This window comes from Delphinapterus leucas, chromosome 16 (assembly GCF_059928025.1).
Source record: "Delphinapterus leucas isolate spDelLeu-1000000601 "Yukka" chromosome 16, BTC_Dleu_Yukka2, whole genome shotgun sequence".
In the NCBI taxonomy this organism is placed as follows: domain Eukaryota; kingdom Metazoa; phylum Chordata; class Mammalia; order Artiodactyla; family Monodontidae; genus Delphinapterus; species Delphinapterus leucas.
The window spans coordinates 33,176,661-33,300,734 of NC_143144.1; the positions used below are offsets into that span (position 1 = coordinate 33,176,661).

Below are 124,074 nucleotides of genomic sequence, written 5' to 3' on the forward strand. Positions count from 1 at the left end.
TTTTTATTGCTGGTGGTACTCCATCGTATGGATGTATTCCAACGTGTGTATCTATTTCACTGTTAGTGGGCATTTGGGTTGTTTCTGGTTCGGGGCTCTTATGAACGTTCAAATACAGTATTTGTGCAGATGGACATACTCGTTTCTCTTGGATATACGCCTAGGAGTGGAATTTCTCCTAGGTCATAGGGAAGCACGTTTTTATCTTTAGTAGATAAGTACCAAACAGTTTTCTGAAGTGATGGTACCAATTATACACTCCCACTAACAATGTATGAAATTTCCAGCTATGCCACATCCTCACCAACCTTTTAATTCTAGCCATCCAAGTGGCTGTATAATGCTATCTCACTGGGGCTTTAATTTGCTTTCCCTTAATGACTAATGATACTGTGTGTCTTTTCATATGCTTATGGGTTACTTGGATACCTTTTTTTTGTGAAATGCCTATTCACGTCTTTGGACCACTGTATACCAGGCTGTTTGCCTTTTTGTGTTGATTTATAAGAGTTCTTTATATTACTGGATATGAACTTTTGTCAGTTGTATGCATTGTGAATATCTTCTCCCAGTCTGTGGCTTCACTTCTTTAGTTTATCTAGTTTTGAATTTTGTGGGTTTTTTCTTCCAGTTTTATTGAGATATAAGTGACATACACTGTATAAGTTTAAGGTGTACAGAGTAATGACTTGACTTACATACATCATGAAATGATTATCACAATAATTCTAGTGCACATCCATCATCACATATGGATATGGCTTCACTTCTTTTTTTTTTAAAGATCTTTAAATTTATTTATTTATTTATAATTGGCTGTGGTGGGTCTTCGTTTCTGTGCGAGGGCTTTCGCTAGTTGCAGCGAGTGGGGGCCACTCCTCATCGCGGTGCGGGGGCCTCTCACTGTCATGGCCTCTCTTGTTGCGGGGCACAGGCTCCAGATGCGCAGGCTCAGTAGCTGTGGCTCACGGGCCCAGTTGCTCCACGGTATGTGGGATCTTCCCAGACCAGGGCTCGAACCCGTGTCCCCTGCATTAGCAGGCGGATTCTCAACCACTGCGCCACAAGGGAAGCCCTGGCTTCATTTCTTTATTGCATTTTCTTATTGATGTCTTTTGCTGAACAGAAGTTATTAATGCTAACGAAGCCTAAGTTATCCATCTCTTATGTTTTAGTGCCTTTTGCGTCCTCTGTAAGAAATCGTTGAGAAGCCTAGGTTTTGTGCTGATAAGGGCAGCTTCTCTCTGGCCTCCTCCCAGGGCAGTATTCAGACAGTTATTACTCAGCCAGCCCTGTCTGAGAAGTTGGCTGTTTATCATTTCACCCACCCACCTATCCATCCACCCACCCACTCATCCCCCATCCATCTATCCACCCACTGGTCTATCCTGTTTTTCTTGCCATCACTGTGAGCTGAGTGATGACAGGGAGTGAGAGACTGAGATGGTGGTGGAATTACTGAGATGAACAAGACCCCCGAGGAGCTTATAATCTGGTGGGAAAAACACAACCTACATGAAATCCTTGACAGATTTCTATTTATCCTCACGCTGTCCTAAAATCTGTAGCTTTCATTCATTACTCTCTGAAACGTCCATTTATTTGTCTTTGTTCTGTGACACTTCTAATATCTGGAAATAGTTCTGTTCCCACAAGTGTGAGCTGCAAATAGCAAAGGTGATTCTCACCTCCCTCATTTTAGGTACTTGGCCCTTATTGATATGGCCTGAGATAGTCAGCAGCCCTGGCCCACCATTGGCTTAAATCCTGTTTCTGGCCAGCCTATACACAGAGAACCGTCCCCCTGTCGGTGGGTGGGGACCCCTTCCCCAGGGCTGACAGGCCAGCTATGGATATTTGAAGTCTGGCCCTGTGGGACCAGCAGGTGGCCCAACCTAGCAGCAGAGAAGTGGGCAGCGGGCCCAAGCAGGAGTTTCAATAGTCTGCTGAGCAGACGGGTGGTCTCCTTCCTGCCTGAAGGGGGTGGACTCCAGCTCTCTGCTGCTGGTCTCGGGTTGAGCTGGGGCCTGGGGCCAATAGTGGGGAGGGTAGAGAATTTGCACCCGTCCTGGGGGGCCCTCATCTAACCTGTAGCCACCGACTTGGCAAATATACCTCATCTCCCCAGCCCAAGCCTATGCCTGCCTCCCTCCCCGAACTCTTTCTGGGGCAGTGGCTCAAAACCAGCGAAAACAATGAAAAGCCTGCCAGCCCTGGCTCCGACTAGCCAGACCCTGGTCACACTCCTCTGTGATCAGGCTGCCCAGAATCCTGCAGGCCTGGCTGCCATCCTGCCTGCATAGCACCTGCCCTCCCGATGACACTGGCTCTTTGTTGGAGGAGATGGCTTGTGGGGAAAGCCCTGGGGAGGGGCACAGCTGAGCGGGCCAGGCTGGCGCCAGGCGGGACTCGGGGGCCCCAGCAAACAAGGCCTCCTAGAGAGTGGCCTGCGGGCCGGGGGCAGGATTGGGCAGTAAGCAGCCGTCCCACCGCGGTGCCTGATGGGGCTGGAACAGGGATTGCGGATGGGAGGGCGAGCAGCCCACAGCCCCAGCCACACGACCTTCCCCAGACACACACCCGCAGGCACACAGACCCCCTCCCTCTCCCTCCCTCCACCTCTCTGCCGGCGCTCAGCCCTCAAGGTGACTCTGCCAAGTCTGGCTCAGGGGACCACGTCCACTCCTGCCAGGGGTGACTGGACCCGCCTCTCTGATCCCTCAACAGGCAGACAGAGCCTGAGGGTGGCCCTTCTGTTCATTCTTCACTCAGAGCTTAGGGGTGACAGAGACCCCCTGACCTGAAGTCAGTCCTTCATGGGCTCTGTGGCCGTGCTGACTGAGAGGCAGATCTGAGCTGAAAAGATCATTTCCGCCCTCTCTCTGTGCCAGGCAGGGCGCTAAGTGCTTGACCTGCAGCATCTCATCAGACCCCACAACAACCTGCAGAGGATGTACAGATCGTCCTCAACTTACGATGGGGTTATGTCCCCATAAACACATCTTAAGTTGAAAATATCGTTAAGTAGAAAAGGCATTTAAAAACACCTAACCTACCAAGCACCGTGGCTCAGCCTAGCCAACCTTAAATGTGCTCAGAAGGCTTACATTAGCTTACAGTTGGGGAAAATCATCTAACACAAATCCAATTTCATAATAAAGTGTTGAATCTCATGTACTTTATTGAATACTGTACTGACAGTGAAAAGCAGAGTTGGTTGTATGGATACAGCATGGCTGTCAGTGTATTGATTGTTTACCCTCGTGATCGCGTGGGTGACTGGGAGCTGTGGCTGCCCAGCGTCACAAGAGACGGTCACAACACATATAAATAGCTAGATTAAAATTCAGATTAGAAGTATGCTCTCTCCCAACTGTGTATCAACTTCACACCATTGTAAAGTCGAAAACTCATAAGCGGAACCATCGTTAACCTCCTGTTCTAATAAGAACCATGTCAATTGAGTCCCCTGAGACCACCCAGATAGTCAGCAGGGAGCCCTGGTGTGAGCTCAGGCCGCCTGATTCCCGATCCCATGTCCCTAAATAGTGGGTGCAGCCTTGGACGGTGTCAAGTGGGAGGGCGGAGACCTTGACGGTCAACTCAGAAATCTGCTCCTTATCCTGGAGGTGATGGAAATTATCAGTGGATTTCACAAGGGAGAGATGTGTGTTTTAGAACGATTGCTCCAGACGCAGTTTGGGCAGAGGGACCAGAAAGCAGCCTGTCTTAATGATCCAGCAGCCGTGGAGGGTGCCCTGGGCTCTCCCTTCAGGAAAGAGTTCTCGGTTCATTGGCAAGGAGTGGGGTGAGCTGGGAGGCCACACTCCTCTAGGTAGCCGCAGCAACAACTGTGCACAGTGGGATACGCCGGCCTGACCACTTGAGCCCGATGGGGCTCCTGCTGGGTGGGCCCAGGCTTGGGCAGAACTACATGGGTTGTTGGAGAGATCAACAGGAAACCAGGAGACACGGCCCAAGGACAGCCTATGGTCAGAGAGAGCAGCCTTCCAGGAGGCTGTGTCAAAGGGTGCCCGCGGCTGCAAGGATGCCCTGGGGAGCAGCCGCCGTGGGGAGCCCGCAGCGGGCAAGAGTATGGAGCTCCGTGGTGGAGCGGTATTTGTTAGAGTATCTATGGCAGCTCTGGTAAACTAACATGAAACCCCAAAGGAGTGAGTGGGAGGTCTGCCCAGACACTTACATGGGGTTCTGGTGCATTGCTGGGGGCACTAGGCAGAGCAGAGACAGCCCTCAGCAGGAGCACACCAGCTCGGGGGTACACATGATACCTCCCAGCTGACAAGGGGCAGGGGAGCTTGAGGGGAACACGGCTGCCGAAGGTCGCGGGACTTGATCAGCAGGTAGAGCGGAATCTGAGACATCATTGCTACTGTAATCCCCTTTGGCCGTCCTGGTGAGGTGGACATTCTAACTGTAAGAACACAGCAACACTGTCGCTGTTCAGGGAGGGAAGAGGCTACATCTGCGGCAGTGGACCCACGAGGTAAGAGCCCAGTCTGTGTAGGGGGTGTTAGTCCGGGGCCTCTAAGAAGCAGATGCCAAGCCAGGATTAGCTGGGAAGGAAATGTATTAAGGGAAATACCTGTGAAAGGCAATGGGACAGGAGAAGGGGGAGGATGGGAAAGCTGTCAGACTGTCAGTCAAGTCTGACCTTGAGTGAAGGATAGAGGGAGGGAGGGAAGCAGGCAGGGGGGAGGGAGGAGGGTTGGTGGGATGGAATCCTCTAGCCAAAATCGGCCATCAGAGGGGTCCGTGTCTCACAGGAGAGGGGCTGCCGTAGCACCCCTTCCACACTCAGTCAGTCTTTCGCAGGGATTGTGGTTCAGGGGTGGACGTGAGAATGGATTCAGAGGCCAGCAGCCTGGGCCAACCCCACGCCTTGCAGACAGAGATCTGAGCAACGCCTTCTCGTGGCTGCCATATGAGGCAGTCAGGAAGGGAGGCTGGGCCACAGTGGAGAACCACAAAAAAGCGCAAGGCATTAGGGGTAAATGATGGACCGATACACAAGACTGATGGTGCTAAAATGATATCCCATAGCTCTCGTGGACATTCCTTCCACAACTTCCAGTGCGTTCGAACATCCTTTTTCTTCTGATTACTGGCCATTTCTATTTTGCAGTTTGTGACCAGCCTAATCATTTCCTCTATGTGTTTTCTGTTGAGATGCTAACATATTTCTCGTTAATTTTCATGAACAATTTTTCTCTTAAAGTTACACATACCACATTGATATTTTGCCTGGTTGTTTGAAAGCTCTTTAATCATGTAATGCCTATGAATTCTGGTCCACAAGGCCACGTATGCAAGATACACAACTAACTTTACTTTTCTATAAGTTAATTTCTTTTTTCAAGCTCCTATTTTGGCCCAAATGTCGGAAGCAATCTGAGTAATTTGGGGAAGACCCTTCCCCCATCCTTTCTCTCAACATTGCCTCTAAGTTCCTGGAGGTTACAGAGTGTCAAAATAGGGGTCAGGGCATCTGTCAGAGCTGTCTTTGCTGATCCCTTGGTGTCTACTGACATCCTTATTTCCATCTGACTCTTGTCCATGCCCTACCATGATCTCCTCATTCAACTACAAGACCTCCAGGTCTTCAGACTTACTGCGTCACTCTGTGCTCTCTTGGGTCTCCCCAGGAAATATGCTCATTGCTCCTTATGCCACACCACGGCTGGAGGAGGGCTGGGGGACTCACTTGCTTGGACACACCCAGTCCTAGACCCACCAGGGAAAGGGGAGCCTGGGTTCTCGTTCCTTTCTTGGACTCAAGAAACATGGCTCAAAATGTCCCTGCTTCCGGATTCCCCAAGCTCATCTGCAGGTTCTCATGTCCCTCCACGGGTCTAACTTACTTGCTTCCCCTCCATAGCCTTCCTCCTCCTCCAGCCCCCAGAGTCCCTTGTGGGTTGGGGGTGGATCAAAGTCTTGTGGAAAGACTGGATGAGCAATCATGCACATTTTCTAAAACAACAGCCTGTGTCCTGAGGGTTTTTGGAAACCTCAAAGCCAAGTATTGATTTCTTTGTCATTATTTCTGAAGGCTGTCTGCCCCAAAGCATGGAGGGAAAGGACAGCAAGAGGTACCTGGGAAAGAAATAGAGGTCACTTTGCCCCGCTGCGCCCATGGCGCCTTTGGCAGGGCAGGTGTTTAAAGTACGCATGCCTCAAAAGAGCTCTGTATCTTCCTTTACAGTTCCTCCCATCTGCTTCTCTACTTCAAAGCTTTTGACCATTTCGCAACCGGTAACCATACGCCAGGATTCTCTTCTGCCTGTCATGGTTTCACGTTACATGTTACTCACCAACATGCCGATCCATGAATTTGAGGTTGCGCCCTGCTCTTTCTGCTCCCCTCTAGCTGCTCCACTTTTGGGGTCTAAATCGCAGAGTCTCAGAATGGAACAGACCCTCATGGGTTACCTGGTCCACCAACCACCCTGAGTAGGACTCCTCTCTGTGGCATCTCTCCAGTCACGGGGAGTTTACTACTTCAGAGTATCATTATGTGATATCACTGATTGATAGAAAGCTTTCTTGTCCCCAGTCTGGCCCCCGCTGGTCCAGCTTCAGGCCAAGGGAGCCCACTGTGTTCTCTGTCTGTGACAGTCCTCATCACTCTGGAGATGGCATCGTGCCCACCCCATCCTCTAGTGAACAACCTTGCTAGAGCTGTCCCCTTGATTCCCCAGGTCCCCTGCTCTACTTGCTGGCTGCGTCTTCTGCTGAATTAGTGGGGCCTGTCCACGTGCAACTGAGGCCGACACTGTGATCTCCTGGTGTGCTCGGGCCAGCCCAGTACCAGGGCATGTGATACTGACACACTGTCTTAGGAACACAGACTGCCAGTTTATCAATTTTCCAAGCCCCTGCTCATCTAATACCTGAGATCTTTGTTACATAAATTGAGGCCTCTCCCAGCCTGACCTGTACCTGCTGACCTTTTGTACTAAAATTCAGTGACGACAGAGATTAGTTCTGGAATTAGGCCGAGTTGGGCCAAATACAGGCTGCTCGGCCACTTACTTAACGCCAGAGAAGACCCTGGAACCTTGGACAGCTTTCATAACCTCTGCCCGCGGCCCTCTCACTGCTGTGTCCTCTCCCGTTGCGGAGCACAGGCTCCGGACGCGCAGGCTCAGCGGCCATGGCTCACGGGCCCAGCCGCTCCACGGCATGTGGAATCTTCCCGGACCGGGGCACGAACCCGTGTCCCCTGCATCGGCAGGCGGACTCTCAACCACTGCGCCACCAGGGAAGCCCTTGGAGACCTGATTTTTAAAGAGCAGTTACACTAGTACCTGTTCTTAAGGGCCATGGGAGGATTAAGAAATAATGTAGGGAATTCCCTGGCAGTCCAGCGGTTAGGACTCTGAGCTCTCACTGCCAAGGGCCTGGGTTCAATCCCTGGTCAGGGACCTAAGATCCCACAACTGAAAAAAAAAAGAAAGAAAGAAAGAAAAAAGAAATAATGTAAAATCTTACCATGTGCAGTTTATTGAGTGTGCAGTAAATGATGGCTATTCTTACTGTTATCAAGCATCTAAGACCATAGTGCTCATCTTAATTGGAAGAAAAAACCAACACCTGGCATCAATGGTGGGCAATCTTGATTACACAGAGGGTAAGTGATGTTGATTCGAAGGGATTCATTGAAATGGAGGAGGAAGAGGTATCAATGTTAGGTAGTAGAGACTGAGGGTCAAGCCAATAGATTCAAGAAAATTACACAGGTCAACAGGAGAAACAAACAGACCAGAAAAGGGAAAAGGGACAGCAGAATTGCAGGCCTCTTTGTCTCCTTGCAGCCATAGAGCAGAGACCAGAGCTCAGACAAGGTCTGCCCAAGCAGCAGCATAGTCCTGGCAAGGACTCAAGTCCCACCTTTGGGGAACCTGGCAGTGAGGGCCCCTCCTTACGATAATGATGCCAACCTGGGCTGGTCAGCACAGGTGGGGGTGGGTTGTGCATGATGGCTAACATGGACTTCCTTGGCAAGCTCTTGAGTCCTGCCGGTGGCTCCTTTTCCTGCTGACTCTGGGCAGGGACTGCGTGAATAAACTCTGTGCCCGTGTTTATACATTGCTCACCTGTGCTAGCAGACGCCACCCCTGCAGGGCTGAAAGCCAACGGTAGATTCTCTAGGGCAAGAAGGCCCAGCCAGTGGGGGGACAGCACAAGCTTTGAAGTCAGCGAGACCTGGGGTCAGATCCTGCTCAGCCACCTGTTATCCGTGTGGCCTTGGGTAAGTCATTGGCTCCCCGCTCAGGCTTGGAGCTGTCACCACCACGTGGGGACAGAAGCCTCTCCCTTGTGGAGTTATCACAAGGACTAGATGAGATTTCAGGTCTAAATCACCAAGCACAGTGTCAGGCTAGCTGGAAGAAAGGCTGCATGGAAGGGATGGTATCTGGCATAATTCACCTAAGAGGTGCCACTTGCAGCCCACCAACTCCTGAAGGAAGACACACAGCCAAGGGGAACTGGGAAGAATTCCAGTCTCCACTTCACACTAGCGTGACCTTGGAGAAATCGTTTACCCTCTCTGGACGCCTATTCCTTCATTTGTCAGACAGGGATAATCCCCGATTTGCAGGTTCCTCCTGATGATTGGGTCGGCGTCTAGGAAGTGCTTAGTTCAGAGCCCAGCACGGAGTCATCAAGTGAGGTACCGTTCCTTCCCCGAGGCCACCGGCATGCCCTGGCCAAACCGTAGCTCAGGCCCTCTTGCCGAGGGCTTCCTCCCAACTCCCTCTCTCTCTCAGGCTTCAGGCATTCTCCTTCAGAGGAGTGAGACAGAAACAGCAGCCCTGGGAATTCCCTGGCGGTCCAGTGTTAGGACTCCATGCTCTCACTGCCAAGGGCCCAGGTTCGATCCCTGGCTGGGGAACAAAGACCCCACAAGCCGTGCAGCGCAGCCCCAAAATTTTTTTAATTAAAAAAAAACCAGGGCTTCCCTGGTGGCGCAGTGGTTGAGAGTCCACCTGCCGATGCAGGGGACATGGGTTCGTGCCCCGGTCCAGGAAGATCCCACATGCCGCGGAGCGGCTGGGCCCGTGAGCCATGGCCGCTGAGCCTGCGCGTCCGGAGCCTGTGCTCCACAACGGGAGAGGCCACAACAGTGAGAGCCCCGCGTACCACAAAATAAATAAATAAATAAATAAATAAATAAATTTTAAAAAAACCCAAAAAACAAAACAGCAGCCTGGTCCACATCCTTACCAAGACCTGTCAGGCCTGTCTCTCAGGGCCGGTTGTCCCTGACTGTGCCCGTGAGATCTTTGCCAAGAGCTGCTGGTGACACAAGCCTGCTGAGATGGGAGGTCAGTGCCGGGCTGTGTGTGGAGCAATGGGGTCGGAGCTGGGCTTTAAAGGGCCCTGGCTGGGTGCAAGGTGCTACAGGTATTATCTGTCTATTAGTTATCTGTGCTGCATAGCACATGACCCAACACCGAGGGGCTTAAAGCAACAAGCATCTATTATGTCAGGCTTTCTGTGGGTCAGGTGTCTGGGCGTGGTTTAGCTGGGTGCCCTGGCTCAAGGTCTCTCGGGAGGTTGTAGTCAAGGTGCCAGCTGGGCGGCAGTCACCCCAGGGCTGCCCAGATCACAGTGGACAGTAGGTACACTCAGAAGCGTGTTTCCTCAGCTCCACTCTGTGACCAGGTGGCTGGGGGGTGAGCCCTGTCCTGCCCTGCTGGCTGCTCCCCAGGGGCCCACAGCAGCCTGGATTGCACAGGTGACCTTTATTATTTTTTTTTTAATTAATTTAGTTTTGGCTGCGTTGGGTCTTTGTTGCTGCGCACGGGCTTCTCACTGTGGTGGCTTCTCTTGTTGCAGAGCACGGGCTCTAGGCGCGTGGGCTTCAGCAGTTGTGGCACGTGGGCTTCAGCAGTTTTGGCACGTGGGCTCACTAGTTGTGGCTTAGTTGCTCCGCGGCACATGGGAATCTTCCTGGGCCAGGGCTCGAACCTGTGTCCCCTACATCGGCAGGTGGATTCTTAACCACTGCGCCCACCAGGGAAGCCCTGCACAGGTGACCTTTAAAGCCCCAGCTGGACTCTGAAGAGGAGTTTCTCCAGACCTCCCCCTTGAGGCCTCTCTCTGCTCACTGTGCCCACCACCACCCGGGGCCTTGAGAGAAACCTCCTCTGCCCACCTCTTCCTGACTCCCACAGTGCTCTGCTTCAGATCATGCTCGGGACCAGACACACCCATGTTTCCTGGAAGCAGCAGAGGGAGGCTGATGCATTGAGAATGACTTCAAGAAGCCTGGGAATGCCTCGGGGGAATTCCCCCAGAGAATGACGTGATCACGGTGGCCTGTTAGCAGGCTCTGGTTCACTTTTTGGGTTCTCACCCAAGAACCTCTCTTCTGGGCTCCCTGTCAGCTTCCCATGACAGATGCTCTCCTGGACCCCAGTCCCCCAGATGGAACCAAGAGAAATGGAGTCCAAGGCCTCCTACCTAAGGCACATTGTCCCAGGGACAGACACCGGCATTGATCGTTCATGAAAACCCCACCCCATGACCACAGCAGGGCCTCCTTCACTCCCAGTCCCTCCTGGAAGGCTCTTCAGGACCCCTGTAACTGCATACCCTATGGCGACCACAACATTCACCCCTGCCCGGCACACGGGCAGCCTGGGAGAGGCCGGAGGTATTCTGTATCTGAGGGCAAGGCTCAGGCCTGGCATTTAGTAGGTGCTCTGAAAACATGTCTTCTGAGTGAATCTTGTAGAAAGGGCCCTGGCAAGTGTGAAGAGAGGGGTTTGACCACAGTTCCAGTACTTTGAGGCTGTGTGACCATGGGCAAGCTTCTGTCCCTCTCTGAGCTTCAGTTCTCTCATTTACACAGTGGAGATCAGAACGTATAAACTATTGGCTCAGAGGCCCTAGCTAGGTTGTAAATATGTTGTTTAGGGCTCATTCAGGGTTTAATTTTATTTTAAAATGAGTTCCCAACATTTAAAAGTTGGGAGATTTCCACTAAACATAATGTTTTTAGTTTTTATTGAAAAATGAAAAGATCTGGCTACACTGGACCCATTGTCCACATACAAAAATTGACTGGCCTGGGCAGGAGCTGCCCCTTTAATTGTGGTGTTTGGACACAGTCCCACGTCCACGTATTCCCTATAGCCTTGCCCAGCACACTTCATCCCAGTGTGTCTCTGCCTGGCCCCAACCGGTATATGAGTTTGCAACCCCTGGATGTCAGCACGTCCTGACTGTTCTTTGGCTCTGTGAGGCCTAAAGATGGCATTACAGGGTCCCTGAGTGATGAAATCCATTAACACCCTGGATAAGAAGCCGCTTGGGCTGAGTGGAGAGAAACTGCTGTTTCTGAGGATGACACAGAGTCTATAAATAGCCATAGAGGCTGAGTGGTGACACCTACCCCATCTCACCTGGGGATGGGCATGTTTCAGTTCATGGCTCAGCCCAGAGACAGTCCTTGCTCCTGATGCCACTGAGGTCAGCACAGGTAGAAATGATTTCACAGCTGAGCCTGTGGGGAAGGCGGAATTTTCTCTGGTTCAGGCAAGAGGGAGTGATGATGTTTGATTTTTCAAAGAGGGTAGAAGGTGTAACATGGTGGGGATGAAGGATTGCACCATCCCTGACTCCCCAACAATGTTAGACCTCAGCCTGGCCTTCAGGATTTTCTGTGATTGCCACGCCCCTTCCCCTGCCAAGCTTTCAGTTCATGATCAATATTGTAGCCTTTCTTTGAAGATGCCCTGACCTCTCCTAGCTCTGGGCTGGCTTTGGCTTATTCCCCCTGTGGAATCTCCTCTCTGCATCTTTTTGTCTCTGCCCCTCAAATGCAGTTGTCTCCAGGCTGACCCCCTAGGCAGAAACAATTTCCCCTGTCCCCTGAGTTCCACAGTCCCCCAGCTAACTCAGTTTCTATCTTGTTGTGTCGTCTGTCCAAGGTTTGTCTCTCTTGCCCTCCCCACCCTGTCCCAATTACCAGCTCCTCAACAATAGTGACATATGCAAACCCTGATCCTGGAGTCAGACAGATTCCTCCCAGCTCCAACATTTTGCCCTTGGGCAACTCACTCCCCAGCTCTTGGGGCCTTGCTTCCCTATCTGTGCAATGGAACTGCTTCTCAGGCTGCAGTGGAGAGCAGCCAAGCTAAGGGCTAGGCAAGGGCTTTGGGAACTAAAGTGGTTACATGAATGAAAGCAGCTCTTCCCTGGGTTAGGGCTGCTCATACTCCATTGGGTGGGAGATAAACTGAGGCCCTCCAGGAGCCGGCTTGAGAGACAATAGGGACCACTAATATATTTGGCATAGCTAAGGGCTATGTGAGCCAAGGGCCTGGAACCGATATGTGGGGTGATTCCTCTCTTTCTCTTTTGAATCTGCAGTATACACTGATACGGGGGAGTATCTGCGAGATGTGCTGAGGGCCCAGATGGGGCAGGAAGCAAGCCAGCTTCCTACTCAGGCCTGTTCTACTTCAGGGCACAATCACAAAAACGGAGAAGCCATTCCCCAGAACAGAGTGAGGCCCCGTCCTGGGCTGGGACCTGGGGAGCATCTGGGCTCCAGGATGCAGCTGGAGTATCATTGAATGCAGGCCCCTCCTGGGCCAGGAATAGCGAAGGGGACTGTGGACTTCCAGAAAAGGGTCAAGCCAGCATTCTCATGAGGTTAAGACACTTTGACCCCTTGAATTGGCTTGGGTCAGCATTTTGCTTCCTGACTCCTTCCCAGGAGTCAATTCAGAGCCTGGGGCAGGTCAGTTTAGAGCTGGTCCCAGCTGAAGTCCACCTGATTCCAAGGCCCAGAACCCACCCTCTTCTCTGGCCCCTCAGAACTCTGATCCCCTGCAGCTGAGGCCCATTACTGACTGAGCCCCAAACCCTGAGCAAAGACCATCTGGACGGGACTTCCCCAGTGGCACAGTGGTTAAGAATCCGCCTGCCAATGAAGGGGACACGGGTTCGAGCCTTGGTCCGGGAAGATCCCACATGCCATGGAGCAACTAAGCTCGTGGGCCACAACTACTGAGCCTGTGCTCTAGAGCCCGCAAGCCACAACTATTGAGCCCATGAGACACAATTACTGAGCCCACGTGCCACAACTACTGAAGCCCGCGTGCCTAGAGCCCACGCTCCACAACAAGAGAAGCCACCGCAATGAGAAGCCCACGCACCACGACAGAGTAGCCCCCGCTCGCCGCAACTAGAGAAAGCCAGCATGCATCAACAAAGACCTAACGCAGCCAAAAATAAAAATTAAAAAAAAAAATGACACATACACACACAAAAGAATCAGAGGTTTAAAAAAAAAAAAAAGACCATCTAGACTCTGTCCATCACTGATGCTCATGGCACAGTACTTAACAGCTGACAAAGTCCTCTCTCTCTTCATTTTATCCTTGGAACAGACCTGGAAAACAAGCAAGGTAGGGATTAGCATCACCCCCTATTCTGCAGAGGGGAAACTGAGGCCCAGAAGCTCTGGGAGGACTGGCAGAGGCTGGCTGCAGAGACTCCAGGGTTCCCCTACCTCTAGGCAGTGCCTTCATCTCTCTGGGCCTCATTTGCACATATGGAGAGTGCAGGTGTTGGCTCGGATGCTCTCTCAAGTCCCCTGTCTGTCATTCATTTCCTGTGGGCCTCCCATGCCCCCAGGCTTCTGGGAAGCCCACCTCAGCATGTGGGGTAAATCCCCTTCACTGTGGTTTCTCCCGCTCAGTTCCCCTTCTCTTCCTGTCTTGCCTTCTTGCTTTTCCTTGGACTGGTCCCTGTGGTATGTTATCTGCAGGTGCAGTTTTGGGGTGAGTGGGGGTGGGAGGGGAGCTAGCAGCCGTCTGTCCTGGTTGCTGGGGATCAGGGCTGTCAGTCTATGGGGTCGGGGAGGAAGAGCCAGACCCAGTCCTGGTGGAGGACTGGGGGCCTGGTAAGAGCACGACAGGCCCAGGCTGAGTCTGGAAGAGGGACTGGTTTCTAGAAGCATCTGGAGACAAGCCCAGGATAGGACAAGGAGGCCGGTGGTCACCATGGGAGGTGCCTGCCTGCCACCTCTCGCTCTAATCCCGCTTCTCATCTCCACCTTTCTTTGACTGACTCTCAGTGCCACGGTCTCTCCTGGACCGCCTGTCTGTCTACAGGGCCTATGGGGCGAGGGGCAGCCGTACAAAAGTCTCAAACGTAGACTTTTGTTATATTCAATGAAAACATATGGATGCTCGTATTTTGGAGTTAACCACGTTTTAGCATTTTCCCCTTTTTTCATCTATTGGGACCCTCGCAAAATGGAACCGGCCTCCTTTTGCGAAGTCTTGTCTGCCCCTCAGGTCTCTGGCCCTGGATGGGGTGTGTTCAGAAGACTTCACGCCCCACCGCCCCACCGGCCGGGCTGCGCTGCCCGCTGGGGCCAGCAGGGGGAGCCCGCGGTCAGGCCGGAGGGGGCGGGATGGAGGCGGGGCCACGAGGCCGGCTGGGCCAATAAAGGCGGCTGCACGCCGCTGCGGCTAACTCCGCCCTTTGGGCGCCCGTGACCCTCGCTTCTGGAGTCTCTGCTGGCCCGTGGCTCTCCTGCCCGGACCCGCACCCACGATGCTGGCGCTACGCTGCGGCCCCCGTCTGCTCGGCCCCCTCTCCGGCCCGCGCTCTGCGCACCTGCGCCTACCCGCGGCCCGCGCTTGCAGCAGCGGCTCCCGAGACCCGTCCTCTTCCTCCCGGAACCCGCTCGTGTACCTGGACGTGGGCGCCGACGGGCAGCCGCTCGGCCGCGTGGTGCTGGAGGTGAGACCACCGGACAGGACCGTGCTGGACTGGGCGTGGGGGACGGTCGCGGAAGAGCTCTGGACCCCGGGCCGGCGCTGTGCCTGGCTCGCTGAGTGACCTTGCTTCCTGCTCCTGGGCTCTGGGCCTCAGTTTCCCCATCTCTAAGGAGGGGCATCAGATTGGTCTCTCCAGGCCTCCCCTCAGAACTTTGGACTAGTGGAGGCGGGAGGGAGGCCCCTGTGGAGGAGAAAGCTCAAGGTCAGATCGTAGGCTAGGAGGGCCCGCCCCGTTGGCCGGGGTCGGGAGGGGCTCCGAGACTTAACGGGGCGGGATCCTAGGCCCGGAGCTTCGAGATGGGTTTCGGGGGCCTGCGGGGTCCGGGCGGCGGGCCCGGCTGGGCGCTCACACTGTGGCCCTTGCAGAAGGCGGAGCGGGCCCCAGCCCCGACCTCGCCATTGGGCTCTCGGAGTAGCAAAGGTGGTTTCGGGCCGCCTCCTCTCCCAGCAGGGCGGCTGGCCCGGCCTTGGGCTCCAGCCACCAGAGCAGGCATAGAGCTCCTGGAGTCGAGGCAGTGTGCTCAGAGCTCATCGCCACAACTCCATCCCCAGCCACCCTTCCGAGGTGACACTCTGCATCTGCCCTGGCTCTTCGGGCCTTTTTGAAAAACAGAGCAAGAGACATACCTAGTAGTCCGGAAGGTAACAGAGGAGAAGCTTGGGTGTAGCCTTCAAGCCCATTTTGAACAAAGGGGCCTCAGTTAAGCCTCAGTTCACTCTTCTGGAAAATGGAGAAGACCTTTATTTTAAAGGTTCGGTGCCAGTGCGGCTCTTGCAGCTGGGAGGCAAGAGGCAGGCTTAGATGGGACTCCAGCCTCCCCTTTCCCCCACCCCTCCTGCCTCTCTCTGAGCCTCGGTTTCCCATCTGCCCATTGAGGAGCTTGGACTGGCTCCTCCCCAGGGCCCTCTTTCCAGGCCTTGAGTCTCTGATGCTTTGGGCCCAGCTGAAGTGGCTCTGCCAGTTCTGCCCCTAGAAGTAGTCCAGGATGGTGTTGGCATCTCTTCTGACAAGTTAGGAAATTGAGGCTGCCTCCTCCCAGCCTGGAGTTCAGGAAGCAGCTGGCAGAAATGATAGCTGCTTAGGTGGCCTCCCACGGAGGGCTGGAAGTGACAGGGATGTGCTTTCCCCCTCTCCTGGGCCACCGTGCGGGTTGGGTCCCTCTTTCACCTGCCTCTGGACTGACCGTCTTGTCCCTCTTCTCTCCCCACAGCTGAAGGCAGATGTCGTCCCAAAGACAGCAGGTAAGTCAGGACCCAGGGCCTTCTGAGTTCAGTCTGGATGGAAGAGAGAGGGGCAGGGCAAGGTGGGGGGGGGGTGGTGAGAGCAGTTGGGGCGTGAGAACCGTGACTAGATGGGAGCTGACGTGTGGCTCAGCTGCTGAGCACCTGGGGCAGCCACTGGTCCTCTCTGAGCCTTAGGGTTGGCCCCGCCCACCTGTCCAGTAGCAGCCTCTGAATCAGGAGAAGATACACATACATTTCCTCTGGGACAACTTCCTCCCTCCTGGTGCCCGACGGGGCAGGCTGGTGGGTTCGCAGCCCTTGCTTGGACTCCCTGCCCCGCTGACCCGGTGCTGGAACGGCCAGGAGCATGTGTTCTTGCCACAGTGCTTGGACACTGAAGTCAGGGCGCCAGATGACTTGTCCCAGGTCACACAGCCAGCGCAGACCCAGGGGTGGGGGTCTTTCCATGTCCCGGCGGGGCGTAGGTAGAGAGGGCGCCGGCTGGAACAAGTTGTGGCCCCTGGGTTGAGGCCTGGCCCTGCTGACCTGCCTCTTCCTTCAACCCTCAGAGAACTTCAGAGCCCTGTGCACCGGGGAGAAGGGCTTCGGCTACAAAGGCTCCACCTTTCACAGAGTGATTCCGTCCTTCATGTGCCAGGTAGCGGGGGCGTCTCCCTGCCTTGGGCTCCTCTTCTCGAAGTGGGAATAGTGACGGGGACGCCTCGAAGGATTCTCATGAGGATTAACCAGTGTGCATGTGCCTGGAAAGTACTGAATGGAGGGCAGCTGCGGTCACTCGTTCGGCCTGTCCTCTTACTCCAAGAGGCCGGAGCTTTTCCTGGCTGCCACAGAGCCTTCCCTGCCCCAGGGGTTAAGCAACAGGGCAGGCGGCAGGACGGGCCCTGCCTGGCGGGGTCGGGAGAGTGAAGCAGTGGAGGGAGAGCAGGCATCGGGGTGTGGATGTGCTCAGCGTTAGATCTGAACGCTTTGGAGGACCAGCACATTCAGACAGTCTCTGCCCATGCCCCACAGTGTGTCCCACTGAGCACTTGGCATGGGAGATAAGGCTAGAGAGGAGGAGGAGGGAGGAGACTGGGCACAGACAAGAACACACAGGTCTGGACTTGGAGCCTCTTTCCAGAGAAGGGCATCTTTCCCGGTTAAATGAGTCTGTTCTTTAGTCATGTCTGCCTCTTTTCAAAAGCATTAGTTTTGCTGTGTCAGATGTTTTGCAGGTAGGTGTTGAAAGCGAGAACTTGCCCCAGGGCCAGGACGGGGCCAGGACCCGAGCTATGCCGGGGGTTGTCCTGTGTGAGGTCAGACCCTGCTAAGACAGGGGCTAGTGTCTGAGGCCAGCAGACCTAGAGGCAGGGGCATGGATGTCATGACCTCTTTGAAGTCCTTTCAGCCTGGAATTCTCCTCCCCGCTTCCCTCCACCCCAACCCGGTGGCTGTCATCACATGGTGGTGAGTGGCAGTGGGTTGAATGTGACAAATTCAGGGAGGGGTGAGGGCTGTGGCTGTGAGACAGGCCTGGCCCTGCCCCGTGGCTCTCAGCTGCGGCGAGGCTGCGGATGAAGCAGGAGCTGAAGTGGATGTCCCAGCCGGGCTAGGGTCTTCCTCGGAACCACAGCAGGCAAGGGCAGAGACTCCAAAGCTGGAGGGCTCTCGGAGGCATGGGATGGTAGCACCGGGACGCCCGGGCCAGAGTTTTGAATCATCCCTCTCTGGGGACACATTGGCATTTGGGGATGCTTCAGGTGGGCAGGGCAGGTCACCCGTGTCACCTGAGGATCCCACCTCAGGAAAACAGCAACATGACCATGGCCGGGGGCTGGGGCTCTGCTGCAGCTGGCAGCCCCTGGGCTCTTCTGACCGTGGCTCCATGGAAGCCTCAGGCGAGCTGTGAGGAATGACGCCAGCCCTGGCTGGGCTCAGTCCTGGGCCTGGGAAGGGGAGATGCTGGGACAGGGAGGGGGACTCAGTGTGGGGAACTGGCTCTGTGCTGGCTGCTGCCGCTTCCCACAGACCACACTTGGGAATGAGGGTTCCTGGTTTTCTCCCTATTTACCCTCCAAGAGTTGTGGGTAGAAAATTCTAGGTCACTAAGAAGCATCTCAGAATGGCCGAGATGTTTTTAAGGAGCATTTAAAAACTCGCTCAGACAAAAATGAATCATTCGGAAACCAGGGTAGTTATTGTGGCAGAAAATATCTAAGCTTTATCTTATTGTTGCTTATTTTCCTTAGCATTGTATTAGTCCTTCTATCATTGGATGGTTTTTGACCTCTTTGCCTGAGGGCTTCCGGCTGGGTGGGCCCTGGGTGGGCTGGGGGGCTGCGTCCTAGCGCTGGAGTAGCACCCCTCTGCCAGCTCTGGTGGCGACGTCTCAGCCGATGCTCTGTGCTCGCAGGCTGGGGACTTCACCAACCACAACGGCACAGGGGGGAGGTCCATCTACGGGAGCCGCTTTCCTGACGAGAACTTCAAACTGAAGCACAAGGGGCCAGGTGAGTGCAGGTCGCCAGTCCCGGGGCCATGTGCCCCGAGCTATGACCCTGCCTCTGCCATCCCAGCAGGCCTGGAGGCAGCAGCCTGATTGCCCCATATGATTGCTCCATATCTGACGTTGCTCCTTCCTTCCTTCAATGCTCTGGGTGGGCTTGTTGGGTTTTCCTAGAGCTTTTTCATTCTGAGCTCTCAGTTTCAAAACCGAACCTTCCTTTGAGAACCTGGGGGAGAGAGCCTTTAAGCAAAACCCCAGCGTTATGTCAGACCCAAGGCGCGACATGGGAAAGTCTAGAGTTCAGGGCTGGGGGTCCCGCTCCAGCTCTACCACTGAGAGCTTCCACGAGGCCCTTTTCTCCTGTGGCGGCAGAGGCGGACAGGCCCTGAGGAGCTGCGTCCTCTGGGCCCTGGTTCCCTCTTCTGAGCCCCAGGATCTTCTGGCTCAAGCATCTTTGATGTGGTTTCCCCCATCTGCTCATCTGAGTGACTCCCATGTGAGATGCCTCCTGGGGGCAGCCTGGTTATCCTGCTTGTGTTTGCAGGTGTCCTGTCCATGGCAAATGCAGGCCCCAACACTAACGGCTCCCAGTTCTTCATTTGCACCACAAAGACAGACTGGTGAGTTGCTTGCTCCTGGCTCCAGGCCCTCTGGGAAGATGGGGTGGCCTTGCAGTTGGAGGGGGAAGCTAGTTTGAGGCTGGACTCTGCTGTGGGACAGTAGCCCTCACCCAGGCTGTGTGTCTGTATGAGAGAAGGAGAAGGTTTGTGAAAGGATTGAGGGAGAATTTGGGTTATTCTTGTAACTGTCTTATTAAGCTTCCCATTGTTACTGTCAGCTGGAGTTTTCTCAGTGTGATTTGTGCACGTGTGCGCACGCACGCACACACACACACACACACACACACGGATTCTTTTACCAAATATATTTGTGAAATGCTGCGGAACATACTAGGCCTCAAGATGGCCTGTGGCAGAAACCTGTTTTCTTGGTTTAACCCGCTGTTTCCCTGGCTTACTTGACCTTGGAATGCACCTTGGAAAATGCTGCAGGAGACGTTTGGATATCACACCGGACTTCTCATCAGGTCTTAGCATGGGCCTGCAAATAGCTACCAGCCCCTTAGAGCCTCTTTTCCCAATGCCCTTGTTTTTTAGGTATGTTTCCCAGGTAAATTTTCCACTACCTAGTTTCTCTGCCCAAAGTCCCCTGTGTCCTAGCCCTGAGGCATCTCAGGGAGGTGAGGGGACAGCAGCTGGCCTGGAGCTAAGACTAAATAAAGCCCATTTTCAAGGACTTTAGGGAGACCTGGGTAGTGGGAGTTACTAGTGGTCTCTACCCTCCGAGCCAGAGGGACATGGATGTCAGGGTGGGCAGGTTGTTGCTGGCTCTGCCTGCCCTCCTTCCGTGGAACCCCTGGTGGATCCTGAGGTATAACCAGTTTTGGCCTTGCTGGCCCTGAACTAAGCTGCCCTTTAGATCCTTGGGACTGTTGCGGATTGAGAGCTGCTTGGGACTCTCATAGGTTCACCACGTGTATTATCTCGGCTCTCACCTCAGAATTTATGACTGTTAAGATGGTTCCATTTACACAGACCTCTTATTTCTTCAGAGTAGTTCAATATCCCTTTATCTCGCTGTGCAGAACGAGAATAATTCGCTTTTTGTAGGTGAGGTTCCCAGGATTCAGGTGAAGTGACCTGGGATTAGGTCACACAGCAGGTGAGGCAGAACGTAGCCTGGGAGGGAGCCGTCACCTGTGCTCAGCAAGGCTCGATACCCGAGCTGTGAGAGGTGGGGCCAGCTTTTCGGTATGGGTTCCTTTCAGAACTGCTGTTTTTGGTAAATGGTCCCATGACCAAGGGGCCGTGACCCGGGGCGACACTGCACCACCCTCGCTTCTGCTTACCTGGCTCACCTCTCCTCGCAGGCTGGATGGCAAACATGTTGTGTTTGGCCATGTCAAAGAGGGCATGGAAGTCGTGAAGAAAATAGAATCTCTCGGCTCCAAGAGTGGGAAGACATCCAAGAAGATTGTCATCACGGACTGCGGCCAGGTCAGCTAACCCGCCGTGGCCAGGGCTCTAGGCCAGCGGGAGCTGCTGGCAACAGGGAGTTGACTCACCCAAGCGGCCGCCTCGGGCTCCCAGCGCGGGGGCCCCTTGGAGTTGCCTGTGCTCCCTCCACCTCCTCTGTGCTTCTGGAAGGCCTCTCAGGAATGTCAGACCTCACAGGACCCACCGGGCTGCTTCCCCAGTGCCTGATCTTCCCCAGCGCCCTGTTTCTGGACACCCATCACGGACACTGTGTCACCGCTCCTCGTCTGGCATCTCCTGTGACCGCCCGGCCCAAGTTCACCTGTGCCTTGGACGTTGAGGGTGGTGATGGGTTAGCTCTGAAGGCAGTTTCTGCCTTTCCTTTGGCCAAGGGGGAAAGCCGGCTGCTGTAAAGGGCTGTAAGAGCTGTTTAATGTCGTCTTCCTAATCGGAATAATTCAGCAAGACTCCCTGGAGCTGGAGCTGTGGCACTACCTACTCCAGGCTGTGGTGTGACCTGAAATTGGTGGCACAGGCCACGAGCTTGGGCCTTTGGAGCACAGTCTGGGCGTTTGTGAAGGTGCCACGGCTGAGACCTTTTATCCCAGTCACTGTGAATCCCATTGGTTTGCTGGTCTTGTGTTTGGGGAGAGTCCATGGGGGTAGAATCAGCTGAACCTGGGGACAGACCCACTGCGAGCTGTGCCTAGTCAATGTGAATTCCCAAGTTGAAAACAGAAATGACTTGTAAGTGCCATGTGCTCTGGAAGGAAGTCAGTGTGTATTCCCTGGTGGGCTTTGATTTCTTCTGTGTGTCTTATAAATTATATCTACTGATTATATACACAATATACTTCTGGAACATTTCTTTGTGTTGAGCTTAAATGTGAAAATAAATCCTGTTTTCTATGAAAGACTGGGGTCCGTGCTTTAGGAAGCAGTGTCTGTAACAAGTATTTGGAGCTGACGTTTATTGTAACCACTGTCACTCAGTGCTCCACGGAGGGCCTTTCCGTGGACTCTCAATCCCCCCAGCAACCTATGAGGGTATTTCTCATCATCCTGTTTAACAGACAAGGAAATGGACTCAGAAAAATTGTCTTAGCGTTCACAGCCCATCAGAGCCCTGGTGCCGCCTCTGGGTGACAGAGCCTCAGTTTTGCTCAGCTGTATAATGGGGTGACAGTGCCCACCTCACAGGGTGATAAGGGTCAGACGTGATCTGTGTAAAGTGCACAGCACGGGCCCTGGCACATGGTCTTAGTAAGGCTCTGGAGTGATGAGGACAATATTTCCTGTGTGTCTGGGTCTTAGAGGAGGAGGAGCTGTGATTATCTCGGGCTAGACGTGGACTTCACTACCTTCGATGTGACGTTTAAATTTGGAGTTAAGTTACAGGTGTTTCTGAATTCACAGGGAGAGCAGATTGGGGGGTGGGAGGAGGGCTAAAAATTTCCTTAAACAGCCAAGGGAGGCACAGTCCGAATACCAGAAGGATCACAGTGTAATTAGCATTGCCTCACGTTGGAGTTCCCTGAGTCTGATGATGTGTGGTCACAGGTCCTTGAAGGCATTCTGAGGTCACAGTGGCTGGACTTGGGTCATCTGGAATATGGGGTTCCCTGAGCTATGTGAGGTCATGATAGATGTAGTCACTCCGGGGTCATGGCTGGAGTTGGGTCATTGGAGTCATGGAGAGTTTCCATGAAGTCAGTTCAGCTACATGGGTTGGGAACTCAGCCGGCCTAACAGTTTTCAAACAGTTCTCGAGAGCCTTGGAGGTCCTCAGGCAAGGGCCCCTGAACCCCCTTTGAATCATCAATACCCTCTGTTTTCTAAAAGGGATTTCGTTTGAAGAATGGGATCCTAAGCCAAATAATAATGGGTTGTTGCTCGACCCTTCCAACCAGCATTTTACAGACGGGTAAACTGAGGCCCCGAGAGGGGACATGGTTGCCCAAGGTGACCCCGTGAGTCAGTTGGCAGAGCAGGGGCTAGAACCCCGGACCTGCCAGTCCAGAGGGTTTTCTGTTGGAGGCCTTTCGGGATGCACAGACCCCTTTGTCCTCAGATCACACGCAGTCAGAGCTCTTCTGATTTCTGAGGTCAAAGCCGTGATTTTGGTCCCAGTGGAGTTTCCTCTTGACCTCTGGGGACTCTAGGGAGGCAGTGGTGCTGTTGACAAGTGTGAGGGTCAGCTCCTTGAGGTGTGACCCACTGGCCCCCTGGTGACTTCTGAGGGGTCTCGGGGTCACAGAACATGTGGGGCATGTGTTTAGTTCACAAAGCATTTCCTTTCCAATGAGGAGGAAGCACGTGTGCGTGCGTGTGTGTGTGTGCGTGGGTTTGTGTGTGTGTGTGTGTGTGCACACGCGTGTGTGTGTGTGTCCGTGCAGAGGAGTCTGGTGTGGGCTAGCGGAAGAGAGAATGCAGGAATTTCCTAAAAACAGTTTCCTGAAGGGGGTGCTCCCTGCAGTTCTCTTCCCAGAACTCTTGCACAAGGGCCTGAGAGTGGTCTTACTACACAAAGCGGGAGCCTGTGTAATACACAGATAGGATATTGACTTCTTGCTGGTACACGGTGCCTAATGCATGAAGGGAGCAGTGAGTCATACACGTGCTCTCACAGATGGAATCATATGTGACGCCATGTAAATTCACAATGTGTTTAAATATCTGAAATAGCATTTTTATGAGACAACACATGATAGCTTTTCAAAATGACTTCACTGAGGTATAATTTACATACAATAAAATTCACACATTTTAAGTGTGCAGATCAATCACTTGACAAATTCATACACTGAGTAACCACCACCAAATTAAGTTATAGAACATTTCCATCTCCAGAAAGATACCTCTGTGCCTGTTCTATCACTGTAGATTAATTTTGCCTGTTCTAGAACTTTGTGTAAATGGAATCCTACAAGATTTACTTTTTGTGTCTGACTTCTTTCGTGTACCATGTATGAAGACGTGGGAGAATTTAACACACTTCTGGGCTTTATAGAATGTTGCTCCATGATGAGGAATGTCAGTAAATGTTTCCAAGGTCTGCTAAGGCCTAAAGCAATGCTTCTCCTGGGAATCATGGGGTGCTGGGAAAGCATGCAGATTCCTAGGCCGCGGCTGAGCCCTGTTGAATACCAGTCTCTGAGGGTGGGATCTAGGAATCTGAATTTCCAAATAATAATAATTCAACTAAAGTTTAAGAATTTGAGTGTAGGCCAGAAGGGGCAAGATTGAAAAGGGAGACCACCAGACCGCTCGAGTCATTGTCGACTCGCTGAAACACCTGTTGCTGGACGCGCCGCCACTTGTAAAAGATGCTTCACTTGAGGAGTCTGACCGATAACTCTTGGGTGGTGGGCAGGGCACCCTGTGCAGCCCAAGCTTCGCGGGGGCTGGTGGGAAGCTGTGCTCTTCCATAACTGCTTCCCAAAGCCTCAGCCGATGGAGAGGCCTTTCAGGGGAGGAGTTCCCATGGTGTAGCCCTCGGTTCTTCATTTCTCGTCAGGAGGAGGGTCTGGCTTTGGTGGGCCCAGACTGGAGAACATTTCTCAATGAATAGCTTCTGGAGGCCGCGAGTCAGATCCATGTCCAAGGTCCACTGGAACAGGGCGGATAGAGAAAGTCTTGGTTCAATGCTGTGTTCTGCTGGTTGCATATATCTGTGAATATACTAAAAAAAAAATCGAATTATATACTTTAAGTGGGTGAGTTGTATGACACGTGAACAATATCTCAATAAATCTGCTTAAAAATATGTGTTAGTAAATTCTCAGAATTCTTTGGGTGTGTAAGCTGTTTTTCTGGAGTCCTGTCCCTCTGGAAAATGCTGAGATTTGACCCCGTTGTGGAAGTGGTTTGGTGGGTCTTGGGCATTGCCTTTCAAAGCACCTGTCCCAGGTGAAGTTACCACAGCGTTTTTAGACAAAGAAGTCTGTTCTTCTCAGACACAGAAGGGCAAGCTACTTGCACAGGCAAGGGAGGCATGGAGTGACGGGAGGATTCAAGTTGTTAGTTTCATTTGGACCCAAACAGATGTCTCCATTACGAATTTCAGGATCCCACTCTTTCCCACCGATGCCCTTTCACACGAAAAACTTGGTGAGACTGTGAATTCAAACGTTATTGTAATTCAGCAAGCTACACAATTAAATTTTTGTTTGATTTTAAGTGATTATCAGTCTAGGGTCTACAAGAAGTGAGAGATGTTTTAGAGGTGTCACGGAAGCTTTCTGGTTCTCAGACCTTAACGTAAGCTGAGAATTAAAAGACATGAGTTTGTTATCGTCTTTTGGTAAACAGTCAAGCATGCTCGAAATAATTCACCCCACACTATTGTCCTTATGGCCATCGATACTGCCATAACTGTCAAGTGTACAGCCACCTGGCCTCCCAAGGCACATGCTTCTCTCGTCACTTAACCACAGGTGACAGCATGATTAATTGTGATGTCACTGCATGCCAAAAATTACCATCACTCCACTTCCAATTAGCAGGTAGTTCAGCCCTGCCTTCAAGCCCAAGGGCACAGCCCAACAAATCTCGAAATCCCATCTTTGTGGGGTTATCTCCTAGGACCACTGCCTGTGTCAACTCTTTATTGATCAGGGTCCAGACAGGATACAGAAACAACAGAGTAATTCTAACAGGGAAAGTTTATTATCAAAAATTATTAACCGGGGCTTCCCTGGTGGCGCAGTGGTTGGGAATCCGCCTGCTAATGCAGGGGACGTGGGTTCGAGCCCTGGTCCGGGAGGATCCCACATGGCGCGGAGCAACTGGGTCCGTGTGCCACAACCACTGAGCCCGCGTGCCACAGCTGCTGAGGCCCGCGCGCCTGGAGCCGGTGCTCCGCAACAGGAGAGGCCACCGTGGTGAGAGGCCCACGCACTGCAGTGAGGAGTGGCCCCTGCTCGCCGCAAATGGAGAAAGCCCACGCACAACAAAGACCCAACGCAGCCAAAAATAAATAAATTAAAAAAAAAATTACTGACCATAACATAGGTTAACCTTCTAAAGGGAAACAAGAACTCTGAACAAAGTGTCTCTCCAGTGCCCTCTATTGATAAAGCTTAATATAATTCCGGGTGGTAAGAGAGAACTGTTACAGTATCACAAACAGGGCAACGAAGGGAGGATTTAGAGCTAAGAGACGGACTCATAAGTGGTGGCATTGCTTTCTTAAACAATCTGACAAACTCTGCCATTCAATTAAATGTTTAGGCCATGTATATTTAACTTAATTATCAATATAGTTAGATTGGAATTGACCACCTTGCTATTTATTTTCTCTTTATCCCATATGGTTTTTGTTCCCTTCTTACCTTCTTTTGGATAGAGTTTTTTCCTCCCAAATGATTTCATTCTACCTCCAGTACCGACTTATTAGATTTAATTCATTTTAATATTTTTAGTGGTTTCTCTAAGATTTACAATATATAGTTTAACTTATCACAGATTACCTGAAAATAATATTGGACCACTTTACATATAGTGTAAGAATTGCTGGGTTAAATGCCAACTTCACGTTTACCGTTTTGAGGAACATCAAACTGTTTTCCAAAGTGGCTACAAAATTTTACCTTCTCACCAGCAATGTATAATCATTACAATTTCTCCATGGCCTCACTAGCACTTGTTATTATCTAACCTTTTTTTTTTTTTCCTTTTCTTTTGGCCACACTGTGTAGCATGCGGGATCTTAGTTCACCGACCAGGGATTGAAACTGTGCCCCCTGCAATGGAAGGGTGAGGTCTTCACCACCAGACTGCCAGGAAGCCCATATCTATCTTTTCTTTTTTTTTTTTGGCGGTGCGCGGGCCTCTCCCTGTTGCGGCCTCTCCCGTCGCGGAGCACAGGCTCCGGACGCGCAGGCTCAGCACCCATGGCTCACGGGCCCGGCCGCTCCGCGGCATGTGGGATCTTCCCGGACTGGGGCACGAACCCGTGTCCCCTGCATCGGCAGGCGGACTCTCAACCACTGCGCCACCAGGGAAGCCCCCCCAAAAAATCGATTTTTAAAAACAAGAATGCCCGTATTCTTCAATAGGGAATGGATAAATACGTTACCTAACAAAAGAGTACAATCAGCTGTTAGTCCAATGAAACAGATTTCTGTGCCAACAAGGAGAGATGAGAACAAAGCAGGTTACGGAACGGCATGCCAAGTATAATCCTGTTAGGTGTGTGTGTGTGTGTGTACATTAAACACAAATATATTTGTACAAACAAAAGATTACGGAAGGATATGGCCAAACTCTGGACAGTGGTGTCTCTGGAAGAGGTTCGGCTACCGAGAATTTTCACATCCTACTTCCTATTTTTGTGTCGTTTCCATTTCGCATTGTGCATGCGTTATTTTTATAATCAAGAAAGGAAAACCCAGATATTATCACTTGACAGTTTTACTCAAGTAAAGGTGCATGAGGCCTGGATAGCACTGTGCTGGGGAGATCGGGATTCATTTCAGGTTTGGGAACAACAACAACAAAAAATTCCCCTTTTGTCCCCTATGCAGGCTTGCCGCTGGCAGGAATTCGCAGTTCTCAGATTTAGCCACCAGAGGGCAGCAGGGGACCAGCCGATTCCTGCGAGAGGAAAGCTGGGGGATTTTGAGTTGGCAAGGATGTCGGAGGAGAGACATCTGGGCCAAACTGTTTGAAGCAGTCTTCACCGTGGGGCGGGGCTGGGTCAGGTTCCCAGGGAGAGGAGGACCAGTTATACGCTAGGCAAAGGTCCCTTGCTGCAGCACAAGAGGGAAACTCAGGCAGAAACCTAGTCAGAGCTGAGCTAACACGATGTGGGTGCGTGGAGAGGGAGGGGGAAAGGCGTACAGGCCAAGGACCAGACAGATCAAAGGCCCTTCCTGGGGGCAAGGCGCAGGCTCCTCATCTCCTGCCACCTGGTTGGGATGAAGTTTCCAGAATGCATGGCTCAAGGGCCTGATAAGTAGGAGGCAGAGGCAGAGAGAGAATCATGGCGGGGGGAGGGGGAGGCCGCAGGAGCTGGGGGGCAGCGTTTCAGAGGCAGCACAGGCCCAGGGGACTGGCACCCCTCCATGAACAGTGCAGGAGCTAAAAGTTCTTAAGCATGTCCCAGGTGTTTAATCGTGACAGTGACCCTGCGGAGGTGGGCAGGCAATACCATTCCCGTTGTACAAGGGAGGAACCCGGGGCTCGGGGTGGGAGGCGACTTTCTCAGCTCAGGATGACAGCTGATAAGCAGTGAAGCTGCCGTCCAGTGTCCAGTCCACCTGACCCCAGAGCCCTTGCCAGGATGAGAGTGGGGAAGCCGAGATGGAGGTCACGGCAGGTGCCATGATCCTGGATGAACGAGGCAGGACTTGGACCCCAAATTGCCCCACAGGCTACAGAAGCTGGGTGTGGAGAGGCGGTGGAGGCTGAGCCCTGACCTCCAGGAGTGACCAGAGAGGGAGGGGGATGTTGAGCGGTGGTGGAGGAGGATGCTGTTCAGCTCCCAGGGTGGAGGGCTCGCGTGGGAGAAAGACCCCCTTCCCTTCCTGGACCAAGAGGGAGGATGTGGAAGGGGGACAGGCCTGAATACAGGGCTCCAGCGGGGGAGGGCCGAGCGCCAGGGAGAGAAGGCAAAGGTATGCGGCCTGGCTCGCCCTGGAGGCAGTGGAGGTAGGAGCTGGGCTCCCCCTGCAACTGGGAAAGGGACCCCCTGGGAAGTTTTCAAGGATAGAGGTAGAAGGGGGTTGGGGGCTGTGTTGGGGGGCTTGGCTTGAGTTCTAGCTTCTGCATAAGCCCGCGGTAACCACCATGGAGCCTGCACTAGGTGGTTATTGGCTCTGGGCTACCATAGGAAGGCTGGCGGGTTCGGCTGGGCAGGTGTGAGGGGCCCAGCGAATTGGGGGCTGAGGGCAGGACAGCCCCGCCAGCTGGCTGTCTTGGGCGGGTGGCACAGCTTCCAGAGGCAGGGACTAGGCCCTGGACCTGACACTGGGGGGTGAGGGGTGGGAAGTGGCGCTGGGAGGGGGCACAGGGAGGGGCTCTGCTTCTCTAGCTGTATGATCTTGGACAAGTCACTCAAACTCTCTGAACCTCAGCCTCCCTCTCTGTGAAATGGTACTCATCCCAGCACCCAGCTCACAGGGTCGTGGTGAAGATCAAGAATGATGATGCATGTAGATCACAGAGCACAGCAGCTGGCGCACTGGACGTTGGCCAGATCTCACTCATTTATTCCACATTTAACACTGTGGTGCACCAGGCCACACCGGCACTGCAGACGCACGGACGGTGGGGTGCTGGGAGTGTGCGGGGTCGGGTCTGGAGGCACCCTCCGCTACCTTGCCCCCGTGCACCTCCCTGGCCTGGCTCCCTTGAGCTCGTCTCCTGCCCGGGAGCGGAACACACACAAGTAGAAAGTGTCTCCTCTCCCAACACCATGTGGGAGGCGGGCCAGGGAGCCTCTGGGGTGGCGTTTGGATGCCTGACCTTGTGCGGAGCCAGGGTCCAGCTGTTTGAGGGCAGACAGGGGCCTGACTCCCCACCCAGGCCCCGAGGAGATGCCCCTAGTGCCTTGCTGAAGGCCTGAGAGCGCTGGTGGGAATCCACTTGGAGTCTCTGGTAGGGATCAGAAAAAGCACAGAGCGTGGAGTTGGGAGGGTGCAGTGGAGGACCTGTCTGCCAGCCTGGGGCATTAGGGCCTTCCCTGGACCTCAGTTTCCCCACCCGCCATATCGGTCTCTGCCCTGGCTCCTGCCGGGATTGTTAGGAGCACACACATGAGGCCAGAGGAACAGGAGAGACTTGGGCCTGTGGCCAGGGCCCAGGGCAGAAGCCCGATGGCAGCGGGAGCCGGGGAGAGGAGAAGCAGCCAGCACAGAGCCTCCGCTGCAGCCCGGCGTCCGCTGCAGCCTGCAGTGTGTCCCAATTGCTCCAGCTCACAGGTAAGGACACATTCCAAGAAGGTGGTGGTGCTAGGAGCCTTGTCTGGGCCCCACGAGGGGCCCTTGAGTCCCCAGGGGTTTTGGTGCTTAGGTGGGAGAGGGAGTGGTGGTTGAGCCCACATGCTTCCCCGCCCCCCCGCCCCCAGATCTGAGGCACTGGCCAGTCTCCTCTCCCCGTGCCTGGTTCCTTATACCAAGGCCTTCACGGGCTGGAGCTGCCTGTGCCCCCAGACCACCCCCGCCCCTGGGGCCCTCACTCCTTGCCCCACCTTTGCAACTGTGGGCATAGCATGCTGCCTGGGGCCGAGCCCCAGCTCTGCCTCTGAACCACACACGGCACTGGGAGGTAAGAACTCAAGGTTCAAATCCTGTTCCTCCCACTGGGTGACCTCAAGTGAGCCCCGGCCTCTGGAGGCCTCAAATGTGGGGTTAGGGTGGTGGAGGACACCAGCTTCGAGGAGGGCGGGCAGGGGTGGACCCAGAGCTGAGCCCTCCCCTCTGGGTCCCCCGACACCCCTTTCCGCTGTGGACTCAGCTCTCTCTGCTCTCAGCCACCGCTGGCTGCCCCTGGACATGGACATTAGGTCCAACCGGAAATCCTTCCTGTCCAGGGGAATTACTGGTCTCCACGGCTGCAGATGTCGAAATGCAGGCTGTGTTTGCCTTGGGTTTGTTTTCTTTCCACGGAAAACAAAACAAAACAAATACGGGTGCATGCACACGACACACAAGGGCAGAAAATCGAACATTAACCTTGACACCTCAGCCCTAGCACAGGGGGTACTCAGCCAGTGAGCGAGTGAACCATGTTCCTGGGTTGGCGGCCTGGCACCCCCTCGGACTCCCTGGGTGACCTCTGGCTGGAGCCACAGACAGTGGGAGCAAGAGATCCACAGCCCCTGGCCTGCCACCCGCCAGCCAGGTGCCAAGCTGTGTGCTGGGCCTCGTGTTCACTGGGCCGGCTTATCCGCACAGTATCCCTGCGGAAGCCGGCGCTCAGAGAGGCCGGGGACTCTGCCCAGGGTCGCCCAGCCAGGGGAGGCAGGGCTGATCTGGAAGCCGGCACCGTGGGGCACAGGCCACTGAGACAGACGGGCTCTGTGTCCTCAGACCTGTACCAGGAGCGCAGCCCTCCCTGGGCTGTGGGTGGAGAGGCTCTCGTGGGAGTGATTATTCCCTCCCCCACCCACTCTGCTGGGCTGGGTCCCCTCTCTGCTCACTGCTTGGCTGCATTGACACCCACCTGCGCTCAGGCCAACTCTGGCCCCGCCCGCCATTTCATGCAGCCTGAGGCCGGGCACCCGGAGGTGAATTCTTCCTTTGTGCCAATAAGCAGGAAAGGGTTTGATGGCTTCCAGGATTCGCTGTGCACCCCAAATAGGACAAGGGGTCCTGCTCCTGGAGTTGGGAGCCTCTGTTCCTGCCTGTTCGCCACCCTTCCCCCATCCATGATCCCTGATGCCAAGGACTTACCTTGTTTTCTCTGCTCCATCTCAGGGGCTGCATGGAGACATGGGCTGGTCCACAGACATGTAGTTTGGCTATTTAATAAACTAGCTGCTGAAGTTTAAAAATTGGAGAATTTCACATAACAGCCTAGTCCCCCCACCACTCCCCACCCCACCCCAGGCGGTGTACTCTTAGATGGTAGCTATTGGCTGAAGCCGAGGATGGGATGTCCTCCAGTGAGCTGGACGCCCCCTGCCCACGGCCTCCTCCCGGCCATCACCATCCACCCCACAGGACCCTGAGGACCATTCAAAGCCCGGTGTTTCTCAGCCGTGCACACTGGGCTGATGAGGGACTTTAAGAACCTGAGGACACCCAGGCCGGTTTCTCAAGCGTCTCTGGGATGGACCAAGGCTCCCGTAGGCGATTCTGGTGAGCAGCCAGGTTGAGAACCACAAGTGCGCTGATCCTGGGCCGCAGGGCTCCGTAGGCAGGTGGCTCCTTCAGGCCTGCTTCGCCGTGGCTCCAGGCCCTGCGAGCCGTGACTTCCCGTCTGTGGCCCCGGTCAAGAGCCCCACCTTGAGACAGCCCAGACAGGTCCTTGCTCAGAAGAAGGGCCCTCTGTTCCTTCTCCTGGGGACTTTCCAGGAGGCTCTGGACACTTGAGCTTGCTCACTGTGGGATGCCCAGCGTCTGAGGCCCAAATCCCTGTCTTGGCGAGAGGGCCAAGTGGGAGCTGCAGCTGCGAGGCCTAGGGCTGCTGTCTCCGAGGAAGATTCACTCCTATATATGGTCACCAGCAGTCTCATCGCAGAGCTAACTGTGACCTAATGTGCCGACAATCTTGCCTAGTCTGGGGCCCCGCTTGGGGAGGGCCCTCGCCCCGGAGAGAGTGTCCGTTTGGGGACAGGGGGGCTGGGTGGAGGCAGGGCCAGGACAAGACATTCCAGCCGCGGGAGAGCGGAAGGGCAGCCCCAAGCCGCCCCTACCCAGCTCAGCACCCCCGAATCTGTGAAAACGTTCAGCTCCCTACCGATGCCCCGTGTAAACAAGGACACCCAGGAGCTTCTCTTGCTTTTAAAAGTTCTTTTAATACAGCATGAAAAGGCTATATTTCTATAGGTAGGCCGTATACAGATTCTCCAGGAATAAGGCACACAACGGAATGCCATCCCAAGGGCGGCCCTCGGGAGAGGTCGGGAGGCTTCTCCACGCACCCTCCGAGCTGACCCACGGGTTCTGTTTGTCTTTTTAGCTGGACACACACGTATTAACAGATACAGACACGGACAGGGTCACCACACAGGAGTGGAGGAGGTCGAACGGTGAGGTTGGCAACAGAGAGCGATGAACTCCCCCGAAGGCCGGACGCCTCCCAAACTCCAGGGTTAGTTGTCACACTGGGCTACGATGTAGTGATGCTGGATTAAATATTCGTTTAGAGTAGATTCAAGTCCATTAGATGTTGGAGGGCAGGTGTAAGGGCTCTGGGTGACAAATCCAAGTTCAAAGAGCATAGGGCACCAAGGCATGGCTCAGATGGCAAAGCTCCAAAGGGGGCGGCTGGAGAAGTCCGCCTCCTGCTTCCTCTTCCATCCTTGGGCCCTGCTGACCGGGAGCCCTGGACCAGGCCAAGGAGACCATCTTTGGAGCTGGCCGACCATGGTGGGGCTAGTGAGCCTCACGCCCTCTCCTCCCCAGGCACACTCCTGCCCCCCACAAGTTTAATAACTATAATAACAAGATAATAATAAGAAGGTGCAAGAGAATGGATTATAATGCTGTGTTATCCTCAGCTGAAGAGGCTCGAAGGGCTCACCATTCCCTTTTTCACCAAGTATCTAATAATAGCTTCCCTTAAAAAAAGGCAGTACTTTCCCAAATACACATATGTATAAATACAGGACAAGAACATATTAATAATAAGTCTAAGCACTTGAATAATATGCTGGCTACTTAATACTGATATTTTTATCCAGGGATAACAACAGAGAATAACAATAATATGGCTTAAAGAATTGCAAAGTTTTTTTTCCTCATCAGAATTATGTACCAACTTCATATAATAATCTATGTAGACAATATTTCCTTCTTAATGTAATTCAGTTGCAGACTTTTTACAGACCAAAGCATAGTAAAAAATCAACCCCCCCAAAAAAAACCAACAGGAAAAAGAGAATAGTTCTCACCATAAATATTTTCTTGCAGCTCAACCAGAAGATTTGCAAAAAATACTTCCAGAAATCTTCATTTGATATTCTATTGCCCTCCTGAAAGCTCTGAAGTTTTGAAAATGCCTCTCTTTTTGTTTACTTTAATCTCAAAAATCAGGCAATCATATTTTTCTTTTCTTTTTCTTTTTTTAAAAAAAGCCCTCAAATATATACAGACAAAAATCACTGTGAAGATTTTTCGGGAGAAGGTAACAAATTCAGTGTTGTGAGAAAAATTGGAAACCATGCAGAAATTTTAACATCCATGAATTTTCGTTTCAAAATACACACATAGTATTTTTTCTTTAAAAAAAAAAAAAAAGGAATTCTGTGTCAAGTATAACTCAAAATAAATACAAATTCACAAGTAGAACTATTGAATACTTCTTATGGGGTAAACACCGTTCTCTCCCAACTGGATCGCTAGATCTACTAGCTGCAAGCGATTGTCCCTTTGAACGTACTAAAACCACACAATTTCTTGTCTCCTGGGTGTCCAGGCCCTCTGAGCACTTGATTCTCACAGCACCAGCCTGGACAGCAGTGGCTTTCGCTGAGCACACAGAGCTCCCAAATTCAGCCAAACAGTGCAGGAGGGGGCGGTGTGGAAGGGCTGCCTCATAGGGAGGGCCCAGCCCCTGCGGTGGCCAGCTCTGCACAGATGGCGGGGGCTGCCAGCTGGACAAACCCACTGCAAAGGTCACTTTGGGGTGATATCCCTTCTCCTCTTGGCCTGTGGAAGGCCCTGGCCTCCAGGGGTCTGGAGCCTGGGTTCTTTCTTAGGTGTGGGCTTGCCCCATGACTGCAGCCCAGGTACCTGAGGCCAAGGTCCCCCTGTGGAGCCAGGTCCCTGGAAGGGTTGAGACCTGGTCCTTGCAGCAGAGGCCAGCACACTGCCCACCACTGCGAATGTTCTCGTTAGCAGGGCACTAGGATGACTGACAGCAACAGCTTCTCCTTGGGGACAGAGAGCCCTGGAACAGGGTGACTCTGGCTCACCTTGACACCCTGGAGCAGGCAGGGAGCAGCTGGGAGGGATTCCTCAGTGGGCGGTGAGCGTGTTCACAGTCAGGGGCAGGCCGGAGGGAGGCCGCTACAGGGCTCAGGCTGGAGCAAATACACCCTTCTTAAATGCTCAGAGGGCATGGCCCCCCCCACCCCCCTGCCCAAATCTACACTGCAGCCCTCTGGCTGCAAACGCACTCACTCCATCTCTTCGACTCACTCCCTGGACCCCTGATTAACACTTTGCTGTAACTCCTCAGTTGTACAAAGCATTTTCATTTGAAAACAAAAGGCAACTGGACACGGGTTGGGTGTCCTTGAGCCGTGGTAAACACTGAATTTCAGGCCCATTTCGTGGTCTGATTTTTTTTTTTTCCACAGAGGCATAATGTTGGGGCAAAATCAAGTGACCCAGCTCTGACAGCCGGTTCCCCTGGGAGAAAGGAAGGGTGCTACGACAATAAAAATAGGACTTCTCACTGGGGAGGGAGCAAAGAGGAAGGCGATCCCCCCACTAGCCAGGACAACGTCGCCCTGACCAGTGTGAACGCCAAGAGGCCTCTCCCCACCTCGGGAGGTAGGAATCATTATCCCCACTTTGCAAACGAGAGGTTCTGTAGCTTGTCTTGGGGTGGGGGAAACCCTCTCCTTCACGTTTGCAGGGTAGGGGACAGCAGGCAGGGCTGGGCCTGCAGGGGCGACAGGGGAGGACGGGATCCCTCCGCGTGACTTCTTAAGTGACCGACTGACGGGTGATACTGGGGGCACGGGACCTGGGGATACCGTCCAAATAAAGCTTTCTGCTCCAGGAGATGGCACACAGCCAGGCTGAATCCCAGAACATCAGAACAGAAACGGGCCTCTCGGCTCTCTGCTGTCTCTGTCACTTAACTAGTAGCGAAGCAGAGAGATGAGAATCCTTCCCAGGCTCCACAGTGTGTCGGCGCGAGGCCAGCATTAAAACCGGGGTCTTTGATCTGCCTGGCCTGTGTCCTTCCTGCCAGAGTGGCTTCCCTGCTGGGTCCTGTGGCCTCCATCAGGGAGTGGCCCCCTATCGTGGGTGGGAGGGGAGGGAGAGGGGAAGGGAATGGGGCTGACAAAATCCTAGCAAGTGGGGGCAGTAGGTGCTGGGAGAGGGGGGAGGCATTGCCTGATGTGCCCTAGGTCACACCTTGGAACACTGTCCAACATTCAGTGCCTCCCCGTGCCTGACCTCTGGGTCTATGGTGGGGGGCAGGGTGCGGCGCCCAGGTGCAATGCCAGTGACGGCAGAGGCGGTCAGGTTTGGGGCTCAAAGTGGCAGGGGGCAGAGATGCCCGCTCCCCAGCAGCTGTGAGAACAGGTGTCAGCTTGCCATGAGTGCTGACTTAGACAGAAAATTAGGGCTTTCTGAGAGTGGCTTTTCACACAGGGCAAACTGGAAGGTTCTGGGTGGGAAAAGCGGCCTGGCCGGTCTTGGGGAGACAGTCCCCTGCAGGCTCCGGGATTCACAGTAAATTTAGTGCACTCGTGGCCAATACAAGGCTGCTCACCCCAAAGGGAGTCTCAGAGGAGAGCCTGCGGGGACACCAAGGGCTCTGTGTGGTCTTGTGCGCCGACCTCTGCTTGCCCTATTCCCTCCACACAGACCCAGGGCCCCCCGTAGAGAGTCGCAGAGACCCGGCCTTCTGGGGGCGCAGCTACGTCAGTAACACTGTTTGTCAACATACATGAGCCAAGAGCCCACCCCCTAGACCTGTAAGCCTGCGAGGACGCCCCCGCGCACACAGGGGACACGCAGGGGGGTGGCGTCTTCTCTGGCTGGCAGGAGGGCGGCGGGGCCCAGCAGGCGGCCGGGTCATTGCACGCGCCGGCAATAGTAGCCCAGCACCTTGCACTTCTCGCACAGGTGCTGGGGGTGCTCCTTGCTCTGGTCGGACACGTCCAGGCCATCGGGCTTCTCCAGGGGTCTCTGCAGAGAGGAAGGAGGAAGCGGGCCCAAGGGTGGGGAGGAGGGAGGGGAAAGAAAGAAATACCAGAGGAGCAGTGACAGTGAGGCAGATGCGGAGAGAGGCGAGAGAGTGCTCGAGACAGACAGGAGGAGGGAGACAGACAGGGAGGGCCCAGAGAGAGAGCGCAGGCGTCTGTCATCAGAGGTTGTTTCCCAAAGCGCCCAGGACCCTTCCTGCTTCTTGCTTGCTGCAGGCAACCCGAGTGTCCTGAGTCCTGCATCCTGGGAGGCATAGGCTGAGGCCTCGGGCTGGGGTCAGTGCTTTGGGAGGAGGTCTTGCACACAGAGCCCCAGGTCTACATGCCACTTTGCCCCCCAACTCCACCCCCGCCAGTACTCTCTGAGCAGCCACCACCTGAAGCTCACGAATGCCCGAGACGGAGGCAGCACAGCGGGGCACAGACATTATCCAGATGAAGAAACTGAGGCCCAGCGCAAGGGAGACCCAAGCCGCATCTCCTGATTCCCAGCATCCACTGCTTCCTCCCAGGCCACTTGTCACCACCACACCTGATCCTGCGGCCTCAATACTCAAGGGGAGTTTAACCTGGACGGGGTCACAGTGTTTCAGGCTTTGGGTAAGCGAGCCCTTAGCTCTGTGACGTCAGCAGCCAGTGTTCTGATTCATCCCACATCCCAGGGCCTGGCACAGTGCCTGCCTCGTTAGTGGAGTGGCTAGGTGTTTCTGAACAGGGAAACTGAGGTCCAGAGAAGGGAGGTGACTTGCCAGACCTCTGAGGCTACTCACTCAGAGTGTGGCCTCAGAGAGCCTCGGTTTCCACATCTGTAAAGTGGGCCATTGTTGCAGCTCGTTTACAGGGTGGAGTCAGATGTCTAGATGCTTGTAAACTGAGTGGCGTTTGGCACATACAAGCACGTTTCTGTTACACAGGGGGCTTCCCTGCTCCCTCTGTACCTCGCATCCTGGCTCTCAAAAGCGAGCTTGTTTCTCTGGAAAATGTACGGAGGTTATTAGGCACACCTCCCGAGGCAGACGGTTTCTTGGCTGGCAGCCGTAGCCCCAGCCCAGAACCCCTACCTGTAGCAGGGTCCTCTGCATGGACTCGGGGGAACTCAAAGGAAGCTGATCAGGGCCAGCTGGGAGCCACTTGCCGAGGACAGGGGGCAGGAACTGCAGTCTGGTGTGAGCCAAGGGAGCCTTGGTGCCAGTGACCAGGACCCAGAACGGTCCTGGAGGGGAGCTGAGCGTGAGCGCTACCCCTTGGACAGGCTGCAAACAGCTCAAAAGTAGCGCACCAACTTTTCTGCCTGATTATGCAGTGCCTGGCCTGAAGCTGACACTCAGAGGAGAGAATGGACGAGTCAGAGGGCTCTAGAAAGCGAGTGTATGGACTGTGGGTGGGCAGGGTTCTGATCCAGGGTCATAAAGCCCATCCCTGTGCTTCCAGGCCTAAAGCCACACTGGGAAGACATGGAAATAGGGCAGGAGCCTTGGCTTCATCTCAGTAAGCTTTAAATGACGGGCTTTCCTAGCCAGGGGAAAGGAGAAAGAGTTTGGCTTCATGTCAAACCTGGACTCAAACTACCTATGAGCTGTGTGACCTTGGGCAAGCCACCTGACCTCTCTGATCCTCCACTTCTTCATCTGTAAAAGGAGATGTCAGTAACACTTTTCTCACGAGACTGTTGTTACCACTCAAGGGAGATCACAAATAGAAAGCGCATAGCACATAAAAGTTATTAATGTTGTTTATTATTATTACTAATAGGAGGGGAATACCAGCTGGTAGAGGGCCACTGAAAGTTGAAGCCACAATTCCAAGCTGAAAGACCTGGGAAGGTCACATCCCCTGCCCTCCAGACATCTTGATACACACCTACAGTATCCCAGGGCATGGCCTACACACCCCAGCGCTGGAGAGCTCCCCGGCGGCTGAGCTCACCGGCTCAGCCCATTGCCTGCACTTCACGATCTTGGGCTGAAGTCTGGGTCCCTGTACGCCCATCCCAGTGATCCCAGCCACACAGGGGCCATGCAGACTCTCTGCTGGCCCCCATAGGTCCAATGTGAGCAGCTCTGAAGTCTTTCCTCCCCCAGACTAAACCCAGCCTGATGTCCAGCTCCCCTCCCGGACTCTTCATGCTAGTCCGAGCCCCGCCCCCGAACCCATCTTCCAAGTGGGGCCGGAGAGACCAGAGCAAGCAGGCCTGACGCCACCCTTGCTGCCTGTGGTTTACACTTTGCAAAGCACGGCCACATAAATCATACAACCTAACGTCCTGTGAGGGGAATATTATCATCCTCATATATTACAGATGAGGAAACCGAGGCTCCAAGACATTAAAGGCCCTGCCAGAGGCCTGCAGCTTTACCTACCTGCCAAGGACTGTTGGGAGAGAACTTTCTCCTTTAGAACCTTAACTTGCCCTTCTGTAACTTGGGTTGGGGGCGTTTAATAACATTTGCTGTACGTGTGATAGGGAGAGAAGTAAACGAGATGACTGTCTTAAGGTAGTTTCTAACCATAAAAAGCTCTGTAAGACTCTATAATTGCTGTGTGACCTCTTGCAAGTCACTTAACCTCTCGGTGCCTCAATTTTTCTCCTCTGCACAATGGGCTAATAAGGGTACCTACTTGATAGGGTTGTTGTGAAGAGTAAATAAGTTAATATATGCCAAGTTTTTAGAACAGTGCCTGGTACATAAAGAGCAGTGTTGATCAGTATTAATATCATGTATTATTGCTATTATTATTATGTAGAGGGAGCGGGCTGGGAACAGGGGAACCAGCTGAGTCCCTGTGGAAATGCACTTGCAACATCCTGGCCATCCCCGCTCCTTGGCCATGACCCTGTCAGCGCCCCTTCCCTCCACGGGTCCTGGCTCAGCCCTGCCCAGGCACTGGGTGGAGGAGCTGGGGAAGCTGTCAAGGCGACTCCCCTCTGCGAGGGAAAAACAGTCAGCAGCTGGGATTGATCACCCCAGGGCCATCCCCACCCCCCGCAGTGAGGCAAAGCCCATTAGTGTTTTCTTCTCATGGGGGGCAGGGCTGGCAGGGGGGAGCCGCAGCTGGAGGCTGACGGGAAACAGATGTGGTAGAGGAGGGAGGGGAGGGGAAGTGGAGGGTTCTCAGGAGATGGATACCACACAGGTCAGAGCTCAGGGCGCAGTAGAAATAAAGCAACCCCTCTCCACCGTGGGGGGCAGGGAGAGTATGGGGGGACAGAGGCTCTGAGCCCCTCCTCTCAGCTCTTCAAAGGCTCCTGACTGCTGGGGAGCTCGGCAGGGCCACCACCCCCTCTGCCCTCAGCCCAGCTTGCCACTTCCCTGAGGGAGAAGAGCCCTGTGACAGGAGGTTGGGGGGTGAGGCAAGGGGAGACCCGGTCCCAGGCCCCCCTGACTGGCTGAGTGACCTTGCTCAAGTCCCACCTCCTCTCTGGGCCTCAGTCTCCCCGCTGCACACAGTAGGTGCTCAACAAACAAGGGCTGAATGACGAGGAGAAGGAAAAGCAGAGCCACACGCCCTTGGAAGATTCTTCCTCACTGGGCCTGGGAGACTCTGATCCTGAGTGTGGAGACGGGGAGGTGATGGTCAGGGAGGCTGTGCTTGGACTGAGCTTCGCAGGATGGAGACGAAGCAGGAGAGGCCACTGCCAGCCTGGGGGATGGGGGTACGGGCCCGGCATCATGGAAGGGGTGCTAGGGCAATACAGGGGTGCGGCCAAGGAGGCTGGAGCCACACTGGAGAGTTGGGTCCTGGTGGACTTTGGTGCATGGCCTGGGCCCTGCCTCTCTGATTAGGTCACAGAGGTGTGAGAGTCATGAGGACTGAGCCTCCCAGACCCTAGCACAGCCCCAAGCACCATACGTCTGAGCCACTGCAGGAACTGGCCCATTCCCAGCTCCCCTCCCCAGCCAGCCACCCTGACCTGCCCTTGCTGTTCCCCCTGCCCCCGCTTCCCCCAGGCCACTCATCTGTCCCCTCCAGGTTCCATGTTTTCCTCCAGCCCCAAACTTGATCCCTCTTCATGAGTTCCAGCTTCTCTACTGACCTTGGGTAAGTCACTTATGCCCTTTGCCTTAGTTTCCTCCTCTGTAAAATGGGGAGACAATAGAGCTGACCTCATGGGGTGGCTGAGAGGATAAAGGTATAAAGGTATACGCAGAGGAGTGCCTGGCCACCGCACACTGCTGTCACAACTTCCCCAATTCCTGCCAGTCTCCAGTGACTGAGACGCACATACAGCACCCCTCTTCTCTCCTGTGCTCGGAGCCCAGCCCAGCGCTTTGCTCCAGCCCACCCAGTTCAGAGAGCATGAGCTGGGACACCAACGGAGGCCTGCCTGGCCTCAGGGCCGGGCTCCAGACACAGGTGCAAGTTCAACGCCAAGGCACCACTTCCACCTGGGGGCCCTGGAAAGGCCACGTGGCTTCTCAGGACTGCACGTTCCCTCCCAGTGAACAGGACACCCGGTCTAAGGGCAGAGCACACATGAAGGGTGTGCAGGGGCTCAGCAAACGGCACCCGGAGGGTGACCACACCTGCGACTCAGAAGAGGAGTTCTCTGAACGCCAGTTGCTAACCCTGTCTGATGGAATCCTGTCCCTTGGGTTGCAGAGGAAGCTCCTGGAAAGCCAGGCAGCCCCCTGACCTTCGTCTTCCTTCAGAGCCTGCACAGACCTGGCGAGCAGCCGTCAACAAAGTGTGTCCAATGAGAGAAAGTAGGAACCCCTCTGACAGCACGGGCCACGCACAAGGGCCCTGGGGGAGCAGAGTTCAACGAGGGCGAGCGTGCTGACAGTCAGACATTTGGGGAGGTGCTTTTGAACTGGGGTTCCAGACCAACTCAGGAATTGCCAGGAAGACTTCAGGATCCAGGTGCCGTGGCTCCTTTACACTGCCCGCCTTCAGCCCCAGCCCCGACATGCTCCTACAACACTACGTGCATATCACGTGCCCTGTGCCCAGCCACTGGGTCATCATGCCTGTCTTGGCGCTCCAGAGCCTTGGTGTCTCCCTTGGTGCCATTAGGTTGTGGGCCAGGCCCCCTGCACTAAGGAGCCCCTTGTCCACTGGGCTGCATGGCCAGCTTCCCATCTATTTGCCTGTGTGTGACAGTGTGGGTGATGGCAACCATGGAAACCCTTGGGGGCAGGAGGATGAAGAGTCTGCACACAGAGGCAAAGGAGGCCTGCACGAGGGTCATAAAATCACAAAATGTTTCAACCACAAGAGTCCTCTTGGACAACTCCCAGACGCTCCTAGTAGGATAAAGACCAAATTCCATGCCATGGCCTCTGAGCCAGCCCAAGGCAGCCCGGCCCCTCCTTCCGCACTTTGCTTCACCCCTCAGCTCCTCCAGTGCTCGGCTGGGCCCCTGTCCTCTCCACTCTGCACGTGCTGTTCCCTCACCAGAAGCGCACCCTCCCCTCTCTGCCACTCCCACCCCAGTCCCCTTCGTCTGCTGACCCTCCACTGCCCCTCGGAGCTCAGCCTGACGTCACTGCCTCGGCGGATCCTCCCCCATCCTCCTGCCTCCCTTTCCCTGTGGCCTCCTCTGCCCGCCCCCACCCCCCGCCCCCGCTCCTGCCATCCGTCTTGGTGACTCAGCTCACACAGGGAAGGCTCGCCCCAACCCCCGCTCCCCCTACCCCAACTACCTCACCGGCAGTGACCGTGTCTCCCACCATCCCCTCAGCCAGAGCCTGGACTTGGCCTTCAGAAACCTGCTCTCTGTCCGGCTCTGGGGTCCCGCACTCCCCCCAGTCCGGGCCCCGCCTCTCCATCAGGGCCCCTCTGGCTTCCCTTCCCAGCCGTCCAGCTCACAGCCCAGGACCACACTCTTCCAACATCACACCTGACTCTTTGAACTCTTCCCTCTGAAACACTCATCTGGCACACCTCTGTCCCCGAACCCCTGTAACACCATCTCTGGCCCACACCTGTGCAGTGAGCACTACTGGCCAAGTCACAGAACCGGGCTGACGGCTTGGGTGACAGTTATGATCTCGAAGCGCCCCCTGGGCTGGCATGCTGCTTGCCAGTCCGGCTATGTTTCTCTATTAGGTTTGCTTCCTCCCTTGTCCTTCCCCAAGCCCACCACACCCCTCCTCACTCTGACTTTTAGCTGAAAACCTCATGTCCCATTTCACTGAGAAAACAGAAGCCCTGGAAGTGAGGTCCCCCTTCTCTGCCCCATCAAACGCACGACCGTCCCCAATCATCCCCCACCTCCCTCCCTCCTGGGCTGATGATAAGGCATCCCCCTCTTGTCCCTTTATCATCAGCCTTTTGCTTTCTTCTGGGTCATTCTCATTTGCCTATAATGTGCTCCAGGCTCTCCCATCTTCAGAACACCCATCTCAACGCCACCGTCCCTACTCTAGCTACTGTCCCATTTCTCTGCTTCTCTCCACAATCAATGCCCTTTGCAAAAGTGGACAGTGAAGGTATTTCCTCTGCGGCCTGGCCCAGGGAACCTCCACCACCATGGACACTGCCCTGGCCAACAGATCCGCTGTGAATTAACATCTCCCCTCCGCCTCATGTCCGACCTAAAGGGCATCGGCTTCAGTGGGTCTCAGAGCTTGGTGGCAGCTCAAAAAGTGCTCCAGGTAAAAGTGATGCCCTCCAAAGTTTCGGGACCACCTCCTTATTACCAAACCTCAAGGGCCCTTCTCCATGGTCATTACACCTGACATCTCAGCACCAGCCACCCCCTGTACTGCCACCCTCCCACCCCCAGGACTCCACGCTCCTTGGTCCCCCTCCTCGCTGGATGCTTCTCCTCCATCTGACCTCCGAATGCTGGGATTCCACAACACATGGTCTGGGGAATCCCTTCGCTACTTTACCCACATTCTGCAGGAAATCTCATCATTCCCTAAATACCTTTAGGCCAATGGTACCCAATTCCCGGTGAACCACCTTGACTTCTCATACGAGCTTCAGAATAACAAACCCAACTGCCCTCTTGACGTCTAGACCTGGATTTTCAGGAACATCTCAAATGTAGCATGTATTAGAGATCTCTTGCCTTTATCTAGGACACCTATGTCCCATCCCAACTGCCCCCAGCCCAGGCTGCCCACCTTGGTCACGACCACCTCCATCCACTCAGGAGCTCAAGCCAGAGTGTGATTGTTCTCATTCCTGGATTCCTGGCCCCCCCTCACCTTTCACATCCCATCCCGTGATGCTCTGTGTTGGACCCAAATCCAGAGCCACCACCTGAGTTCAGACCTCCTTCGGTTCGCCCGGGACTATGGCCATGGCTTTCCTGCTGGTCTCCCCAGTCTCCCAGCCCCTCTAGGCCAGTCTCTACACACAACCAAAGCAATCAGCTCAAAATGAAGCTGAAAGCCCTGTTGCTGGGGGCTTCCTTGTAGGGCCCCCCGAATTCCTCTGGTGACTGCTCCATTTAGCTCTCCCATATCTCCCACTCCACTCTCCTGTTCCTTCACTGAGCTTTCAGCCTTGAGCATCTCCAGTCCAACAGTCTCAGGGCATTAGCATTTGCTGTACCCTCTTCCCAGGATGACCATCCTCCCTCTGGTGACAGGTCTAGCTTCCTCCCCTGCTTCAGGCCCCAGAGTAAATGCCGCCTCCTCTCTGCAGCCTGCAGTAAGTGAGTGCTGCCTGGGACGAGCTGCCTCAACCCCCTCCCAGCAGGGCAGGCCGGCCCTTGGCCACCAGCCGCGTTGCACAGTATCTGGCACCCAGTATCCACCTTGTAAACATGCGCCAACTGGGCGAAGAACCAACAAAATGCACTTTTCTACAGCATCCCGCCGCCTGCGTATCCCTCTTTGTGTCACGGTTGCAGTTCGTTACTTTCAAAATTCACTGGGGTCTGTGGTCTCAGGGTCTTCGTACAGTTGCCCCTTTATCTTCCTTCCCTTCCTGGAGAAACAAGCCCTCTCCCCCCCACTTCCTATGAGACAAGGAAAGAAAGGGCTAACTTGGATAGATCTGGTCCCATCCCCATCGTCTGAGGCTCAGTAAGGGAAAAGCTCCCCTCCCCCGGTCCTTCTGCCTCACCTGCTCCCGCTCCCCCGCCCCTCGCCCGGCTCACCTGCTTGTGTGGGTACACGTTGATGTGGCACTTGATGCACTCCTGCCCCATATTGGCCCAGGAGTTCCCGCTCATCCATTTTCTCTTGCACTTGGGACACTTGTACTCGCCAAAGCAGCGCTTTTTGCCCTGGTACGGGGTCAGACCCTCGCCTTTGGGGCGTGCCTAGAGGACAGGAAGCAAACACAGGGATTAGGATCCAACAGGCCAAAATGATGCCCCACAGGGGTCCTCATGGTTTCCCTCTTCAGCCTTCATGCCCTGTGTCCCCATGTGCCGGATACCTTTTGTCCTCAGTCCAGAGAACACCAGAGTCACCCTCAGAGCACACATGGGAATCCCAAGGCTGGGAGACTCGTGTGGGGACAGAGAACAGAGGAGATGGTGAGTGGCGCACATCTCTTTTAGATTTAAGGGAGCAAAGTCCTCGATGGTGGCTAGGAACTACTCCTTTAACTCTGCTGTCATGAAGGGGCAGCTGGTGGTCACATGACCTCACACAGGTGCTCTCTGGCCCTGGGTGGTGTGCTTTAAATGGCTACTGAAGAGACAACGCAGGCAGAATACAACCTTGTAAGCAGCGAAAGTGTGTCTCCCCTCACCCCTGCTCCCAGCCATCTGCTGCCTTACCTGGCGGCTATCTGAATTTCCTTTAGACCACCCCAAAGATGGGCTCTCCATTTACAAACATATACACCATATACATACGTACGTGCATCCTTTCTTTTCCCTCACTTGTATGGAGACAGATTATATACTTGGTTCTACATCTTCCCTTTTCACTTAATAATATATCTCAGACATATATATATATAATATTTTCCACCAGATCAGTATAAACAGAGCTGCTGTATTGTGTTTGAGGGTTGCACAGTATTCAAATCTATGCAAGGTTCATAGTGCTTTCCCATCACTACTGCAAATGTCTAGATTGTTTCCACTCTTCTATTGCAAGCAATGCTACTATGAATAACTTTGCATATATGTGTGTATGTACATATATAATTTTGCACAGGTGACAGTACATTTGTTGAATAAATTCCTAGAAGTAAAATTGCTGGGTTGATGGGTATGTACAATTTTCATTTTTAAAGATGACAATTGCCACTACCCGCCTCCATGCCTCCAGCTGCAGGTGTACCAACTTAATGTCCCGTCTCCTCCTGAACAGAGTTTTCATCTTTGCCAACCTAAGAGGTAGAAAATCTTCTCAGAGTAGCTTTGACTTGTACGACATGTATTATGAGCAAGTGAGATTTTTTTTTTTTTAAATACGTTGTCTTCTGCCTTTTTTAAAAAAAATTTATTTATTTATGGCTGTGTTGGGTCTTTGTTTCTGTGCATGGGCTTTCTCTAGTTGTGGCAAGCGGGGGCCACTCTTCATCGAGGTGTGCGGGCCCCTCACTATTGCGGCCTCTGTTGTTGCGGAGCACAGGCTCCAGACATGCAGACTCACTAATTGTGGCTCACAGGCCCAGGTGCTCCGCGGCATGTGGGATCTTCCCAGACCAGGGCTCGAACCCGTGTCCCCTGCGTTGGCAGGCAGATTCTCAACCACTGCGCCACCAAGGAAGCCCAAGAGAGAATTTTTGCATTTAAGAACCACTTGTGTTTCCTTTGTGAACTGTTAGTTCATATACTTTGTGATTTTTTTTTTTTCTGCTGGGGCTTGGTATTTTTCTTGTTGATCTGTAATTGCACTTTATATATTAAAGAAACTGGCTCTCTCCTATATGGTATTTTTTTTTAAGCAGGTTTATTGAGATATGGTTCACGTACCCGACATTTCACCTGTTTAAGGTGTAAAGTTTAATGGGTTTTAGTATATTCACAGAGTTATACAACCATCACTACAGTCTAATTTTAGAACATTTTTCATTACTCCCCCAAAGAAATTCTGTATTCATTAACAGTCACTCACCACCCAACCCCCCACTTCCTCACCATACCCAGCCCCAGGCAACCACTAATTTACTTTCTCTTTCTATAGATTTCCCTACTCTTGACATCTCATACAATAATTGCCCTTTTGTGTCTGGCTTCTTTCACTCACTGTAGTGTTTTTAATGTTCATCCACATTGCAGCATGTATCATTATGTCATTCCTTTTTGGTGCCGAATAATATCCCATTATATGGTCATGCCATATTTTATTTACTCATTCATCAGAGGAAAGACACTGGGTTGTTTCTAATTTTTGGCTATTATGAATAATGCTGCTATGAACATTCATGTACAAGCTGCCTAGTGTTTTAGAAAGTTGAATTTGTTGCCCCATTATTTGAAAGTGCGAGATTTCACATAGAAATATGACCACATTGGTCCAGAATCCTTGCTGGTGATTATCAGCTGAGGTTAAGGAGTGGCCGCCCCATCAGATCGACTGCAATGCATTCTCCGTGTCACCTCTGTTCCGACCAGCTGCGCCCTGCATTATGTCACCTGCTTAGCACTCACAGGATTTGAGTTTGAGGCCGGCTTAAATGCAGGCACTACACTGTGACTGTCAGTCATTCCTAGACTGGCATCCTGAGCATTGCCTGGGAGCTCATTAGAAATGCAGAATCTCAGGCCCCATCTTCGATCCACTGAATCAGAATCTGCATTTTCACAGGAGCCCCAGAGAATTCATACGCTATTAAGTTTAAGAAGTACTGGTCTATGAGATGGTCTGTTTCCATAGTAATGTTTCCTTGGGTATTTGCCTGTTTCTGAAGTAGTGCATGAAAGTTAAGAACACCAGACTCTGGACCCAAATCTTAGCTCTGTGATCCTGGGCGAGTCACTTCACAAGACTAATGATAGGAACTACCACGAAAGACTGTTCTGAGGATTAAGTGAGGTAAAACACTTAGAACAATGCCTGGCAAATCAAACAGGAGTATTAATTATTATTATTTAATAATATAGAACAATAGCGGTATATAAAATAATAATTTCTTCCTTCAGTAATCATGTCTTTTTTGCCCAGCCGCCATTACCACCACTTGGTGACAGCCTACCAGAATTACAGACAAAACCCTAGAAATGGACGTACATGCTGAATGTGTAGATCTAAACTTAGAAAGTGACAACAACGCCGCCCTGGTCTTTTGGGCCCACTGCCTAATGTCTTTTGGATCGTTATTGGCCTTCCTGGAAGCCATGATATCCTGGGGAGAAGACGGAGCTCCAAGGCAAGGCTGGCTCTCGGCATTGGTCAGGTCCATGAGAGAGGCTAGTTATGCCAAGGGGAGCACTCGGCGTGCAGCCAGGGCCCAGGGTCCAGTCAATTTGCAGTAGACAGGCCACCTATGACTCTGAAGGCACTTCGAGTTGTGTTGGTCTCAAGATACGGGGTGTGCAGTGACCCAGCCACTTCTGGTGGCACGTTTTTCTACCTGGTGCCTGGTACCCACAACTTACACAGCCTCCGTTCTGCAGTAATCCTGAAATAAAGTACTAGATGAACTCAGTTTCCTGGTCCCTGTTCTTAAAGGCACTTACATTTTAAAGGGGGACAAGGGATAGGCATGTGGTGCCTCACTGATGGTAGGATTTGAGACTTCTTGGTTGAAGTGGGAAATGTGGGGGCCATCACCAGCCAGACCCACTCTGGGATCTGGTTCTGCAGGCCTCTTGGTTCAGAGACTGATGGGACCTGGCACCTGGCCTCACACAGCTGGGTCCAAGGGCAAGGGTCAAGGCATCTCGGGACACTCAGCGGAGTGAAGGGTGAGGATTGGGGCAAGATTGACAGTTCAGTTCCCAAAAAGTCTCTGCTTCAGAAATGAACAGGAAGGAAAGGTACACAAATAAAAAGATAACGGCATGTGCACCAAAGGGATAAGCAGGAAGGTGAGAGAAGAGCAAGGGGGTGAGTCGGAAAGCATCACCACACCATGTAATTAGAAACCTGGACATTCTGGAGCCTTCCATCAAGGACTGGGAGCTTCTGGGCAGGGACAGGGGCTCCAGGCTCCTGCAGTATCAAACACCTTCAGCGCGCCATTCCCACACTGCTGTCAGGCCAGGCACTGGGAGGGCCCAGCTCTGACACCCCACCACATGATACGTGGCTCAGATCTTAGACTTCAGGGCCAGATGCCAGTGGTGGCATTCTACCTCTGCCTGTGACTATCTGGGGGACCTTCAGCAGAGCTATGCAACCTCTTAGTGACTCGGTTTCCACAGGAACCCAGGATGAGGATAACGGGCCAGCTTTCCCAGCGCTGTTGCAGGGATTTGATGCATTCACGCAGATGAAGGTCTTAGCTCGGTGGGTGGACACTGCAAGTGCTCAGTAACCATTAGCGATTTCAGTAGCATTCGCTTCTGGGGCTTGTGCAGGGAGAGGGAGCAGATGTGTTCCAGGTGATACAGAGGCTGGGGCTGAGACCAATGGCATAAACCATAAGAGGAAAGTCCCAAAGATGGGAGGGAAGCCTGAGTAGAGGGTGGGCTCCCCACCCCTGTGCTGCCGGGGGGTGGGGGGTGGCAAGCAAAATAAGAACAGCATTAGGTGTCTTCACCTTCTGGAATCCTCGGGGGGAGCCAAGAAAGGTAGAGGAAGGCTGTGGAAGCTCTGTGGATGCTGCTGGCAGAGGACAAAGGGAAGAGTGAAGAGAACAGACTTTTACGAAGGACCACCTGTGAGCTAGGCTTTGTGCTACAGCTCCATGGCCTGTCAGGCTCCCATTCAACTCTCCCCATAACCCTGTGGGGCAGGGAATATCATCACCCACTTAACAGATGGTGAAACTGAGGCACGGAGAAGGGAAAGCACTTGCCAAAGAGTTTCTAGTATGTGAGGGGCAGGAGGCCAGGCCCAGCAGGCTTTTCCACAAGGCTACACCCTTTCTGTCTGTCACCCCCAAGTGTGTCCCCACCATGAAGCTGAGGCCTGTGCTCAGGAGAAGAAACCCCCCAGGCCCCAGGGCCTCCAGCTCAGCCTAGCCCAGTGGCTTTGCCCTCCTACGGGTCAGAGGGGAGAGATGCCTGTGGGGCAGGGGCAGAGAGGCAGTGGATGGAGGGAGGGCAGGCCAGCAGGCAGCTCTGGGCAACGAGCAGCAGCTTCCCGGAAGGGCTCAGTCCCATCAGTCTTACGCTTACAGACAAGAGCAGGGCCAAAGGGAGCAGGAATTTTTGACAGAAAGAAGGCTTCTCTGCCCCCCACACTTTCCCCCTGCCTCTCCTCCCAGAAAGGCATGGCCTCTTCTCATAAACGTCAGCATGAAGCAGACAGTGACTACCAATGGCCCTGCAGGGACCACTGCCCATCCCGACTGGGAAGCAGGCCAGGCCTGACCAGGCTCTCCTGACCCGGGTCCCTGCCACACACCCCTCTGGGAAATCACATCTGCCAGGAGCTCAGGCAAAGCTCAGTGGGGCTCAGAAACCAGCCCTCTTAGTACAGACAGGCCCTCTGGGGACCAAAGAGGCCAGGGAACTTGCTCAAGGACACATAGCAAATCAGGGACTGAGCTGAGACGAGGGATCAGGTCCTCTGACCTCCAGATCAGGCTAGAATCACCATGGAGGGGAGCCTGGGAAGTGAGAGATGGTGGCTGGCATGGTGGTGGGAAGGAGGACTTGTGCCAGGGAGTAACCAGGGCAAAGCTGGGCGGGGAGCGGAAGGAGACGTCCGGGCAGCCAGCAGCTTGGGGAGAGATGTAGAGGATGCTGACGCTACCTGGGCACTTTTTCAGGATGGCTCAGTGCCTTCTTCCCAAAGGCTCATGAGGCTTCTTGTGGCTGGACGCTAGGTAGTGAGCTCCCTTTCACTAGGGGTATGCAAGCAGAGAATGGGTGAACAACTATCAGGGACATTGCCAAAGGGACTTTTGCCCTGGTCAGACAATTGGACCAGGTAACTCTGAGGGCACTTCAGCTCTGTAATCCTCCCAACTCTTGTTGCTGGTGAAGGCCAACCAGGCAGGTGTGGAGAGAGAACACTCTCAGACACTGCTGGGGGTGGGCTTGAACAAGTACATTTCCTACTGCATTTTTATAGTGCAACTTGGTAAAGGTTTCAAACTTTAAAAGCTCCATTCCTTCCCTCCCAGCAAATCTATATCTGGGCGACCATCCTAAGGAAATAAAAGATCAGAGGTGCAGACCACAAGGATGTTCAAGGATATCCATTACAGCATTGTTTATGACAGCGACAGGCTGGAAAAAAACTAATGTCTTGGTTCCCTAAATGACGTTACACCCATTGGACAAATGACAACAAAGCCATTGAAATATTTATGAGGTTTTTAAAAAAGGGTTTGGGAAAATATTTTTCAAAGAAAGCAGGATAAGCGATTGAATATAGACTGCTCCCAGAGTAAAACTGTAAAAAGGAAAAATGTGCAAGGAAAGGGCCGACAGGAGATCAGTCAGAAGTGTTCAGAGGTTGCCTCCAGGAGACAGGATGCTCTGCTCTAATTAATGAATTGTCTTGAATGAGTAGGTATGACTTTGATGGAGAGAATTATGATGGTCCATCAGCCGACTCCCTGGCCTGCAGGCCCCTCCTGCCCACAAGGGGGAGCCCTGTGCTTTTCCAAGGTGGTGGGAACCAGACAGAGATGGCAGCTCTGTCCATACTTTTCCCCTGGGGCCTGGGTGCCAGGCAATGGCCAACCTCTGGCTGCTGGTTCTGTTGGACCACGTTCATGTCCGCAGAGCTGCCCTCCCCGCCCCCCCCCCACCATGGAGTGGACTTCCCACCCCCTGGATCCCATTTGCTCCCTCAATTTTGAGGACAGCTGGAAGTATCCACACCTATCACATGACATAAGAGTCTGGCTGGTCACTGTGCCCATCAATTTCCCTGCCCCTGCTTCCTGAAGTCCCACCAGTAGTGAGTCAGGCTTCAGAGTGAAGTTTGTTTTCCTCTTGGCCCCTTTAAGACTGTCTTTTTTTTTTTTTTTTTTTTTTTGGTTGTGTTGGGTCTTCGTTGCTGCGCACGGGCTTTCTCTAGTTGCAGCGAGCGGGGGCTACTCTTCATTGTGGTGCGCGGGCTTCTCATTGCAGTGGCTTCTATTGTTGCGGAGCTTGGGCTTTAGGTGTGTGGGCTCAGTAGTTGTGGCACGTGGGCTCAGTAGTTGTGGCTTGTGGGCTCTAGAGCGCAGGCTCAGTAGTTGTGGCATACGGACTTAGTTGCTCCACGGCATGTGGGATTGGGATCTTCCTGGTCCAGGGACTGAACCTGTGTCCCCTGCATTGGCAGGCAGATTCTTAACCACTGCACCACCAGGGAAGTCCCTAGACTGAGTCTTTTTTGCAGGGAGATGACATTGTCATCTTTGGTAGCTTGAAGGAGAGCATCCCAGGGACGCTGGTCCAGGAGGGGGCAGTGAGATGGGGTGCTCAGGACCTGAGGCCATGCCCTGTGCATCATGGCTCCACACTGGCTTCTGCCCCAGGACGCATGGCCTCTGCTCCCTGGATCACGGTTTTGGCTATGGGCCCCAGCTGCAGGCCCCAGCTGCAGGCCTCAGCCCCAGCCCTGGCCACACCACCTCTGCCTGCCTGTGCCCGGCCGAGCTCTGGGACACAGTAATAGCCAGACCCCCTTTGTACAATCACCTTATGAGTCGAGTATGCTTAGTCTCAGGTTTCACGTGAGAACGCCGAGGCACGAAGAGGTTAAGTAACTCACCCAAGGCTATACTACCAGCAGGTGGTAGAGTCTGGACTTGAACCCAGGCTGCTGACTCAAGCCCATCCTCTCAATTGCCCCGCAGTGTGCGAAGATGATATTAAGATGAGGAACCCACCCAGCCAGGATGGTGAGAAACAGGAAAGTGTTGCTACTGTCACAGGCCCTGGCATGCTGGGTGGCCCGGGGGGCATCCCTTCCCCTCTCTGGGCCTCAGTTTCCCCATCTCTCGAATGAGTGTGGCACTGACCACTGGGCAGGCTCACTTTCCTCCCTGAGGCCCATAGGACAGCCTGGCAGCCGCCCTCACGCTCCCATTCTGCCAGGGAATACTAGGCTGACCCCACAGCGCGTCCAGCTGAGAGGCACTGGCCGAGCCAAGAGAAGCAAGGGAGGAAACAAGGAACAGATGGGCTCCTTGCTGGATCCCTGTGCCCCCTGTCTGCATGCTCTCCTGTGGCCAGGTGGCCGAGGTGATCCTGGCCTAGAGTCGAGAGGGAAAGAGCCCTGGGTTTGAGATGCCCTTTCCATAGATGAAGACACAGAGAACGAAGGGCCCAGGACTCTTTGTGCGTCCCTGCTGGCCCTTCCTGGAAGGCCCAAGAGGGTTCTGGGGACCCTTTCTAAGGGCTGGGGGCTCTCCCTGGAGGAGGCAGTGCCCCTCTCCCAGAGCCTCCTCTCTTGAGCCCCCCTTTCTCAGGCCCACAGGTACCCCCTTGCCCTCCGTGCTATCTCTCCCCTCAAGCCTGGACCCATGGGGAGTAAACAGGGGCTGTGGTCAGAGGCCGGGGCTCAGCCCTGGCTCTCCCAGGCCCAACCTGGAACTTCATCTGCCAAGTGTAGGAGCTGGGGCGCTAACATTTCACGAGCACCTACTATGGGCCAGTCACTTGCCAACCTGTCACTCCAAAGCTCTTCCATTCTATGGGAGAGCAAACAGAGGCCCAGAGAGGGCCTGTGCAGGGCCCCACAGCCGTGGAGCCAAGACTTGAACCCGGTCCGCTGACACCACAGCAACACCCCCCACCTCATGCACAACCGCTCCTGAAATGGTTGTGGGAAAATGAGAGAACAAGCCTGCTCCTAGGACCACGACTCCACCCCTGAGCTCTGACCCTTGGCTACCACTGCAATTATTCATTCATTCAACTAACATTTATTGAGCACCTGCTCTGCCCCGGGCTCTGTGGAACATTCCAGGAATATGGAAATAAGCAAGACAGATGAGGAATGCTCTCACAGTCTGGGGCCTTCCAAAGGGATCAGCCCTGTGTGACCCTTTCACCAAGCGTGGTCCACACCTGTCACAGACACCCTCGGACACACATTTTCAGGCTCCGGCCCAAGTCAGACTCACACCTGCAGAAACACTCTTGGACCCACATCCTCAGGCAGAGGCTGCTCTTCACCCAGTCCTCCTAGGTGACAGGCATGGGGCCAATGCAGGACACGTGAAATGATCTCTAATCAATGCAACAGCCCTATGAAATCAGCACTCTGAACCCTACTGACAGATGAGGAAACTGAGGCTGGGGACAGGGGTAGCACTTGCCCAAAGTCACAGAATCAGTAAGCGGTGGGGCCCGCATTGGAGCCAGGATCCGGGCTTAAGCCTGTTCAGTGCCCGGACCCATTTCCCCTGCGCCCTGTGACAATGCTTTAGCCGCCCTCCAAAGACCTCCACACTCACGTGTCCACACACATGACCCGGGGAGGTGGGCAGGAGGGCTGCTTCAGCCTCTGCAGCCTGGTCCCGGCAGCTGCGGGCTCGGCGGAGGCCCCAGAGGAAGCAGGCGATCAGAGGGACAGGTGGGCTGGACCCCGTGGCCTGCAGGCTGCTGGGAGGGAGGAAGGACGCGGCAAGAGGTCCCCCTGGGTTTCCTCCGGAGTCTCAAGGGCCCCCTTGTCTGAGCACAGGCGTCCTGGCCCCCTCCCCCAGGCCCCCTCCCCTTTTCTGGGTTCCTGCCGCAGCCCAGCATGAGCCCAGAAGGCCCAGCCTCCCCATTGCCCCTCCCGGCCCGTTCCCAGCCCAAAGCCACCGCAAAAATGCCATCCTGATTCCACAACACTAGGGTTTGTCCAAGTGCAGGGGAACAATGACGCTTTCACAGTGCCAGGAAAAGGTCTCAGGAAAACCCTGGGGAGGGGGCATGGAGTGGAAGTGTGGAGACAGGGAAAGGGCTGAGATGGAGAGGAGAAGACAGGGGGAGGCTGGGAGGCAGGGGCAGAGCAGTCAGGAGTCAGGGGTAGGGAGCCAGGAGACTGAGAAGACGGGAGGGCAGGCGGGGGGAGGAATGACAGACGAGGGGAGAGAGGAAGCGGGGAAACGAACCAAAAAGGAAGGAGAAAACAGATACAGGAGGGACGCCCCGACAGAGGCCAAGAAGCCCCTCCAGGACCCAGAGCTGTGTGGAGGCCCCTGGCACCCCCCAGGCCTCTGGGCACTGTGCCCCTAGGAGCCCCTCCCCGCCACAGGAACCCCTCTCTACGAATCCCACCCCAAGGCCAGGCAATTGGAATTGCTCTGAGGCAGAACTTTTTGGAAAGCAGAGACTTTGTAATCACATGAACAGCCACTCCCTAAGCTATCTGCTTCCTGCTTCTGGCTTTCCTCCATTAGCAAACCGCACGGATCAGAGCTCAGGGGCGGGAAGGGAAGGGGGGGGGCGTCCAAAGGGGTGGAAAACATCCGAATCAGAGCGATTGCAAAAGGCCTGGGTTTTCCTCCCCTCCTGTGACTGAGGAGGGAGACAGCTATCACTCGTCCTGCCACCGCCGTAGGGAGTGGATGTGGTGGACGGAAGATCTGCAACCACCATGCGGTTGGCCGAGAGCTGGATGCAGCCCTGAAAACCATTTGTTCTCCTGAGCGGGTTCCCGGGTCCCTGCTCATCCCTGTTTGGGTGGCCTGTTCACCCAGCAAACCCTTTCTTCTGACTGTGCTTCCTCCCCAGCCGTGGCCACAGCCCGGGTCCAGTCAGGCTGAGTCACCCCCAGGTACTTTAATGGCCAGGCTCCCCAGACTTAGGTAAAACACTCAAGGCTTTCAGACCCTTCCCCAGCTGACCTCACCTTCATCGTTGCTGCTCCCTCCTACAAAACTCATGCTCCAACAAATACAACAAAACCATCTCCTGCGAAGGACATGCCCCGCTCTGCCCCCATGCCTTGGCTTTTGCTGTTACCTCCGCCCCGAACATTTCTCCACCTGGTGAACGCTCATGTATCCAGGGCCAAGCTCCAAGGCCACCCCCTCTGGCCTCCCCCATCCCAGACAGGGTTAACTGCCCTCCTCAGGGTGCTCACGCCACTCTGAGTCCCAGTCTCGAGCGCTAGCTGACAGCCCTCCCACTGCCTCCCCCAGAGAAGGCCCTGGCTCCCTAAACTCCCAGGGGACTTTGTGGTCTGCACCACTCGCTTGGCTGTGGGTCATGTCCCGCCCTGACCCGGCCTCCAGCATGCCAGAGATTTCATCCTGAATGTAAAGAACTTTTGAAAACTGCTGTTTCTTCGGTCTTGTTTCCCAGTAGTCCCTGAGTGTGCGGGGGCCACGCAGGGCCCTCTACATCTCCTCGGGGCATCCTGGGTGGGGCTCAGAGCACATCGACAGCTGGAGGGGACAGTGGTATGGGCAGTGCCGGTGATGGGTGAGGTGTGTGGGCCGGAGTTGGGGTCACGCAAGCAGGAGGTAGCAATGCTGGGGCTGGCTCACTGAGGACACTCCTCCTGGGCTGCGCTGAGCACCCTGGAGGGCCGCCTCAGCCCACCAGCGCCATTTCCACAGACTGTCTGGTCCCTGGCTCTGCGTCTGAGGCCATCCCTGGTGAGGCCTGGCCAGACATGACCCGGCTGGATGTGGCTGTAACCAGCCCAGCTCCATCTGGCTGGAGGGAGGCTCTGCACCAGTCCTGGGGGCAGAGCTGGGGGCAGGAAGGCGGTGGGTAAGCCTACAGTGATGCTTTGGGTGTGAGGGTCACAGCCCTGGGAGGAGAGGACAGGGGAACTCAGCTCAAAAATAGCGATGGGGGAAGGGTGTGGAGGGTGGCCAAGCGCCAGAACAGAAATCTGATCTGCCCTGGCTGATGAAACGCTGAAGTCGGCAGTTTGGGGCCACTCTGGCAGGAGCTGGGGCTGAGGCTCCCACGGCTGCCTGGTGAGAAGTTGCAGGCCCAGCTTCCAGCCTCGGCTCTGTCCTCACATCAATTGCTCCTCTCCCTGGGCCTCCATCTCCTCCTCGGCTCACAGGGGGTAGAAAGAGAAGCAAGCTGTCCACCTCTGAGAACTTTCATCAGGTGAGTGCTGGAGTTTGAGACACTTAGGAGATGGCGACAGCCACAGGCGGGAACTGCCCGTGGGGAGTGTCCACTGAGTGCCGCGCCGGCCATGCGCCTGACTTGTAGGTGGCTTCATTGTGACCCTGTTTCCAGATGAGGCAACAGAGGCCCAGAGAGGTTAAGTCACCTGTCCAAGGTCACAAAGCAAGTCAGTGGCAGGCCTTTGATCCCAGTCTACCTGGCTGTCACCCAGTTCCCTCGCTGCCGAGTGAGGGTCAGAAGGCTGTGGACTGGTTTCAAGGTCGTCTGTGGCAAGTGTAATTGGGCAGAGCAGGGGTTAAGAGGCTCCTGGAGGCCAGCCCAGGCGTCTGCCCGCTTTTACCATGGTTCCACGGTGTTGGCCGGTCCTGAAACTCAGAGAACGGGCCTTGGGGAGGAGGGTGCACATGGCTGTAAATGCATGTGTGTTTGTGTGCGTACAGGCATACGTGTACCTCTCACGGTCACTGCAGGGCAGCAGACCATGGCACAAATCTACCCGTGTTCTCCCCTTCAGGGTTGGGGCCTGGCAGAGGAAGAGCTGCCCTTCTGCGACTTTCTAGGGGGTCACGGCGAGGAAGCCAGGCACTTCCCACCCACACAGCCCAGGCTGCAGTTGACCTTGCTTTTTCACCCAGGGGCAGGAAAAGTGTGCAAAACCATCCCTCCCCCACCGTCTCCAAGAGCAGGGGTGCTCAGCACAGCGGGCTCTGTAGCAGTCAGGAGGACGGAGCTGTGCTGTACAGCCCCAGATGGTCCAATACCCTCCCTGGGCACAGCTGTAAAACCCTTACAGCTCCTGCCACGTGCAGTGTTACCTTCACCAGCCATTCCATCCTCCCTACAACCCCTACAGATGAGGAATCCAAGGCACAGAGAGGTTGGGAGATTTGCCTGAGGTCACACAGCCGGGAAGCAGCAGAGCTGGGATGCAAACCCAGGTCGGGCTCACTCCCACAGCACCACAGCACCTCTGCTATGGTCCCCGGCTCCGACCTTCCGGGGTGTCCTCGCCCTTGTCTGTGGGCAGCCCCACGTAACAATAAACCTGCTCGTGTGCCGAGAAGGGAGGGGAGGGGAATGTGCCCATTACAGGAGCGGGGCTGGCTGGTGGTACTCGTTCTCACACCACCTCTGCACGCCAGTCCCACTAACTGGTATACCTCATCTCCCAACAAAATCCCGTGGAAGCTGCACTTCCCCCTGGAAGCCTTCCTTGACTGCTCCTGCTTGCAGGGACCACTCTGTTCTCGGCCCCCTCTGCAGCTCATCTCATGCGCTCTGTGCCCACTATACTCCTGTGAGGGGAAGCAGTGCACACATGCCCCTTTGTCAGGGTTCTGAGGCAGCTCCTTTAAAGTGCTGACGGTGGTGTGAGCCAGGCAGGCACGGGACCTGCCCTCACGGAGCGTTTGTCCCAGAAGAGCTCTGGTGTGGGAGCTGGGCTGACCAAGCTATGTGCTTTCTGTCTCATTTAATCAGCACAGTAACCCCACCACACACAGTATAGCAATATCCATCCATTTTCCTTACCAGGAAACCAAGGCTCACTTCCAAAGCCACAGAGCTGCGAAGTCCACATTCCATCTTTCTGACTCCAGAAGCCCAAGCTCTTAATTCTGGAGCACAGGTTATTACTCACACTTGAGCGTGCATCAGACCCATCTGTGGGGATCGTTATCACACAGGCTGCTGGCCCCGTCCCTAGAGCTCTGGAATCAGTAGGTCTGAGGTGGGCATAAGACTCTGCATTTCTACAAGTTCCTGAGTGACGCTGAGGCTGCTGGCCCAGGGACCCACTTTGGGAACCACTGCCTTAGGTGATACTGATAACAGTCTGTTAAAGTAGGAGTGTCAATCACATACTGTCTTTTCCACACTGCCCCCTTCCCTCATGCCCATTCTACAGCCCAGGAAACAGAGGTACAGAGAAGGCAAGTAACTAGCCCAAGCCATACAGGAAGATAGGGTCGGAGCTGGGAATGGAGCCCAGGGCTCCTCACCCCAGCAACTGGTCTGGATGCAGGACAGTGAGGCTGCTAGGCTTAGCAGGACAACGGCCCAAGGTGAGGAGAAGGGCCATCCCTTTAAAAGTGGAACTGGTGGTGGAGGTGGTGGTGGGGTGCTGGGGGAGGGCTGGCCTGGCTCTCCTGGCCCAGTCCCAAGCCTGTGACTCCTCGGCATCTGGAAAGCATCACAAGGAACAATGGAGGGAGCAGGGGGCCTGGCTGCTCGGGGGCTCTGGCCCCCGACTGTTCAGGAAAGCAAAGGAACTGGGGCCCTGCAGCCCTCTCCCACACACACACCCCCCACCGCTGTTTGCTTTGGCCCCGGCACACATATATCCCAAGGGGCCCAGCTGTCAGGAAAATTCAGCCCCGGAACTACAGACCTGGGGGCCGGTGGCCAGGTTGGGTGCCCAGGAGCTAGGCGAGAAGTCAGGAGGCACCGGCCAGCCCAGCTCCCGCTCAGTGGGCAAGACTCCTGTATTACTGTGGCTCCCTGGGCCTCAGTTTCCCCCCAGGAAGCTCAGGTACCACCCCGCCTGGGCTGGCTGCTTACCGTGTACTGGCACGGATCTGACCAGCTCGGTGCCTTGGCCCACGTTGCCCCCAGGGGCCCGCTTGTCCTCTGCAGGCCAGTGGGGGCCAAGCAGCCAGCCGTGGAGCGGGGAAGAGATGGGGACAGTTACTGGGTGCATTTACCCCGCCTGCCACCAGCTCTTCCACTCACGCCCTCAGCACATATGCACTGAGCACCCACTATCTATGAGGCACCAGAGCAGAGCGGTTAACAAGACAGATGTAACGCCGGACCCCACGAACTTACAGTCAGGTGGGAAAGGAAAAACGCCAAGTATCTCATTCAAATAATTATAGCCGTGATGAAAGCTATGAAGGAATGGGATGCTACGACAGAGACGACTGACAGGGATCCCGTCTTCAGAGAGGGAAACACTACTGTGGGGTCTGTCCCAGCCTCCAATGTTTCACAACTTAAACTGTAAAGTGGGTGTTTCTTTTTTTTTTAATTGTTATACAAATTCTAAAGGTTACTTTCCATTTACAATTATTACAAAATATTGGCTATATTCCCCAAGTTGTACATTACATCCTTGAGCCTATCTTACACCCGGTAGTTTGTACCTTCCACCCCACAACCCCTATTTTGGCCCTCCCCCATACTGATAACCACCCGTTTGTTCTATCTGCAAGTCTGCTTCTTTCTTGTTATATTTACCAGCGTGTTGTATTTTTTAGATTCCACATATAAGTGATATCATACTGTATTTGTCTTTCTCTGTCTGACTTATTTCACTTAGCATAATGTCCTCCAAGTCCATCCATGTCGCTGCAAATGGCAAAATTACATTCTTATGAAATGGCTGAGTAGTATTCCATTGTACGTGTGTGTGTGTGTGTGTGTGTGTGTGTGTGTGTGTGTGTATAAAACCATATCTTCTTTATCCACTCATCTGTTGATGGACACTTAGGTTGCTCCCATACCTTGGCAATTGTAAATAGTGCTGCAATGAACATTGGATTGCATGTATCTTTTCGAATTAGTGTTTTTGTTTTTTTTCAGGTATATACCCAGGAAAGAAGCTGCTGGGTCATATATGAATAATAACTCTAGTTTTAGTTTTTTGAGAAAACCCCATACTGTTTTCCACAGTGGCTGCACCAATTTACATTCTAAGGTGGGTGTTTCTTAACACACCCCACCCCTACCCCAGTCCCAGCATGCTGCCAGCAATGTGCTCTGTGACCTGGGACAAGCCCCTTCGCTGCCTGGGTCTCAGTTTCCCCATCTGTCAATGAGAACATGACAGGAAAGGCGAATACTTCATCTTGCGTGTCCAATTACTTGCTATCGGAGCACTTTGTTAAGAAAGATGCTGTAGCAGCATCCTAGCTTGATAGGCAAGAATAATGTAATTTTGGTGCTATCTGCCTTGACATGGCCGTGGGCTGGGGGTGACGGACACACAGGACTTGTGTTGGCATTCCAGGCCTAGGCGATCCCCAAAGATCCTTCCTGTGCAAATGTTCCACAAGCAGACAGCACACAGGCTGAAGAAGCAGACAGTGGTTGAGTCTGGCGTGGCATGAGCCTTGGCTTGCCCTAAGGCAGAAATCACTGCTTCCTTCCACCTCTGGGCCTGTAACAGATGCTAGTCTAGCCCCGCCGGTGCCACATGGTTTCAGAAACACTCCTCTTCCAGCCAGCCTTCCTGGCAGACATCCCCCTGGGTCGCAGTTTGCCCCCTGTACTTTGTGAATCTCTGTAGGAAGCACTGAGGTACCCCACTCAGTCTGTGAGCCTGTTGCCTTCTCCCAGGCCCCTCCCCAGGGACAGAGACCATGTAGGATTCCTCTCTCATCCTCAGGCCCAGCATGGGTCTGGCGCAGAGAAGGGAGCCTCTGGGGAGGAGGTAAAGGACAAAGTGATCATTTTGGACATGACCATCATCCTGAAATAAGTAGCTAGAGGAGAAAGTCAGGAGGGCTGGGGAGGCATGGGGAGGGGGGCAGGCAGCAGGCTGGTGACTTCCTGAACAAGCATGCCGCCGATGTTCCTGGTCCTCAGTGTGGCTATTGTCCCTGCCGGTCCGGAGAGCGGGCTCAATAGGGCCTCTGTCCCTCCTCGGGCAGGCTGGCCGGCTCAGTGGCGTCCCACCCGGGCAGCTGGGAGGCAAGGGCCGACACTTCCTGTCCCTGCCGCCGAGTGTTCCGAGGGGCAGTGAGAGGGGAGGGGACCCTCAAGACAAGCACCCATCTATGTCCCCCAGGGGAGGGCTGCCCAGCTGGGGGAGGAGGCGGGAGAAGGGAGAGCGGAGCTGGGGATGTGCTCACCCCTCTGCCTCATCCCCTCTCCTCCAACCAGCGCTGCCTCTGAGCCGGAGCCATCAGGGGAGCCACTCTGGCGCCCCTGCTGTTGCTCAGACAGGCCAAGCACATCCTCGCCTCATCTCAGGGCCTTTGCTCTTACTGTCCCCTCGGCCAGGAGTGCCCTTCCCCCAGATCTCCGCATTGTTCGTTCCCTGCTTCATCTACCTCTATTCAAGTTGCTGCTGCCTCAGGGAGACTGTCCCAAACAAGCCTTCTGAACACAACCTAACACCACAGCGCATACATCTGCATCTACGTCTTTACCGTAGGTCGTCCCACACCACGTGAGCTGCATTCTTCCCTTGTCTTTCCTGTTCACTATGGACTGTCCCCAGTGCCTGGGGCAGTGCCTGGCACACCGTAGGTGCTCCATAAAGACATACTAAATGAACAGATAAAAGTAACACACTTGAACATCCATCTACACACCGAGAGATGTGCTCTGGGAGAGCAGAGCCCTGTGTGTTGGGGGCATGTGGCCAGGGTGGCTGGGGAGGAGGCCCCGGGAAGTACAGGAAGAGCCAGGTGAAGATAAAGCGGAGAGGGATCCACGTGGACCGGGCAGCTTGCGCAAAGGGCTGGGATGGCAGGAAGCGTGGAGGGCTTAAGGATTAGAGGCCAGCGGAGGCCAGCCCACACCGGCCCTGGGACCACGCTGCCGAGCTGGATTTTAGCGTGGGAGTCAAGGGAAGTCAGGGAAAGATTTAAAATCAGCGGTGGCAAGGTTAGCCTGGCATTTCAAGAGGTCTCTGGCTGCGTTTAGAGAATGGATTGAATGGGGGGAGGGGCACATGGAACATGAGGACACTTGGGGGCTGCAGCCACATGGCTAGTGAGAGGCGATGGTATGGTCTGGGGAGGGGTGGCAGAGAGGAGAAAGGTGCAGGGACTCCAAAGACAGACAGAAGGTACCGTCCACAGGACTTGGGGTGGCCCTGGGGGAGGGTGAGCCAGGGGTCAAGCCTCAGCCATCCTGCCTGGCTGTGAGGGCTGGGCCAGGGTCCCCCCCTCTGCTGGTGACAGACCTGGCTCTAACTGGGGGAGGGCAGGGCAGGGGGAGGCGATGGACGGAAGGAGGACTGGGCAGCAGGCAGCAGTGATGGATGGAACAGCCTCGTCATAACTACCTGCCCAGCTCCTTCCCAGGCCCTGCCCTCAGAAGTCAGGAGTTGCCCATAAACCTGTCACCTGAGCCTGTACAAGCTGCCCCCCGGGGGAGGGGCCACCACAGGTCTGATGTGGAGGGGGAGCCAGATACCCTGGTGTGGTGCTGCAATTACACACACACACACACACACACACACACACACACACACTCCCCTGCAGGTGAGCAAAAGGCTCTCATTACAGGAAGGAGCAAGCTAGAAACGCCGGGCCATGAGCTCTCAGGTTCAAGGCTTGACCACAGTCTCGAGTTGCCTCCTAGGCCCTGGAACGACTCTTCAGAGCCCAGAAGGAAGAGTCAATGGAAGAAGTGCTGAGTCTTAAAGAGGGATAAAACTCAGGAGGAAGGGAAAGAAGCTGGAGTCGGAGGGAAAGGTGCCCTGGGTTCTCTGTGGTCCAGCCTCTCAGTGTGCACAGCAGGTTAGATTAGCAGGGTCTCCAGGGCAGGCAAGGGGACCTCCAGCATCACACAGCCCATGAGGGGCAGGACAGAGCTCAGATGTCCCCAATCCAAGTCCAGTGCTAGGGGAAAGCCTGAGGCCGATGCAGACAGGAAGGAGTGGAGGGCACTTCCAGAAGCTCTCCCAGCACCTCCTCAGCCCTGGGACCCGGCCATGCTCCCTGTGAGGGTCTCTCAACCCCAGAGGAGCACCATGCCACCTGATACCAGCCACATCCCCAGGAGGGCACGTCTTCTCGCCAGGGTTGGCACCAGGGCAGTACTCAGCTCAGGGACCCAAGGCAAGCCCCCCAGAAGCCCAGTGTCTCCAGTCCCTGAAGCCCACCCACATGTGCTCCTATGGGTCCTGGCCCATCTCTCCCACCCCTGCCTCACTCCCAGCAGCCCATAAGGTCAGAATCGCGGGAGTGGAAGGAACGGTGTGGGAGACTGGCATGTGAAAGCCATGGAGAAAAGCCTTCTTATTCTGCCCACAAAAGGGCAGTGAGCTTGGGCCCTGAACTGAGCCTGGGCGGGCACGTGTCTGCAGACTGCAGGTGCTCACGTAGCGCCCAAAGGAATGACAAAGGAATGACACGCACAGGTGTTTCTCCGGGGCACACACCTTAAGATGAGCTGCCACCTCCATTTTCAGTCAACTGACAGGGAAGCAGGTGGTCAAGAGGGTAGCAGAGACTCCTTAAGCCTGTCTGGGACCCAAGGGAGGCGTGTTCACTGAGCTTCCCATCAACCTGGCAGCTCCCTGGGGCCCAGCAGTGGCAGAGCCTCTGTGCGGGCATGTGCACTGCATACTGGAGAGGGGTGTGTGTGCAGGGCGCACACTTGGAGCTCCGGGTATGTGCGCCATGTGTGTGGCTGCACACAGCCCCTCGCTCTGCACCCAACTCTACAAGCTGCAGTGGGCCAGGGAGAGGTCAGGGAGGTCCAGGGCTGGGCAACCACAGGCAGCTCTGGATTTCTCAAATCCATCAAAATAACTTCATGGAAAACTGGGAGAATCATGCTGAAGGAAGAGAAAAATGCAACCACTTATCTCTCCTGGAAAATGTCTTTCTAGTCCCTGGCCACTGTCTATCCCATGACCCCACATCCTCTCAGCCAGCCAAGTGCCAAGTGAAAGAGCTCTGGCTGTGCAGCTCTGAGACCTGGGTTCGGATCCTGGCTCTGCCATTACTGGCGGCAAGAGCTTAAGGAGGTTTCTAAACCTCCCTGAGCCTCGGTTTCCCATCGCTCAAGTGGGAATCATAGTATCCATCGGGTGGGGAGTTGAGAAGAGTTCATGAGCTCATGAATGCAAAGTGCCTGGCACACAGTTGGAACTCAGTAAATGGTAGACCTCATCGCCTTCCTCGGCATCATACGGACACTTGTCTGAAATTTCACATGCCCGAGGCCTTTATACTCTTTCCCCTCTATCTTGCCAACTTTCTGAAAATCCAGGAAAGTCTCTGGGATCCCAAATTTCATCCTCTCAGCGAATATAAATAAACCCACTCAGTCTCCCTCAACAAACACATAGTTGCTGTTCAGAGCCTGGCTCATTGCTGATCATGAGGAACTGGCAGTGGGTGAGGCTGGCCTCTGCCCCTTCCTAGCACATCAGCTTTGCCCATAGAGGGTCTCGTGTAATCCTTACAGTAACTGGGAGTTGCAACGCATGGGCCCAGAGAGGAGAAGGGACTTTCTCAAGGTCACACGGTGAGTAAGTGGCGGCCCCAACCTACACCTGCCTGTTCCTAGCTCCCCCTCTTCTTCCTGGTCTCTGAGCCTGCCGTGTGCTGGCGCGTGTGGCACCAGTCCTGGGGCAAATGAAACAGAAGGCGGTGTGGTCTGGCCGGCAGGAAACAGCCAGGGGAGGTCGCGTGGGGCAGGGAGAGCCGCTCTTGGGCCTGGTGAAATCCACCAGGCTACAGGCTGTGAATGCGGGATCCTGAGTCGCAAGACTGGTCCCTGTCCCTTCAGGGGGACCCAAAAGTTGACTGGCTGCTATAGCAGGTTGATGATTCTGTGCAAAAAGCAAGGCCTTAGAAGGATGGGATGGAAGACACATGCAGTAGCTGGACGCTTAGTGAGGAGGCCTGGGTTTGGGCACCAGCTCTACCAGGCAAGTGACCTCCTATTTCTGGGCCTCAGTTTTCCCATCTGGAGCCAGGGTGTGTGTGGGTTTAGAGGAGATGCTTTGGATGCAATAACCTCTAATGTCTGAGTCACAGCTGACCTTCTGGGAACTGACCACTCTGCTGTGAGATAGGGCCAATGCACTGAGCCAACAAGAGATGCTGCAACATACCTAACCCATAGCCCTTCCTGCTGTGTGGTCAAACACGCCCCTCATCCTTGCTCTACCTTCCACTCCTCTACTGATAGTGACAGAGCAAGAGCTAGAGCAGAGAGAGCTCTGTGGGGTCTCTGCTCTCCCCACCCCTGCTCTTCCCCCCAGAGAGGCCATCCAGGCCAAGCAGGGGAGGGGGCATGCATCCAAGCTTACACAATGACCACCTTGTCTGGGGGAGACAAAGGCCAGGCTCTGGGTCTTGGCGGCCAACAGCCCGGATGGAATGACGGATCACAGAGTTGCTGAATTTAGAATTTTAAAAAATGTTAGTACCATAATAGCTTAGATTCTTAATCTCTAAAATTCAGAATAATAATGTGTTAGAATCATAGACATGGAGAATCTTCATTTCAAAGAACAAGAATAACAGCACGTTGAAACAGAAAACGTGGGAGAGTTCAGAATCCCACCATTGAGATATGGAATGATTACAGGAACCTCAGACTCTTGACAAACTCAGAACAACCAAGTGTCAGTATCATCCCACGTGGGAAGCCTCGTTTCCCAGAATAATAAAATTTGGTAACCACAGGATCTAAGAAATCAGGGATTGAACTTCGTATAGTGCTGGAAGCAGGAACTCCTGGAATGTTCATTTCCATCACATGGAACCTTCTAATCTTGAATCCCCAGGACCTCAGAAGGACCAAGACGGTTTTACTCACCTGCAGGGGCCCTCCCCCATACCTGCCTGAGCTCCACTTCAGACGTGGGCAAAGGTGCATCAGAATCAGCTGGAGAGCTGAAAACATGCCCATGGCCACGCCAACCCTGGATCTACTGAATCAGAATGTCCAACACCAAACTAAAAAAAAAAAAAAATCCCCAGGTGATTCTACTGTGAAGCCCCAGTTGAGAAGCACTGATCTGGTAAACCTCACCACCTTATCACAGACAGGGAAACAGAGAATGCAAGTAGCTGGCCCAGAACATACAGCAGTGGTCTCTAGCCTCTACACCAAGGTCAGGCCCCTCAGGCCGTGCTCTACCTCCACCTGGACCTTTTGGGCTCCAGGGACCCTGTGCCCAACTCTCTGTGTCTGCCGTAGAGTCCCCCTGCTCCAGGGGCATCCCCAGTGGTCTTGGGGACCAAGCAGGCCAGGACAGAAACTGCTAGGCTCACAAAGCCAGCCCCTCCCTTCCCCCTGCCCTCATGCTTGAAGTCCTCCAGGTGGTTTCCAGGGGGGCTGGAGGAGTACTGTGGAGGTCGTCAAGGTCAATCGCCAGCCTCCAGGGAGGCCTGTAATGAAGGAAGGTCCCAGGAATGGGGAGTCAGAGGCCAGGAGTCCCTGCTGCATTAGCATGCCGAGTGGCCGTAGATAAGTTACTTGACCTCTCTAAGTGAAAATGGTCTCAAGGCAGAGGCTGGACAGAGAACCTCTGGGAATCCTTTCTGCCTCTGCCTCTGCCTCTTGACCTCACCCAACATGGCCACACATTTAAGGGAATGCGAGCCCTCTGCAGCCTTAGCCAGATTGTTCTCAATCAATTGGGAAGTTCTTTATTTTGTTTGACCTGAAACATTGCAGCTGCAGTGTTAGCCCTTTGCCCTCCTGCATGAAGATGGAGCCTATCTGGGCACAAATGCCCTTTATTTGCTCAGAGGAAATCCCCAGTCCTCTTGTACCTCAGCTGAGGGTGCCCCTCTCCCCGGTCCCTGTAGCAGGTCTGGCTGGCCTTGCAGATTCCTGTGGGAGCTGAACTCCCAAACAAATGATGGGGGTGGCACTCCTCAGAGCCCGCCAGAGCAGCAGAGGCTCACAGCTTCTGCCTGATTGCAGTTTTAATCAGATATGCTCACAGCTCCTAAGCAGTCTAGCAGGGCAGGGGTCCTGCTGGGCCAGAGTGTTTCCTCCAACGAGATGGGAGATTTCCAGCCAAGAACCCCTAACAGGCTATGGAAAGAAAACCCAAAAGGCAGTCTCAAGGAATGGGGAAGTGGGAACCCAGACGGTCCTTAGACCTGTGTTTCCCAAATTTTAACATGCCCACGAATCACCTGGGAGCTTGTGAAAATGCCAATTCAGGTTCAGCAGGTCTGGGATGGGGCCCAAGGTCCTGCATTTCTGATAAGCTCCGGATGCTGCTGCTGGTCTGCAGACCACACTTTGAGAAGCAAGCCTTTAGATGTTCATAAATAAAAATTTTTTATTCCTAAGAACCCTTTTCTTTTGTCTGGCTTGGTTTGCAATTCATTTCCAGCTCTGTTAGCTCACGAGATCCACAAAGCAGCCCTGAGGGGCAGACAGGATGCATATCACTGGGTTCATGGCACAGAAGGGGAAACTGAGGTGTAGCAAGGGCAAGGGGCTTGTTCAAGGTCACCCACCTGGCTACAGTGCCTCCTCTAAACTCTTCCTCCGTGGCTGGTCAGAACCACACACACCTTGGCAATGAGTGGCCTGACACAGCAACTCCCTATCCTGCCTTCCACTCAACTGTGTGGGCCTGGAGGCAGAGGCCAGACAGCTCCTGTGCCCTGAGGCTTCCTGAGGGTCCCCGGGGGGCCCTCACTGAACTGTGCTGGCTACTGATCTGGCTCTCAGTGGCCTCGGTTGGTGGACCAGAGGGTTAGGAATCAGCCAGGCTATACAGCCAGGCTTGCTGGGCTTAAATCCTCGCCCTGCCCTTGGCTCCTGTGTGACACTGGGAGAACTGACATCTCTGAGGACGTGGATGATGAGCCAGGACTCAGCTTGGTCTCTGGCACACGGAGGTTGCTCAGCCAACATTCACTCCCTGCCTTCCTTTCCTTTCCCACCTCCCAGCTGAGTCTTGTTTATTTCTCCCTTCCTCCCTCACAGACTCTAAAGCAAGAATGCTTGGGATTTGATCTGAGCTGTGTGACCCTGAGCAAGTCACATACTGTCTCTGTGCCTCAGTTTCCTCCTCTGTACAATGGGGATAATAAGAGCCTACAGAAGGCTGGTGTGAGGATTAAATGAGTCAATATGTGTAAAGTGCTTAGAGGAGAGCCTGGGACATAGAGAACTCTCCCTGTAAGTGTCAGCTACCGTACTGTTAATACCATCTCCATATGATGGCCCGGCTCTGCGGCAGGTGCCATGGCAGATGCTGGGGGCACAGTATCGAAGCAGCACTTTCATGCACCAGGCACTGTGCTAGTGATTTCATGGACTTCCTGCCCACTCCCCCCACCCTGACCCTGCCCCAGATCATAGTCAAAAGAGAAGACAAAGACACTAAGCTGGTTGTGCGAGGGTCCTTTGGGAACACACAGGAGGGAGGGACCGGCGAATGGGAGGGTTCAGAAGGCCTGTGGGGGGAGGAGACCACGGCCCTGTTTAAGCTTCACACTCTCCACCAAGGAGCAGGGCAGCAGGCGGGTGGTGGAGGGGAGTTTGGGCTCGTGTTTGCTTTTACCCCTTGTTATCGTGCTTGAGGACACGCCTCTCCTTAACCTGTGGGATGAGAGACACTCACCTCCCACACGAAGTGCAGATGCAAGGCGGAGAGGAAGCTCCCGCAGCCTGATTTCTGCCTGGGCCAGAGCACAGCAGATGCACAGCGTGTCCTGGTGGACGGGGCTGTTCTCAAGGATAGAGAAGACAGTGGAAAAGGCTGGGTCCTGCGATCAGACAGACTTGGCCTGATCCTAATCAACTGTGGAACCAAGGGCAAGTTGCTTAACCTCTCCATGACACTTCGTTACAGATGGACCGCAGACACGCCCAGGCTAGAGTGAGCATTCTATGAGATAATGAGATGGAGGCGCTTTGCAGGCCAGGCATGGCGGGGGGGGCGCGTTTCTCCAGGCTCCCCACCCCGCTCCATGGGCATAACTTCCCTGTATCTGCTGCCTGATTTCTCTGCAGCCCAAACCTTAGATGTGGGGCAGGGGTGAGAGGAAGGAAGCCCAGATCTTAAAGGCAGGCCAGGTCGATGGTACCGAGTCGTGGAACCCAGAGACTGAGCCACCTCTCACCCCAGACAAGCCATGGGGTACAGGCTCCATCCTGAGGGGCCACCCAGATGTGGTGGGAAGGGAAACTGCGGCCATCAAGGTGTGCCTCCAAGACCCCCCAGCAGATGAGGGCAGGAGCCACGGCAACCTCTGGGCTCACACCCACCCTAGAAGCCCACTTGCTCACCTCTAATCAATTCAGCACACATCTTGGGAGCGCCTGCTGTATTCAGGGCCTGTGCTCAGCTGCTCACTGGGCAGTGGGGCAAACAGTACAACTTTATAGTTTTCAAAATGGGTTTGCCTGTCCCATTGTTTCTGGATCTCACAGAAGCCCTGATTGATGGGCTTAACGGCTGACCCTATTTCATGCACTCAGGGGGTGTGAAGGCTCAGAGGCAGGGTCAATTTGGCCAAAGTTGAACAACTACTGAGCCATAGGCTTGGGATAAGAGCTCAAGGCTTTTGACCCCAAAGCCCATGACCTCTTGCCAGCCAAGCAGACGCAGACCCTACCTGGGGTAGGCACCCAGGAAGTGGAGAGATGGTTGTGCGAGGATCGGCCCCAGGCTAGGCAGGGCTCAGCAAGGCAGGGTAGGAGCCAGGCGGGGGGCACAGGAGGCCGCTCCACGGGAGAGGGCACATTTGGGCTGAGCTTGGAGGAAAAGATGGAGAAACGAGAGTGAACTACCAGCCGAGGGCACAGCACAGGCAAAGCCCTGGGGTGTGAGAGTCTCAGCAGAACTCAAACGGCAAATAGCCAAGACCACCTCCTGGGGCCCAGGCTGAGGCCACACTCCAGGACCAGGGCAGGGCACAGAGCCATACAATGAGCAGGTATCACCTGTCGTCCGGGGACAAGGTGGGGAGGCAGGACATGTGAGAAGCCATCAAAGGCCTTAGAATCAGGTCCTGGGATAGGGGTGCAGATCATGGAAAGTGGAGCTCCAGAAGAGAGCTGGTGGGCCTGGAATGGCTGCGGAAGGCATCTCCAGGGAGATGAGTTCAAGCTGGGCTCTGAAAGGGGGGTGGGAAAAAGAGGTTAGTGAAAGGCACTGCAGGCTGGGGGGACGGCATGAGCTGAGGCACAGAAGCTGGAGGGCCCCGGGTGCACGGTGCACCTGAGTGTGTGGTTAAGTGGCCTGGCCGGGGTGGGGCGGGGAAAAGAAAAAAGAGGCTTCAGGGCCCGTGGCATCCCAGGCTGCCTCTCACCCACCTCACATCAAACCCATAAAGCCAGGCTCGTGAGCCTCCCTTTATAAATGAGGGCAGATAAGGCTCATGGAGGCCCAGCAACCTAGCGAGAAATACTAACAAGAGCTGCCATTGACTGAGCGCTTGTGGGATGCCAAGTACAGTATCAGCTGCTTTGCCCACACATTTCCCACAAATACGCAAGAAGTGGGTGAGCCCATTTCACAGATGCCTGGGTGATCTTGTGCAACATACACAAAGATACAGCTGGGGAAGGGCAGAAGTGAGCTCTGAGCCCAGCTCACTGAGACTCGGGAGGTTGGTCCCTTTGAGCTTGGAGGAAAGGGGAAATCAAAGAAGGCTGCCTGGAGGAGGTGACACCTGAGAGCTACTCAGCACAAGGATGCAATTGCTCTGCTCCAGCCCTCCATCCACTAGGCCTTGCAGGTGGCTAAAGGACCAGGGACAGGTTCTGGCTCCCAGGCTCTGCCAATATCCCTGTCCCTCAGAGACCAGAGACAGATGATTCAGAAGGTGAAGCCAACTGACATGGCGAGATTCCTGGGGACCCTGAGTCACCACCTGTGGTCCATTTAAAAGAAGAACTGGCAGCTGAGGATGTGAAACTGGCCCTCTCAGACTCTTTCTTGCCAGGCTTGGGGCAGCAGGAAGGATGTAAAAGTGACTGCCACACGAGCCCCCACACCCTGTCCCTCCATCCTCCCAACAGCTGCTCCCACTTGTCTCTGCCAGGGCAAGCACTTGGCGGGTCCATCCCTCTGCCTGGCCAGAGGGGAGCTGACAGCCCACAGGTGGCACTTGACACCTTCCAGCCATGGCCCATCGTCCCTCCTCCCAAAGCACCCACCCTGGGTAGAGTGGAGCCTCCAGGACCCAGGTCCTAACTTCTCATCCCTCAAGCCAACCTACATGACCCAAAGTCATCAGAGCCTGTCCCAGCCCCCATCCCAAGGCTCCTGAGAAAGCCCAGCCTCATCACATGGCCTTCCTGCAGCCCACCCCAGAGGCAGCCCATCCTGTGGGATGAGGGTGGGATGGGGGGATCAGAGCCCTCTCGGATGACCCCACAATCCTGAAACGTTTTCTTAGACCTCTAGAACTTCTCAAACCAGTTTGGAACAGCTGAGCTGAGGCATAACAATAATGATGGTCAAACTGGGGGTTGAATGCAGGCGGGTTGGCTTAAGGGCTATGCTTGGAACCACCATGCCACAAAGTGAGGGCCTCGGAAGGGGAGGGAGGAAAGACCGAGGTCACAACATAGGGTTTGGGGGGACCACCCCAAAACCAGCACCGACACCAACTAGCAGGCACTACATCATCCCCATCAACACCTGTCCCAGCTAATATCCTCCAAGCGCTCACGACATCCCAGGTTCTGTGCTGAGCACTGGAATATCAGAGCCCAGACCCCAAGATTCGGAGCAAGCCCCTGCAATGATACTTGTTACATACAATGCAGGCCACCTGCCCTGGGCCCAGTCCTTCCTCACTGGAATCGTAAAATGACACTGTTTGTCCTCCCCTCCTTCCTTCTCTCCCCCTCCCACCCTTCCTTTCTTCCTTTCTTTTCCCTCTCTCCTTCCCTTCCTCCCACTATTAATCTTTCATAACTTGTAGTCCTGGCCAGAGCCGTGAGAAAATCTCAGTTTCCCCATCAGTATATGGATGTCTCTGAACTAATCAATGGTCCCTGCCCAGAGGTTCTGCACAGGAAATCCTGCATACCCTCAGTCCCTCTCTGCCTGTCCCCTCCCCAGGCTCAGCCACTGTGGCCCCATAGGAAACCCAGGCCTGCAGGGAGGTCAGGGCCACAACAAGGGGTTGGAAACCCCAGGCAGAGGCCAGACATGGGCTGAGGGCCATGGCCCTCCCCGCCCCCTTTGGACACCCCACAGGGACCAGCCTGCTCTGGCCTGGGTAGAGGTGCAAGAGCTGGGGTCCAGGGGCTGCAGAGACTGGGATGGAGACAGGGGGGACCTGGGCCAGCCTTCACTTTCCCCCTGCCTCCTGCCCCTCCCCCAGCAAGACCCTGAAACTATTCACATCCCACCTCTAAGGTTTCAGCTGTTCTAGGACTGGATTCTCTCACTGCTCTATTTTTCTTCTTCTTTTGCAATCTCCAAGAAACCCGAGCTGCCAGATGGGTGGGGGCGATGATTGTTTTCCGTCTGACATCTGGATTTCATTAGCAGCCCTGGGCATGCTGACTCAGGAATGGCAGCTCCCCTGGGCTCAGACCTTCCCCAGACCCCTCACAGTGCCCGGTCCTTAGCTGGACACAGGAGACACAGGTGATGACACCCCTCAGACCTCCCTCAAAGGGGCAACCAGCCCCCCAAGAATATCTTGGGAGTGGTGGAGGCTGAGGGCTTAGAGAATTCCTGCTCCCAGCTCAGCGCCTGATGGATGGCTGCCAGCTGGGTGTGGCTGGGCCTGAGCACCATGAAGGGTGACAAAGGGCTTAGGGAAAGTGTTCCCCATCCGTACCCCAGTCTCCATCCCTAAAGGGATACTGAGTGGGCCATCAAGGCAGGGAGCCCTGCACTGGCCCCAAATAGCAGACATGTTTTAGAGATGAGGAATGGTGGCCCAGAGAGGTTAAGTGACTTATCCAAGGTTGCACAGCTGGTAAATAGTAGAGCTGGAACTTGAACTCTGGTTTTGGGGTTATAAACTTGAAGCTGTTTCCTTTGACCTTAACAAGATGTCCCTTCACTAACATCAGGGTCCTTACTGTTGTCATATGGACCCTCAACCCTGTCTGAGCTTCAGAGAAAGGTAGTATGTGGGGTTTTCACGTTCTATCATCCATCAGAGAGGCCTGCAATGGTCACCTGACCCAAAGCAGGCCCAGACACTCTTCAAGGCCACATTAAGACACTTGTGGGCCCCCTCCTCCATAAAAAGTGATTAAAAATTCTATTTTATGACTGTGTTGGTACAAAAATAACTATTACCCAGGCTGGATTCATTATTATATACTCATTATTATTACTTTCATTTTTTTCTTCTGGTTTTAAAATAAATGAAAATCACAACATTTTTGTGGGCCCCTGAAAGAACAGTGGGCCCTCAGCGTGCCTGCTGTCTCTCCCAGAGAAGTCAGCCTGGCACTCTAGGTCAAAGCACTCATATTCGGCAGAGCACTCCTTGCCATGTCATAGCTGCTTCTTTTCTTACTGATGTGTGCTTATCGTCTGACTTCGCCCACTGGAACATAAGCTCCAAGAGAGTGGGAAGCTTTCCCGGTCTGTTCACAGTGGCATCCTCAAGTGCCTACTACGTGCTTGGCACATAGTAGTGTTCAATAAATGTTTGCTGAATGATTAGATGAAGAGGAGTCTATCTTCTCAGGCAGGTGTATTTTTATACCAGGTAGTGGCACCCCACTGGCCCAGGTGGCCACTTCAGCGATCTGGTAGCCCTCCCTGACACTTTACCCCTCTCCCCCTCACCTGCCTGGTCACCATGCCCCACAGATGCTACTTTCTCATCATGTCTGGAATTTGTCCCTTCAGCTCCAACCTCTGCTTGCCCTTGTCTTATATCTGGTCTTATCATCTATCCACGTTCCTAGACTGGTTTCGTCTGCACTCTTGCCTCTTCCAGCCGGGCCTCCCAACTGCCACCAGTATGATCTTTCAAAATGCCAATCCGAGCATGTCACCTAAAAGCCTTGGATGGCTTCTTCTTGCCCTCCAGATAAAGTTCAGGTTTGTGCAGCCTGGCACACAGGTCTTTCACCACCTGCTGTAGCCACATCTCCCACCCCTCCCCTCAGGCACCCAGAGCGCTAGCCTTTGCCAAGGGCTCGGGGTTCCCGGAAGGCAAATTCCCACTATTTACACGCTTGCTTGGAAACCTTCCCTGCTCCAGACTCAGACGCCTCCTCTCTTTGGTCTCCCATGAACCCCCAGGCAGAGCTGGTATCTCACTGCAAACCTTAACCGCGGCCCTGGTCACCCTAAATGGTCAACAGCGTTTCTGTTGTCCACTCTGTTCCACTGAGGACGAAGGTAGAGCTTTATCCAGCACAGGCCTGACACACAGTAGGAGCTCAGGACAGGCTGGGCAATTGTACTGAGTGCTGGGCCCAGCTCTGTCCTGGTAGATTGCGTGTGCTGGGCACGGATGTGGCAGTGAACCAAGGTCCCACCACAAACACACATACCCATGCAGGCAAGCGCAGCTGACGCGGAACAGGTCCTGCCACATCAGTGTGCAGAAGCCAACATGAGACACACAGGTGACACTGCAGGCAGGCCTAACAGAGAGCACCCATGACGTCCCTACAGCCACCTGGGATTTCTGCAATCACCAGAGCTGGCAGCCTCAGCCACCCGTGGCCTCCTTGACTGCCCTGGGGTAACAGAAACCCTGGGGCTGGACCAGCGGTCGACTCTAACAAGACACAATGACTTGGCCAGACCAGGCCTGATATGGCTTTTGCCCACATTGTCTTTGTCCCTCTTTATTTCCAGCAACCCATTTTCTAAAGAACCCTTTCTGAGAATGATGGTGGAGATCAAAGTCTGGACGCTAAAGCTGATGGTAGAATCTAATTTAAAAAGCATGGGCTCTGGAATCAGGAAGGCCTGAGTTCTGATTCCAGCTTTGCTGTTCATTAGCTGTGTGACCTTAGGCAAGCCACCCAACTTCTCTGGGCCTCGGTTTTATCATCTGGCAATTGACCTGATAGAGTTTTTGAGACAATTAAATGAGCTAATGCATATTACACGCTAAGCTCAGTGGTAAACTCAGTGCTGAGAGACTATTATTATTGTTGTTCATATTATTGCTGCCCTTGAATTGACACCTGGCACACTGTGTGGGGACAGCAACAGGGACAGATTTGTCAAGAGCTGAATGGTAGACATTCTTGAGTCCCGGTCTTCTTGGGCCAGTGCTGATGTTGGTTGGAGAAAGACCCTGGCCCAGGCACAGCCTCACCAACACTGGGAACTTGTCTCCAGCACTTTCTGCCTCTGCTTTTGGGGCTACCCCTCTTCCTGTAGTGCCCAATCCCCTTGCACTGCACCTGGTACCTATGAGAAGGGTCATCACTCCGATGAGCTGAACTCTGGACACCTCTCCCCACCCTTAAGATCAGAAAAGAATCAATTAACAGGTTACCAACTTCTGGTTCCTATATCCCACTACCCAGGTTGTTGGCAGTGAATGCTTTAACCACATTTTCACTGCTACCTTCTTCAGAGCCTGGGGCTCCATGGGCAGCTTCAGGACCCAGGCAGGGCTGGCCTAGTGTTCTGCACATTCCACCCCCAGTTAGACCATTTAAGATTTTAAAAGCATTAGACCATTTAAAAGTCATTCCACAAAAAGGAGAGGAGAGAGAGGAGTAGAAAAGTTATTCAAAGAAATAATGGCTGAAAACGTCCCAAATCTGATTTAAAATTTTAATCAACGCATCCAATCAGCTCAATAGACGCCAAGAATGATAAAGATGAAGAGGTCCAAAAATGGACACATCATAGTAAAACTGCTGAAAGCCAAAACAAGGAGAAAATCTTGAAAGCAGCAAGAGAAAAATGGCATGTCATCTACGATGGATTTCCAATAATATTAACTGGCTTCTCATCAGAAACAATGGAGAACAGAGGGCAGTGGGATAACATATTTAATGTGCTCAAATTTAAAAATATCTGTCAGCCAAGAATTTTATACCCAACAAAGAAATCTTTAAAAAATGAAAGTGAGATAAAGACATTCTCAGGTAAATAAACAAAAACAGAGAATTCACCGCTAGCACACCAATCTTTCAAGAAATACTAAAGGAACTTCTTCAGGCTGAAAGTAAGGGACCTCAGAGAGTAATGTAAATACACATGAAAAAAGCAAGGAGCACTGATAAGGTGGTTATGTAATTGTAAAAGACAGTATAAGTGCAGATTTCTTTTCTTCTCTTAGCTGATTCAAAAAGCAATTTATAGGGCTTCCCTGGTGGCGCAGTGGTTGAGAGTCCGCCTGCCGACGCAGGGGACACGGGTTTGTGCCCCGGTCCGGGAGGATCCCACATGCCGTGGAGCGGCTGGGCCTGTGAGCCATGGCCGCTGAGCCTGCGCGTCCGGAGCCTGTGCTCCGCAGCGGGAGAGGCCACAGCAGTGAGAGGCCCGCGTACCGCAAAAAAAAAAAAAAAAAAAGCAATTTATAAAACAATATGTATATAATTGTCTTATTTGTCCTGTAACATAGAAATGTAGTACATTTGCCAATAATAGCACAAAGGAGGTGGGTAGGAGAAAATCTGTCTTGGGCTAAGGAAAGAGCACCAAGTGGTAACTTGAATCCGCAGGAACAAATGATAAGAATTGGAAATGGGAAATAAGAAGGCTAATCTGACATAAGCTATGGATATATAATTGCTCTCATTTCTTCTCTCAGCTTCTCTAAAACACATAAAGTTAACTAAAGTAATAATTATAACAAGTATTGTTGAATTTGTAACATACATAGATGTAATATGTAAACAATAATGCCACAAGAACAAGGAAAAAAGTATAGAGCTACAAAGGAGTTACATTTCTATATTGTAGTTAAGTAACATTTCTCACTGGAGTTAAGTCAGTATAAATCTAAAGCACATTCTGATGAGTTAACAGGTATAAGATAAGTCCTGGAGCAACCATTAAGGAAATAGCTTTTAAAAATGGAGAGGGCTTCCCTGGCGGCGCAGTGGTTGAGAGTCCGCCTGCCAATGCAGGGGACACGGGTTCGTGCCCTGGTCCGGGAAGATCCCACATGCCGCGGAGAGGCTGGGCCCGTGAGCCATGGCCACTGAGCCTGCACGTCCGGAGCCTGTGCTCCGCAACGGGAGAGGCCGCAACAGTGAGAGGCCCGCGTACCGCAAAAAAAAATGGAGAAATGCCCTGTGATAAATGAAAATGAAAATACAACATACCAAACTTATGGGATGCAGCTCAGAGGAAAATTTATAGCTATAAACACCCACATTTAATTAAAAAAAAAATGATGTACAATCAGTGTCCTAACCTTCCACCTCAAGAAGCTAGAAAAAGAAGAGCAAACTAAACATAAAGCAAGCTAAAGAAAGGAAATAATAAAGATTAGAGTGAAGAATTGAAAGCAGGACTCAAAGAGATATTTGAACACCCATGTTCATAGCGGCATTATTCACAATAGCCAAAAGGTAGAAACAATCCAGTTGTCCATTGATGAATAAATGGATAAACAAAATGAGGCATACACACACACACACAGATACACACACACAATGGAATATTATTTAGCCTTCAACAAGGAAGGAAATTCTGACACATGCTATAACATGAGTGAACCTTGAGGACATTATGCTAAGTGAAATAAGCTAGTCACAAAAGGATAAATACTGTATGATTCCATTTATATGAGGGACCTAGAGTAGTGAAATTCTTAGAGACAGAAAGTATAATAACAGTTGCCAGGGGTTGGGGGAGGGAAGGGGAGGGAATTATTGCTTAATGGGTACAGAGTTTCAGTTTTGCAATCTAAAAAGAGTTCTGGGGACGGACGATGGGGACGGTTGCACAACAATGTGAGTGTACTTAATGCCACTGAACTGTGTACATTGAAACATGGTTAAAATAGTAAATTTTATGTTATATGTATATTGCCACAATTTTTCGAAAGGTTAGAGTAGAAAGTAAGGAAATAAGAATAGAAAAACAGTAGAGGAAATCCACTAAACCAAAAGTTGCTTCTTTAAAAAGTTCAACAAAGTTGACAAACCTTTAGCTAGAATGACCAATAGAAAAAAGAGAGAAGGCTCAAATTATAAGAATCAGAAGTGAAAGAGGGGGACATTATAAAACAAAATGAAAAGGATTATAAGGGAATATGATGAAAACTGTATGCCAATAAATTAGATAATTTAGATGAAATGGACAAATTCTAGAAATACACAGGCTACAGAAACTGACACAAGAAGAAATAGAAAATCAGAATAGACCCATAACAAATAAAGAGATTCAATTAGTAATAAAAAACATCTACTCACAAAAGAAAGCCCAAGCTCAGATGGCTTCACAGGTGAATTCCACCAACCATTTAAAGAAGAATTTATATTAATTCTCCACAAACTCTTCCAGAAAATAAAACAGGATGGAATACTTCCCGAATCATGGAACTGAAAAATGTTATTACATGGATGAACCTTGAAAACAATACGCTAAGTGAAAGAATCCGGTGACAAAAGACCACATATTATATGAATCTATTTATATGAAATGTCCAGAATAGGGAAATCTACAGAGACTGAAAGTAGATTAGTGGATGTTAGGAGATGGGGGTTCAGAGGGTGATAGCTAAAGAGTATGAGGTTTCTTTTTGAGGTGACAAAAATGCTCTTTAATTGATTGTGGTGACGGTGGCACGGCTGTGTGAATATGCGAAGAGTCATCAACTTGTGTATTGTAAATGGCTGAATTATAACTCATTAAAGCTGTTACCAAAAATAAGCATTTCACCTTTAAATGTTATAAACGCTGAGCTCTTACATAATAGTTCATTTGAAACAAAGATTTCCACCTGTTCCTTCATTCCGGAAGACTTGTACTAAGCACCTGCCGTACTGTACGGTACCTGGGCTGGCAGAGATGAATCGAGCCCAGCACATGCCCCTGGGGCCTGTGGGCATATTCCAGCCTCTGCTAAAATACTTACCTAAGTATGTGCACTCTGCACTGTGATGCAAGGGAGATAGAATAATGCTGGCCAACAGTTATTGAGGGCTTCCTGTGTGCCAGGCATCGTGCTAAGCACTTTCCATGCACTACTTCACCGCGTCCTCACGGCAGCCTGCTGTGTTCATGCTCTCACTACCCTCGTTTTACGGATGGTGACCCTCACGAAGAGTGAAGGGAGATCCTTGGGTCTGCAGGAATCCCGGATAGAACCAAGTCTGAGATGAGGCCAGAAGAGGGGCTCTACCAACTCAAGGGACAAACAAGCTCCACAGGCCATGGAAGTCTCAGCGTGGAGCTGTGTGGATGCTCAAGGAAACAAAGAGCACAGAGGCCCCAGGACCAGGGCTCTGCCCTCTCCTCAGCACGTCACCTTTCTGAGGCTCTGTTTCTCCAACTGTAAAATGGGGTGTTACTCCTACTTCGGCCACAGGGTTAAGAGCCCTGCACAAGATAAGCGAACACGCTGTGTAACCCATATAAAGGAAGGACCGTGGTTGGCACAGCGCTAGAAAGTGAGAGGCACCTAGGAGACGGACCCTCCTACCCCTCACATTGGGAAGAGCTCTGGCCCCGTCTGGGAGAGCGCAGCGCGTGCGCAAATACACACACACCTTCGCCATCCCTCCACCTCTGACTCGTCATCTGTTGCCTTTGGATACTGGTCACCCTTGTCCCATCAACCTGCCAGCCCCACTCAAGCCCCTCTCCTCCTGGAAGCTTTCCCAGGCTGTCTGCCCAGCACGAGCACACCTCCTCAGAGCCCCTGAGAGCCCCTGCTTATGTCTGAGCGTCACCTGCCTGTGGGGTTGAAATCTCCACTCCTCCACTGACTGGCTTGATGGTCCAGTGTGAGACCTTCACTCACACAAAGCATCCCGCAACAGGAGGCTATTAAAAGCACTTAGCACACCAGGCAGAAGTGAGCGCTGAATGAAATGCTTGGAGAGCACTTAGCACACTGCCTGTCTCCTCCTTAAACCTGGTGGAGCTCTGCTGTGCCCTGTAGGCAGACTGCCTGAGAGCTGACAAACCCTGTGCTGGCGGCTCAGCGGGGGAAGGCTCACTGGGTGGGCCATGGGCACATCTCTGAGCGCCAACCAGATCCTCACCCTCTGCCAGGATCTCCTCATGCAAAGGGCCCCTTGCTTACTGTGTACACTGAGGGCAGACAGGGCACAGGGGAGTGCGGATCTGGAGGGCAGCCCATCAGTGGGTCCGGCGTGGGTGGGCCTCTCTTGGCCAGGGCTGGGGGAAGGGCTGAGGTCACCGGCTGAATCACCGGGGATCTTACTAGAACACAGTTCTGGGCTGGGCCTGAGATTCTGCATTTCTAACAAGCTCTGGGGTGATACTGATGCAGCTGTGGCCGGCCGTACTTGAAGCAGCCAGGACCTGAGGCATGGCACGGTCATTTCTGAGAAGAGCGGTGATTGGCAATCGCACCTCGACCTCCCGCCGGTCCTGGAGGGACCCAGCCCTGCCCAGCCACACCCTCGGCTGCCAACATCTGGAGGGCAAGACTACACGGATTTTCTGAGTTTCCAGGATTCCATTTCCATTACACGTACAAAATAAAAGTAGTACCACGTTCTAAAAACAGTGGAAAGTATGAAAAAACAATAGGGAGAAAAAAATCACTGATAATCTCGTATGGTGTTTAACACAACTCTTAACCTCTCTCTCCCCAGGATTCCAAAGCCATGTCGGTCAGAGAGTCAGGGTCGCCTGGTGAGTGGGGTCTGCCCCCCGGACCCCCACCCTGTCGTGGCAAAGCACCGGGTGAGAGACGGGGCTGCTCCTGAAGCCTCGGTCTCCCAACCCCCTTCCCACCCCAAGGGAGCGACACCCAGCCCACGGTGCCCGAGGCCTTCACCTAGACCTATCCCGGGGACACAGGGCGTGGGCAGGGTGCCCCCTCCCCCTCACGGGAGCAGGCTGCAGAGGAGGTAGAGGCGGGGGCCTGGGGGAGGGGGGCGCACATCTGGATCCCTGGCCCAGAGCCCACATTCCTTCCCTGTGAGCGGGCGGCGACGGGCTCTCGGGAGAGCTGTGAAGATGCTGCCTGCCCCCTCCTGCCCCACGGTAACAGGACCCACCTCGGCAGGATGACTGGGGGGACTCGAAGGCCCAGAACCTCATTCTGGGGTCCCCCACCCAGATTGCTGACCGGCCAGTGCAGCACCAAGCTGGGGGCTCTGTCCCGTCCATACCAGCCAGCCTGCCTCAGAAAAACCAGAGGGGACAAAAAAGTGGCGACCAGCAGCCACGGGGCCAGGCGCTCGCTGAAGGGGCCCTGGGGGGGACACAGGGCCCACAGGTCAGCAGGGCCCTGAGCCCCACCGGGGCCGGGCTGCCTTACCTGGGGGCAGTCCTTGATGTAGTGTCCTTTGTTGAAGCACAGGTGGCACAGGTAGTTGGGCGGGGGCCGCTTGCTGGGCTTGCGGGTCTCAGAGGTGAGGGTCAGCTCGGAGAAGTGCTCGGTGAGGGAGCTGAGGCCGTCGGCGATGTTGTTGAGGGAGCCGTAGGGCGAGGCGCTCTTGTACACGCTGCTGCTCAGCGCCTGCAGGGGACAGAGGCTGTGAGGGCTCTGGAGGCCTGGCCACTTACGGCGCTGTGGCCTCCTGGGAACCTCCACAGGCCCGTACACACACACGCACACGCACATGCACACACACGAATTCATAGTGACCCTTCAGCCGCCTGAGGGCTCCAGCTTCCTGGAGGCTGCATTCAAGTCCTACCTCTAGTTGTGCATCCAAGGACAAGCCAGTTAGCCACTCGGGGCCTCAGTGGCCCCATCCGGTAAATGGGAATAACGATAGCTACCTCCAAGGGTTTCTATGAGGCTAACATGAGGCCAAGAATGTAAAGCCCTTTATTTCCTGCCGGGCCCTGAGGAAGCACTCAGTATATGGGGATGGTGATAACAATGATCATAGCTCTCTACACACTGCCAGGGGTAAGACGTACGGCACAAAGCAACCTGTTAGAGCTGGGGCTCTGCCACGTCCTAGTGGGGTGACTTGAGACATCAGCTCGCAGCATTGTTTCCATAGCACAGAAGAGGAGACTGAAGTGCAGCATTTTGCCTGGTCTCCTGCAGCCCCAGGCCTGTGCACACTGTGTTCCGGGGAGCCCTCGTCCCGGCCCCGGCCAGCTCTCTGGAAGCCCGGGGAGGAAGTGGCCCACCTCTCTCACCTCTCCCACCTCCAGTTGACAGGAACCAGATGTCTTGCCTGGCTTCAAAGTAGACGCGGCCCAGGCCCCCTCCTGGTGTATACAGCTTCTATTTATAGGAGTCACGGGCTCTGGGCGGCCGGGCACACTGGAATTTAGCAAAGGTGGGGCCTGCGGTGAGGCTGGCAGGGAATGGCCGTGGGCCCCTCTCCTGGGGCCAGGCCAAGGCTGGAAAGAGGCAGCTTCCCCAGGAGGCTGATGACATACCTGGGCACGGGGCTTGGGCACACCTGGCCCCAGCTAAGGTGCCCAAGAACCCCAGCAGTGAACTACAGACCTTGGGGAGACTTGTTGGAGAGACAACACAGCCTTGTTCTTGGGGGTCCCCAGGCTCACAGGGGAGGAGAGCCACCGAGAGGAAGTTGCCTCAGGCTCCCTTACAAAGATGGGGCAGAAGGAGCCCAGGGTAGGGACAGTGCTTTCTGTGTCCCCTCAGTGTGGGAAGGCAGGGAGGTGAGCTGAGAGCTGGCACCAGGGGATCAGACACCCCTCGTCCAACCAGGACAGATCCCACCCCTCACACATGTACGCCTCTGGGGGGTCTGGCACTCCTCCCTAGAGGACACAGCCCTCACTCTTCTTGGCTCCCTGGACGCCCTGCTATGTGACCCTGGGCCAGCCCTTTCCCTCTCTGGGCCTCTGTTCTCTCCCATGTAGGTTTAGACCACAGCCTGGGATCTGGAAGGAAAGACAGAGACACCACATCCAGGGCAGCCAGGCCCAACACACAGTCAGTTTGCAGTGACTGGGCATTGAACTCAAAGGGTCCTAATGACCATTTCTGCTCTACCACTGCCCAGGGCTACTGTGAAAGATCCCACACAAACCTGCATCAAGTCTCAGGGCAACTCTCCAGCTCTTAGAGAGCCCCAGATGGTCCATCCTGAAAGGCAGAGGGTCCCCCATCCCTGGAGGTATGCGAGCCAAGACTGGACAACCTTAAAGGATGTAGGGAAGGTCCCAAAGGAAGTGGGATTAGATGATAATAGTAACATATACTGAGCACTTTAATGTCCCTGGTGCTGGAAACTTTACACGTGTTAAGATAGCTGACGCTCACCACAGCCCTATGAGCCACTGTCCCCATTCTACAGATTCGATGAGTGTGTCCAACCTTGTATTGAATGGCCTGGGACACTTTTAACAAATACAGTTTTCTGGGCCCCACCTCAGACCTACCAAAGCAGCCACCTAGGAATGAGGACCCAAAATCTACTGCATTGTTTCATTGCAGTAAAATATACATTACATAAAACCTACCCTTTTAACAATTTTTAAGTGTGCAGTTCAGTGGCACTAAGTACATTCACACACTTTATCGCACAACCCTCACCAGAGCCCATCTCCAGAAATTTTTCTTTATTCCAAACTGAAACTCTGTCCCTGTTAAACACTAACTCCCCGAAGCCCAAGTCTGCATTTTAAAGCTCCCCTGGGGCAGCTCAGGTACAACCTGTCCAGCCCTACCTGGCCTTGGGAGCACCTGGACTTTCCAGCTATCAAGGTCTCTCCTTAGCTTGTCTCTCGACCTCTCCCCACCAGAACTGGTCTGGGGGAGGGCAGTATCACCCCAGCCTCCCAGAGAAAAGTTCATCCAAACAAGAAACTTGAAGCTCCAAAGGGTGTGACTCACCCTCACGGCTGGGAAATGCAACTTCACAAATAACAACCCTCTTATTTTTTTTCTCTTTTCTTTTCTTTTTTCTGGATAAGATTGAAGCAAGTCCACAGGGATCAGGGCTGTTTCGGCAGCAACTTGTCAAGAGGAAGGGGAAGTTTGGTGGGAGCCAGAAGAGAACTAATTACACCCTGAAAAAACCTCTCCCCCATCTTGTGGCCACACACCCCTGCCCACGGTGGCCCCGTGGGTATCCCTGGGCAGCCAGAGGCCTCCGAGCAGGCTGTCTTCTCCCCAGCAGCTTGACATCCCCCCCCATAGCCTCAGATGGGGCACAGCTTTGCCCCTCAGGAGGGTCACACAGGCAGCTGCGGGTCAGAGAAGCGAGGCCAGAGCTCCCCTCATCGCCGACGAGTGTGCTCCGGCCTGGCCCTCACGGGTGCTCCAGCTCCCTTCCCCCCGCCACCATTCAAGACGACACCACGAAAGGACGAAAGGCGGAACAGTCAACTGACCCAACCTCACTCTCAAGTTACAATGGAGAAACTGAGGCCCAGCGAGGCCCGGGGGCACAGACCAGAGCACACAGCCAGGCCTAAGGGCCAGGAGTCCTGCTTGCCGGCCGGCTGGATGGGCAGGTGGGGCAGCAAGCTGTTTCCTCTCCGAAGCTCCAAGGAGCTCGGGCCATGGAGGTGAAAGGCAAGTTGGTCTCTCGGACATTTCCACGGCCTGTGGGGACTGGCCAGAGCAGAGGCCAGGACACACAGAGCTCCCTCCCTCTGTCTGTGGAGCCGGGGCCCTGGCCTTTTGGGTTTCCCACGTGTAAAATGTAACATGGACCAGGGGAGGAGTGCAAACTTGATGATCTCTGCCAGCCTGCTTCTTCAAGGTCCAGATTCCAGGTACTGAAAGATGCCCCCAGAGCCTGGTCCACAGAAGGCACTTCATCCACGAGGTCATCACCTCTCCCAAGTCCTGCCGTCTGTAGCTGGAGGGCAAGGATGGGCAGGGCTCCCCTTCATCAGTCAGCCCCTAACTCTGCAACAACGAAGCTGCTCCCCTTACTGTCCCACCAGCAACCGCTCTTTTCCCTCCAGGCCTGCACTTGCTGTCCACCCCTGGGATGCCCACTCTGGGTCCAAACCCCTGCAGGACCGGGCTCTTGGCCACGGCTCTAACTCTAGTGGTGTGGCCTTGAACCCACCCCTTCTTCTTTCTCAGGCCTGGGCGCCAAGGGACGGTGTGAAAAGCACAGGTTCAGGTGCTTCTGAGGCCCCACTGGCCACAGAGTCCCCAGCCCCCTCCGGGGGCCTCCTGACCTCCCGGCCATAGCCCTGTGCTGTAGGCTGGGGTGGGGACCACCCTGTGACTCCCCTGCCCTTGCCTGAAGGGACTCTGATGTCTCTCTCTAACCTCTTTACACGGTGATACCTCCTCATCTCTCCACAAGGCTGGACATCCCCCAAGGCAAAGATTCTGCAACCCTCCGTTGCCCCAGAGACCAGACTGTTTCTGGTGTCCCCCTACGCCCATGACTGTCCTGTGTGCAATAATCACAGGCGGGAAGGGAGCTCCCCTTGACAGATGAGGGTATGGACGTTCCAGCGCCTTGAAGGGTTTAGGCCAGGGTCTCTGGGTTCCCACGGCTTAAAGCTGAGGGTGATTTCACCTCAGATGTAGCTGCTCCGGGCAGTGGTTGTGGGCAGCCCCACTAGTGTGTGGCTCTGGGTTATCTGGGCCCAAATCACCAGCCTGGGGGAAGAAACCGCCCCTCCTTCCTCCCTGGGTCAGCGACCCCAGCAGCTAGTAGGAAGCGTGGGATCCTTATGCCACATGTGGGGAACAAAGCATCAGATTCCTGTCCATTGCTGGAACTCCTCCAAGGTTCTGGCTTGGCTGTTGGAGAAAGTTAGTTGGGAAGATACTACAGTTTATTCTCATCCTACTCGTGTTAGATACTTGACTGGATCCCTTCCCTTTCTTAGTCTCATCCCTGACAAGAACACTCTGGATGGGCATTACTGGCCCTATTTTATAGAACTGGAAACTGAGGCTCAGCGAGGTTGTGTAACTTGCCCAAGGAAACACAGCCAGCCTGTGGCTGAGAGGAGAGCCACACCCAGATCTGTTGGCCTGTTGTATTTCAGCCCCCGAATGACCTCCAAGGCTTGGCTTCCCCTACAGGAAGGGGACCCAGAGTAAAACACCTGGCGTGGACCATCCTCCTTGGCACAGAAGCCCCTCAGCCCTGGCAAGATGAGACACCAGCTTCTCTGGGCTGCTTGAGGGGCTTGGGCCCCAGGGTTGGTGGTTCTGTTGAGGGGTTTGGGATACACAAGTGGAGATTTCCAGGGCTGACTCAACCTGACAAGATGTGCTCCCCCTTGGCTGCCCCCCCAGGACAGAAACAGGGCACAGTGGGAGGGGGGAGGCAGGAGTTAGGGCAGGTGGGCAGAAGCTTCCGAGAGCAGACCAGAGGGAGAAGCGATGGGTGCAAGAAGAGAAGAGGGACAGCAGGCAGAGGCGGGAGCAGCCCGGCAGGGAAGGTCATGGCAGTGGCAGTGGGCAGCGTCCAAGGAGGTCTGTCCAAAGCAAATGCTGAGTCCTGCTGCCCCTGGGCCTGAGACGGCCCTGGAGGAGGAATTCTCTGGTCCTAGTCTCAGCTCTGTGGGGGCTCTTTCATCAGCTCAACAACTGCTTTCTTATCCCCAAAAGCCACCCCCATACACACACACAGACACGTGCACGCACACACACACATGCACACACATACACACCCACACTCCTCTCTTTGGGACAAGAAACCATTCATCTCACAAATGAGTCTACCCCTTCTCCAAAGAGATCTGCACTTCTTCTACCCGCTGGGGTCTAACTGGGGCTCCGGCCCGCAGGGTCAAACACAAACACATCCTATACACACAAGCAGGGGTGGATGTGGGCTGGGCTCAGGGACAGAAGGAGACAGCCATTGTCAAGGCTGGAGCTGGCCGATGGGAGAGTGAAGCCACACCTGGACCGAGGGTTTCCCTAGCCACAGTCAGACCCCAGCTCTGCTCCTGTTTCCAAGGTCCAAAGCTGACCTGTGGGCCAAGAAGGTGGCAGGGTCGACCGTGAACGAGGTGGCAATCCCCCCTCTCCAGACCCCCAAGGGCACCATTGCCTCCTAGAGGCCCATTCACCCAGGGCATACAAAACACAATTCCCTGGACACAGCCAGAGCTTGATGGGAGATTCAGATTTAAATAAGCAAGCTGTGCTCTTCTTGGCAGGGGGAGTTGGGAGAGAGAAATGGGGAGAGAAAGGACCAGGGGATGCAGGAGCACAGTGGCAGCAGGACAGAGCAGAACAGACACAGGGGAGGCTCCCCATCCCCACTCAGTCCCTCCTGCTCCCCCCAGGTCACCACTCACTCGGTAGGTGTTCACGTTTCACAACCATGTGCCTGCTGCCCAGCTACAGCATAAGCACTGGGGACCAGGCTGCCCCTCGCTTCTGGAATATATTCACTACATCAAAGCAGAAAGCATGGATCCAAGACCTCGAGGACTAGAGGTCCCTAAGATTCAGCCAGTCTGGGGTGCCACTGAGGCTTGCAGCTTCTACAGTAGGGGGCCTGGATTTGGGATCCACTGTTGACATGATCCCCTTGAAATTACATGCAAATGCGAGTTCTGCGTGTGCACGCACTTGTGTGCTATGTGCATGGCACTGAGGAGAGGAATTCGAGCTGCTTTCAGATTCTCAAAGAGGTCCATAGCCAAAGAAGGCCAAGAGCTGTTAGCACACCTAAGCTTCTGCTGGGACCCTATCTCTAGGGATAGGGTTTCATGATTCCCAAGTCAGCTCTTTAAAATTTATCAAGCAATCCATAAACACTTCTTCTGTGCTATAAAACAAGAGGCTAAGAGACTAGGAAAGCATTCACAATAGTCACGAGTCTGGGGAAGGAAGAGGAGGAGAGAGTCCCAGTCATCCATCCACCCATCCACCTAGTGAATGTTAACTGAGCACCTAGTCTGTCCCAGGCACTGACTAAGCATCGGATGCTGTGATTACGAAGTGGAAAAAGACAGGATTCCTATTCTCAGAGTGTTGAAATGTAGCTATGGAGACAGACACATATTTCACAGAAATACCGATTGTTAAGACATGCTTTACCAGAAGGATGTACCACTCATCTGTCATGGGCCACGGAAGCTGGAGGGAGTTGTGCTCCCCACGACAGCCAGGTAAAGCCTTCGGAGAAGAGACATCCACTGGTGCCATAAAGAAGTAAGTTGGAATCTGTCAGTTATACAGGGACAGTCAATAGCATTAGAAGCAGTAGCAACAGCAAGTGCAAAAGCTTAGAGGAATGGGTGTGCTTGGTGTTTTCAGAAACCTCAAGTGGACCAGTATGGCCAGAGAAGGACAGAATAAAGATCATACAACACCTGGGACTTCCCTGGTGGTCCGGTGGTTAAGAATCTGCCTTCCAAGGTAGGGGACGCGGGTTCGATCCCTAGTCAGGGAACTAAGATCCCGCATGCCACGGGGCAAATAAGCCCACACATGCCACAACTACTGAGCCCACGCACCACGACTAGAGAGAAGCCTGTGCGCCACAACTAGAGAGAAGCCCGAGGGCCACAACGAAGAGCCCGCACACTGCAACAAAAGATCCCGCGTGCTGGGCTTCCCTGGTGGCACAGTGGCTGGGAATCCGCCTGCCGATGCAGGGGACATGGGTTTGTGCCCCGGTCCGGGAAGATCCCGCGTGCCGCGGAGCGGCTGAGCCCGTGAGTCGTGGCCACTGGGCCTGTGCGTCCGGGGCCTGTGCTCCGCAACGGGAGAGGCCGCAGCGGTGAGAGACCGGCGTACCGCAAAAAAAAAAAAAAGATCCCGCATGCTGCAACTAAGACCTGACACAGCCAAAAATAAACAAATAAATAAATAAAAAGATAATACATCACCACCATACACACATACACATACACACATGTGCACACACACACTTATATGACAGACCAAGCATCCTGAGATGTCCCTAACTCTATCTTCCTCCTGTTGAAGAGCCTTAGTTTCCCCATCTGCACAATGGGTTTGTGGCACACAGCGGATGCTGTGAGACAGGAGTGCTAGGAAGTGCTCAGTGTCCATCTCCTTTGCCTCTCCCAAGCCAGGCCACCATTGGACTCACATCCCACAGAGCCCCATCCTGGAGCAAGGACATGACAGGAAACCCAGAACCCATGACCAATGCCTATCACTCCTCAGAAGGTTTGAGACTGGGGACAAAACATCCAAGACACTGAGGCTTGACAGAATACCCTGGTTACTGCTTGCCCTGCACTGGCGTCCAGTGAAAGATCCAGGCGAAAGCCAACTGCACCAGCTGGACGAGCCACAGAGATGACTGTAGTTGGGATGGAGAAGACTGCTAGATCTAGCTCTGCCACTGTCTTGCTGGGTGACTTGCCAGGCCTGTTTTCTCTTCTGTAAAATGGGAGCCACGAAGAAAAAGATGCCAAGAATAAAGCATCACCAAGAGTAAGAGATGCTACTCAAGGGCCGTCTTCTCCACAGGGCCCTTCTCTTGGTGCTGACAGTGCCTGGCTCTCGGCCGCTGCTAATTCCTTATTACTAATGCTGCCTGCTTTCCTCCCTCCCACCTGACTCAGATGGTCCATGAGGTGTGGTCTCCCCTCTGAGTCTAGGCCCACCCAGTCAACTTAATTTGATGGAGGGAGGGTCAGACCACCTCAGCCAACAGTCCCTCGAACGATGGTCCCCCTTGCCTGACTCAGAGCTCAGCTTTCCAGGGCTGGCCAGAGGGAGCTGGGCATCCTCCCAAGCTCCCAGCTGGGTTGGAATGGCCATTCCTCCCAGGCCCTGGGGCTGCCCCCCACCACCCCACACAGACCACAAAGGCTGCTGGGAACAAATTTCAGTTCCTGAAGCCCACTCAGCCCCAGCGAGGCAAACTCCCACCCTCGAGCAGATATGTGGCTTTGTTCTACACTTCCAGGCAGCCTCTCAGCTCAGCCGCACCTGGGGAGAGCACAGTCCCTAATACCTGGGAACCTTTTAAAGCAGGACACTGTGGTCACCCCTCTATGGCTTCTAACAGCCCTGTGTGTGCCGGAGCCTGAAGCCCTGTCTGGTAAGCCTCATGAGACCTTTGCTGCTGTTCTCAAATCTCCAATGAGACCAGAGCTGCAAAGAGGAGGGTGTCCTCGGCGCTACAGAAGATAGTACTGGGACCCAGGAGGGCAACTGGGTTAATAGCTCCAGGAAGAGCCTCCTACGGTTTGAAGAAAGAGGTCTGCTTTGACAGAGCATTCTCTGAGCCTGGAGATGTTCATAACACTGGTGTGTGTTCTGTACCAAAAATGTAATCCAGTCAAATAGGTATGCAAAGTGCTGGGTTGAAGAAGAAAGGTTAGCAGGTTTTGTACTGCAGGACTTCTCAGAGCCTTTACTGTGTTAGCATGGTGTGTTTCCAAGGGAAGGGCAGTATGCTATGTTTCCCAAATGTACCTGACCCCAAAGCCCTTCCCCCAAACTCCACAAAGTATCACTTGACAGTAGGGCCACATCTTCAAGCCACTTCTGGCCCTGGAGGAAGAGGGAAAGAAAACAGTTGCCTTAAGCATCTGACCTGGAGTGGGACAGCTACATCTCCTTTGAGGGGGTACAGGGACTACCCGGGAGGGGCTCTCGGCATCCCTCTGAGGTTCCTGAGAGCTAATGCTCAACATGGGGTAACTCTACTTTTCTGGAGGTGGAGTCCCACAGTCCCCACACTGCTGTGAATTTAAATTCCAAACATAGCCTGGCAGGGAAGACCGCCCCCCCATGCCACCCACCCCCCACTCCCTCTAAGATCTGGCTTCCTCGGATACTTGGAGAGAGACAGGAAGGGCTCAGCCAAGGGCCTCACAAGCTCCCCTCCAAAGACATATAGTTGTTGCCACAGATCAGGGGTTGAAACAGGGGTTCACAGGGCCCGGTTTCTAGACCCAGAGGCCTTTTAAAAAACTGTGCAGAGTACCTGTGTGTGCTTTGGCCTGGCAGCCTTACCACAAACTGAGAAGCCAAGGAGTCCCCACAAGCATCCAAGTCGCATCCTGGTGTCTGCTCCTGCACTTTGCCCATGAACTCTGCCATCTCCCTCTCCGCTCCCAGGGCCAGTGTTCCACTCAGAACCCTTGGCTTATCTTCAGCTTCCAGAGCTGAGGTTCCGGGGCACAATGGGCTTCTGTGCCCCCATGTCCTCACACCTCCCCCCGCCCAAAGCCCAGCTGCATTCATGGTGTTTTGCTATTGTGGTGGGAGCAGCCTGGGGTGGTGCAGGAGGGGGTGGGCCCTTGGCACAGGGACCGGTGCAGACAGGCCGTGGTCAGCGGTCAGCATGCAAGTCACATCCGCAGGCACTGCCACCAGGCCTGCCAGGCTTTGCACAGAATGGCGACGCTCCTGGGCCCCTGGGTCCCTCCGTAGAGTCCCCTCCAGCCCACACACGACTTGCTTCCTGCCCAACAAGCCCCTTGGTGGCATTCAGGTGGGGGGTATTTTTTCTTGTTCTCTCAACCAGTTGCTATTCTGGAGCCATATTAGGTCACCAGCTAAGCCCTGGACACAGGAAAGGCCTGTCCCCAGGAGCACAGCTGGGGCTTCAAGAGGGTTTAGGAGGCAAAGCGGGTGGGGGGGTGAGAGCGAGTGAGTCTGAAGCCAAGAGAGTCTTCCGGAAGTCAACAGGCCCAGCCCTCCAGCCCCTGCAAGGAAGCCCCTCTTACCTCCCTAACCCAGCCTGTCTGTAGGCACATCCTCTCCTGTACAGCTCTCAAATCCCATACACATCACCCTGGGGGAGAGCAGAGACTACATTTTACAGATAGGTAAACTGAGGCCCAGACAGAGATGAGGGTTCCTCCAAAGTCAGATCGTGAGAGACTTTCTTCCACCACTGCTCTAGATAACCTTTACCAGCTCCTTCTACAGTGGCCCCAGCAAAGGAATGTGCCTCTTCATGAGGACATCGAGGTAAACAGCAGTGAAGTGACAGAAGGCAGGTCTCACTGAGACTTGGGTGGGATCCTGGATGCCAGAAATTTCCAAGAGGAGGCACAACAGCCTACCCTCACAGGGGACTCCTGATGGCCCCAAACTCCCAGGCCATCTTAGCAGAGACCCACATGGTGGAACAAAGCCACCAGAGGGTGGGAACAGAGGGAAGCCAGTAGAGGCTGATTAGGGGACTCTCACTTGACCCGTGAGTCGTGGTCACCCTCCTGCCTTTGGGCTCCCACAGGACCCCCATGAAACCACCCACCCTTCACATGGGTCTGTCTTCTAATCTGGGGCTCCCGCGAGACTCTGGCAGAATCCCCAGGGGGCCACACAGAGCTCAACAAATGTTTGGTAAGAGAACAAACAACTGACAAGACCCAGGCACCGTCCTGCAAAGCCCCTGGTCACAGAAGCCATTCCCTGAAGAGGCGGCAAAGTCTCTTACAAGAAAGAAAGATTCCCAGCCAAGAACAATTCCTCACGTGGAGAGAGTGCTTTACAGTTTACAAAGAGCTCTGGCATACAAATGCTCTCGCCTGGCACCAAATAGTGCTTTCCAGACTCATCTCCCCCAGCTATGCCTGACTAGCCCAACACAGGTCAACCAGCCCTTCTCTCTGCTGGCCTGCCATTGGCCCATCTCTAGGCCTCAGGCCAGCGATTTACATGTCCATGTCTCCCCTAGTCAATAATGGCAGAGGGGAACACATTATGGGGCCAGAAAGGGCGACCCTCTGTCTTCCCCACCTCCATCCCCAGCACACTGGTGTATACACAGGCCTTCTCCCACAAACTGTCAAGTATTCTGACTCTCCCGAAACTAACTGGTGTGCCCAGGTCCAGAAGGAAAGTGCCCCTCATGTGTGTCCTCTCCCCTGCCCCTTCCCCCTGCACTTTTGCAGAGAGAGCTGCCAGAAGGAGAGTGAGTGAAGGCCACAGAAGGGTGTCTGCAGTTCCCAAATGAGGCAGGAGTAAGTGGGAGTGGGGCCCGGGAGGAGTCCAGCTGAAGCCAGAGAGGGTGGTATTCGGGAAGGCTCTGAAGACCTCTCAAAGGGGCTGGGAGGTCCTGGCAATCTGTGTATTTATCTAGCTGGGGGAAGATGCACTGCCCCTCCGATTCTGTAACTGAATCCACCCAACAGGCAGACTTTGCAACAGCAGCCGGCCCAGGTTTCTGGAGAAGGCACTGGGCAGCTGGAACCTCTCCCCCTATCTAGCCCCCCTCCCAAGAGCTCAAGAGGATTTCCCTTTCATTTCCTTCCAGGCTGGGAGGGCGGGGGACAGCGCAGTCTGTGGGGTCAGGCCCTCAAAAACCACTTCCTATGTGGCTGGGGGAGGGCGAGCGGCTGGAGGATGTATCTGGGGGTCCCTGTGTGAGAAGAGAAGAAAAATTCTCCGGGCTAGTCACTGCTCTCCAGGGTGCCCTTCGGATCGGGAACCACCGAAGTCGGAGGAGAAAAGATTTTAGGCCCCTCCAGAGGAACTCGGAGCAGAATCCACACTCTCCGTCCCAGCCAGCGGTGGCCGAGAGGGGGATGGGGTTGGGCGTGGGAAGGACACTTGGAAGGGGCTCCCTGCACAGGCCGCGCCCCGGCTGTCTGGAGAGAATCCGGAACCCACCCTCCCAGCCGGGCCCCCCCAGTCCCCTTGGAGCAGGGCGCCCCGGGCTGGGAGAGAGGGCAGGAGGGCCCCGCCCGCGCCTGAGCAGCTCCGGGCCGGGCTCAGCTGGGAGGTGACGCGCTCCCGGCGCCCCGGGGACTTCGGGCGGCGAGTTTGGCAAAGCTGAGCGAAGCCAAGCCAAGCAGGGCCGGGCAATACGGAGCCGGGCCTGGGCCGGGCCAGGCCAGGAAGAGCCGGGCAGATACGAAAAGGGCCGGCACGGTCGACTGAGGGCGGGGGCGCGCAGGGGCACCCACCTCTCCGCGCTGCAGCTGGAAGAAGCTGTTGAGATAGCTGGAGTGCAGGGGCGAGCCCAGCTGCTCTGGGCGGCCCTTGCCGAAGGCCAGCTCTGGGGGCGCGGCGCCGGCGGGCGGCTCGGGCCGGAAGGCATCGAAGGCGCTCGCCTGGTGCGTGTCCTGCAGCGACAGGTAGACCCAGTTGAGCAGCTGGGCCGGCTGGTACACCGAGGCGGCGCTCGTATCGATGGCCGACAGCAGGCTCATTTTGCGGCGACGGTGCCGGCCCCCCCCCGGCCGCCCGCTCGCGCCCCCCCGGAGCGGAGGGGCGGGCACCGGGGAGCCTGCGCCCACTGCCGCCGCCCGAGCCCCGACGGCGATCGCCTGCACCCCGCGCTCAGCCCACAGCCGCCGCCGCCGCCGCCTCCCCCCAACTGCAGCCGCAGAGCGCGCGGGCGGAGGAAGGAGGCAGCGAAAGTTGGGCAGGAAACTTTTGGGCACGCCCCCTCCGATCCGCCCGCCCCGCCCCACGAACCGCTATCTGCCTCAATTCTGACCCCTTCAGCGGCCGCTCCCGGGGTGGGGTTCTCCGAGGCCCCGCCCCTCCTGGAGCCGTCCTCTCTCTCTATTGGCTGTCTCATTGAATATAGAGTAATGGGGGCGGGGTGGGCGGGGAAAGAGAGCTCATCTACATATGTAGCACGGTTCGGGCCCGCCCATGGGCGGCCCCTAGCAGGCCCCGCCCCCTCCGTGCGGCCAACCCAGCTCCCCCACCCTACAGGAGCTCAGTGCTGCCCGGGCCTGATCAATCCCGTCTCGCCTTGCTCTCAGCTCTCTTCTGTCTCTCTTTCTTTACAAATCCTTTCCAATTATTTCATTTTCACTGTTTTTTCCCCTATTTTCCTACCTTCCACATACTCTATCCTTTCTCTCAGACTAACATCTCCTGTGTCCGTCATCTGTCTCTCGGTTTCGTCGTCTTTCTCTATGGATCTGTCTCCGACTCTGTCTCTGTCTCTGCCTCTCATCTTTTCTACTTTCGTCTAGTCTGATGTGTCTCCCTCTCCTTCCCCTCTCAGGCCCAGACACACACACACACACACACACACACACACACACACACATATCTCCCTCCCTCTCCTCGCTATCATCGAAGGACCCTCCCCCTCCCACTTAATTCCTTCCATCTGCAGAATCGCTTTGCAGGTCGGCTCAGCCAAGGGGGGCCTGGGTTCCTGTCCCAGGAAGGACTCCCCGCCCCCTTCCCTCGTTCCTCCTCCCCCTCTCTCTTCTCCTATTTCTGCTCTGGGTCCGCCTCACTTCTCGCCCTTTTCCTCAGCCCGGACCCCCGGCCCCAGGCCGCCCCGGTGTTTCTGTGGGTCGCCAGGACCCTAGATGGGTCCGGGGGATCTGGGGAAGACGACTGCCACTCACCGCCCCAGGACGGCCCAGCTAGTCCAAGTATGCCTGAGGGGAGCCCCCGCCCCAGCCTCCGCCTGCGCCCAACACACCCCGAAGCTCCAGGGGGACTTCACCCTCTCAGACTGGGGTAGTCTTCGGGCACCTGCACTGCGCCAGCGCCAGGGACCTAGCGGCGAGGCGCCCGGAGGGGGCCGGAGTCGCCTCTCCAACCTCAAACCTGGCTCTGGAGCCATTCCCCCCGGCGTTCAAGTGCTCGGCTACCTTCCAGATGAGTGGCCTTGGCGTGGCGCCTGACCTCTGCGAATAAACCTGTTTTCTCTTCTGTAGGATGCGGAGGGTCACTGTCCTACCTCTGGGCATGTTTGTGAGCTTACCAGTTTGAGTTTAGTAATCAGAAGATATTCCATAAGGGTCAGCTCTCTGCCATCCCCGCCATGAGGATTTCTCCCACGACTGGCATCGGCACACATCTGTGGATGCTTGGACCTGAAAGGACTTCAACAATGACCAAGTGCTACCCTTTCCAACCATTTCACTGAGCAAGTACCCCTTGGATTGTCTTCTGTCTCATTTGATCAGGTTTTCAAAGATTTTGTCTATCCAACAATTTGTGATTATTAGGACAAATGATAGCGCACACACCAATCATATCTTAATATTTTTATTCATCCGAGACACATCTCTACAGTACTCTTTATATTTTAAACCTATTTGTTTAAAGAGAAGGTACACACTTGTTAGGAATAAATGTTATAACCATTTACTTTTGGAAACATTTGGGGTCATCTCTGGAACTCCGATACTATCTTTAAGGTTCCAAGGTGGGGGGCTGGATAGGATTTGGAACCACTGATCTAGACTTTGCCTAAATTTCACAGAGAAAATTGCTGGTCAGAGAGGGGACATTTTCCAATGGCACAGGAAGTTGGGGAGCCCAGAGGAGACCCCAAGGCTCCCAGCACCAGCCCAGAACTCTCTGTCTTTGGCCCCCACTCTCCTTCTGGACGAGGGTAATCCTGTTATGTTGAAGTGCTGGTATTTTTCCCTAGTATGGTTTGCAAATTCAAATTGCTTTAGGGCCCAAGCAGGTACTACTAGGTATAAGGCAATAGACAGGTAGTGATGGGGCATGTGGAGAACCAAAGTGCTAGCCACACAAGACCCTTCTGCCATGGTTCTCAGCCTGAGACTATGAGTCTGACACCTGGTCTGGGGTTCCCTGTCCTTAAGAGTGATTTGATGCTGTGAGGTTGCTTGTCCTACCTGGTGACCACTGGTCTTTTCACCCCAAACTCGCCTTATCCCTGCCCCGTAGTTCCTACGCGGGGCCTGGTACATAGATAGCATATGATCTAAAAATGTTTGCTAGGTCAATGGCTAGATGGAGAGATGGCCAAATTATGCTCCCCATTGAAGCCTGAATGGCTTCTTTGCTTTTGTACTTTTCCCCCTCCCCTTGCCCACAGCACACCTGCTCGACACATGGGCTCTGTATCCAGTTAGTGATCAATAAATTTGAGCAACTGACAGGCAGTTTGCCTGGATAGCAGCTGACTGGGCCCCTCACCAACCCCTCAGGTCCCTGAGACAGCACATCCCGTGGGATGGGAGGTGATGGGTGAGGGTGACCAGGTGGGTATCAGAGGCCTGGGTCCCAGGATAAGAAGACTGGTCCAGGCCCAAACTCTGTGCCTCCCCACTCCCCATCACGTACACATTAAGAAGCCTTGCTTTCAAAATGTCAGAGGTCCTATCTCAAGCCTTCACGTTACAGAGGAGGACACACCATGGCCCAGAGAAAGAAAGGGAGTGGCCCAGGAAGTCACCCAGGAAGCCTGATGTCTAAGCCACCTGCTCCTAATCCAATCTATATCTAGCTCTCCCTTCCTTGGCCCTGGTCTGGCAGTCTCCTGTATGGCCGCTCTGGCCTATACATTATCCTCAGAACCACAGGTAGGAGGGAACTCTCAGGTGAGGTTTGGATCCCTGTCCCCTGCCCTTTCTGGGGACTCCATCCACCCTGTGGTCTCCAGAATGGGACAATGGAGAGAAGACAGGATTTGGAGAAAAGCAACCTGGGCGGGTGGCTTTGGGCAAGTCTCGGCCCTCTCTATAAACCTCAATTTTCTCAGTTAGTGACTGATGGGGTCAAATGAGGATGCAAACAGGAAGGTGCTTTGCTAGCTGGGAATAAGCCATCATGCGGGAAGGAAGTGTGGTATTAATAATTTCAGTAAGAGCAATATTCAACTTTCCTGGACTGGTGGTTGGAGGAGGAGGGAATATGTAGGGAAGTGTCTGCAGCTGAAGTTGCCCAGGCAACAGTTCTGATAGGTGCTTGGTGGAGTTTCAGACCAAGAGCTCTGAGCTCAGAGCAGGAGAAACTTTGGAAAGAAGAGCAAGCAGGGGTCTTCGTGGGGCGGGGGGAAATCAGCCTTCAGTTTGGGCTTGAAAGGCCGGCAAAGGCGAGTAGAGGATGGGACTTCACAATCCTGCGCACACTTTTGCTGCTCATTTTTCACTAAAAACACCTCGTGGCGATTTGTAATGCAGAGGAGCCCCTAACCCTCTCGAACCTGCCTGCATGCCAGTGCGCCCGGAATTACAACAGCACATACGTACTGGGAAGGCTGACGTTTGCCTCTCCTCTGGGCCGGCGCTGAGCCCTGGGCTCCTTTGGGCTGTGTGTTGACACAGAAGGTGTCAGTTTACAGCAGTGAGAGCAAAATGGCAAATACTCTCCCTGCACACGCCACTGCCCCATCCCCCAACCCGGGAGAGAAATCACTGAGCGCAGAACTCCTTCCCAGACGGGATGCCAGACTCCACCTCCACGCAGCGCTCTGCGTTGCCGCTAAGGGTGCCGTTGGCCCAGAAGATGAAAACGATTTGCCATCCCTTATATCCACCCTCCCAAAGAACTCTCTGACCTATATGAGGACTTTGTGCAGAATTAGAAAGAGGCTACCCTCAACCCCAGTGGGCTTGCGGTACCCCTTCTTCCCGTGGGTGCAGCCCCCTTGTTGTCAGGGCATAGGACTAAGTAAGTGCTAACTAGATTTTGGCACCTACCAACCCCAGATATCGTTGCGCGGTGCTCCAAAGGGAAAACCAGAGAGACAGCCTGACCACTCCAGGCCCCACTCACAGACTCTTGACCAGAAGAGGACCACACAAGGTGGGGAGAGCCATGCACCTTGAACTCAGCCGGCCACTGCATATAGGTTCAGAGCAGCGCACAGTCCCTGGGCCTTTGGAGTCTGCCCCCTTCCTCGCTGTGTGACAGTGGCAAGTTGAATACCCTCCGCGGCAGTTTCCTCGTGTGTAAAATCTTTCCATGGTTGCTTGAATCCCAAGACGCAGGAAAGCACTGGGCACCTGACAGCCCTGGCCCCTAGAAGGCCTCAGAGAGTGCTTGCTCAGTTTCAAGGCTCGGTTCCTTGAAGTGGGCGTGAGGAGTACCGGCTTGGATATCGGACGCCTAGGGTTCTCAGCCTGGGGCAAGCTGGCAGACGCCCCTGCACCACCGATGCCTGGAAGTCATAGGGGCAGGTCTAGCAGACCCCCTGCTCCCCAAGGAGCGGCCTTAAGAAAAGTGGTGGGGCAGAGATGGGGTCTTCCTCACATAGGGACCATGGCAGCAGTGACTTTCCTCCTCTCCTTCCAATTCCGCATCCACTTTTCTTTAAAAAACGAGCCGTGTACATTTTACCAATAGTCTGTTAGCCACCCCAACCCCGTGGAGAGATCCCAGGCCTTCAGGGCTAGAAGGAAGATGCCTGGTCACTCGGGACCAGTGATTGAAATGTGAGCGTGTCCTTTCGTGGGGCACAAGGGGGAGCGGCTCTTTGATTTGTGTGTATTTAGGCTTGTGGGGCCTCTGGTTGGAAGATGGGGGTTAAGACACTCACCCAGAGTTGAGTGTGCAGAGCTCTGTACATTGTCTTGGGAAAAGTCTTGTCCACGTCAAAGAATGGAAGGGAAACTGGCTAATGGAGACTTTGGGGGGGTTTGAAATGGCCCCTCCAGTGGCCTTTGGCCTTCCTTGTCTCCTTAGAATCTTTCCATGGTTGCCCAGTGGATAAGGTCGAAACACTCACTGGGCACGACATTCAAGGCCCTCTTGACCGCTGACTCCCGATCACCTTTCTACCTTAATTGTAGTTTCAACCTACCCTCCAACCCCTACACCACACGTGTGCCCTGCCCTCTGACCAAATGAAACCACTGACCTTTCCCCACTCTTGCAAGGCCTTCCTCACCTCCGTGCCTTTGCACATGCTGTTCCCTTACCAGGAAGAGCCCCTCTTTCAGCCTTCCCAGCAGACTCCTCTTACCCTTCAAGACTCTGTCGAAAAAATGACTTTCTCCAAGAAGCCTTTTGTAACCACGACCCCCACCTCCACCCTCACACACACCCACTAGATGTTTTCTGTTTTATTCTTGACTATCAGTGTTTGCATGGTATTATGACATCATAATACCGTGAGAAGGTCAGTCCTTCCTTCTCACCCCCTTCCTCACAGCACCGCCACTGACGAGCTCCTTTGCCTGACCCAGTGCTGGATCAGAGCAGCCCCACTGTTTACTTAAGGAATGAACGAATAAACTCAGAAAGCCTTTGTGGTTTGTAGGCTCAGAGACAGGAGACTGTCAAATCTGGCCTGGAACGTCTCAGAGGCTCAGAGGATTGCAGAAACTCGGGGGGCTCTGGCAGGGAAAGTCACTGTTCCCTGCGCATCCATGCCCTCCCTCCTTTTCCCAGCCTCCCTTGCAGTTGGGCTGGGGCCACGGGACTTGTTCTCGGTGACAGGAAGGTGAGAAGAAACAGCATGTCTCTGGTGAGGCAGCAAGTGTCAGTGAGGGTTCTCCATATTTTCTCTCTCCCATTCTGCTGGTGGGAAGTGAAAGATTCCAGGACAGAAGAGGCCAGATCCCTGTACCCACATCGCAGGACAGCTGACGAGGAGGACCTCTCAGACTGTGTTGGGGGCTAGAAACAAACCTTCTGGTGTTCAGCCTCTGAGAAGGAGGTGTGGGTGGGGGATTATTTGTTACAGCAACAGAGCCTGCTGTAGCTCAGCTAAGAGAGGGGCTCAAAGATGATCCGGTCCCCAAACCTCATTTTACCGATAGGAAAACTGCCACCTAGAAGAGGAAAATCACCTGGCTTCTGCGTCTGTGATTTTTGAGTTGTCCGCCTGAAAAACTGTGTGGTGGCAGCAGCCAAGTCTTCTGATTTCCAGCGCCAACCTTCCCCTTCTTCCTCAGCCTACACACACAGAGGGTGTTAACCATAATCCCCACTCCGTAATATTATTTTTTATTTAATTGTTTGTTTATTAATATAATAAGTCCCTATGAACAAGCTGGTCAGAGCGAAACCTGGACCTTGACAATATCTTCTATCTACCTATGAGGTCGACCCTTAGCCAATCCCCCAGGCTCCCCCAATCAGAGATAATCAGCGTGTAGAATAATTCCCTTGATTTCCTATTTATAGAGTTTTGTCTCGTATATGTATATATATTCTAAATATATATATATTTGATTTATTGTTTAACTTTATTTAAAGAATATCATACTGTTTGAAATCTTTGTGACTTGCTTATTTCACCTGATATAGTACTGCTAAATGGTAATCATATTGAGGAATGCCACTGTCACCCATTCATTCAGATGGCTGTACTCTATTCCATTGTGTGACTACAGTACAGTTTACTCAACCATTCTCCCGTTGATGGCTCTTGCAACAGTGCAGGCGGGACTCTTCCTGACCTACCTTTGCAAGAGTATCTCTGGTGTGTGTGCATTTGCTGCATTGCAGGATCCGTCAGCGTCCACCTTTACATGATATTGCTAAATGTCTTCCAGCAGAAGAGGTCCTATGGGGCCACACTCTCCGCAACTCTTGATTTCAGACTTTTTTATTTTGCCAAACGTGTGCGCCGTTAGTTCTCCTGACACTGTGGCAGGCTCCCTGACCTCCCTGACCTCCGTTTCCAAATCCGCTGAAGGGAGGTGATATTCTCAGTGCCTACACGGCTCCCAAAGTGAGGCCAACAGGGAGAATGGGTGGTGTTCATGCAGGACACACGAAGCCAAGGAGCAGGAAGTCTGGCCTTGCTCTGCCATGGTCTGCACAGCGACGGACAGGCAGCTACTCCTCCCCAAGTCTTCAGGACCTGGCGGTTCACTCCATTTCAAAACAACAAGAGGCTGAGAGGAGTCGGCGTGTGTGATCAGCACACTGGGATGCGGAAAGCAGAAGCAGGCAGACCCTGAGAGTTCAGGGCTGGGAAAGGGTTCCGGGCCCACCCAGACCAGCCAACCCATCTGACCCACACTTGGGGGGTTTCCTGTTGGCTCATGAAGTGATATTTAGTCAGGGGTATTGTTCTCCCTGGTCTCTGCCATTGATAAGACAGAGAAAAACAGCTCCCACAATAACACTGATGCCGCCAGCCTTTCCTGCCACTTGCCTGCCTGGTTGGAGTCCCTCTCTCCTGCACTCCTTCCTCTCTCTCCTTCCAGAGACTGTGATTCAGGCCGAGATTCCTCGTGGGGCTGAGGAGTCGAGGGTGGGCTCAGTGCCCACCTTGAGTGGCCTCAGCGGGCTCCTAGCTCCTTCTAACCTTGGACCTTCAGACTGTCAGAGCCCAGAAGGCTCCTAGGCGGCGGTGTGCGGAGCCCAGCTTACACCGGCTCACCAGAGCCAACTGCTCCATGTTTAGGGATTCTGTCAGTCGGTTGTTAAACACGTCATTACAGGCTTCCCTGGTGGCGCAGTGGTTGAGAGTCCGCCTGCCCATGCAGGGGACACTGGTTCGTGCCCCGGTCTGGGAGTGATCCCACATGCCGCGGAGCGTCTGGGCCCGTGAGCCGTGGCCGCTGAGCCTGCGCGTCCGGAGCCTGTGCTCCGCAACGGGAGAGGCCACAGCAGTGAGAGGCCCGCGTACAGCAAAAAAAAAACCCCAAAAAACCACAGTCATTACTAAAAATTAAATTGTTTAATATTACAATTAAATAACATAATAAAACACAGGTAATAAATACTTACAACTCATCACATCCTAATTATTTGATTACCTTTTGCTGTTATCAAAAACATTGCACAAAATATTGTTTTGTGATACTTTTGTTTCATTCATAAAAAACATACACTTGTATACATACCTGGTGTACCTGGTCATGATATAACCAGAAATACATGATACGTATTTCTTTCTTTTTCTTTTTTCTTTTTTTTGTGATAAGAACAGTTAGGGACTTCCCTGGTGGCACAGTGGTTAGGAATCTGCCTGCCAACCCCGGGGACACAGGTTTGAGCCCTGGTCTGGGAAGATCCCACATGCCGCAGAGCAACTAGGCCCGTGCGCCACAACTACTGAACCTGTGCTCTAGAGCCTGCAAGCCACAGCTACTGAAGCCCACACACCTAGAGCCCGGGCTCCGCAACAAGAGAAGCCACTGCAATGAGAAGCTTGCGCACTGCAACGATGAGTAGCCCCTGCTCGCCGCACTAAAGAAAGCCCGCACGCAGCAACAAACAACCAACGCAGCCAAAAATAAATAAAATTAAATTTAAAAAAAAGAGCCTTCTACCCTTTGCTAAGGTCTACGCTCTTAGCAAATTTTTGAGTGAACAATGCAATATTGTTAACTATAGCCACTAAGCTGTGCAGTAGATCTCTAGGACATATCTTGTATACCTGAAACTTTGTACCCTTTAACCAATACCTCCTCCCAGCCCCTGGCAACCATCCTTCTATTCTCTGCTTCGATGAATCTATGTTAGCTGCCTCGTATAAGTGATAGCATGTAGCATCTGTCCTCCCGAGCGTGGCTTATTTCACTTAGCACAATGTCCTCAACATGTATTTCTTTTTTTTTTTTTTAAACATCTTTATTGGAGTATAGTTGCTTTACCATGTTGTGTAAGTTTCTGCTGTATAAAAAAGTGAATCAGCCATATGTATACATATATCCCCATATCCCCTCCCTCCTGCATCTCCCTCCCACCCTCCCTAACCCACCCCTCTAGGTGGTCACAAAGCACCGAGCTGATCTCCCTGTGCGATGCAGCTGCTGTCCACTAGCTATCGATTTTACATTTGGTAGTGTATATATGTCCATGCCACTCTCTCACTTCGTCCCAGCTTACCCTCCCTCCTCATGTAACATGTATTTCTTGAGCCACTATTTAAAACATCTATCAACTGCTATTACACTACTGTTCAAAATTCTCCAATAGCTTCCACCACACTCGGAAAAAGCCCAGAGCCCTGATCCTGTCCACAAGCGCTGCAAAATCTGCCCTCTCTCTCATTTCCTGCACTCTCTTTCTGGCCACTGGCCTTCTTCCTACTCTTCTATGACCCTCAGCTTGTTTGCCCCTTGGGGTATTTGCACTAGGCATCTCCACTGCCTGGACCATTCAGCCCCAGATATTTACCTGGCTGCACAGATCATTCAGGCTTCAACTCAAACATTGCCTCCCTACTCATTTATTTGTTCACTTATTTACTGTGGGTCTCCCCTGCCTCCAGCCCCGCACACACACACACACACACACACCAGGATGTAGACAGGGACTTTGCCCAGCACACGGCATACTGCCCGGCACACAGTAGGGCATCAATTCATGTTGGCGAGTGAATGCACTGACCCCAGCATGTGGGAGCAGTACTCCATGTCTCCTAACAATTGGAAACTAGCTTGATGTTCTGCCTGAGCCCGTCAGCAGAAAGTGAGGCCCAAAGAGATAAGAGATGCCATAAGGTCACTGAGGGAGTGAGTAGAATGAGGCGTGCAGCCCTGGCCACCTGACACCACTGTGCCCTGCTGCCCTGAGCTCCCCAGTCTGTAGCCAAAGGTTTTGTCCTTGAGTCTACCTCATGCCTGGGCCTGTAGGAATTTCAGCTCTCTTGGACCGTTACCAGAGGGTTTGGCGCCTTTATCCCTTTTAGTTTCATTATTTTATGTTGCTTTCTTGTATTTTATTTTTGCTGTATTTTATTTCATTTCATTATTTTATAATAACGGTCCACAGTTTCTGTGTTCTGGTGAAGGCTAATCATTTACTAGTAGATCCTGAGCTTTGGTCATTTTTCTTCTCCCTGCCTCTCCCTTCCTCCCCAGTGATGGCCCTCTCAGGCCGATCCCCTTTCCACTGTGCCCCAGCTGCCCCCTTACTGGGAGGAAAACACCGTGCTCCCCAGGGCCTGCTGGGTGGGTGTTAGGGCTTGCCCCACCCACCCCGTGTGAGCTAGTGCCTTTCCCTAAGGCCCCTTCCTTTGTGGGCCCTGACTCCAGAACCTGAACGAAAACTCCCTGAACCTCATCTTCCTTGTCAGTGCTTTGGACATAGGGATCTATGCTGTGCCTACTTCCCAGGGCTGAGAGGATCCAATTAAAACAAGTAGTTGTGAGCATCCTTTATGGGCTCTGAGGTTCTATCTGATCTTGAGCATGTGTCCGCAGTCATGAGCAGAAAGGTCTTCTTACTTAGCCCATTGGTCCTTCTGTCCACAGGCTGCCTCGGCCAGTTTCGAGCCCCTTCCCCTCAATGTCCTCCCTCCTCTAGCGGACATGCTTCTCTCAACCTTGCTCAGCCCTGCCCTCCCAGCCTCCTGAGCCAATAACAAGGCTCTCTGATGCATATAGCCACTCAGACCCACTCCCCTTACTGCTGGATTGCCAGATTTAGCAAAATAAAAAAAACAACAAACAAACAAGTTTGCCGAAATTTGAACTTCAAATAAACAGTACTTTTTTTTTTTTAGTGTAAGTATGTCCCATGCAATATTTGGGACATACTTATACTAAAAAAAATATTTGTTGTTCATCTGAAATTCGGATTTAACTCAGCGTCCTCCTGTATCTTATCTGGCAACCCTACTTCAGGGCTTTCCTCAATTTGCCTTGGGTCAGTCACCTAAATCACACTCTGCACTGGTTTCACTTTTTGAAAACAGGAAGCACAAAAGATAACTCTCAAGAAAGTTATGAGACTAAAAGAAAAAAAAATGAAAAAAAAAAAAAAAGCTTGGGAAATTCCCCAAAAAGTGTGACTTGCGTACAAGGTTAAGCAAATCTCATCCTGGAGTTTAAAACCACCCACCAGCTGGAGGTGGGGTCTGTGTTCTTCACCCTCCCCAGGAAAGCTTCCCACCCAGGCTTCCCCACCTCTTGTAAAGCCCCCACTCAGTGAGTTTCTTGGCATGGGCCATGCCATGTTCCCCCACTCTACCCTCAACGGCCTGCATGTCCCATCGGTCCCTAATGACATCATACTAGGGCACTGATTTTTCTTCTCCATCCTGAGGCCCGCCATCAGCCCAAGTGGCTAAGCATTAGGACAACTCTACATTTCAGTTTGCTCACAAAAGTCCAGTCTCCTGCCGGTCATTCCTGTGTGGATTGTAAATTAATAATGCCTCCTTTCACTTTCAAAAGTGGGCAACAAATTATCTGTGACCCATCACCACCCTGCCTTCTTAGTTCCTTGTCTGCCTCATCTCCAGGGACCATCACTTCCACTGCACTGCAGTCCTCACGCTTCCCCTGGCCATATTCTGGCCATGTCACTCGGAACCATCTTACTTCTGACATGGAAAACGCAAGCATCTCTCTTTGACCATAACTCCTCTCCTTCCACTTACTCCCATTTTTTCTCCTTTCCCCCACCCACCTTACATGTCTTGGTGCATCTTGTCAATCACTCTTGTCAGCATCCCACTGGTCCCACGGGCCTGGTATCTCACTCGCCCAGAAATTTTCCAGTGTGGATTCACCCATCATCAGCCTTTTCTGGACTGGCCTGGACTGGCCTGGACTGGCCTGGACTGGCAAGAGATGCTGGCGAACCTCACACAATCACATAGTCTGAGGCCACTAAATTCTTGGTGGAGGAAATGGCATCATTGAGCATGTGCTTCTGACAGGACGCCTTGGCTACAATGTAGGGCATAGACTGGGGTGAGGGTGGGGTGCCAGCAAGCATGAGACCAGAGAGGAGCTATTCATTCACCAAGACTTTACTAAGCACCTGCTCCATGCAGGCACTGTTCTAGGCACTGGGGATAAACAGTCAACAAAACAAACAAAAATCTTTACTCTCAGCAATCTAGCAGTTTAGTGGAGGGATTTAGACAGTAGACGAGTGTATTAGTCTGTATTACACTAATAACAGAACTATGGGAGATGTGTATATCTATATCATCTATATGTGTATCATCTATATCTACATATAGAGAGAAGTTTATTGTAAGGGATTGGCTCCCTCGGTTATGGAGACTGAAAATTCCCAAATCTGTATGGCAAGCTGGAGACCCAGGAGAGTTGATGATCCAATTCCAGTCTAAATCCAAAGATCTAAGAGCCAGGAGAACCTATGATGTAAGTTCTGGTCGCAGTCTGAGTCCGAAGGCAAGAGAAGACCAACGTCCCAGCTAGAAAATGGTCAGACGGAGAGAGAGAATTCTTTCCAACTTAGCTTTTTATTCTATTCAGGACTTCAATGGACTGGATGAAGGAGGAGGGCAATCTGCTTAATTCAGCCCATGGAGGGTGCTTCTGGATGGTCATCTCATCTCATAATGTATGGCCAGGTATCTGGGTGCCCAAACAGACACCCAAAATTAACCATCACCACATGTAAGCAATTAAAATAAATAGTACATTAAAAAGCGTAAGTGCTAAGGAGAAAAAAAATAAAGGAGAATAAGAAAAGTTAGCTGTCGAAGTTTTCCATGGGGCAGTCAGGGTCAGCCCCTCTGAGGAGGTGACAAGCGAGGGCCTGAATGAAATGAGGGGGTAAAACTTTGGGATATCAGAAGGAAATGCATTCCAGGGAGAGGAAACAAGAGTTCAAAGGCTTCAAGGTGAGACTAGGCTGGCCATGTTCAAGGGACACAGAGTAGGACCCAGGAGAGCAAGAAGGAAGGTAGACAGTGATAAGGTTTCGAGAGGAAACGGGGTCCCATGCAGAGCCTTGTGGGTCATTGTAAGGATCGTGGCTTTTATTGGGTGCGACATGCAGAGGCACTGGAGGGTTCTGAGTGGAGTGACAAGATCCGACTTTCACTAGAAGCAAGTGACCGTGGAAGCATAGACGCTGGTTGGAAGCCACCATAGTGATCCAGGCAGGAGATGATGGTGGCTCTTCCCAGGGCCTCTGAGCTTAGCAGGGATATTGGACTCTCGACCCAAACACCCACACACAGTGTGCCAGGCCCGGTGCTGAGGTCCTGACACAGGCACACGGTAGGAGTCCTCTAGATGACTCCAGATCGCAATGTGCTAGTGAGTTCTGCCAAAGCCCACGGGTGTGGGCAGCCCGGAATCTGAGGTGGGTCAGCTGTGGTCCATGTCTGCTGGCAGAGTGTGTCTTGTTCATGGCTGGCTTGCTGTGGCACGGCCTAGGAAGATCCCCAGGCACAAGCTTCCCACAGGGGTCAGCTCCAAGTCGGCCGACCTAAAACAGCTAGAGCCCACAGAGATGCCTCTGCAGACCAGGGGCCAAGCAGCCACCCTGCTCAGGTCCCCGCGTCTGCCTTTCTCATCCGTGACTCCCTTTAGCCAGAGCTGACAGGGTTGGACACTTGATCTTGCCCAGGCGGCAAAGTTTTCTCTCTTGGAGTGAGAGAGACCCAGCCAGCTCCCAGCCCCCGCCATCATCCCAGAGCAAACCCTGCCCTTGGCTTGGTAGAAAGCCAGGCTTAGTGGAAACTCTTGCTCCCAGTGGGCAGGCTCCAAGCAGGTCAGCCACTCCTGACCCCTTCACTGTGTCCGAGGGGCTCCCCTTTCTCTGGAGCCTTCACATCAGTCCTCCTCAGAACCTGTGAAGGGGAAATGGATTTGTTCTTGAATAAGAGGTTAGACTCAAGGGAGGACTCACTGACCCCCTGGGTCATTATCATGATCATCATTAAAGCTTTAATTAATTTCACAGTGTGGACTTGTTTTTCAGAGTTGGTCACTGCCCCTGGGAATTTGTAATCTGAGACAGATAGACTTGTTTAAGACACGAGTGACAGAAAAGACATTTGCAAACCTCAGGCAGAATTCAGAACTCCACAGATGGAGAGAACCTGAACTTATGCTGAGGATATCTTAGATATGCCACCAAAAGTATAAGCAACAAAAGAAAAAAATAGATAAATTGGACTTCATCAAAATTAAATTTTTTTGTGCACAAAGTAAAATTTTAAAAATAAGTAAATAAAATAAAGTGAAAGGACAACCAACAGAATGGGAGAAAATATTTGCAAGTCATATTATCTAATAAGGAATTTGTATTCAGGATATATAAAGAACTATTACAGCTCGTTAATAAAAAGACAACCCATTTTTTTTTCCCAAAATGGGCAAGGGATCTGAATACATATTTCTCCAAAGAAGATATACAAATGGCCATTAAGCACATGAGAAGATGCTCAACATCATTAGTCATTAGGGAAATGCAAATTAAAACCACAATGAAATACCACTTCACAGACACTAAGATGGCTATTTCTTTTTTTTTTTTTTTTGCGGTACGCGGGCCTCTCGCTGCTGTGGCCTCTTCCGTTGCGGAGCACAGGCTCCGGACGCGCAGGCTCAGCGGCCATGGCTCACGGGCCCAGCCGCTCCGCGGCATGTGGGATCTTCCCAGACCGGGGCACGAACCCGCGTCCCCTGCATCGGCAGGCGGACTCTCAACCACTGCGCCACCAGGGAAGCCCAGATGGCTATTTCTTTTTTTAAAAAAATGAAAATAGCAAGTGTTGGTGAGGATATGGAGAAGTTGGTGGTAGGAATGCAAAATGGTGCAGCTGCTGTAGAAAACAGTTCCTCAAAGAGTCAAACGTAGAATTACCATGTGGACCGAGAAATTCCACTCCTAGGTATATACCCCAAAGTGTTGAAAACAGGTACTCAAACAAATATTTGTACAGACATGTTAATAGTAGCACTACTCACAAGAGGCAAAAGGTGGAAACAACCAAAATGTCCATCAACTGATGAATGAATTTTTAAAAAGTGAATATTATTCAGCCATAGAATGGAATGAAGTACTGATGCATGCTACAGCATAAACCTTGAAAACACTCTGCTAAGTGAAAAAAGACATACACAAAAGAATTCATTTTGTATGATCCCATTTTATATGAAATGTCCAGAACAGGGAATTCTACATGTAGGGAGAAAGCAGTTTAGGGGTTGCCAGGGACTGGGGAGAGAGTGGGGAGAACCGGGAATGATTGCTAATGGGTACGGGGTTTCTTCTTGCGGTGATGAAAATGCTCTGGAATCAGACAGTGGTGATGGTTGCACAACTCTGTGAATACACTAAGAAACACTAAACTGTGCACTTTAAAAGGATGAATTTGTGTACGTGAATTACACCTCAATTAAAAAAAAAGACCCGGTGTAAATTTTCAAGTCCTGTAGGGACCCGTTCTCCAGCGCCCCCTAGGGGTGAACAGACTCTGGTGTGTTGCCTCCATCTTGGGCTGTGTTGAAAGAAGGACAGCTGGGGGCATGGAACAGGAGCCCTTTCAAAGTAGCTCTAGCACAGGGGAAGATTTGCCCGGTAAATGCAGGAATAGCTCGTGATGCCTGAGGCCAGGCAGTGCAGGACTCACAAGGTGTGAAAACAGGAAGGGAAAGTTGTCTGGAACTAAAGCAGCCGCTCTCCCAGCCTCCCTCCTGTCTCTGCTCCAGGCTCCTCAGCCCCCGGGGGATGCTCTTCGTCTCTATTTATGTACGAATCCTCATGACTGCTCCTGAAGGCTCTACCCCTGAAGAGCTCAGCGCTGGCTAATATCTGACCCCGACACGGCATGCTCCAATTCTAGGAGACACAATCTGATAGGACTGAATCCAGCTTCTGGATTGATTCCCCCAGGTCAAAGATGTTCACCCACAGTCCAATTAGCTGTACCTCAGAAGAGGCTGGGGGAAATGGGCCGTTTCTCTTGTATCTTAAGTATGGTCTGCACCACTACGCAGTAGGACAGACAGGGCCGAAGATCACTTTTGTTCTGTTTCTCTCTGTGTGTCGGCTTTGCTTCCTTACTGCAAGCTGGTGTTTTCCATGTGGCTGCAAGCAGCTCCAGATCTACACTCCTTGGAGAAGGAAGGATTCGTCTGCTTCTAACCTGAAGAATCTCAGAGAAGGGACTTCCCTGGTGGCACAGTAGCTAAGAATTCCCCTGCCAGTGCAGGGGACTCGGGTTCGAGCCCTGGTCCGGGAAGATGCCACATGCCGCGGAGCAACTAAGCCCGTGAGCCACAACCACTGAGCCTGACCTTTAGAGCCCACGAGCCACAACTACTGAGCCCGTGTGCCACAACTACTGAAGCCTGCACACCTAGAGCCCGTGCTCTGCAATAAGAGAAGCCACCACAGTGAGAAGCCCGCTCTCCGCAACGAAGAGTAGCCCCCGCTCGCCGCAACTAGAGAAAGCCCGCACGCAGCAGCGAAGACCCAGAGCAGCCAAAAATAAATATATTAAAAAAAAAAAAAAAAAGAATCTCAGAGAAGAATTCTGTTTGGTCGAGTTTAGGTCATGAGAAGGTACTGAGGTCAGCAGAAACCCAGAGGATGGGTAATAATCCAGCAAGGTGCTCCCTCTGTAGACATGTGAATGGGGTGGGCATGGCTCCCAAGAAGAGGAAGGGATCCAGAACTACAAGGTCCTCTGTAGGGTCCATAAGAGTTGGAGATTAGGAGAGGATAAGACCACTAGCCTATCTAAGCAATAGATGTGAGAGCATCTTGGAGGAAGGTAGGAGTTGAGGAGTATTTCCATGATAGAAGAGTTATCATCTGGTGCCTTCAAAGCTGCAAAGTCACTAGAACGAGGCATCGGGAACCATCTCAACAGATTCTGATAATCAGAGGAGCATCCAGGGAAGCCTTCACCAAAAAAGCACCCTAATACACGTGCCTGGTAAGAACCTAGCACATGCTCAGTACTTTCACATGCCAAGAGCACCTCCGCAAATGAGTTCCTTTCCCTGCTTTTCAGATAAGGGGAACCGTGGCTCTGAAAGGCAAAGTCACCCATCCTGGTGGAGCAGGATTCCTTGCAAGGCTTCTGACTCCAGCTCAGACTCCTCCCGTTGTCGTGTACTGCCTCACCCTTTGCAGAGCTCTGAGATGGTGCGGGGGGTCAGGGCCGGGGCTGGGTGTGGAGCCTGGATGTGTGCGGCCAAATGGAAGAAGCCCAGACCTCAGGAACTACAGTCACAGAGCATGTGGCCGTCGCTAGGCACGTCGAAGCTCCTGTGGGAGCTGCAGGGGCGGAAGGCAGGCGGAGTATGTGTGTGTCTGGGAAGCCACATCCTCCAAATAAACACATCCGTGAGGGAACTGGGGCACCTCCCTGTGACTGAAGCCATTTGTTTCCGTGCAGTAAACTGTGGCTGACCGGGAGACTGGCTGATGCTTCCAGGAAAGAAGCTCATCTGATGCTCCACCAGCCCCAAGATGCCTGCCTCCAGGGCCTGCCCCAGCCCCCGACTCCAGATGTTGGAGCCCTTCTGTGGTCACCAATCTCTGAGCTGACAGACCTGGAAGTGGTCACTTTGTTCCAGGGAAGTCTTGAGGGAAATGCAATCACTGCCTACACGTCCCTGTAGGGCTCAGATTTAGGGCAGAAGCAGCAGATGTGTCCTGGAAACACCAGAGACGACAGAGCAAGGAAGATTCCCACCCGACGGGACGAGAGACTCTGTGAGTGAGCGGGCTCCTGTGGTTAGAGGTGTACCAGCTGAGCTTGAATGGAGGAGAGACGAGGAGGGAATTGCGGCCACGCCGGTGGATTAGGCTATGTGACTTTCCTGGGTTTTTTGGGGGGGAGGGTTTCTTTTACATCTTTATTGGAGTATAATTGCTTTACAATGGTGTGTTAGTTTCTGCTTTATAACAAAGTGAATCAGTTATACATATACATATGTTCCCATACCTCTTCCCTATTACGTCTCCCTCCCTCCCACCCTCCCTATCCAGGCTATGTGACTTTCAAAGTCCTCCCCCAGCCCTGAACTCAAGCAGTACTCCCCCTCCTCCAAGCTTTATTTCCATTCCATTCCTTTTGTTCTAGGGAATACTTCTGTGATGAACATTGCCGTTTGCTTCCCAGCATCCTTCCCACTCTCCCAGCGTTCCAGAGCAGCTGCCATGCAGTTCTGGTGGGACTGACCCTACCCCCGGCACTGGGAAGAGGCCTTGCTTTGCCTCAGCCAATCAGCATGACCCCATCTCTTGCCAGAGTGATGGGTTACTGGGCAGGCAGGGACTGAAGATGAAAGCAACCAGGGCAGATTATTCCCCCAGACACAGGTTTTGGTTCAGGGGTGGGCACGGGACCTCAGCAGGACAAACTGGAGGGCAGCCCAGGACTACCATGTGATGGCTGTGGGAAGGATCCCTCCCTGTCCCCGTGGGCATGACTGAAGCAGCACACACCCAATGTAACAGGTGCACACCATGCCCTCCCCATATCTCCTGTCCCATATCCCATTGCCAGCTCTTGATTTCTGTTATTTTTCAGCCGGAAACTTTTTCTGGCTGCTGGAGCCCACTCTGCCTGCTCCCAGGACAGGCCAGAGTAGCTGGTCCACTCGGTGGGATAACTCTGATACATAGTTCCCCAAAATTCCTCAGTAGGATTGCACTCTAGTTTTCCAAAGATAATTTTCTTGATAACCTTTTATGGACTATTTCCCTTCTCTGTCTACTAGTGTTTCCTGGGATATCTTCCCAAATAAACTACTTATTCTCACATTCTCATCTCAGGATCTGGGGCCGGGGGTGGGGCTGGGAGAAGGGATCTAGCTTAAGGCACCTGGATTGTTGCTGACAGCCATCCTGAGGCTACACGGGAGCCAGTGTTAGGATGAGACCAAGATATGGAAGAAGGCAGGACAATGAAAAGTGGGTCCTTGGGAACACTGATGAGCTGTTGAATCCACCGTGCCTGAAGTCTGCCTTCCCTCTAGACATTTCATTTTTGTGAACAACACATTCCCTTTCTAGTTTAAGCCGCCTGGAGTTGGTTTTCTATTACTTGCAACTGAAAGCATGGTAAGCGATGTGATTCACAACGTGGATAACCTCAAGCATGGCCTTGCAGATTGGGGTGATGGACAATGAATGTTTGATAATGAGGCAGGGAGAGACAACCTGCCATGGGAGACGGAGGAGATGGACGCAGTTAAACTCGCATCTCTGCCACTTAGCATTTAAGTGGATGAGGCACTTACTTTCCCTCTCTAAGGCTCAGTTTTCTTATCCATAAAATAGGAGCCTTTCAGGGTTATTGTGAGTTCTGAAAAAATAACACTTGAAAAGTAGCTAGTCTGTAGCAAATGGTCAGTAAATCATAGGTATAACTGATAATAGAAGAAGGAAAAGAAGGAGAAAGAGAGAACAGAGAAGAAAGAGAATTTATTCTGTGCCCTTGAAGACACTAGTGAACAGAAGTTCAGAGTGGAGGAGGAGAACAGGGCGTTGTTCAGACTGATTGGAGAGGGCCTACCTTGGGATTCAGGGAGGTAATAATAGTAGCTGACAGCTCTTTCTCAGCACCAGGCACTGTTCTGAGCCCTTTCCACTTGTAAATTCATTTAGTCTTCTCAAGAACTCTATGAGGCACATACTAGTATTACCATCACTCACCACTTTGCAGAGAAGGAAACTGAGGCACAGAGAGGTTGAGTAACTTTCCCAAGGTCACACAGTAAGTATGTGGCAGAGTCAGATGGGAACCCAGGCGGTCTGAATGCAGAGCCCATACTCTTAACCTCTACTGACTCTTTTCAGCCCCAAGATAAGGGAAATGCCACAAACGTTGAACGGTTTTCATTACAGGATGAGGCGTCTGGGCTCTACCCGTAGGCAGTAAAGCTTTACTGACACTGGCCTGGGGAGAGTGAGAACGTTGCATAAACCCCTGGTAATTGGTTAAATAGCTATGGAGTCATCCCAGGAACCAGATTTTCATCCCATTCTTCCCATGGTAACAAAACCTCCAGTGCATTTTCCAAAAGGGAAACCAGAGAGCTGAGAAGCTGTTCTTAACCCCTCTGAAAGATAAGAGATGATGTAGGAGGAAGAATGAAAGATAAAATAAAGTAAGAAAAACTTCCGAGTGCTTGTGAGACCCTGAACTTTGCTCTCATAAGAGGTTGGGAAACATCTTTTTCCAAAGAAGGCAGACTTTCACCCATCTTAGGATGGTTTCGGGGCTGAAGGAATACCATGGGACCCTTCAAAGATGAACTCCAGCAAAGGAGATAACTGTTCTTTCAAGTTTCATGTCACATAGCCCTTCACCCAAAGACCTAAAAAACTATTGCAAAGATATTTAAAAGCTACGAAATAAATACATCACAGTTTTCAGAAATAAGAAGATATAGAAGTGAACCAGAAACTTGGAGGAACCTTTAGGAAACCCAAAACAGATGGTGGGCTCTGAAGGGAAGAGGGAAAGCGTGGCACAGGGTATACATGGCTGTGATAGCCATGGTACGTCCAGGGCAAGGCATCTCGACTCAGCTGGAGTTCGGGAAGGGGACTGTGGCTGGAGCTATGACGTGGGGGAGGCCTTAGGATCCTGGCTGTGAGCGAGGGCTCTGAGGGGATGGAATCACCAAGGAAGAAGTCACTCTGGGTAGAGTGAAAAGAGATCAGGGCGAAGGATATCAGAGGCTGGGCAGAGGGAGGTGACTGTTCAATGACCAAGTATGTAATTGCTTCACTGTAACCCTGACTTCCCTTCTTTGTTGGCTTCATCACCTCTGTCACATCCCCCTGAAGGTTCGCTGTAAGACATTGTCTGTTAGGGAGGTGAGGGTGGATGTACCAAAGAGGGACTAGAAAATGTTTGGGTTCCAGTCTGTTCATGGGGTCTCGCTCTCTTTGCCCTTTCCTCCTGTCCCACCATTTTTGTCATCTTCCCAGGCTGAGCCTATCCACACATGACCTTGCTCTGAGGCCTCCAGCTCAGAATGTTGAGCCAATTCTCCTCCCTTCCCGACAGGTTCGGGCCTTCAAAGCCCTGAGGTCGGGATCGTTAAGGGCAGGGGGTTGGGACTGAGGCCCTGACTGGACGGGCACTGGGAGAGAGTTTGGGAGCAGAGGGTCTTCTCACGGGACTGGAGTCACAGCAGCCCTGACTTTACATCTCCAGGGAGATCAAATCTCTGCTTCTGATAAAAGAAGGGGGGATACTTCTGGCCGAAACTGGTGGGTTGAACATTGACATTAGGGTTCACTCCGTCCCACTAAAATGACAATAAAATGGTCAAGATATAAACCCGCAAAAATAACAGGACAAGGAGAGGGGATTATGCAACATAATTTTCCAGGGTGGAAAGCTGACGAGAGAGTGTAAATGACTTAGCAGACCAGAGGGAACGGAATCACCAACGGGCAGGTAGGAAGCCAAGAAGCAAGTCGATCTACATTGCAGAACCCCTCACAGGCTTGGAAACAGAAGACATCCCTTTCCTCTGGAAGTGGGTGTGAAGGTGAAGCCAAAAAGAGGAATGATCAGTTAAAAGTCTGTTTAATTATCCAACTGATCTGAAAACTTACATCAACACAAAAACCCTCACACAAATGTTTACAGCTGCTTTATTCATCATTGCCCAAAACTGGAAGCAACTAAGATGCCCTTCTATAGGCGAATGGATAAACAAACACACAAAATTGTATATCCATACAATTGAATATTATTCAACGATAAAAAGAAATGAGCTATGAAGCTGTGAAAAGACATGGATGAATTTTTTTTTTTTGGCCACATTGTGCAGCTTGTGGGAGCTTAGTTCCCAGGCCGGGGATTGAACCCAGGCCCTCGGCAGTGAACGCATGAAGTCCTAACCACTGTACTGCCAGGGAATTTTCACACGGGTGAATCTTAAATGCATATTGCTAGGGGGAAGAAGCCAGTCTGAAAAGGCTACATACTGTAAGATTCCAAATATGACATTCTAAAAAAGGCAAAGCTATAGAGAAAGTAATGGCCAGTGATTGCCAGGAAGCAGGGGAGGGTTGAATTGGTAAACCACTGGGGATTTTTTTAAGGACTTTGAAACTGTCTTGTATGTAATGTAATGGTGCATTTGTCAAAACCCATAGAACTTTATAGCACAGTGAAACTTAACATATGCAAAATTTTTAAAAAATCACTTAGGAGGTCATCAGACCCCAGGATGGAATGTATAATGTGACAAAACAATCTAACTCTATTGCAAATGTATAAATGAGCCTGATTGAAAGGGGCCAGGGCGGGAGGGGGGTGGGGAGAAGTTGCTGACCTAAGTAACTTTGGAAATGAAACAAGACTAAAGGGAAAAGAAACTGTACATAATCACTATATTCTAGTTGCACTCTAATGCTTTCCCATGAGTTTACAGGCTAACAGCTCTGATACTGCTATACATGTGCAGTGGAAGTGAATAATTAGGTAAATGCATGGAGACTGGTTTCTCGCTGTTTGAGTGGGAGGTTACAAACAAGTAAGAAGAAGAGGCTAGGATGATCCGTTTCTTAATGGATTAGAGTGGGAGGTAACAGTATGAATTTATATTTAACTTAGTATAGATACCATACAGACGGTTACATATAGAACTATTTATAGATATGTATATATATATGGTTTAGTGTACACACATACAATTTTTGCTCTGTCAGCTGAGCAAGCCTAGAAGCTACAACATCTCAGTATCAATGAACATACCCAGCACCCAGATCTTGGTTTCTAATACCTCTCTCGAATGAAAGGAACCAGGACTCCTCGGAAAAATGCCTGGTTCTAGAACTGGGGCAGGAAATATACAAACAAGCCTGGGATGGAAAAGCAAGAAAGTGCTCGCACATACATAATGCACACGCAATGGTGAGGGCATGTCCAAGGACAAGGGCACCAACTGGAAAAGCTCCTAACAGCCAAAGTTGGAACAATTTGAGCAACTAAATAAAGTAGTAGTGATTTATAACTCAAAGTATAAAATAAATGCCCATACTGATATAAATAATGATTAAATAAACAAGCAGAGGAGGCTAGTCAAATCTCCTGTACAGAAGAACTCCAAATGATTTATGTAGATACTCTGCCCTCAAGGAGGTAGAACCTAACACCCCAGTCCTTAAATATGGGTTGTGCATAGTGACTTCCTTCCGAAGATGACAGTATTGGGAACTGGTGAAAAGAGTCACTTTAGAAGGGAGAAACCTGACAATCAGTACCTCAGTCAGGTGATCAAAGTTAATATGATCGGTGATAAGCCATGTTGGTATTATGTCCTCTTGATATAATGTGATGAGAATGGTGCTGTGCCTCTGTGGTCTTTCTCTCAAGAACACATAACCCAAGTCTAATCACTAGACAAACATCAGAAAGATTCCAGTTGAAGGACATTCTACAAAGTACCTGAACAGTATTTCTCAAAATTGTAAAGATAATTTTAAAAAACATGAAAAGTTTGAGAAATTGTCATACCTAAGAGGAGCCTAAGGAGACATGAATACTAAATAGAAACTTTATTTTTTAAATCCATAGAAACAATAAATGCTAGATAATGCTAGCTAGAACCTAGAACGCCTTGAAGAATCTACTCAACTAAAATATATAGAGGGGGAAAGAAAGGAGGAGGAATAAACTGGGAGATTGGGATTGACATATACACACTACTATATATAAAATGGATAACTAATAAGAACCTACTGTATAGCACAGGGAACATTACTCAATACTCTGTAATGACCTCTATGGGAATAGAATATAAAAAAGAGTGGATATATGTATATGCATAACCGATTCACTTTGCTGTATAGCAGAAACTAACACAACACTGTAAATCAACTGTACTCCAATAAAAATTAAATTAAAATTAAAATATATAGAAATACTCTCTGATAGAATTTTTTGTTCAAGTTCATTCATTATAGGTACAGATTGAGGGTAAAAAAGCTGGATCTTTGGATGAACAAGTGATAGAAAAGTATACATTTTAGTAAAATCTCATTTTAGGGGTGACAAAATAATTCCATCAAATTCTTATTAAAAGGAGATTATTAGAAATTAGTGTATATTACATCTTGTCTAGTATCACCACTTCTGATTTTAAAATTTAAGTCTACAAATAACATGAAAAGACATTAGATATTATTCTTGTAGACTGTTAAAACACTTGGGGAAAATGAAAATTTTCCTTTGGAATAAACTCAATATATTATGCCCAAAAAAGTCTAAGAAGCAGTTTAACCCCAGATCCATTCCCTCCCTCACTACACAGGTGGAGGACTGTCTGTTCTGCACCTCAGTAGAAGCCTGAAGCTTCACTATCTGGAGAAGATAAAATAAGGATATCCAGACAGGAAGACAGCAGACACAGATGGGTGTAGAGTGTTAAAAATAGGGATGAAATGGAAGTTTACTTACTAGATGGTGAAACTGCTGGTCTTCTTCCCCCACTCAAATCCAAAACTACTAGTAGCCATGTTTACAAGGTCCAGCAAGGACTGGGTAGGCAGGCTCCCCAACAAAATGTTGGCCTAGGGCTTCCCTGGTGGCGCAGTGGTCGAGAGTCCGCCTGCCGATGCAGGGGACGCGGGTTCGTGCCCCGGTCCGGGAAGATCCCACATGCCGCGGAGCGGCTGGGCCCGTGAGCCGTGGCCGCTGAGCCTGCGCGTCCGGAGCCTGTGCTCCGCAACGGGAGAGGCCGCAACAGTGAGAGGCCCGCGTACCACAAAAAAAAAAAAAATGTTGGCCTGATTACCCTAGAGAGAAGCCCACAGTCACCAAGCACACACCCCTACCTCCAAAACACAAACATACACAGAGTGTACAGTCAGATTTTGGTGTCTTCCTCAGACAAGAAGACAGACAAGAATCACCTGTTGTTTTGGGGAGAGCCTCTACTAAGAAATAAAAGCAACCTGGGAGAAACAGAGGCTTGCGGGGAGAGGAACACTTCAGGAAAAACTATCACGAATATTTTCAGAGAGATGAGAAGAATTATTCCATACATGAAACAAAAAGAAGGAACTATTAAAAAGAAGATCCAGAGAACAAAAATGAGCTATTAGACGTTAAACACATAATAATAATAAAAGCTCAGTACCTTAAGAGAAGGAAAAGGCACATCAAAGACTGGGAGAAAATATTTGCAAAACACACATCTGATAGAGGCTTGCATCTAAAATATACAAAGAACTCGTAAAACTGAACAATAAGAAAACCAACAAAAAAAAAGAGAAAGAAAACCAACAAATAAACCAAAAAATAGACAAAAGATCTGAACAGATACCTCCTCAAAGAAGATACAAAAATAAACATATGAAAAGATGCTCAACATTATATGTCATTAGGAATTAACAAATTAAAATAATGAGGTACCAGGAATTATCTAAAAGCCAAAACACTGACAACACCAAATGCTGGTGAGGATGTGGAGTAACAGGAACTCTCGTTTATTGCTGGTGGGAATGCAAAATGGTACAGCCACTTTGGAAGACAGTCTGGAATTTCTTACAAAGCTAAGTGTAGGTTTGCCATCTAATCCAGAGATGGTGCTCCTTGGTATTCACTTAAATGAGCTGAAAACTTATGTCCACACAAAAACCTACACACAAATGTTTATAGCAACCTTATTCATAGTTGCCAAAAACTAGAATCAATCAAGATGTCCTTCAGTAGATGAATTCAAAAAGTACCAGTAGCGCCCAGTCTCTCGGCTCCTTGGTGGTAACTGTCTCTTTGGCCTTTTTACTTCTTCATTTCCAGGACTCAAATTTACTGCCATGTCCTCTGAAGAAGAGAAGCTCTTCGTGGGAGCCCACAACTTCAACACTGATGAGCAGGCTCTGGAAGACCACCACAGCAGCTTCAGACCTATTTCTGAGGTGGTTATTGTCAAGGACTGGGAAACTCAGCGATCCCGGGGTTTAGGCTACATCATTATCACCAATCCAGAGCATGCCTCAGACGCCATGAGAACCATGAATAGAGAGTCTCTGGATGGTCGTCAGATCCGTGTAAACCACGTGGGCAAGTCGGCCCTGGAGAACAAGAGGGGGTTCCTTTGGAGCCTATGGGCGTGGTCACAGTTACTCTAGAGGTCGTGGGGACCAGGGCTATGGAAATGGCAGGTATGACAATCAACCTGGAGGATATGGATATGAAACGTCCAGAGACTATGGCGGCAGAAGCCAGGGTGGTCATGACCGCTACTCAGGAAGAAATTACAGGGACAATTATGACAACTGAGATGAGGCATGCACACCTAATATAGATACACAAGGAATGAAACTTCTTCTGATTCAGGACCATCCTTCCAAATGGCTGTATTTATAAAGATTTTTGGAGCTGCACTGAAACATCTGTTTTAGTACATCAACCTCTGTTTTTGAATTGAGCTCCCAAGGTAGCTTGTTAAAGACCTTTCAGAAAGCTTCATATGTTTTTTAAAATTTTTCTCCCATTTAAAGACAAATTCTGAGCCATTTGTAGAGTATGGGTATTTTTCCTTTTTTTTTTTTTTTTTTTAACCAGATTTTTAGTTCAGGCTCTTAGGATTATTGGTTCTGGCAAAAAATGTTTGGCCAGACTGATTGTTCTTAAAAATGTGTATCTAGGAACATTTTAAAAACCTGTACACAATGTTTAATCACGGTTAGGAAGCAATTTCCAACTGTTAACTATAAGAAATCAAGAACATGATTACTTAGAGGTGTTTTATACTCCCGATCTCTGTCTGATTATATAGAAATTTCTTCAAAATATTTGTGTATGTTTTTTTGTTTTCTTTTTTTTTTTTGGCCGAGCTGCGTGGCTTGCGGGATCTCAGTTTCCCAACTAGGGATTGATCCCAGGCCACAACAGTGAAAGTCCGGAATCCTAACCACTAGGCCACCAGGGAACTCCCCTATATATTTTTATTAATACTGGAAGAAAAAAATATTCTGTTGTGTTTCATGGAGCATTTAGGACATCCTTCACCGAGTTGATTAAAAAGATGAAACCTGAAAACAAAATAAAAAAAAAAAAAGCACCAATACAAGCAAGTTATTTTGAAATATGCAAGTAAATACGGAAAGCATTGTTTAAAAGAGTTGAAAGTGGTTGCCTCTGGGGAAAAATAAATAGTGAGGACGGGGTAAGAAACTAGTCTTTGTTGTAACAAAAGAAGAATTTGCCTCTTAAACAGTGTTAGTGGATCACTGTGATAAAAGTAAAAACAAAAATAGAGAAAAAGAAAAAAAGAACTGGAGAGGAAGGAAGACTCACACATAGACTGAGCCCCCACTCTGGGCCAGTGCTGTTCCAGACACATCTTCATGCTTTGTCTCTTGTAATCCCCACCAGCCTAGAGCATGTATCACTCTCCTGTGAGCCAGGTGATAAGACAGAGGCCCGGAGTCGCCGAGAGCATGCCTGGGGACACATATCTAACAAGAGCTGCCCAATCTCTTCATCTCCCTGCTCCCACCACTTTGGGCAGCTCCCACCAGCACGTTATTTTTCTTCTGAGTTAGTTGCTCTAAGGAGAAAAGGTCTTCCCCAAAGCCTTCCTCCAGCCCCTGCTGACTTGGGGACAGAACTCTGTCAGTGATTTAATACAACCCAGATGGAAGGCTCCAATTGGCTCTTAAAGCATGCCTTTTGGGAGATTTGCAGATAAGCCTTGGGATGTGAGCGGAGAACAATAAAACAGGAGGGTGACAGAATACAAAGGCTGCGAGAGGGGGAGTCACTTAGGGATGAGTATGAACCTGACAAAGCAGCCTCCTGCACAGCTGTCAGGCCTGTGGCCAGGGTTTGGGGCTCGGCCACCAGCCCAGAATCTTAGAGTCAGAGACACACGTGCTCCACACATTCACAAATTCCGGAAACACTTTTGAAGACCCAGTGGCAGGCTTTGGCGTGGGAGCTGGGATACAGTGTTGAATCAGACACAGACCTCTGCCTTGAAGGGCTCACAGACTAGCAAATGAGACAGAAAGATGGACGGATGGATAGCCAAATATTTATGATCCAGTGGGATCATAAATAAACATTACAGTAGAGGCAGGGACAGAGTATAAGAGGAGGACAAGAGAAGAGTCCTTGTTATGGAGGAAATGACGTAGGGCTGGGTCGTGAAAAATGAACAGACACATGCCAGCAAAAGACGTTGGGAGGGGCACCCCAGGCAGAGAAAAGAGCAGGTGCAAAGGCATAGCAGCTTGAATGGATGGTGAATCATAGAAGCAGAGTGAAAGGAGCTCTCAGGGCTGTTTGGAGCAGCCCCGCAGAGCTCAGAGGAGCTGATGTCGTGAGATATGACATCCACTCCTGGTCCCTCCCCTTCCTAGTGTTGTGACCTAAACAAAGTCACCTCACCTCTCTGAGCCTAAGTTTCTTCATCTATTTTCATGGGTATGATAGATTTTAATTTTTTTAACAACATGGAAATAATATATTACGTTGCATTTTTTTAAAATCAAGAAATGTTGGGCTTCCCTGGTGACGCAGTGGTTAAGAATCCGCCTGCCAATGCAGGGGACAGGGGTTCGATCCCTGGTCCGGGAAGATCCCACATGCCGCGGAGCGACTAAGCCCGCTCGCCACAACTGCTGAGCCTGCGCTCTAGAGCCTGTGAGCCACAACTACTGAGCCTGCGTGCCACAAGTACTGAAGCCCACGTGCCTAGAGCCCGTGCTCCACAACAAGAGAAGCCACCGCAACGAGAAGCCGGCACGCAGCAATGAAGACCCAACGCAGCCAAAAATAAAATAAATTAAATTTTTTAAAAAAAGAAATGTTATACACATGTGTCATGAAAAACAGGTTTCTTGGTCCAATCCTTTCTACCCCTGACTCACATCCTCAAGGCAACCTCTTTTAAACATCTATATTTTTGTTTACTTAGGTGGTAAGCCTCTGAAATTATTCCATTTCTTGATTTACAGATTTTAGGTAATCTATTGACTCCACGGTATGAAAAATGAAAATTTAGTTCACATAAATGCCCTTCTTTTTCTTTTCCTCTCTGTTTTGCCTGCTTATCTATCTATCTATCTAGTCTATCTATGTCTTCTTCTGTTTACATTTGAACATTTAAACAATGTACTTACTCTTCTATCCCTTGTTTGTTTTATCAACTCTGGTCAATATCTCAGCAATCTTGTATGAGAATTAGACTATTAACTTCTCCACTTTTTATTTCATTTCCCCACCTCTAATTCAAGTATTCCACTGACTTTACATTTATTTTTATATTGTCAGAAATTTTAACATTGACATTCTATCTTCAATCATCACTGAGTTTCTATGCTTTGTCTACAAATTGTTTCTAAAAATTGAAAATAGTGTTTATATTCTTATGACTACATATTGTTTACTATGTAACCAATAGGATGCTATAATTTTATTACCTCGATTGGGTTTTTTTGCCTTTTTTTCTTTTTTTTTTTTAATATGTTGTCTTTTGCCTTTTTTTTTTAAATTTATTTATTTATGGCTGTGTTGGGTCTTCGTTTCTGTGCGTGGGCTTTCTCTAGTTGTGGCAAGTGGGGACCACTCTTCATCGCGGCGCGCGGGCCTCTCACTATCGCGACCTCTGTTGTTGTGGAGCACAGGCTCCAGACGCACAGGCTCAGTAGTTGTGGCTCACGGGCCCAGTTGCTCCGCGGCATGTGGGATCTTCCCAGACCAGGGCTCGAACCCATGTCCCCTGCATTGGCAGGCAGATTCTCAACCACTGAGCCACCAGGGAAGCCCTTGCCTTTTCTTCTTGACATTTATAATCGCCTTTCATTTTCCCCCTGCATTACCTTATTTTGCCCTATCCCTAAGTTCTTCCAGTGTCTCTAGGATAACATAAAATCTATGTAATTTCTAGACTGTGAGCTCCACAAGGGCAGACATTTTTATCTGTTTTGCTCACTGTTGTGTGTCCTCAATCTGCCATCTTGAACCTGAAGTCAGAAGTTTTTTTATCTACCTCTCAA

The 124,074-nt window shown here is 52.5% G+C and overlaps 2 protein-coding genes, 1 long non-coding RNA gene and 1 pseudogene across 6 annotated transcripts; 3 read left to right on the forward strand and 1 right to left on the reverse strand.

Annotated features, from left to right (window-relative positions):
- The first annotated feature begins 14,499 nt into the window (after window positions 1-14,499).
- Window positions 14,500-24,360, forward strand: PPIF (peptidylprolyl isomerase F). 2 transcript variants are annotated; one of them, XM_022590991.3, is made up of 6 exons: window positions 14,500-14,790; window positions 16,040-16,070; window positions 16,622-16,710; window positions 18,466-18,562; window positions 19,103-19,178; window positions 20,489-24,360. In XM_022590991.3, the coding sequence occupies exons 1-6, from the start codon at window positions 14,602-14,604 to the stop codon at window positions 20,622-20,624; spliced, it is 618 nt and encodes a 205-aa protein (XP_022446699.1). In that variant the 5' UTR covers window positions 14,500-14,601; the 3' UTR covers window positions 20,625-24,360. The 2 variants fall into 2 exon arrangements, with proteins under 2 accessions (XP_022446699.1, XP_089753897.1); XM_089897771.1 differs by lacking the exons at window positions 14,500-14,790; window positions 16,040-16,070; window positions 16,622-16,710 and adding an exon at window positions 16,741-17,519.
- On the reverse strand, window positions 24,047-94,164 carry ZCCHC24 (zinc finger CCHC-type containing 24). 3 transcript variants are annotated; one of them, XM_089897769.1, is made up of 4 exons: window positions 93,678-94,157; window positions 81,211-81,411; window positions 44,213-44,377; window positions 24,047-24,276 (listed from the first exon to the last, which is right to left on the reverse strand). In XM_089897769.1, the coding sequence occupies exons 1-4, from the start codon at window positions 93,921-93,923 to the stop codon at window positions 24,061-24,063; spliced, it is 828 nt and encodes a 275-aa protein (XP_089753895.1). In that variant the 5' UTR covers window positions 93,924-94,157; the 3' UTR covers window positions 24,047-24,060. The 3 variants fall into 3 exon arrangements, with proteins under 3 accessions (XP_089753895.1, XP_022446703.1, XP_089753896.1); XM_022590995.2 differs by lacking the exon at window positions 24,047-24,276 and adding an exon at window positions 33,896-36,136 and having other exon boundaries at window positions 93,678-94,138; XM_089897770.1 differs by lacking the exon at window positions 24,047-24,276 and adding an exon at window positions 80,948-81,069 and having other exon boundaries at window positions 44,236-44,377; window positions 93,678-94,164.
- LOC149747251 (uncharacterized) lies at window positions 28,606-33,387 on the forward strand. Its single transcript, XR_016388089.1, has 3 exons — window positions 28,606-31,399; window positions 32,223-32,354; window positions 33,176-33,387. It is a non-coding gene; the product is annotated as an uncharacterized LOC149747251 (long non-coding RNA).
- A 24,802-nt stretch (window positions 94,165-118,966) lies between the features above and the next one.
- On the forward strand, window positions 118,967-120,393 carry LOC149747252 (RNA-binding protein 3 pseudogene; annotated as a pseudogene).
- The last annotated feature ends 3,681 nt before the right edge of the window (window positions 120,394-124,074 follow it).

Excerpts from the sequence above, each read along its gene's own strand:
- PPIF (XM_022590991.3), top strand. The coding sequence starts at position 14,602 with ATGCTGGCGCTACGCTGCGGCCCCCGTCTGCTCGGCCCCCTCTCCGGC. Across the intron at positions 18,563-19,102 it reads ACTGAAGCACAAGGGGCCAG|GTGTCCTGTCCATGGCAAAT; the intron begins GTGAGTGCAGGT and ends TTGTGTTTGCAG. Across the intron at positions 19,179-20,488 it reads TGCACCACAAAGACAGACTG|GCTGGATGGCAAACATGTTG; the intron begins GTGAGTTGCTTG and ends CTCTCCTCGCAG.
- ZCCHC24 (XM_089897769.1), bottom strand. The coding sequence starts at position 93,923 with ATGAGCCTGCTGTCGGCCATCGATACGAGCGCCGCCTCGGTGTACCAG. Across the intron at positions 44,378-81,210 it reads ACATCAAGGACTGCCCCCAG|GCACGCCCCAAAGGCGAGGG; the intron begins GTAAGGCAGCCC and ends CCTGTCCTCTAG. Across the intron at positions 24,277-44,212 it reads ACGTGTACCCACACAAGCAG|TATATTCACAGATATATGCA; the intron begins GTGAGCCGGGCG and ends TTTTTTTTTTAG.